The 138,079-nt window shown below is 45.9% G+C and overlaps 16 protein-coding genes, 1 long non-coding RNA gene and 1 pseudogene across 28 annotated transcripts in view; 9 read left to right on the plus strand and 9 right to left on the minus strand.

The window, feature by feature from the left end:
• Positions 1-18,018: 18,018 nt before the first annotated feature.
• LOC117845134 (VIN3-like protein 2) lies at positions 18,019-24,068 on the plus strand. The gene is made up of 4 exons (XM_034726063.2): positions 18,019-18,206; positions 20,321-21,005; positions 21,918-22,225; positions 22,304-24,068. Exons 1-4 carry the CDS (start codon positions 18,188-18,190, stop codon positions 23,539-23,541), a joined length of 2,250 nt encoding a protein of 749 aa, XP_034581954.1. The 5' UTR covers positions 18,019-18,187; the 3' UTR covers positions 23,542-24,068.
• A 434-nt stretch (positions 24,069-24,502) lies between these two features.
• On the minus strand, positions 24,503-25,566 carry LOC117853525 (ribulose bisphosphate carboxylase small subunit, chloroplastic 7-like). Its single transcript, XM_034735860.2, has 3 exons — positions 25,354-25,566; positions 25,117-25,248; positions 24,503-25,026 (listed from the first exon to the last, which is right to left on the minus strand). The coding sequence occupies exons 1-3, from the start codon at positions 25,513-25,515 to the stop codon at positions 24,763-24,765; spliced, it is 558 nt and encodes a 185-aa protein (XP_034591751.1). The 5' UTR covers positions 25,516-25,566; the 3' UTR covers positions 24,503-24,762.
• A 401-nt stretch (positions 25,567-25,967) lies between these two features.
• Positions 25,968-30,600, minus strand: LOC117845121 (U-box domain-containing protein 52). 2 transcript variants are annotated; one of them, XM_034726042.2, is made up of 10 exons: positions 30,087-30,600; positions 29,842-29,963; positions 29,474-29,595; positions 29,161-29,330; positions 29,013-29,055; positions 28,420-28,762; positions 28,177-28,260; positions 27,462-28,004; positions 26,479-27,228; positions 25,968-26,345 (listed from the first exon to the last, which is right to left on the minus strand). In XM_034726042.2, exons 1-10 carry the CDS (start codon positions 30,346-30,348, stop codon positions 26,268-26,270), a joined length of 2,517 nt encoding a protein of 838 aa, XP_034581933.1. In that variant the 5' UTR covers positions 30,349-30,600; the 3' UTR covers positions 25,968-26,267. The 2 variants fall into 2 exon arrangements, with proteins under 2 accessions (XP_034581933.1, XP_072148143.1); XM_072292042.1 differs by lacking the exon at positions 30,087-30,600 and having other exon boundaries at positions 28,420-28,508; positions 28,599-28,762; positions 29,842-29,958.
• Positions 30,601-34,287: 3,687 nt separating this feature from the next.
• Positions 34,288-38,624, plus strand: LOC117852252 (endoglucanase 5). Its single transcript, XM_034734269.2, has 2 exons — positions 34,288-35,900; positions 37,723-38,624. Exons 1-2 carry the CDS (start codon positions 35,004-35,006, stop codon positions 38,434-38,436), a joined length of 1,611 nt encoding a protein of 536 aa, XP_034590160.1. The 5' UTR covers positions 34,288-35,003; the 3' UTR covers positions 38,437-38,624.
• A 121-nt stretch (positions 38,625-38,745) lies between these two features.
• Positions 38,746-47,566, plus strand: LOC117852262 (probable LRR receptor-like serine/threonine-protein kinase At1g05700). Its single transcript, XM_072291322.1, is given in 15 exon segments — positions 38,746-40,287; positions 40,385-40,478; positions 40,568-41,123; positions 41,479-41,951; positions 42,169-42,307; positions 42,398-42,469; positions 43,237-43,308; positions 43,389-43,469; positions 44,002-44,165; positions 44,260-44,468; positions 44,471-44,479; positions 44,657-44,790; positions 45,109-45,281; positions 45,366-45,552; positions 47,451-47,566. Coding segments are annotated over 14 exon segments (2,331 nt in total). The 5' UTR covers positions 38,746-40,287; positions 40,385-40,447; the 3' UTR covers positions 47,482-47,566.
• On the plus strand, positions 47,451-53,955 carry LOC117852229 (probable LRR receptor-like serine/threonine-protein kinase At1g05700). Its single transcript, XM_034734235.2, has 14 exons — positions 47,451-47,566; positions 48,117-48,210; positions 48,458-49,013; positions 49,325-49,812; positions 50,105-50,243; positions 50,383-50,454; positions 50,894-50,965; positions 51,046-51,126; positions 51,661-51,824; positions 51,920-52,140; positions 52,225-52,351; positions 52,627-52,692; positions 52,773-52,959; positions 53,147-53,955. The coding sequence occupies exons 2-14, from the start codon at positions 48,141-48,143 to the stop codon at positions 53,595-53,597; spliced, it is 2,694 nt and encodes an 897-aa protein (XP_034590126.1). The 5' UTR covers positions 47,451-47,566; positions 48,117-48,140; the 3' UTR covers positions 53,598-53,955.
• LOC140222032 (uncharacterized) lies at positions 52,844-53,271 on the minus strand. The gene is made up of 2 exons (XR_011897530.1): positions 53,138-53,271; positions 52,844-53,036 (listed from the first exon to the last, which is right to left on the minus strand). It is a non-coding gene; the product is annotated as an uncharacterized lncRNA (long non-coding RNA).
• A 3,276-nt stretch (positions 53,956-57,231) lies between the features above and the next one.
• Positions 57,232-60,450, plus strand: LOC117846706 (uncharacterized). Of its 3 annotated transcripts, none has more exons than XM_034728002.2 (3): positions 57,232-57,776; positions 58,479-59,456; positions 60,049-60,450. In XM_034728002.2, the coding sequence occupies exons 2-3, from the start codon at positions 58,528-58,530 to the stop codon at positions 60,083-60,085; spliced, it is 966 nt and encodes a 321-aa protein (XP_034583893.1). In that variant the 5' UTR covers positions 57,232-57,776; positions 58,479-58,527; the 3' UTR covers positions 60,086-60,450. The 3 variants fall into 3 exon arrangements, with proteins under 3 accessions (XP_034583893.1, XP_034583821.1, XP_034583774.1); XM_034727930.2 differs by having other exon boundaries at positions 57,232-57,771; XM_034727883.2 differs by having other exon boundaries at positions 57,234-57,715.
• A 640-nt stretch (positions 60,451-61,090) lies between these two features.
• On the minus strand, positions 61,091-66,542 carry LOC117846591 (putative adagio-like protein 2). Its single transcript, XM_034727850.1, has 2 exons — positions 66,083-66,542; positions 61,091-63,286 (listed from the first exon to the last, which is right to left on the minus strand). Exons 1-2 carry the CDS (start codon positions 66,331-66,333, stop codon positions 61,681-61,683), a joined length of 1,857 nt encoding a protein of 618 aa, XP_034583741.1. The 5' UTR covers positions 66,334-66,542; the 3' UTR covers positions 61,091-61,680.
• A 2,779-nt stretch (positions 66,543-69,321) lies between these two features.
• On the minus strand, positions 69,322-74,294 carry LOC117859578 (uncharacterized). Of its 4 annotated transcripts, none has more exons than XM_034742714.2 (6): positions 74,062-74,294; positions 71,143-72,493; positions 70,588-70,638; positions 70,406-70,504; positions 70,059-70,211; positions 69,322-69,666 (listed from the first exon to the last, which is right to left on the minus strand). In XM_034742714.2, exons 2-6 carry the CDS (start codon positions 72,430-72,432, stop codon positions 69,529-69,531), a joined length of 1,731 nt encoding a protein of 576 aa, XP_034598605.1. In that variant the 5' UTR covers positions 72,433-72,493; positions 74,062-74,294; the 3' UTR covers positions 69,322-69,528. The 4 variants fall into 4 exon arrangements, with proteins under 4 accessions (XP_034598605.1, XP_034598611.1, XP_034598620.1 ...); XM_034742720.2 differs by having other exon boundaries at positions 74,050-74,294; XM_034742729.2 differs by lacking the exon at positions 74,062-74,294 and adding an exon at positions 73,135-73,974.
• A 3,257-nt stretch (positions 74,295-77,551) lies between these two features.
• On the minus strand, positions 77,552-80,418 carry LOC117840743 (uncharacterized). The gene is made up of 4 exons (XM_034721615.2): positions 80,178-80,418; positions 79,441-79,697; positions 78,905-79,356; positions 77,552-78,131 (listed from the first exon to the last, which is right to left on the minus strand). The coding sequence occupies exons 1-4, from the start codon at positions 80,282-80,284 to the stop codon at positions 77,874-77,876; spliced, it is 1,074 nt and encodes a 357-aa protein (XP_034577506.1). The 5' UTR covers positions 80,285-80,418; the 3' UTR covers positions 77,552-77,873.
• Positions 80,419-81,066: 648 nt separating this feature from the next.
• Positions 81,067-82,650, plus strand: LOC117838089 (uncharacterized). Its single transcript, XM_072291328.1, has one exon. It carries the CDS (start codon positions 81,580-81,582, stop codon positions 82,648-82,650), a length of 1,071 nt encoding a protein of 356 aa, XP_072147429.1. The 5' UTR covers positions 81,067-81,579.
• A 2,109-nt stretch (positions 82,651-84,759) lies between these two features.
• On the plus strand, positions 84,760-88,145 carry LOC117858698 (DEAD-box ATP-dependent RNA helicase 35A). Its single transcript, XM_034741822.2, has 2 exons — positions 84,760-85,826; positions 86,911-88,145. Exons 1-2 carry the CDS (start codon positions 84,832-84,834, stop codon positions 87,773-87,775), a joined length of 1,860 nt encoding a protein of 619 aa, XP_034597713.1. The 5' UTR covers positions 84,760-84,831; the 3' UTR covers positions 87,776-88,145.
• Positions 88,146-89,884: 1,739 nt separating this feature from the next.
• Positions 89,885-92,305, plus strand: LOC117864380 (uncharacterized). The gene has a single exon (XM_072292059.1). The coding sequence runs from the start codon at positions 91,498-91,500 to the stop codon at positions 91,828-91,830; it is 333 nt and encodes a 110-aa protein (XP_072148160.1). The 5' UTR covers positions 89,885-91,497; the 3' UTR covers positions 91,831-92,305.
• Positions 92,306-92,420: 115 nt separating this feature from the next.
• On the minus strand, positions 92,421-94,295 carry LOC117838768 (uncharacterized). Its single transcript, XM_034718923.2, has 2 exons — positions 93,822-94,295; positions 92,421-93,610 (listed from the first exon to the last, which is right to left on the minus strand). Exons 1-2 carry the CDS (start codon positions 94,221-94,223, stop codon positions 93,344-93,346), a joined length of 669 nt encoding a protein of 222 aa, XP_034574814.1. The 5' UTR covers positions 94,224-94,295; the 3' UTR covers positions 92,421-93,343.
• Positions 94,296-102,860: 8,565 nt separating this feature from the next.
• On the minus strand, positions 102,861-104,381 carry LOC117833365 (uncharacterized). The gene is made up of 2 exons (XM_034712826.2): positions 103,874-104,381; positions 102,861-103,691 (listed from the first exon to the last, which is right to left on the minus strand). Exons 1-2 carry the CDS (start codon positions 104,264-104,266, stop codon positions 103,431-103,433), a joined length of 654 nt encoding a protein of 217 aa, XP_034568717.1. The 5' UTR covers positions 104,267-104,381; the 3' UTR covers positions 102,861-103,430.
• A 25,023-nt stretch (positions 104,382-129,404) lies between these two features.
• On the minus strand, positions 129,405-134,423 carry LOC117853533 (uncharacterized; annotated as a pseudogene).
• Positions 133,489-138,079, plus strand: part of LOC117845779 (uncharacterized) — a 6,029-nt gene continuing 1,438 nt past the window's right edge. For 2 of the 6 annotated variants that reach the window (XM_072292066.1, XM_072292064.1), the window contains exons 1-2: positions 133,493-134,464; positions 135,283-137,877. In XM_072292066.1, coding sequence (XP_072148167.1) covers positions 135,283-136,086 — 804 coding nt within the window. In that variant the 5' untranslated portion in view covers positions 133,493-134,464 and the 3' untranslated portion in view covers positions 136,087-137,877. Of the gene's footprint in view, positions 134,465-135,282; positions 137,878-137,987; positions 138,061-138,079 lie in introns of all 6 variants that reach the window. The other 4 variants (XM_034726879.2, XM_034726865.2, XM_034726886.2 and 1 more) reach the window with 4 other exon arrangements.

The following is a 138,079-nucleotide window of genomic DNA, read 5'->3' on the forward strand; positions in this document are numbered from 1 at the left end:
CACCCACTCGAATAAACCAAGGTGGCCTGGGCATCTGAAGGCCGTTTTGGGTATGTCCTCTTCGGCCATAAGTATCTGATTGTATCTAGCGTGTCCATCCATGAAGCTGATAATCTTGTGTCCCGCGGCGGCGTCGATCAGCACATCAGCCGTTGGCATGGGGTACCCATCCATCGGTGTGGCCTGATTAAGATTCCTGAAATCAACGCAAACGCGTAGCTTGCCGTTCTTCTTGTACACTGGTACAATGTTGGAGATCCACTCGGCATAACGACACTGTCGAATAAATTTTGCTTCGATTAGCCGAGTTATTTCGGCTTTTATATCTGGTAGAATTTTAGGATTGCAGCGTCGTGCAGGCTGTTGGTACGGCCGATACCCTGGTTTTATGGGTAGCCTATGTTCAACAATAGATCGATCTAAACCGGGTATCTCATGATACTCCCAAGCAAAACAATCCTTAAATTCTCTTAACAAATTTGTCAATTTACATTTATATTCTGGGTCTAAATTTGCACTAATATAAGTCGGCCTTGGTTTGGTACCATCACTTAAGTCTATCATCTCTAATGAATCGGCCGACATGAACCCGTGCCCTAGATTCCCATCTTCTCGGGCGAACTGATCCATCTATTCTGAGTCTTCGGAGCCGACTGCTCGGATCGGCTGCAGGCCAAAATCGGTGACCTTCAGGAAATCGGTCTCCCATACTTTGCCGGATATGCACCTGACGGTTTCGCAGCTCCACTGCTGCGTGTCGGCTGCCGCGATGCTGTATGCGGAATCGGCGTTGACTACCTCGATGTTGTCGCCGATCCATTGTACAAGACATTGATGCATTGTTGATGGGATGCAGCAGTTTGCGTGTATCCAGTCCCGGCCGAGTAGCATGTTATAGGATCCCTTGCCATTAATAATAAAGAAGGTGGTGGGAAGGGTCTTACTGCCGATGGTGAGGTCGACGCAGAGAGCGCCGCGAGCGTTTGACACGTTGCCTTTGAAGTCTTTGAGCATCATGTCTGTCTTGGTCAAGTCATCATCGCTCTTCCCAAGCTTCCGGAGCACGGCGTATGGCATGATGTTGGCCGCAGCTCCCCCGTCCACCATTAATCTAGTGAGGGGGCGGCCGTCGACATGCCCTTTAAGGAACAGTGCTTTCAGGTGTTGTCGTTTGTCATCTTCGGCCTTCTCGAACGTGGCCATCATTGGCTCCAAAGCCAACTGTGCCATCTGTTCTTCTATTGCCGACGAATCCTGTCGATCGGCAGGAGTCATGAATTCCATCGGCAGTATGAAGACCATGCTGATATCGGCTGCCGATTCATCTCCCACCGATTCATCGTCCCCTTTATCATTTCTTTTGGGACGCCATACCCGAGGCCTTCCTTCCTTCTTGTCTGGCGTGCTCTGTTGTTCCTCCTCCTGCTGTTCCCATTGGCGGAGGCGTTGGATCCTTCGTTTTTGAGATTTAGTCAGCCCGTCGGGACACCACCTGGGATTTATTGGTTTGGCTCCTGACCTGGGGCGTTCAAACACCGGCTCACGTCCTAGCGGGTTTTCGTCTGCCACCCGAGCATCGGCCATCTCTTCAAGCTGATTGTGAACGTTAGCCCTGTTTTCTGACCGGTCATGTCGATCAGTCCTGCCCCCCTGCCTGTCATGGCGACTATCCTCCGACCGATCGTATCGGTCACTTCTGCCCCCCAGCCGAGCACGCACGGGAGGGCGCTGGTCATCTTGGTTGTGCCAATTCCTGCTGATCGGTTCTGGCCTTCCGTCTCTGGAGCGAGACCTGTTGAACGGCCGGTTGCCACGATACGGGCCGTTGCATTCTGGGCAATTATCGGCCGAAGGTAGCCTGAGGTTGTTTTCCCAACAGTGGATGAAGAACGGGCACCTCCAGTGATCCTCGTGCCGTCGCATCGCTTCTTCCCGGGATCTTGAGCGTTCATGCTGAAGTTGGTATTTCTGGAGCAGGAACTGGGAAGTAATGCGTGGCTCTTCCGATTCGCCGTCGTCGTCCTCCATCCGCCGCTTCCCCTTGACATCTTCAGGCGTAGCTTGATTTCTGGGGTCGACGGCGCCACTCTTTTTAGCCGATTCGGACGTCAGCACCTTTGTTTGGAGTGAATTCTTCCCTGTATCAACCATGTTGGTGGGGAAAGGGTGCTGGTCAATCTTCATCGGCTTGGCCGATTTTGTCGGCACTTCAAATTTAAGTCTGCCCTGCTCAATGGCCGACTGTATCTGCTGTCTGAAGATTTTGCACTCATTGGTATCATGGGATGGGGCGTTGTGCCACTTGCAATATTTCATCTTTTTTAGTTGTTCGGCAGAAGGTATTGTATGATATGGCGAGAGCTTGATCTGCCCTTCTTGGAGGAGAAGGTCGAAGATTTTATCGGCCTTTGTTGTGTCAAAACCAAACGCCTCTGGCTCCTTTTTACCGAACGGGCATGATATTGGCTTCTTTCCCTTGACCCATTCCGCAAGCCCGACCTCAACGTCTTCCTCGTCCTCCATCTCTTCCAGGAACGCCACTTTCTTCTGCAAATTCCTCCGTGGATCGAAAGAACGCACCTCCTGTCCAGACAATCGATGGACGATCTGGCTTAAACTCTCGAACTCTTGTGAGGCGTATTTCTCTTTGATGTGGGGCAGGAGGCCTTGAAAGGCTATATCGGCCAGCTGCGCGTCGTTTAGAGCCAGGGAATAGCATTTGTTCCTGATTTCCCGAAACCTCTGTACATATGAGGATATCGGCTCGTCGCTTCTCTGCCTGAGGCTGGTCAAATCGGACAGCTTCATCTCATGCACTCCGGCGTAGAAGTATTTGTGAAACTGTCTTTCTAAATCGGCCCATGTGATAATCGAGTTTGGCGGTAATGTCGTGAACCACTGAAAGGCCGAGCCAGACAGGGATGACGAGAACAACCGCACCCGTAGAGCATCTTGCGTAGCTGCCTCTCCGCATTGGATGATGAATCTATTCACATGCTCCACGGTTGAAGTATCATCCATCCCCGAGAATTTGGTGAAGTCAGGAACTTTATACCGATGGGGAAATGGCAGTAGGTCATATGTAGATGGGTATGGTGTCCTATAAGTGTAAGTTTGCACCTTCGGCTTTAAGCCGAATTGTTCCTAAATCACTTCCGCAATACGTGCTGACCAATCTGGCTGTTGCTGGTGAACCGTTGGTTGAGGTATTGGCACGTGCTGGTATACCGGAGGTGGAATAGCCTGATGTTGGGTGAAAGCAGGTGGCATCTGAGTGAAAGCCGGCTGTGAATTGAAAATCGGCTGTTTGAATGAGCCACTTGTTTCATCATACAGTATGAGCTCTGCTGTTTTATTCATCTCCGGTGCGACAGGCTGGTATGGCGGCACGGTCGGCCGAGTGGCCGCCTGGAAAGATGCCTGGAATGGTAGGCTTCCTTGACTGGCCGATTGATTCTGACCGGCCGTGGCTGATGGTGCCCCCCAAGGCGATGGGCTAACTGGAGGGAACGGCGCAGAGGACAGCTGGATGGAGTTATACCCTATAGGAACTGATGATGAAGAAGCGCCCGAACCCCCAACAGAAAATTGGATCGGCTGAGAAACCGAATTCAAGTAACCCTGGTTTGGTGGAATCGGCTGAGTGTATGCCGGTCTCCTGTACCCTTAAGGTATCCCACCAGCGAAAGAGTTGACAACGGCGTTGTACACCGTATTTGCAAGTACCGGGGATTGATCAATGAAGGCGTGATAAACGGACTGTTGGACCATATCGGCCATCTTGGCCGAGTCCTCAGAGATTGTAATCTGGCGGGGACTTGAAAACGGAGTTTTCTTGATAGTCTCCCCGCTTCTGGAGCGACTGAAAGACTGTAAGCAAGTTTTTCGGAAATGTGCCGTATGCTTATCCAGTTCTTCCTTCTGGTCGTCCTTTAGATCTGCTTCCGTCACCTCGATGACGTTATCGTCGGAGACTTCGGCAACTTTCGACATGGCGGCGGTTGTATTTGTCCCACCAGGCGTGCTAAAACTGTGTTGGCGCTAGAAATCGGTCACCCGAATCCCCAGCGTCTGACACACGACCCGGGAGAATCTGCTTAACTCCTGTTCGGGTGATTGCCCTGGTGCGGTTCGTGCGGCGTGCCAGCCAATCTGACCTGTTGATTGGCAAGGAAGGATACGTGTCAGGTCCAGAAATCACGATCGGCTAAGTTTCCGATCTCGAGAGAGCTTATCAGCGAATCGGCCGATTTGCCGTAATAAAGAAATCGGCTATAAGGCAGCCGATTACTGTAGCCTTGTAGATGGAAAACTACTAGAGTAATCGACACAATGCTTATGATAACAACACTAGGAATAGATCTAATCGGCAATATAAAATAGATGAATTTAATAGCAGAACGTAAAGAAAGCCGAGACCACCGATTCCTAGCTGGATAACTGGTGATAAAACTAGAAAGATAAGTAAAACCTATGATTCTAGTAAATATCGATAACTAGTGAATAAATCTAAACGAAACAACAGCGATACGCCCGAAGTTAAAGCTTAGAATTTCTTCGGTAAACGGAACTTACAAGATCGGCTGGAGATCAAGTTGATGCAGCCCTGCCAACCCGTACGAACTCGTGAAAAGAGAAAGTATTTGGCGAAGTCGCCTGCTTGAAAGTAAGTACGAGGAAAAAGTAGTTGGTTGTATTGGTTTGTTGATGATTAAAGATTTACAAAGGTAGCTATTTATAGCCCCGTACGGATGACTCCTTAACTGACTAGAATTCTATCCCTAATTCAAATAGAAAACGAATTTTTACAAACACGATTCGTGCTAGGTTGGTTATTATACGCTTCATGGGCTGATCTTCCCCTTATCCTTCTATTCCTTTCCAAGCCCATACAGGCCCAATTAACCCAACCTCCTAACCGGCCGATTCCTTATCGGCAAAGGGCAACCGATTGGGAGCCCGGCGCGTCTGATCCGGAAGCGACGCAGAAGCCACTGGCCGATCCCGCACTGTAGCGTTGGCCGATCTAGAACTGTAGCGCCATTCGGCCGATTCCCAACTGTATTTTTCCAATTTCCTCTTTTCTTGGCGCCGATTCTACTAGTGACGAAATCTGGCGTCAACACTAACACTATAAAATGGTGTGTGCACATGATGAGCGGGGCTTGTAGTTGCATGTTCTCCTTCTTTATGAACATGTACTACTGCATCAAGGAAAGATTTGGACCAAAACGTAGGGCTCTGTGCAAGAATATTTAAAACCTACTCCCTCCGCCCCAAAATAAAAAAAATCATTCTGATATTTAAAATTTATCCAAAAACAAGTCATTTACTCTATGTCTTTTATCTTGCCCCCGTTTTCAAGTGTAATTGTATTTGTACCCTCATTTTTTTTAACTTTGTGATTTTGCCCTCAACTATTCACAAGTCAATGCCCCCCCTGCGGCACTTGTGAATAGTTGAGAGCAAAATCACAAAGTTGAAAAAATGAGGTAAAATCACAATTCACTTCAAAGCAGGGGCAAGAACATAAATACCATATATATATTCTTGTTAGCTTGGCTAGCATGCTTTTACTCATATTGCAAATTATCATTGGAATTCTGAAATAGCTACATAGATTCTCTTTCACCTAAATTGGTAATTAACTACACTTATATGCCTTATTCGTCGCCATATATAGGTACCTCATTGTTATTGATGATATATGGGATATAAAACATTGGGAGGGAGGTGATAGTACTTGCTCTAATCGAGAATAACATGAGCAAGTACCACCCGTATTATTGATGTTTCTAAGGAAGTCAACGGTTGCTATACGCTCGAACCACTTTCCCTTGAGAACTCTGAAAAATTATTCTATGGGAGAATATTTGGATCAAAAGAAAAATGTCCTAGCAAATTTTTGGGTGTCTCTCAAAAAATTCTGAAGAAATGTGGAGGTGTCCCATTAGCTATCATTACCGCATCGAGTTTGCTTGCTAATAAATTAGAGAATATAAAAGAGTGGCATGATGTGTGTGACTCAATTGGTTCTGGGCTTGAAAAGAAACCTGGTATGGGCAGTATGACGAAGATACTGCTACTCGATCAGCTATTATGATCTATACCTTCTCATCTGAAGACATGTTTATTGTACCTAAGCATGCATATTTCCAGAAGACTATGAGATTGGAAAGGATCGGTTGATATGGAGGTGGGTAGCTGAGGGTTTTGTCCAAGACCAACAAGCAGGAGACCGAAGTTTCCTCGAGATCGGATAGAGTTACTTGAATGAGCTTGTAAATAGAAGCCTGATCCAGCCGGTAGGCGAGGATGTGGAAGGTACACCTGAGGCTTGCATGCCGTGTGCATGATACAGTGCTTCATCTCATTATTTCCCTGTCAATGGAAGAATGTTTCATCACCACCTTATCAGGTGATGGGAAGCTTTCTTTAATTGGGAAGCAAGCATGAGGTTCGCAGGTTATCTCTGCATAACGTAACTACAATGCTTGGCCTACCGTGAACATGCATGCCAAAACTAAGGTCCCTTACCATCTTCGAACATGATGTTATAGCAGGGCAAAGGCAATTGAGATGTGCCTACGTGTTCGTGTTGGGTATCTTGGGAGCACAAGTCTGCCAAATGGCCTCCCTTCAAGTGCTAGAGCCGGCAGCTGTAGCGTTCCAACATCTAGTGCCGGTTAACGGCAAATCCTGGCCTTGAGATTCTACTGGGCAAGTGGATACCCAGTATTATTTTTCGAGACGGCTGATTAATTGCGATGGCATGCTAATTTATTTCTTCTTTTAAATTATTTAGGCGGGATGACATCGACCCAAAATATTTATCACTTGCTCTCTTGCTCATGCAAACAAGCTTGCCGTCTTTTTGCCTGCTGGCCGTACGTCCGACTTGCTGCGCTAAACGGCCGCCAGTCCAATTATTCGATTGATTTGTCCTTCTGATTCTGCTTCTTCGATGCAGCAGCAGCACCACGGTCTCAATTCTAGTACCGCAGCAGCAGCAGCTCAAGGGCAGTAGGCACTGTTGCCAGAGTCTCCAACAGGACGGGATGACAGCATCCAGCAGCCACAGTGCTCAGCTCAAGTCACCCTTTCAATTTGCTCCCACCAATGCGCCGCACGAGCTCGAGCTCCAAATCTCCGATCATCGAAACGAGAGAGACAATCCAGCCAAGATTTCATCCCGTACCAACACCAATGTTTGTTTGTCGTTGACCAATACGGGTAGCAACCGGACGGCGATCGAAGACTGTGAAACCAAAGGTAGGGTCAGTCAGTCTGACCACCCATCGCTAGCTATACATCTGCAGCTGGTTTTCCCTTTGTTCTTGGATCTGAACCTGAATCTGTGGGTGCACCTCAGCCTCGTTTTCATCTTTCCAGGGTGCTTTCAGTGAAGGGGGGAAAAAATCTTGCAGGTGCTTTCATCCCGATGTCTGTTTCTCCGTCCAATGTGGCGACTACCCATCCGGACGGCGAAGACTGTGAAATAAAAAAAGTAGGGTCGGTCAGCCTGACCATCGCTATACTACATCAGTAGGTTGTTTTTGTTCCTACTTGTGGGTGGTAGACGTAGGTCCGAGAATCCCATTCTCATCACATTCTCCGGGGTGCTAATAGTGAAAAAATGAACGGTACTGCTGCCACTACTGGAGTAGCCTTTTTTAACCTTGGCTTTTGACCGGCGCACTTGTACTGACTCCCCTAGCTACCTCCTGACTGCCGTTTGCACAACAGGGGGGGGCGGGGGGGGGGGGGGGGGGGGGGAAGTCGGCAGTCAACCTAAAAAAAATGTTAGCCCCAAAGCATGAGAAAGTTTTGCTAGTTTATCACTATTAGTTTATATTTTATACGCTTGAAAGCAACAGCTCGTGTTTTAATCGTGGTCATCACTCATCACCGTGACGCGACAAGAAACAAGATGTGAGAGGGAGCGTGAGTGACATCAAGGTGGGCCCAGCTGGCGGCCATCGCCTTAGCTCGAAGCTTATCCGCACAGTGCAGGCAGCTCGGAAAGCGGCGTGTGTGTGTCGGACGGGGACGGGACGGAAATGGACCCGCGCGTCCACCCAACTTGCAACGCCTACCTCTCAGTGCTTGCAACTGTGTCGCGTATTTCCTACGTATACTCCGTAGATGACTGGCCACTGCTTTTGCGTTCAGCTTCATACGGTACAAGACTCTACTGAATCTGTTCTGTTCTAGTATTCCCGAGAAAAAGCATGTACTATCCTATCCTGGAGGGGGGAAAAAAAAGAGGCTACTGTACTGGGGGTGAGAAGCGATGAACTGGCAGTTGCCCAATGGAGAACATGCCGTCGAGCCCAGAATGCAAGCAAGGTTGCATGCTAATATGTAATCCCTCGATTATCTTTTTTTACCAGAGGAGGGCACGTACTACGGTGTCAGTGGAGCGGAGGCCGCCGCAGCTCGGCGACACGTATGCGGCGCAGGGCTCGTAAAGGCCCGGCCCGGCCTGCAGCCTGCAGGAACCACGTAGTACACGCCACAACACACCGGATCAGACAGAGCCAGTCGGTGATCGGATCGAGTAGTCGCGTGCGATCTGACCCAAAGCCCCAGATGCCATTCCTATGGCTGATGCCTCCTCCTCCACGAGGTATGTAAGAGCCTGAAATTAAATTTCAGCTCCTAAAAATTATTTTTAATCAACTTTTAATCCATAAACTAAAGATTGTTTAGTTCCAGTAACTAAAATTGATTAAAGGCAATAAATGCTATAGCAAAAGAACCATGCTACCCTCCCTCTATGCCCCTGCTCCTTCTCTGCCTGGCGCCATGGCCTTGCGCTAACTAGTGCCATTTTGCTGGTGGCGCCACACCCTGCGCCAAGGTACCTCCAGACACCAAAATTTTTTGTTACCGGCCCTAACACACTGAGCTAGCTCCAGACGCCAAATATTTTTTTGCCACATGTTTATTCCATTCAGTAAAAAAAGTCCATACAAATGTACATACACTCATATAATCGGAAAGAAGTGTCCATAAATCATCCATACAATAATTCAACACATCAATAAAATCACCATTGTAAGTCTACTAAACAAACCATCGGCTATCCAATCACAGAACTCGTTCATCTTTCGATCTTCGTCCCCATGACGTACATTTGACATATTACTGTCAGAAGAGGATCCTTCAGCGAATGGAACATAGTTCTCATCATGATCAACCAAATCAAAGTCCACATATCTCAAAAACTCTCCCTAATAAAATTGTGTAGTGCCATGCATGCAATAATTATATGGCTTTGCTTTTGCATTGGATAGCTAGGAAGGTCAAGCAATATCCTCCACTTCATCTTTAGAACTCCAAACGACCATTCAATGACATTACGAGGAGGGAGTGGATGCTCCAGACCGGCATCACCACCCTGTAGAAACTCTTGGTAGGACTCAATATTGGGGAAGACGTCCGCCTATGAGTTGAGATCCAAATGCTCCATGTGGTGGCAGGGAGCGGACAGGGAGGGGGCCGGCGGCGAAATGAACGGGCTGAAGTCATCTTCGTCCACATCTTCCGGGGATCTACGAAAGCTACCTGCACCGGAGGAAGATCCTTGAGATAGGAAGTCCCTGTAATTGTACTTGTCCATGGACGGGGTCATGTACTTGGGCGCGCAGAAGCGAAGAAGGCGCGGCCGGGTTGGGGGAGAGCACGGCCGGCGATGGGGGATGGCACAGGGAAGGAAGATAATGCGAACAATCCACCTGCGCACAAAACTAGATCAGTAAGGGAAAGGAAGAACACTAGATCGAGAATAGGAGAGGGAAGAAACTCATCCCGCAGGCCCGGGAGGTTGTCGCGGATGATGTGATGAAATTCCAAGCCTGAGAACTTGTTTTCCAGTTTGCGGACTTCTTTGCAGTAAGCGTCCATGTTGTCTTTGTTCTGGTCCCACTCGTCATTGACCTGGTTTATAACAACTAGAGAGTCGTCGTACACCAGTAGTCGTTTGATGCCGAGGGAGATTGCAAGGCGAAGGCCGTGTAGCAGTGCATTGTACTCGGCTTCGTTATTAGATGCTTCCCAGAATATTTGCAGCACGTATTTGAGCTGGTCTCCCCTGGGGGAGATGAGCAATACGCCTGCGCTAGCCCCTTCAAGTTTGAGGGATCCGTCAAAGTACATTACCCAATGTTCTAGCTGTTCGACTGGTGATAGCTGTCCTTGGCTTGAAGTCCAAGGTGAGAGCTCCGAGTTCAACTGCCCATTTGGAGATTCTACCCGTGGCATCTCTGTTGTGGAGAATTTCGCCGAGTGGGAAGTTGGAGATGACTATGATGTTGTGCTCTTGGAAGTAATGGCGCAGTTTCCAGGAGGTGAGCAAGATTGCGTATAAGAGCTTTTGTATCGGTGAATACCGAGTTTTGGAGTCCGAGAGTACTTCGCTGACGAAGTAGATAGGTCGTTGGACCTTGTAAGCGTGGCCCGGTTCAGACTGTTCGACTACTATTGCCGTGCTGACGACATGAGTAGTAGCTGAGATGTATAGGAGCAAGTTTTCATTCGGATAAGGAGCGGTGAGTACAGGAGGCTTTGACAGGAAGTCTTTGAGCTGTGTTAGTGCCTCATCTGCCTCTTCCTTCCATTTGAACTTGTCCTGGCGTTTGAGAAGCTTGAAGAAGGGTAGTCCCCTTTCTCCAAGTCTCGAGATGAACCGGTTGAGAGAGGCCATGCAGCCTGTGAGTTTCTGCACATCCTTAATGCTAGCTGGTGCCTTCATGTTTGTGATGGCAGATATTTTTTCTGGGTTGGCCTCAATGCCGCGATGGCTAATGATGAACCCGAGTAGCTTACCGGAAGGTACTCCAAAGACGCACTTAGTAGAATTGAGTTTCCATCAGAAAGCGCGTAGACTAGAGAAAATTTTCTCCAAGTCAGCAATGAGTTCCTCCCAGTTTCTTGTTTTGACGACGACATCGTCGACATTGCGGTGAAGTTGCTTTTCGAAGCACATCTGTATGGCCCTTTGATAAGTTGCCCCTGCATTTTTTAGTCCAAAGGATATTGTTTTGTAGCAGAAATCTCCGAAAGGCGTGATGAATGCTGTTTTGGCTTGATCTTCTTCTTTGAGGCTTATCTGGTGAGAGCCGGAGTAGCAGTCGAGAAAGCATAGTAAAGCGCACCCAGCGGTGGAGTCAACCACCTGATCGATCCTGGTAGCCCGAAAGGGTCTTTTGGGCAGTGTTTGTTCAGGTCGGTGTAGTCAACACACATTCTCCACTCGTTGTTTTTCTTACGAACGAGCACGGGATTGGCGAGCCAGTCAGGATGAAAGACTTCTTTGATGAACCCTGCCGCGAGTAGCTTGGCTAACTCTTTTTTGATTGCTTCTCGTCTGTCTTGAGCAAACCGGCGTAGTCGTTGCCGTTTTGGAGTAGCTTTGGGATCAACATTGAGAGAATGCTCAATCAGCTCCTTGGATACACCTGGCATGTCAGCCGGTTTTCAAGCGAAGAGAACGAGGACGAGGAGGTCCCAGCGGGTAGTGGCGGCGGGGATCCGGCGGGGAAGCATCCGGCCGGCGGTCCTTGGCCGCGGAAGCCGGCATTGATGGCGGATCAAGCGTCGGTCGGGTTGGGGGAGCGCATGGAACGGCGAGGAAGAATACAGGGTCTGCAACCGGGAGAGGTTGGACTAGGGGTGGTGGACCGGAGGGGGAGGGCGCAGACGGTGTTTCTTAGCCTCGGACGCCGGCGAGGTTGGCGGATCTAGTGGTGGGGACGGGGGCGGTGGGGTTGAGGGTGGACAAGTCTGGCACGGGGGAGGCGGTCGGGACGTGGGTGCGGGGGTAGTGGTGGTCTAGGATGGGTTTTAGTCGATTTTAGGAGGAGGTGGAGGGACTAGAAGTTGTGAGCCTCCTAAAACTTTTTAGTCACCTTTTAGGAGGAGTGTTTGACTCTTTAGTCCCTTTTTAATCACCTTTTAGGAGCTAAAATTTTAGGAGGCTGGAAACAAACACCCCGTAAGAAAAATGGTGCTCTAGGCTATGATTGTGATTTCGATGATTGAACCATAATATTATCATTGGGACTAACATGTGTATCAAGAATGAGCACTTGTAGGGTTTCATATGTTCCATGGATGCATCACAAAGAAAGATACCAAAGCCAGGACAAAGAGAGGAATAAATTGAACTTGTCCCATGATTAATTATTTTTGGATTTATCAAATGGCTTGTATTTTTAAAGAATCATGTATAATACTTCACAAGCTTTCCCTAGAGTCCAAGATCATCAAAATCGGACTCCGGAGTAGAAAGTTATGCCCAAAATTAGATGTGCTGAAAAATGAGCACAGGAAGTTTCGATGGTACCATCGGACTAAGCAGAGGAATATCTGGTACTTACAAAAATACACTCAATGGATAATTTGATGAACATATAAGGGTATGCACCGGATCATCCGATTCTACCATCGAAGTTTGCATATTTACTTTGTCAAAATCTTCAGAGAGGTTGACAAATGGGTGAGGGGGGCACTGGAAGGTCCAACACTTGAAAATTTCTTTGTGTCGGACTTTTAGGTCATTCATCAGATGCTAAAGTTGATCAAAAGGTCTGGATTTTTTGAAAATCTTGTGTAGAATTTCATAAGCTTTCCAAGAAGTATAAGATCATAAAAACGAAGTTCGGAGTAAAAAGTTATGACCAAAATACGAAGAGTAGCGACATGGTGATCGGAAGGTCCAATGGCACCGTCGAAGTTTTAGCATTTATCTTGTGCTCAAAAATTGATTGAATGATCTGGATTTTTTGAGAATCCTGTGTAGAATTTCATAAGCTTTCCAACAAGTACAAGTTCATCAAAATCGGAGTTCGGAGTTGGAAGTTATGGCCAAAATACGGAGGGGCATACGGTAGCACCACTTATTCCGATGCTAAAAAATACATACCATCGGAACATCCGATGGTACACTTTAACTAGTCATTGGAGCAACAGCTCTTAGATGCCTTAGGCTATTTATACCCCCTCCACTCGTCCATTTGAAGTTGCTAGAGTATGTAGGAGTCCATTGGAGTGCAAGGCACATCAAGAACATATCCAAGCCACCAAAAATGCATAAGTGATTAATGCTAGGATAGGTCTAGAGAGGAGAGAGTGCAAGGTGTGCTTGCCTTATGATCGGTTCAAGGAGTGAATCACAAGTGTACAAGGTGTACCGACGCTTTGGAGCCTTGGTGGCTCATCGGCAACTCTTCGACCCTCCGACTTGGTATGGAGTGGCGTCGACAACCATGAGTGGGGATGAGGAGACCTCCTCCTTCGTGGAGAAGCTCTGTAGTGAATACGGCGTCAAGGTGACCGGAAGAAAGGGAGTGGTGAGCCTTGCCTTAGTGGCAAACTTCTCATCCGGCTTAGCACAAGCCTTTGTGGCGAATCCAATACCTTAGCCGGGAGAGATTTGGTGAACGGGAGCATATTCTTGGTGGAGCTCCAACGTGGATTAGGGGTGGCGTTTGCCTACCGATACCACAGGATAAATCGTTGTGCTGAGTTTGCATTCTTCCTAACCCACTCCTTTACGTTTCCGCATTTCATACTTGCTACTTGGGTTTTACTTTCTATAGTAGTATCTTGTTAGGATGGGCTCTAGATTGCAAAATTTATTTTAGGTGGGAAGAACCACTAGATCAATTATAGATTGCACGTCTAGATAACATGATATAGTTTATATTTTGACACAAATAGTGGAAGCTATAGGTTAAGGATTTTAAGTGTGCCTAAGGGTGCATTTGGCAGAGCTCCCAGAGCTGATTCTCTGCTGAATCCAGTAGGAGCTTTGCCAAACAATTTCTCAGAGAGAAGTGATTTTCTGCTGATTCTGTGAAGTGATTCTCGGAAATGAACTAAGAGGCTGGGAGCTGAAAAAAATAACTTCTCCTGATTCTGTGAAGTGATTCGCCATCTTGATTTTGAGTGTTTAGGCTAAAAAATCTAAGACACTTTTAGCCACAGAATCACTTCTCTCAGAAAATCAGTTCCCATAGAAAATTAGAATAAGTTCTACCAAACATATCCTAATTTACCCTCTTCTTCTCTTAGCCTACGAGCACCGATGATGGAGATGGGACGGGAGAGATCAGAGAGGAGATAGCGAGATCCACCTCCCTTTCCAAAAGCAACCGGGGCGGCCGGGAGATCGGCCGGGGAAAGCTTTTGGCTTTGGCTTTTCCACTCACCTCGCTCACACTCACTCACTCCCGTTTCGTTTGGGGGCGTTGGCATGGCATCCATATCCCGGCCGAAAATGACGCGCCCGTTCGGAGAGGGAAAAGGGAGGATGGGCGGGGCCCGGCGCCACGCCATCGCCAATTTGCCACTGCCATTGCCATGCATCAGCAGCAGCGGCAGCTACCTTGGTCATCAACAGCCGCACCCACCTCTCCCTGTCACGCTCACGCGCACACACAGACTATTATGTAGTCTATACCGGCCGGCCGGCGGAGGCCATACTGTATCTGTATCGTGACTGGACGTGTGGTAGCGTCGTAGATTTTCTTTCTCTATTCTCTCTTTTCTTTTCTCTGTCGCAATGACAGGGGAGTAGCCGTAGTGTATGATTGCAAGTGAATTTTTTATGCACTAGTGCTAGCAAAGTGCAGTGACATCTCACCTTTTCCTACTTTATACTTCTATAGTCTTTTTTTCTTTGACTCTCTTCCATATACTTGTAAGGCCTTTTGTTTTTACCTGGAGTTTGTGAATTTTCATAAAGCTAGATTGTCAAAAGCTAAATGCTAGAAGAGTAAAAGTTGATTGCTATTTGGAAACGTGGGTTCTATACCTTATTGTCTCGATCTTCCTCCCTTTCTCACTTGCATAAAGGCCGTGCAGCGTAAGTACTAGCACTAAGCAAAAAAATAAAAATAAATGCTAAACCTGTCCACTCACCATTTGGAAGTATTTGTTTTGATCCCTCCGTCCTCCATCCTAAGTTGTAGATCGTTTTATTTTTCTGATACATATCTTTTACCGTGTATCCGCATATAATATCGGTTATGTTTAGATTATTTGATGAGTAGAAAAATCTATATATTAAAAAAGGAAAAATAACGTACAATTTGAAATTTGAAATGGATGGAATAATTTTTATGCGCTGCTTTTCAACTCTCGTTTATTCGTTTCTGAGCGAAGAAAACGATTTCCCAACCATTTTTGCAGCACTAAATGCCCTGCACGTGCAGTAGTATCCTGCATCGGGAAACGGGCCACACGGGAACACAACACACGAGTGAACACGCTCCGGTCCACGCAAGCAGCGTCCCGCCCCCACCACGTCGCGGTGGCGCTCGACAGCGCAGCTCGGGAGACGAGGCCACCACCCACCAGCGGCGTTCGCGAGGCGATGGGCACTGCCAGTGCCAGAGCCCAGAGGAGTCGTTGGCGCGAATCTTCAAGCGCCATCTCCCTCCCTCCATTAAATAACCCCATCTCTCTCGTCACCCCACCATGGCCACCACCCCTCTATAATGCCATTAATTAATTAATTAATTATTTGAAAATAATAATAATATACTCCGCTTACCCCCGGATAAAATATCATTTTACCCCCCCACAGCACGGTCGCGGGAGGAGCATTGTACCGTGTACTTTACTGTACTCGCCCTCCGAACTTATTTTATTCGCGTACTACGTACGTTGCGGGCTCGTTTGTTGCTTGCTTGACCTGACGACCCCGCGATTATGATTAGCTGGCCCTTTTGCAGAAGCACCCTCCTACTCCCGCGTATTTGCGCTTCAGGGCCCCCTGATCGAGCCGAGCTCCTGGGCTGGCATGGCATGGTCTGGCAGGTGGTTGGCACCCACGATTAAAGCCTGCGCACGCCCAGCCGTCTCGTTCTGTTCCGCGGGCGGGGTGGGGCCCGCTCCTCGGCGTGTCTGTTATTACCAGTAGCTGAGTAGGCGAATAGCTGATGCAGTCCTGTAGCTCTGTACTGTACTGTACTGTGCTGCAAACATCATATGGTGTGGGCGATGACAGTTGGTAGCGGTACAATTATAGAGCACGCACGTATATGTGCATTATCGGTTTCGGTTTTCAATTTCATGTACCGCTGGTATTAAAAACCGTGTCGTGTCTTCTCCACAGCAAGGGCGTAACGTTTTTGTAACGTGCGCGCGAGGGTTCGACACCCTAGCTGAGCGTTAGCGAAGGGTCGTTCTTGTCTTGGAGCGATTCGAGCTGTAGCGGTTGAAGCATATCAAAATGTGAATTTATAGTTCTTTTTTTATTAGTGGTGATGCACTTGTTCTCTACGGTAACAATTGATTTATTTTCTTAAATAGTATGTATTTTTTATATATATTTACATCTAATACCAACACATGTATTTGGTGCAAGAACAACAATACTATCATGATGTCTTCTTTTTTCCCGTTAGCCACACTTCTATTACTACACTAAATTCTCTCTTTTGTCTCTTTCCAGCCATGTCACGATCACCACTCAGATATACCATAGACTACGACAAATTCAAGCTTAAAATGAAACCGAGGGGTGTTTGAATAGTAGGTGCTAAATTTTAGCAGTGTCACATCGAATATTCGGATGCTAATTAGGAGGACTAAACATGAGCTAATTATAAAACTAATTGCAGAACCTCCGGCTAATTCGCAAGACGAATCTATTAAGCCTAATTAATCCATCATTAGCAAATGGTTACTGTAGCACCATATTGTCAAATCATGGACTAATTAGGCTTAATAGATTTGTCTCACGAATTAGACTTCATCTGTGCAATTAGTTTTGTAATTAGCCTATATTTAATACTCCTAGTTAGTATCAAACACCCCTGAGACTCCCTTTAATTATTTTTACGTGACAATGGCATTTACATTAATTACTTTCCGGTAGGTAACGGTATAATTATAGAGCACGTATGTGTGTTATTGGTTTCGGTTTTCAACTTAATGTACCGCCACCATTAAAACCGTGTCTTGTCTTCTCTACGACAAGAGCGTAACGTCTGTAACGTATGCACGAGGGTTCGACAACTTAGCTGAGCGTTAGCGAGGTGCCACCTTGTCGTTATCGAGGCACGATAGGAGTTGAAGAATTGAAGTGCACCTGAAGGTGAATTTACTTCGTAGTTTTTTATAGATATTATAATGAAATGGATTTTTTTTCTAAAGTGACGAAATAGAAGGTGGTACAAATGTTTTATTTATAAGCAACGAAGTCATTTTTCCTCTACTCGTAGATATAACTTATATGCAGATGCTTAATGTTTGGTTTGCTTACGTCTAAACGACATTACTTCACGTGTGACCGATTAAGTTTGCAGCTATATGTATTGCAATTCGTATAAAAAAAAGGTCACGCTCGTACCATGAGCTATCATATTATCACCTACTTATAAACGACTTATTCAGGAGACTTCACGTGTGACCGATTAAGCTTGCATCTAGATGTATTGCGATTCGTATAAAAAAGGTCACACTCGTACCATGAGCTATCATATTATCACCAGCTTATAACAACTCGTTCAGGAGGCTTCTTATTGCATCGCTCGTACATCAATTTTACGTGTCACATACGATGAATTAAGTTTACAACCATACCTATTGTCTTCCCTGTAAAACCCTTGCAACCATACTACGTGATTTTGCTTTCGCTACCATGCTCTCACTGTAGTACTGATATATCACCTTCGTACACCAAACCTTAACACCTTTTTTTCGCATCACGGGTACGGCACAGAGACATCACTATGTTAGGGAGGGTAGCTATCGCCGGTGTAAAAGTCTCCCAATAACCTCTAGAACTGCCGCTCCGCCTAATCTTATTTGACCGCCATCACTTCGAAAACGTTCAGCAAAACCGGAGAGGAGGGAGAGGGATTATCTCCGGAATACGCGGGAACCCGGGGGTGTCCATCGCAAAAGCGGCGCGTTGATCCGCGTGCCGAGTCCCAAGGCTGGGAGTTAACCTCGCGTGCGAGTAGAGAAAGAGAACCCAACGCCCAGCAGACGGACGCAGGCAGCCAGCAGCCAGCCATAGAGAGAGAGGGGGGGAGGGGAGAGGAGAGGGGGAGGAGGGGCAGCCGGGGCAGGAGAGAGGAGTCCACGTGAGTGAGCGAGAGGGGAGGAGAGAGAGAGAGATCTCCCCCCTCCGCCTCCCTCGCCGTCTCCGGCGCCCGCCCAATTCGCCATGGATCCCCCGCGCGGAGGTCAGCGCTCCACTCCCCTCTTCCCTTCCCTCTCCCTCCACGCTTTCCCCCCCGTCGCTTTCCCGCTGGCTCCGCGGCCTGGTGGGGGTTCCCGGCGCCGATCCGCGCGATTGGCGGGTTCCCCCCACGCGGCCTGCGGCGATTGCGCGCCGCCGAGTGGGATTCTCGTCTCGTCCCGTCCGCGTCGAGATTCCGTGGGGGTTGGGGTTGCGCGCTTGCGCGCGGCGGCGGCATGTTGTTTTCGCCGTGCCGTGGCGGGCGTTCGCTCGTCGCCGCGAATCCGGAGATTTAGCGCTCGAGGGGGTTAGTCGGTCGGTGCGCGTGGCGCGCCGCTGTTCGGTTGCCGGTCGGGTTTGTTCGGTCGCCGACGCGTGGTTCGGCTGGGCGGATAGGCGCCGCGGCCGCGTGGGGCTGCCGCCGCCGGCGACGTCAGATTCGCTTGCATGCTTTGATGGCTACTCGCATTGCGCCCGTCCCGCTCCTGGGAGGTGCGGGCGGCGGGGGTTCGGTGCCTTTACGTCGTTTTCCGGGGATGTACGTGTCCATGGCTGGTGCCTCGTTGTTGGTACCAGTAGTAGTATCTCTTTTGGGAGAGGAGAAAGGCTTGGGACGGTGGTTCTGCTGCTGGGGGCTCCTATTGGAGCCCTGGATTTGGATGATTCGGATCAGCATTGACCTTTGCGGTTATGCTTTTTTTTCTTCTTCCCGCCTTCACATGCATGGCTTTGTTTGCCTCGTGCACGTAGTTGCTTTGTGTTGATGGAGTCTGGCGGTAAGTTTGTTAGAAGAACTGCTGTATGTTAGTTTCCGTTGATGCTGTGTACAGGTGGAGGTTGGCAAACCCAAAGTTTTGAGTTTGAAGGGCGTTACTAATCTGTCTCGCCTTCCATCGATGCTGTCTATAGGTAGAGGCTGCACAAGTAGAAGGTTCTAATAGCTAATATATGGAATGCATCCATAGGTATATAAATGTGCGTTACGTGTGGCGCAAGGATCAGAGTTTTATAGAATAGTGTATCGCAAATGATCAGTTACAAGGGCCTACGTGTTTGGAAATTATATAACTAGAGTTGGTATAGTATGTTTTGTACCGAGTGCTTGGATAGTCTTCTATTTATAGAATGTATTTGCATGCTTTCCTGTTTTGTCGATGGCTTCAATTTTCCGGGCCCTCTCTTTGACAAAAGATGATTAAGTGAGGGAGGCAAGCTGGAAATGTGTTAGTAAGGGACTCAAGTTGACCATTTGACATTGCTGACTCAGAAAAAGGAGATGGGGATGTCTGTGCTGACATGCAGGATAAATTGACTTCTTGATTTTATCTAGTGTAGTTTTAGCTATAAGATATTGGTTATCTTATAACAAAATTTTAAGCCTTACACAGAGATACTCCTGCATGCTGTACATAACATGTGTTGATGTGAATTGGCAAACAGAAGAAGCTTGATAACACATAGGAGCTGTTTGGTTCGGCAATTTGCGGACGGTATCCAATCACAGTGCTAGTTAATTCCGTTAAATTTGTTTGTTTCGGTTGGCCGTAATCAAGTCCCGTGTAATCAGATCCCAGGCTAATATAAAATGTGGCATTAACCGATACCCCTCACGCATGGGCGTAATCGAATCCCGTCGTGTAGTCTGGCGAGCACCCCTGCTTCCTCCGCAGCGCTCACTGCCGCTGACTTGCTGTTGAGCTTGAGCCAAACAAAATGAGTAATCAATCCTCGGCAACTGCTTACGCTGTGACCTCATATCATTTACGTTTGCGTTACGATTTTTGTGCCAAACGCCACCATAATTCTGTTCCAACACTACCTCTTGTTTGTCTTTCAGTTTCTAGGATCATATCGGAATGACTCCCTAAAATTTTGCAGCCAGTATCTCTTTTCCTTGACTGCTTTATGGGATCTATTAAAATTTAATCTTCCATGTGCTGGGCCCAAACTTTGTTGATTTGTTATTTTGAATATGAATGTTGAGAAAGTTTCTTTGATACATACTTCTTGGCTATACTTGTTAGCATATTGATGATGCACCTAGAGTGTAATGCTACAAAACTTGAATTCTATTTAATGTATATATCATGGATATTAATATGCTATTATCTTCCTCAGGTGCAATAATTGATCCTGCTAAATGTCGACTGATGAGTGTGGATGAAAAGCGAGAGCTCGTTCGTGAGTTATCAAGGAGCCCAGAAAGTGCCCCTGACAAGCTCCAGGCATGGAGCCGGCGGGAAATAGTAGAAATTCTTTGTTCTGATCTTGGAAGGGAGAGGAAATACACTGGTTTATCCAAGCAGCGGATGCTAGATTATCTCTTCAGGGTGGTGACTGGAAAATCGTCTGGACCAGTGGAGCATGTGCAAGAGAAAGAGAAAGAGTCAATTCCTGAGCCCAACACAATTAACCATCAGTCCCCTGCGAAACGACCAAGAAAGAGTGACAATCCATCACGACTACCAATTATTGCAAACAACTCTGGGGCATCTGATGTAACTGCTCCAACTAATAATCAGCGCTATTGCCAAAATGTAGCTTGCAGGGCTATTCTTAGGGACAAGTTTTGCAGACGATGTTCATGCTGCATTTGTTTCAGTTATGATGACAACAAGGACCCAAGCCTCTGGTTATTCTGCGGTTCAGACCAACCCTCGCAAAAGGATTCCTGTGGTTTCTCATGCCATCTTGAATGTGCTCTCAAGGATGAAAGAACAGGCATTCTGCAGAGTGGGCAATGCAAGAAACTCGATGGTGGTTATTATTGCACTCGCTGTTGGAAACAGAATGATTTGCTCGGGTACTGTTCTGTAGCATCTTTTTCTTACACTTTTGACGCAATTTTGCTTTCTGTTCCTGTGCATCCAGTCTTACTGCTTCCATGTCTTTGTTTGAGCTTCCAATATATCTCACATTGATAGACATAATGAGGAATATGAGTTTGAGGGTTGTGAGATGTAGCTTTGATAATTTCCATTGTCATTTGTTTTCCGGATGCTATACTTAATAGATTTTACTAAGTGAAAGGATCAAAATCTTGTTAGATAACACTTTCTTTGTTCCATACTCATTCCATTCTTAGGGATTTGACCTTTTATTGTCATCATTTATTGGGTGAAAAAAAACAAATAATTTCCGGGTAGAGAAACAAGTATTGGATATTTCAAATTGTTATCAGAAGCATCCTGCTGCTGTCATGCTTTAGTTTTATGGAATGAGCTATCTACCTTGTAGAATGATGTATTCATCAATTTTTCCTCTGGAGTAAGGTTTGTTTGTTGGGACAGACCGCCTTACGCTTTGACTATTAGGTTACAAACTATAAAAACAGCTCATCAACTTTATTATTTTTCTGTTCTTGTTGCATCTCCTTGGGGAACTTTCTGTTCTAGTTTCAAGTGATGGAATGAAGGAGTTCATGGTTTGGTAAATTTTAGGCATTTGGAATGGTCATAAGGTAGTATATACATGTAAAGATGAACGCCAAATGCAGAATCGAATTTTAGAAGATATCAAGTAGGTTAATCAGTTAATTTGAATACACTCACAAGAGGGAAAAGGAAGAGGCACCGCTCCTTCAAAGATTTCTGATTGATATTACACATGCAGTGCTTTGTTCCTTCAAATGGAATGCGTGAATTGTATTTAGTAGAGCCATTTTTATATTGTTAGCATGCCGAGTAGCACATGACTATTAAATGCCCTTGCTCAGGTCCTGGAAGAAACAACTGGTGATAGCAAAAGATGCTCGGCGGTTGGATGTATTGTGTCATCGGATTTTTCTCAGTCATAAGATCCTCATCTCCACTGAAAAGTACTTGGTATTACACGAGATTGTTGACACAGCATTGAAGAAACTGGAGGCCGAGGTCGGTCCTTTATCTGGAGCTCCAAACATGGGTCGTGGAATTGTCAGCCGACTTACTGTTGGTCCTGAAGTTCAGAAGCTTTGTGCTCAAGCAATAGATGCTATGGAGTCAATGTTCTCTGATGCAGCTCCTGCTAACTCAAGAATTCAGCGTATGTTTCCGTATTCTCTATCTTTGTCATTGCATGTACAAATGGAATTGACTAATTGATGCATGTTTCCATTTTTAGGACCTAGTATGGTACCACCAAACTTCATAAAGTTTGAAGCTATAACCCAAACATCTGTCACAATATTTTTGGATTTGGATCAATGTCCTATGCTTGCCCAGGAGGCAACTTCCTTCAATCTATGGCACCGAGTGGCTGTTACTGAATCCTACCTGTCTAATCCGAGTGGCATAATACTTGCACCATCGAAAAAGTTACCTGTCACTGAGCTTGCACCGGCTACAAGCTATATCTTTAAGGTTGTTGCTTTCAAGAATTCAATTGAGTTGGGGTCATGGGAAGTTAGAATGAAGACATGCTGTCAGAAGGAACATCCAAGGGGTTCAGTGCCAGGTGGTGCTGGACTAGAACAAAATAATGGGAGCCTGAAGACAAACAGTGATGGTCAGTCTGATCCTTCCTCAGAGGGTGTGGACTCAAACAATAATACTGCCGTATATGCTGATCTAAACAAATCCCCTGAAAGTGACTTTGAATATTGTGAAAATCCTGAGATCCTTGATTCAGATAAAGCATCTCATCACCCCAGTGAACAAATGAATAACTTGCAAAATATACAGATGGCTGCAGCTAGGGCAACTGAAGTCACTGAGCTGGAAGAAGCTCCTGGGCTCTCAGCTTCTGCCTTGGATGAGGAACCCAATCCTTGTGTTCAAACAGGGCTGCTCAGAGAGTCCTCAAATTCAGTAGAGCACAATCAAAGAACCATTCCTAGATCACAGGACACATCAAATGCACCAGATGGAAATGAGTTGGTGATTATTGCACCTAGATACTCTTGCTCTGTGCCGCCCACTGCACCAAAAGCTATGGAGAATGGCAATGAGAATGGTGGAAGGAGCTTCAAACCCAAACCTTGTGATAAAATTGTTCAGAATGGCTATTCAAAGCCTGAGAGGGAACCTGGCAATTCGTCAAATAAAAGAACATCAGGTAAATTGGATGACATTGGCCACAAGGATTGTTGCTCGGAAGCATCTTATGAATACTGTGTAAGGGTGGTTAGGTGGCTGGAGTGCGAGGGCTATATTGAGACAAACTTCAGGGTGAAGTTTCTGACATGGTTTAGCTTGCGCGCCACCCCACATGAGAGGAAGATTGTTAGTGTCTACGTGGATACTCTTATTGAGGACCCTGTCCACCTTTCTGGCCAGCTTGTGGACAGCTTCTCAGAGACAATATACAGCAAAAAGCGGTCTTCCATGCCTTCAGGTTTCTGCATGGATCTGTGGCATTAAGGAACTGGGAGCTCTTAACATTTGCTTTGTAGGGAGCGTATTTGGTCCCATTCTTTTGTAGCAGATCGTTGCATTGATTCTTCATTGGGAATTTCATTGAAGTAGTTGACTTGTACAATCTTCATTGAAACTTCCTAGTTCCTTCGATGACAGTAGGTTTATTTTATCGGGCAACTTCTTTTCTTTTTCCGTTTTTTACTTTTGCCTCCATAGGTTACAGTGCTATCATCTGTACTGCCCATGTCATTCTTAGAGCATCATGGGCTGCGTCATGAATTTTGTGGCGTGTAGCTGCTCGAAGAAGGATGATTGTCAGGCTGGATCAGGAATGCACCTGTCTCTGGGATGAAGCAGGCTTCGTATGGGTGTCGACGAATCCGAGCTAACCATGTCTTGTCAGTAGTAGAATGATTGCGCTGTATCATGGGGAAATCGCAGTATGTTGCTGACTCTTGTGGGAATGGGAGGAATGATGCTTAAGATGCAGAACGTCTGCCTAAATGTTATGTTTGACTCATGCTTCTCTATCTCCTGCTGCATTTGTTGGTTTATTGCTGATGTGCTATCGTAGCGCTTCCATTCCTTCCTTTCATGTTGTTACACCTGTTTGAACCCCTTGCAGCATGTCCTGGTACTGTCAGCAGCCAATGTGGCTTGCCTCGCATGACTGCAATCTGGAATTGCAGTGTTGGAAGGCGGCGGCTCTTGTGTTGCTAGGCATCGGCTAAGAACCCGGCTGCCCCGGGCTGGTAAGGGAACCCTTATTTTTCATCAGCTTAGTAAAGGTTGGGAAAAGAAAAGGCATCAGCAGATGTGTAACTGGTAGGCGGTAGCTATTACCGTGTAAGCTGCTCTTTCAGCTGTGATTCAGTCCAGGAAAAAAGTGTGGTTGTGAATTTGTGATGCGTTAATTTTTGTTATTCATGCTATCTGCCAGTTAATCGCTCAAGCACACAAGATTCTTGTTATCCTACTCCAATTCTCCAAACGCTTGAGATCATTGTTTGCTCTGAAGTTCAGGACTTCAGGCAGTGCATGTCATCGAACAGATGAACTCAACTGATTTTGTCGTCTTATTATCGTCTAATCTTTTATCTCGATGTTGAAGTCTCGAAGACACTGGATTGAGCACCAAAAAGGACAGAAAGAACAGCGTTCATCGCATAGATCGCAGCGTCGTCGTCGGCTTGTCTGGAGCCTGAAGCCATGGCAATGCCGGATTCAGTTTGAAGCCGCCGGTGACGCCGCCGCCGGAGGAGCATGGGCGGGTTTGTGGACGACGAAGGACATGCACTGGCACTGTCGCGAGCTGTCGAAGGCGATGAGGCGGATGTAGGCGTCCGGGTACTCTCGCCGGCACTCGTCCAGCTCCCGGCGCACCTCCGCCGCGCCGGCGCACCCGAACATGGGCAGCTTCCACAGCGTCCAGTACCGGCCGTCGTAGTACCCCGGCATCCGGCTGTTGCTCCGGTGGATCTCCCCGGCCTGCACATCACAACAATTTACATGCATGCCACATGGTCTGACAGATTCTAGTACTATCTGGTGATCTGCCATGGATATGGTGAAGATTACCTTGTCGAACTCGAGGCAGGGGACCCACCCTTTGGCCAGGATGAAGTCCACCTCCTTGGCGACGGACTCCGCCGTCAGCGGCGGCAGGTACGACAGCGCCTCGTACCTCCTGTTGGTGAACGGGTTCCAGGTCTGGCGTCATCGCCATGGCGACATCCCGTGTGTGAGTTCAGTGTCAGCTACTGGAAATTCCTTTCACGAAATCCACGACGGAGATGGTTCAAGTTTAGTCATCACCTTCATGCAGTGCGTTCTGAAGCCATTGGACGCAGCCCTCGCCGTGGAAGATGAGCCTGCAGGCGGCAGCCTCCGCTGCGCGAGCCTCGCCGGCGGTTCCGGACGCAGGCAAATGGCGCCGGCGCCGGCAAGATAGCTGGCGGCGTCCGTGTTGATGAGCATGTTCTTGAGCAACGGTGGAGGCTGATGAGCAACGAGACCGGAGGTAATGGGAGAGCGGCGGCGGCAACCGAAGCTGGAAACGGGGACGCTGATGTGGTAGCTTTAAACAAGAGAGGTGTCACGGCCATTGGTCGAGGGAAAGAGTGGCTCCAAGACGGCGACTCAATGGGACCAGAGCAACGGCGGCGATCTCCCCTCGGTGCCGCCGCCGAAGTTTTCTCTTTCGCTTTCAGCCTGCGTACGCTTCATGACCAGCAGGCCGCCGCCAATGGGAAATGTTGGAGCACCCATGGTTTGCCAATTGGTAGCATCTCCATTTGAAAAACGACATGGAGGGTTAGGCTTTGTCACTTATCTTTGGCTCTGTGATTGTTTTTGGCAATTGTTTGGATCTACATAGTGTTCACGTACTCAACACAGTTTACAAGAAGCTTGACATGTCTCATTCAGAAGAAATCACAAATGCGCACTCAATGCAATATACATTCCTTTTGTACCGTGGGAAATTGTACAATGATATTGTCTGCTAAATCTTGGATAGATATCCTTCAATGTGGATGCATATAAAATTAAAAAAAACCATGCTAATGATTTGTGTTACTCTTTGTCCTGATCATGGCATAATTCCGAGCATATGGTTCCCAAAATTGCCAGGCTAAGGTGGTATTTACAAAAGATTCATAGAAACCGCTGCAGATTCCAGTGAAAGCAAGCGCATAGTAGAATTAGACCTGCTTCTGGTCCTCGTCATGTCATATTGCAAATGATGCTCCTCCCTTCACGCTCCCATTGCTCAGAATGTCAACCAGGTCATCATCCAAACGCAACTCCTGCGATCAAAGTACAAAAGGAAAATAATAAAAAAAACTAGTTGAATGGCAAATCCTGCATTGGTTACAAACTTCATGATATTCCAGCTGCTGTATTCAAGATCAACTGGAGAGAAGAAATTAGTTCTACTACCTTCTCACTTGCTGAACGGTGATGAAGTTGATCCATGGAAGGAGAAGGATACTCCGACGGCGAGACGAGCCGGTGCAGCCGGATCAGCTCGGGCATCACGACGGTCTCCAGGTCCGGCCGGTCCCTGCGCCGCATCTCGCAGCACTTGAGCGCCAGCTCGGCGAAAGCCCGGGCCTCCTGCACCGGCCAGCCGGCCACGTTGCCGTCGAGGACTTCGGCGAACGTGCCACCCTCCAGCGCGTCGGAGACGGTGTAGGCGAGCCCCATGGGCTCCCTGCCGGTGACCATCTGGAGGTAGATGACGCCCAGCGCGTACACGTCCGACTTGGTGCAGACCAGCCCCGTCTTCTGGTACTCCGGGTCGATGTAGCAGAAGGTGCCCGCCGCCGCCGTCTCCCGGTACTGCGTCGTCGCGGCCGCGCCGTCCATGGACCGGGGGATGATGCGGGCAAGACCGACGTCGCCGATCTTGGAGACGAAGCCGGCGTCGAGGAGGATGTTGCCGGGCTTGAGGTCCCGGTGCACGAACGCCTCGGGCTTCATCTTGTGCAGGTACAGCAGGCCGCCGGCGATCTCCACGGCGATCCTGAAGCGGAGCTGCCACGGGAGCGGCGGCGTGCCAGACCGGCAGAAGAGGCGGTCCTCCAGGCTGCCGTTCGGCATGTACTCGTACACCAGGCAGCCGTACTCGGGGCACGCGCCGACCAGGTGCACCATGTTCGGGTGACGAATGTTGTTCAGCAGCTCAACCTGATGATGATGATACCGCAGAGCTGATTTACTTCATCCAAATTCATAAAGAACAGACTTTTCACATCATTATTACTGAATGCTATTTGTAAGAACAATGGAAAAGATTAAACATCAAAACTGCAAAAAAATATTAGGAAAAATCATATAGTTTAGACTTTGGAAAGTAGGAATGCTAGTAGCAAACAGGATACAGTTTTGTCAGACAAACTCAGTTGTGAGTGTGAGCATACCTCCTGTCGGAACTGCTTCAGTCCCTGAGTTACATTAGAATAGAGGATCTTGACTGCCACAAGAGTGTTGTCAAGTGTGGCTTTATAGACTGGTCCATAGCCTCCTTCTCCAATCTTCAGCTCGTCAGAGAAATGTTCAGTCGCATTTGCGATATCATCCGGCGTGTATATTCTGCACTCGAGTCTAGTAGGGAGACACTCTAGCATCCTTTTCGTCTCAATTGGCTTCGGTAAGGCTTTAAGGTTGAGTGGAAGCATGTGAGGCTCTCCCGGAGCAGATCCACGTATCCTGTCCTCTCTAGGTGAGTGAATCTGTGGCCAGCGTTTCAAAAGCGGTTGAGTGATATCTTGGCAGTCATGATCTGTAAATTCTTCAGTGATTCTTTCTCTGTGTTGACTGTCAGAAGATGAAGTGTCAAGGGTCAAGGGTTTATGTCTTGGGCCAATTGCTGATTGAGTACATGGTTCTACATCCGGTCTGTTTCTCTGAGATGAGACGTTGGAAGGTGAACTTTCTGGGTTTCTTGCCATCTCCTTGCGTTCCTGTTCAACATAAGCTCATGATTTTTGGTCACACGTCTGGTCCCAAATAGGTAAATGTGGTACTAATAGAGTGCTTCAGAGTTCAGATTCAGTTCAAATTTGAACTTGGAACCACAGTCAGTCTCACGTGTGAATCACAATCATCAAGCAGAGCATAAGGTACCAACAATACCTCTGTGTTATTCCATGGAGGCATATCACCAATGTTTTGCTTCCGTTCAATCTTAAAGAGACTTAGTTCAGCTTCATCATCTTCCTGTAGATCATATGCTGTTTATAAGCTTTGTGTGTATATGGGACATTAACATTTTTGCAAATGAATACTATTTCTGAGACAAGATGATATAGCAGGAGGAAATGTTGAAAAGCATACTATTAAATGGTGACAATTTGATTCAGAGCATTCTTCACTTACAGTTGGCGACAGTGGACTGTAGACATTGTATCCATGATTTAGTGCGCTATCCTTGAGGCTTGAATTATCATATCCCACGAATTTTCTATCTGGAGCATGGGATGCTTGTTCATTGTTTATATTCTGTGAAAGCAATAAATCTCTATATCGCTGAGGATATTCTGGAGACAAATGATAACCTTGTTGATCAATGTTGTTAAAGAATTCACTTGGGCATGAAGATGCTGTTTGTAGAGATGAAGAGTCGCTATGTCCTTGTTGATTTGATGAAATGAGGCTCCCGTCTTCTGTTGATTCATCAGAACTGCCATATATGGGCATCGCAGCACGTACTGGTAGAGCCCTGAGTAGAGTTCACATATTGTGAAAAAAAAGAAACCACCAGCATGTACAAAACTAAGTGTTGAAGAACTGAAGAGAACAGCTGGTCCGAATAATTCACGAGTACAGATCTAAACAGCACCTACATCACTACATGGACTTGTTGCAGATAGATGTGGTAGAATAAATATTGATCGGAAGACAACATGAGTAGCTTGCATACACCGACAAAGACGGCCATTTCCGTGAACAGGGGAAAATTTTACACTCACTTTGACGGATTATGTCCATTTTGCAACTTGTCTGTTGGTTCGCCTGTGAATCACATATGCACTTCATGAGCATCCATGGAAAAATCTACACAAGATCAGTATTATACATACAAGGAATAAGGGTGTAAGAGAAACACACTTTTCACACCTGATAATTGTTTGACAGGTAGATCAGATTTTAAATCCTCTTTGCTGTTATCATCTGCATAAGTGGCAGGCCTAAAAGAAGAAATCTTTCCTTTTGCTATCACATACACTGAACAGAAACTCGGTGCGGATTTTGTGACAGATGTTGGCACATCCAATTTCCATATTGTTCTGAAAAAAAGTAAGGGAAAATGATGAAACCCATTGAACTTTGACAATTTTCCTTCAAGGAAGATACATGGGATAGTTTCATCAGGGGAAAAAAAAGAATTGTGTATTTGCGTGAATGAATTGTTTAAGATTTTGCATTGCACCTTGTAAATGCATTCCTGCATGCTGCCCCCAATACTAACTTGTTGATCTTGTGTCTTGCAACAAAATCGACAATAGCTTTCGCCACATCTGTTCCATCCAGGACAACTTCACAGCATTCCAACTGTAGATATTAAAGTAAGTCAGACAAAAAAGGTTATTTCGTACTAAATCGTTATACGATCACACTGACAGGAACATCATTTACTCGGTATATTCAACGGCTAATCTACACTCCTCATTGCCTTTTTCCTAAATTCATTTTTTTTACAAAAAGGAATGATCTCCTCTTTTTCCTAAATTCATATGCAAAAAATAACTGAAAGTTTGTGTTTCATTGGAAGGGAAGGTAGGAGATTGTGCGGCATACCCCTCTCCTGCTGCAGAAACACTGGAATGGAAGCATCAGATCTTTAGCCTGAAGATCCATCTGAGCATGGAAAGATGCCGAAACGTCATCCTGCACGTGCGATATGGCGAACTGCTTACCTCCTGCACATAATCACATATCGCAACTAGAGATTATTCAGATATCTAGCGATGCATCTGACTGATATAACAGATCAAGATTGCATCCTGAACCGACAAAGAAAATTGGGGGTAAAGTAAAATTACCGGGGGCGTGGAGGGAGGTGGGCTTGCGGCGGACGTGGATGAGGAAGAATGGGCGGCCGCGGGAGAGGATGTGGTCGGCGGCCCACTTGAGCGCGTACTGGCTGCCCCTGTCGCCGTCGACGGCGACGGCGGCCGTCCCCGCGCCGCGCTCCCTCAGCGAGAGCGGGGTGCAGTCCCTCACGGCGGCGTCGGCGGCGTCCTTGCGGGCGTCCTTCTTCTTCGCCGCCGCGACGATGGGCTGCATGTTGAACGTGTACGACATCTCCGGGCGGGGATGGTCGTGGCGGAGGAGGAGGAGGAGGAGGAGGGCGAGGAGGGCATGGCGTCAACCAAGCAATGGCCTGGTGTTCGTGGTGGTGGGATAAGAGAGAGGGCGCGAAAAAATGGAGGACGCCGCGAGTTTGGCGGGGAACCCGCTGCCGCTGCATGCCACGGGCTGTTTGGCCCTTGAGGCTGCTTGGGCCAATGGGCCTTAATGTAAAGCGAGCCTGAGCCCAAGGCCGGCCCGAAGAGCCACTGGTTGCCGGATTGTATTGTGAGAAAAGATACCATAAAGGCATTTCATATCCGATATAAGGAAAAACATAAGCCATAGTCAAACCAGATATCAAACATATAAGATATAGATATCTGAGCAGTATCCCATGAACAGAGTCTTTTGTCTTTTTTTGGCGTATGGCTCTTGTAAATTTCCTGTAGATATTTTATTTTTATTTTTTGCGAGAAAGATATTTGTATTATTATATAATAGGAAAAAAGCAATAAGAGCCCCCTGCTGTTCATTATGAAAAATAAAAAACCAGAAGCGATAATTGTCCCCAACATTTGTAGAAAATACACACCTCATCACTAAAGAAAGAAAATTACAATCGAACCTGACAAAGCTAGCTATTCCTTTTTACTTGGGTGGGCCAATTGGGCCATCTATTTTGCAGCTACAGGGCTCAAATAGCAGCACTGGGGACGAATTGCAAGTTCTCTTTTTTTTTCCCCCACTAGGGATTACAATTTCAAGGCCTCTCGTCCTTCCTCCTGTTACTACATATATGAGATTCTGATGATTTTTTTAATTAAGATTTTGGGAAAAAAGGCTAGTAGTTGATAAATGTGCAGGTATATGAGCAATTGCATATTTACTTACACGCCGAGTAGCTGAAATTGAACTTCTTTTTTCGTCTTTTTTTAAACGATGAAATGTAATTTCTGAACAAGCTAGTTACCACTGATGACCAAATTAGTGTATCGACGTCTGCCTCTGCATCTAGCAACGCATGTCACTTTTTCATTTTAGGGCGTTGTTTATTTGTAGCTAATTTGCAGGCCCCATTAACTTTGAGGCAACACAGAACAGGGAACATCTGATGCATGTCAACTCGGGGAACTGAAGATCAAAATCCCATAGGACCAATTGACATCTGCCCGGCAACTACAGTGGTTAGTGCGTTGCTGACAGATGATATGAATAATGCCCCGCCTTCTCCATCAAACCCCTCACCGAACTCCCCCGGCCTGCCGGCAATGGAGGAAGAAAAAGCAGAGCCATGCAAAGCAAGTCATTTTAAACACATCAACAAAGTTGGACTAAGTTTAATTTGAATCCACCAAACACGCGCAAGAAATAGTAAAATCAAACAACCGAAAACGAGTGAACATAATGCATGCATTCATGCATGGGCATGGGCTGCTGCTGCTGCTCGATCTCCTTTGATCGTGTCCACTGATGCTGACCGGTGGTTCAGGTTAAAAAAAAGAAAAAGAATAAAGGTTAGGCCTTTTCAGGCAGCTAGCAGGTGCCTCGACCTTTCTTCCTTCTTTCTTGTTTACAAGCAAAGTCAAAGTATCAGACTACAGGTGCCTATGAGGCGATGTAAAAGTTTATTCATGTACATGCAACCAACGTACACAATCTTTCTATATGCACCATCTTTTTACATCATAATTTAATAGACAAAAAGATGTTCCCTATATTCAACCTTTGTGTCCTCCTTTTTCTACACCATAACAACCCAAACTTTTGGGTTTGAATTGCATACATTTTCCTGCCAAGCATTCTGGTCATCCAGGAATGAGAAAGTCCTGGAGCATCATCTTTTTACTTGCTGGCTTGTAATTTGGCTGCATGCAATGCCCATGCACCTATAGCATCATCTTTCTACCTTATCTAGCTTGGAATGCATTTTCTTTCTTTTTTCAGGATCAATCAACCTTGGAATTCCGTCAATCATAGCTAGTTGCAATTGCAGGCCGGCTTTGAGAATTCAGACTCTGTGCACTCATGCACGAGGAAAAAGAGGGAGAAGAGAAGAAAGAGGCAGTAGCTATACAGCAAAAGGTTGACCGCGGTGGCGGTGTCTTTGATCCGTTCGCAGGCTGCCATCGTCGTCAAGGTTGTTCGGCGTCGAAGATGCGGACATGCAGTGTACGTTGCTTCAACTGACTGTAATGTAATCTTGCAGTGTTGACACGCTTGCATCATGCACGCATGCATGTGTGTGTAGTGTAGGTACTCCATCGCCAAATCTTTCAGGGGCCTTTTTGACCCTTTTTTTTTTCTCCTTCAGCCTGCCTGCACTGTGTGATGACGCATGGGTGACGCAATATAAGGGATGTTTTCATTGCAAGACCTTGAAAAATCATCACAATTTCAGCCTGCCTTTTTGACCTCGCTTGTCTGTTAAAATGGAATGCTGGTGCAGAGTCTTATTGCTTCTTTCATGCGACCGGATGTGAATTGTCCACCTCATCTGCTTAACAGACGGCAGAGCTAAAGCTTGTGTCCCTATTCCAAAGAAAACTAGCCAATAAAATGGAACAATAAAACTAAAAGCGAATGCTGATGATGAACTAGAGGTTTTTCAATGGAGAAATTTAAGCTTTTATTCCATCATCTATTTGAGAAATTTATCGGCTGTGAAAACTTTTTTTTAAAAAAAATCTTGATTGCACCATGCATGTGTGGCTGCCACGTAAACACATATACTACCTAAAATCATTCCCAAGTCTACTGTCAAGGTCCAGTTTCGCCTAACACGCTGTTTCAAACTCTCTAACTAACTGATCAAGCTTGTTGTAAACGTGGACTATCTTTATTTGTTTGAGCAGCTTCTTCATCAGGTGCGTCAAAAAGCACGCATTTTTTTTCCCCTTCCAGCAGGAGCTTTCGTTTTGGATTCCAAACGAAGCATCCGATACTGGTCACAAGTTGTGCTGTCTGTCTGGCCGGGCCGTCCGGTTCTAAGCTTACTTGTCACAGCAGCGGAGGGAGAGGAACGGGGGGGACTCGAACGACCGGTTACTTACTGACACCTGACAGCAACGTCGCAACGAACTACTCATCATCAGACCTGACCACCTGCGACACGCCTCGCAACTGGTAGCTAGCACACCTACACCATATACTATATATATAAGTAATTAAGTAAATAGATATAAACAGATATATATTTGCTAGGAAAATCATCACAAGATTTTTTGAACTTAATATTTTCTGTTTTCCAGCTTTAAGGGCTTGCTTTATTTATTTCTATCGTCTTTAATTAATTCTGTGACAGGTTAGTTTTTGTGTATGTGTGTGACTTTTGGTTTTTTTTACGAATTTAATTCCTCCGTTTACTTACTTGTCGAGAAAACCGCTGCCTGACATGCCACCTGAGATCATAGAAAAACAAGTCCAAACCATACTCCCTTTCCCTCTCTTTAATTTCTATGAAAAAGACTACAGTGGAATATTTTGGCAATCCATTAATTGGACACCAGGGCGATGAAAAAAATTTTCATATAACCGTTGGATCTAGATCGGATGCACACCGTTCATCTTCAACCTCTAGCTCTACACTTCTGCTTATGGAGTGATCTCCATTCTTAGTGGCCTCCTAGCTAGCCGTCCATCACACTCACCACTACCCTCGCGGCATTATCCTCTCTCTATTGGCCTCCCCCTAGTTCCTAGCCCACCGCCGGCATCGCTAGCATCCGCCTTGCCCTCAACCTAGGCCCAATTCCATTTTTAAGCATTACATTTTCTTTGTCTGCATACCGATTCCTCGTCCCAGCCGTCGATCCGCGATCGGACGCCCCGTGCACCCCTTCCTTCGCCACGTGGACCGGGCTGGACCAACCAAGAACAGAGCAAGTTGTGGAGAGAGAGAGAGAGAGAGAGAGAGAGAGAGAGAGAGAGAGAGAGAGAGAGAGAGAGAGAGAGAGAGAGAGAGAGAGAGAGTTGCTCGTCCGGGCAGCCGGCGTCCCTGTCATCCTCTTGCGAAGACACCGCCATGCGAAGCCAAGCCCCTTTTGGTTTCAGTCCACCAACCCGCTGCTCCGTCCTGTCCTCTGCTCGCCCTCTCCTACTCCTACATGGCACGCCTCCGCAGCCTTGCCTTCCTACCCCCGCCGTTTGCTTGTCTCTTCTTCTTCCTCCTCCAGGCTCCAACCCACGGCCATGGGTATAAATGCCTCGCCCCACTGCCGTATTCCTCCTGAGTGGTCTCGCCGTGCCGTGCTCGCTTGATCTTCTCCATCGTCTCATCGCTGATGCCCTGCTAAATTTGGCAGTGAGTTAATAAGCAGCCCGCCATCACTTACTGGCTTACTGCAGTTATTCCTTCCGTTGCCGGCTCGCCGCTGCCGTTTCGGTTTCGCCAAGAGGAGGAGGAGGACGAGGAGAGGAAGCCCGGTGGATCTTGGAGATAGTTTATTTAGTGCACCCAGTTATTAGAGGCGGCGTCGCCGACGAGTTGGCTGCCTCAGATTGATGGTTTCCGTTTGATTCATCGTCGGAGGAGCTCGATCGCCATGAGCGATTGATTGATCTATGCGTTGCGTTTGCGCCGCAGCCGGAGTTTGTGAAGGAGGAGGAGGAGGAGGAGGAGGAGCGGAAGGGCGGCGCCGGCTGGTGGTTGGTCGGGCTCGGTTCTCGCAATGAGCGACGTCTCCGGCCGCTTCGTGGTGGCCGCGGCGGTGGTCGCCGTGTCGCTGGCGGCGGCGGTGGCGTCGGCGTCCGCGGCGGCGGCGGCGCACGACTACGGCGACGCGCTGTCCAAGAGCCTGCTCTACTTCGAGGCGCAGCGGTCGGGGCGGCTGCCGTACAACCAGCGCGTGCGGTGGCGCGGCCACTCGGGGCTCACCGACGGCCTGGAGCAGGGGGTGGACCTCGTCGGCGGCTACTACGACGCCGGCGACCACGTCAAGTTCGGCCTCCCCATGGCGTTCACCGTCACCCTCCTCTCCTGGGGCGTCCTCGAGTACGGCGCCGGCGTCGCCGCCGCCGGCGAGCTCGCGCACGCGCTGCAGGCCATCAAGTGGGGCACCGACTACTTCGTCAAGGCGCACACGGCGCCCAACGAGCTGTGGGCCCAGGTCGGCGACGGCGACTCTGACCACTACTGCTGGCAGCGGCCCGAGGACATGACCACGTCGCGCCGCGCATACAAGGTGGACGCCGAGAACCCCGGGTCCGAGGTCGCCGCCGAGACGGCGGCCGCCATGGCCGCCGCCTCCGCCGTGTTCCGGCGCGCCGGCGACGCGCACTACGCTCACCTGCTGCTCCACCACGCGCAGCAGCTGTTCGAGTTCGCCGACAAGCACAGGGGGCGCTACGACGAGAGCGTGGAGGTGGTCAAGAACTACTACCCGTCGTCGAGCGGGTACCAGGACGAGCTGCTGTGGGCGGCGCTCTGGCTGCACCGCGCCACCGGCCGCCGGGACTACCTCGACTACGCCATCGCCAACGCCGAGGCGTTCGGCGGCACCGGATGGGCCGTCTCCGAGTTCAGCTGGGACATCAAGTACGCCGGACTCCAGGTCCTGGCATCCGAGGTACGCACCGCACGCATACTCACTCCTATGATTTGGGCATCGTTAACCGCCGTAAACGTACACCTACAGCCGTCTTCCGCCTTATTTGAAATGTCGGAATTTTTTGTCGGATTCTACATTAATCCAAACCGTTTTTTAGAAAAAAGAATTCATGTGGAATTCAAGCACATATGAATTTGCACATTTTTTTCTTCTAATTGCATCATCGTCTTGTCCTCTTGTCGTGGTTGGAGTCGAGCAAAATTTTCCACCGTTGATTGGGGTGTGGATTGCTGACATGGCGGCCCGGAACCCGAACCGTGGGTAGGTGGTTAACATACTCTTTTGGTTGGGCCACTTTGATGTGGATGGATGTTTTAACTGCATGCCTGCAAAGTGAGTATAGCACCAGTTGTAAGCTAGCATGAAGGGCAAGCCTGTTTGGTGCACCATTCCCTTTTGCTTGGGCTATCTTTCAAGCATAGCCCTGCCCCCGTTGCTTGTGTTTGAATTTGATGGAGATGCACAGCATCTCCACATCCAACAACTCCATCTTGTAGAGGAATGCTTAGTTGTGTATGTGATCTTTTTAGAATATGCAGTAAATACATGCTGATTTTAACTATTTACTTTTCTTTCGCGGGGAAAGATTGTGTGCTGATTTGGCACATCCGCATTTATTTTGATAGAAGCCATATACCCTCAGCAAGCCATGTACATACATAGGCACAATCTAGCTCATCAAGCAGAGGATCACTGTTCATAACTATGGTGACCATGTATAGAAGCCTCATCAATTGTTTATGAGCAAGCAGATCATATCTTTCCTCTACCTGTTCCCTTGTCCTTTGCCAACCATTTACAACATTTTTCTCTCATGTGCTCTAGGTACCATGCATTATTCTTCAAGAAACAGACTGTTTTCCTAACCCTGGGGGATTTATTTATGAAACTGCAGTGGAGTAGACTGATGGCATTATTTTGGGGGTGTCTTGTAGAAATGGACTGCATTCCTAACCCTGACAGAATGCATTGACCATGGTTCCTCCCCTATGCTTAGAATACAAGGCAGCCATCTCTTACCATGCACATTCTTTATGCATCCACAAGCCTGTCCTCTCTCTCACCATGCTTGGAATGTGATGTTCTGAAGCGAGCCAATCAACCAACTCTGAAGATTCTAGCCGTCTTGCTGGTGCACTTGGACAGAGGAGTCATTGTCATTTTGAAATTTGTTAATGAAAGCAAAGTTAGCACACAAATAACTTGAAGGAGACAATAAAATAAAAGAGGGAGCACGGCAACACAGCTCTTGCCCATGAAGACAGCACTAGAGCCAATTTTAAGGTAAAACAATGGCACATCCATCAACACATGGGCCATTCAACTAACAGTAGTTACATGCTTGGAAAAAGGTTGAAGTGGTTGGATCACAATCAGAGCCCTGACAAACTGAACCCAGGGAGAAGCATCATGTGGCCAGGATTCTAATTTCTCAATTATCTATTTGCCTTCAGCTTAAATTTAATCATATTTGGTCCTCCACAATTATTTTCCGTTGACACTGAAATTAGGGTCATGACAATGAAAGGGAGCAACTGGGCATTTCAGTAGCTACTGGTCCTAGTGTCTTTCTCCTGGAGTCAACAGCAGTACAGTGTTTGGCGTTGGCGCAAAGTTTGACTAACAGGAACTAACAATGATTTTGATGTCTTCGGTCAAATTTCTAGAAGTTTTGCAGTATTTTGTTTTTAAAAATACTTTAAGAACATGAAATACATTCAAAGCGAAAAATCAAATACGTTCCAAATTTCTATGTTGACCCTGATGATGAATGTTTCAGCTGCTGGTGGAGGCGAAGGAGCGCCGGCTGCGGCTGAGCTCGGAGGAGCTCGCGGTGGTGGAGCAGCTCCGGTCGAAGGCGGAGTACTACGTGTGCTCGTGCATGAACCGGAACCCCGGCGGCGCCGAGCACAACGCCGGCCGCACCCCGGCGGGTCTCCTCTTCATCCGCCCCTGGAACAACCTCCAGTACGCCTCCGGCGCCGCCTTCCTCCTCACCGTCTACTCCGACGTGCTCACCGCCCTCGGCGAGCCCCTCCGCTGCGGCGGCGACGGCGCCGGCGAGGCCGGCGAGGTGCTGGAGTTCGCCAGGTCCCAGGCCGACTACATCCTGGGCAGCAACCCAATGCGCACGAGCTACCTGGTCGGGTACGGCGGCGCGTACCCGCGGCGGGTGCACCACCGGGCGGCGTCGAGCGCGTCGTACCGGCACGACAGGGACTTCATCGGGTGCCTGCAGGGGTTCGACTCGTGGTACAGCGCGGGGCGGGAGAACCCGCACGACCTCGTCGGCGCCGTCGTCGGCGGGCCCAACGGCGAGGACGTCTTCACCGACCACCGCGGCGCGTACATGCAGACGGAGGCGTGCACCTACAACACCGCGCCCATGGTCGGGGTCTTCTCCAAGCTCATGCAGCTTGAGGGCCAGCAGCCGCAGCGGCGGCGGCAGCCGGAGGCGGAGGCGACCGACGAGGCGCCGGTGGAGGATCTCTGATACAGGATTTCGATGACATGGCGGAAAATAAAACATCTGAAAAGAGCTCAAAGAATGCGATATTGGTCGATTTAGGATGGATGCATACATGATTCTTTTTGTTGATTCATAGAGAACAGTATTTTTTTTCGTGTTTTGCACATAGAGATGAATCGAAAAGAAGAAATACAAATTGAGTTTCAATTTAATCGTGGCAATTTCATTCGAAGGAAAGCTGTGTATTATTTTGTTCATCACGATAGAAAGAGATGTCAGGTGGGCCTTTAGGAAGCCCGAGCGTGTGTCAGCACGGCGGCCCAATAGACATTGGCTGATCTGCTGGTGGGCTGGACCTCTCGAGGGCCCGACGTGCCGCGTAACCCGATGCTTGGCAGGTGTTCGAGGGAATGTCGCAGCCACCGCCACCGCCGCTCGCCCCCGGCCCTTCGCCGGCGCCGCCGAAGGTGTTCGATGAAATGCATCTCCGTGAGCCCTGGGGGAGCCGGCGAGTTACGCCGCCGGATGCGATGCGCGTCGGCGCGCGCGTGGGGTGTTCGGCGTAGCGTAGCGACTTCCCCGGCCGCCTACGCCCGCTACGTGCGTGCCGAGGCCGCTGGGCCGGCGTGCGCGTAGCGCGGTGGACGCGCCGCGCGGCGGCCCGCCGTGGAGTGCGCGCCGACATGCGCACTGAGGACCGACGGACCGAGAGGTCAAGGAGAGTGGGAAAAAGGTGCTCGGTTTGGTTGCTGCCGGCCACTGGCTGATGGCGTCTGACGGCCGGCCGCATGCCCGCATCGCCTGAGAGCGTTCACGTGACGTCGTCGGGGAGGGGGAGGAAGGGATTGCGCGTACCGACCTCGGGGTCTCCGAAGTCGCGCCGCCACCATCTTCGCCTTGGTCAGGCGCCAAGTCGCCGCGCATTCCGGAAAGGTGTGCTCTGCAGTACATTCAGGTAGGCTCCATGCGAGACGAGTACCTGTCGTCTCGATTTCTTTTGCCGTCCAAGTAGTAGTTGGTAAAGCATGTACTTATCGATGATAACGGGGTGTAATCCGAGTATTGAGCTTAAGCTTAGGAATGTAATATAGGTTATGTAATCCTGAACTTTTTCTCCTCTTCTTAAACGATATGGCAGTGCCGTTTTAAGTTTTAAAAAAAAGCATGTACTAGTGTGTAGAAGGTTCAGGGCTTAGTATCAAGTTACCTACAAACATAGATTTTTCCTTTATTTTATCTGTGTATATGCCGCTTGCAAGATTCATTATGATCTTTTTAATAGTATATATTGTATCAGGTCAATAGGTTGATGAAGGATAGTGATTAAATTATGCACCACAATTCCGCAAGATCTTTATGTCAGTCCCATTCCTGAGAAACACTGGCTTAATGCATATTCTGAAATTCCCCGCCCAAGCCCCAGGTCCCACAATGTGAGCTGTGCCATCTTTATGTGTATTCTGTATTGGTGATCATGAGACTATGAGAGATATGTTTTGACTATAGCAAAGAAAAGAGTAAGATCAACTGTAAGAGTTGTAAGAATGCTGTACTTGCCTCCTCGCTATTGGTGGGGCGAAATCAAGTAGTAACAAGATATCTTTTAATTGGATAATACCTGACCTAGTTCCTCGTACGTTGACTTTCTTGCCCACAATTGCGGCATAGGACAATCTAGTAAGATACGCATGCATAGATACCTGTCATTGGCTTTTACTCCCATGCATATGCTTTATCATAGGCATATATAGTCTCTGTCTATTAGAAGGTCCCTCTTTATGTTCTCATAAGGGTCGACAACAAGCATGGAGCTGTGTGCTGCAGTTCTCTTGTTCTACATCTTGCAGTATACCAGCAGCCAGCCAGATAGTTGAGGTGCGTTGTCCTGAATCTGCAACTCTTTATGTTCAGATGATACACAGTGAAAAATGCTTGCGGAGCTCAACTGCTTATGTGTGTGTGCATTCCAAAGGTATATGTATGCCTGCATGGTTGATAATACAAATGCTGGATGGAAAGCCTATAAAAGAGGAAAATGGAACCATTTGTCAAAACCATACTTGAAGGTCAATTTGTACAAACAATCTTTGGAAGCCAATTAGTTCCTCATTATTGTTCATTTGCCATAGTCTTTTGACTTATATTTCCCTTGCAGGTTTCATAAGGATTGATTGTGGCATCCCGGAAAACTCTTCGTATCAAGATCTCACTTCAAGCATAATATATGTCTCAGACCATGGTTTCATCAGCTCAGGAGAAAACCACAACATCTCTGCAGATTACATCAAGCCATCACTAGCACAGCGATATTATAATGTCCGCTTCTTTCCAGATGGCACACGGAATTGCTACACGTTGAGATCCTTGGTTGCCGGAAACAAGTACTTTGTTCGCGCAGCCTTCTACTATGGGAATTACGATGGCCTGAACATGCTTCCTGTTTTCGATTTGTACTTGGGGACAAATCGTTGGCATGAAGTTCAGTTCAGTGATGCAGGTGCAACTAATTGGATGGACATCATAGTTGTGGCTCCTGCTGATTACCTTCAAGTTTGTTTGGTCAACAAAGGGATGGAAACTCCATTCATCTCAGGGATGGATTTGAGGCCACTGAAGAGTAATCTTTATCCAGAGGCAAATTCTAGTCAACCTCTTGTGCTGATCAATTCCAATCGATTCAACATAGGGCCCACAGATGATTCCATAGTTCGGTGAGTTTGGATTTAGTTCTGTATGCATCAAGTTTAACTGGCCAAATTTGTCTAACTAATCATCCTGTTGGTTGATAAAGTCGGAATTTTTTTATGACACGAGCATTTTGGAAGTACCTCAGTGTATTGTGGACTTGTTGAGAATAAATTGGAATAGAAAGGAAAACATCTTTGTATGAATGTGGCCGCTTGTTTTAGCCATTTTTTTTGCATGGACTGTCTCAGAATAGATGTACTTAAGATAGTTTTAAAAAATAGATGTACTTAAGATGGTTAATTTTGCACCACCTTATACATTTCTTTATCAAATGAATGAACTGTATTACACAAGCATTTTCTTCTTTGGCCCAAACAGGTACCCATTGGATCCCCATGATCGTATCTGGTCAACATTTGACACGATCCCAAGCTGGAAAGAGACATCTGCAACATATGCCGTTCGGAATTACCTAACTGATGCCTACGATGTGCCATCGGCCATCATGCAAAATGCCGCAACACCTGCCAATGGCTCAAGAATTGATTTCTCTTGGAATCCATCTGATCCCTCTGTGAATATCAGCTCCAGATACTTCTTTGTTTTCTACTTTTCTGAATTGCTGAGTGTAGCAAGCAATGAACTGCGACAGTTTGATATAATTGTCGATAACAGATGGAACACAAAACCTTACACTCCACCATACCAATTTGCCGAGTCCTTTTCTGGCACTGTGCAGGGGCAGGCAGGGCATAGCGTATCACTTGTTGCTACGAAAAACGCGAAACTCCCACCTATTCTCAATGCCATGGTGAAACCCATAAGTGAGACTGCAACCAATCCTGGAGATGGTATGAATTTAATGATGTGATATCTATTACAGTTTGTAAATTTTCTATAATCACTTACTGTATTGATCTTAGGTTTTCTTACAATTTTCAAAAGTAACTCTTTTTTACATTGAAAAGTAGTAAACCTAACTGTGCTATGTTTGTTTCTTATCATATTTTATATGTATTGGTATCTTAGTGCTTAAAGTCTTGCCTGTCCATATACCTATTTTACCAGCTAGAACCATGATGGCAATCCAAGAAACTTTTGGTGTGAGCAAAAACTGGATCGGTGACCCATGTGCTCCAAAAGCTTTTGCATGGGAAGGATTGAACTGTACCTATCCTCCAGTTGGTCTCCCAAGAATAACAGCATTGTAAGTTTCAGTCACATATGAAATAAAGAAAAACATTTGTACATACCAAAAGGAGAAATTAACTGTTCAATATTCCTCATTTTTTGGCAGCAACTTGTCTTCGAGTGGGTTGGCCGGTTCAATTGCTTCTTATTTAGGAGATCTGAAAGCGCTCCAGTCCCTGTAGGAGTTCCAGAATATCTCACTCTAGACGATAAAATTTGCTACAACATTTTTGTTTCAGTATTACTTGCAAAATCCTCCCCTCTGCTTGTTTTTCATTGGTATGTTTGAAGATTTCTGCACTGTTTAGTATAGTGTAACTAAAATAGCATATATCTTGGAGGAAACTAAATTGTCTATATCAAAAGAATGTGGTTGGTTTGGGCCCTCCTACAGGGGGTAGTTGTAGTGGTCGCCAACCTAAGGTTGTGGTCGGCCTAGATTACGTAGCGGCCCTATAGGGTGAGGCCAGGGTTTGGAGGTTTTCTCGGCCGGTATGGCTGGGGTCTTCTCTCCTGTAGAAAACCATGGGGGCGGTCTTTCCCCCACCGGCTGAGTTTTTTATATAAAAAGAATTGGCACACTAGCCATATTCTAAACCAACAGGATTCCTTACACATATCTCTAAGATAATTGGCAATGTTTGAGGCTGAATTACTGAGCAGAATGTTTTAAGATTCATACAGTATATGGCAGTAAATTTGTTGAATTTCATTTGTTCCTGTTTAGCCTGTATGCTTGGTTACTTGTTCTCTTTCTTGTATGTCTTCACCAAACTCTAAAAGTTCTACCTTTTTAAAGAAAACTATGATGTGAAATATATGTTTTAAGAGAGAAGAGGAAGCCTGTTTGCAGTCTGTCATAAAGTTAAGCTCATATATAGTACTACCGAAACATTTTATTCCCCATACCTTAAACCTATTTCTTACAACTGTTATCTATCTCAGGGATTTGTCACACAATAACTTGTCTGGCTCCATTCCAAATTATCTTGGGCAGCTTCCATTACTAGTGTTTCTGTAAGTCTTACTAAATATCTGCTCCAGTTTTGGAATCTTCATAGAACAAACTTTTTATATGCCTTGTTTTTTCTTCATAGGGATCTCTCCAGCAATGATCTTAGTGGACCAGTTCCTTACAGTCTTCTTTAAAAATCCCAAAACGGGACTCTATCAATAAGGTATGTCGTATACTTTTTATATTACCAAACTATAGGGCAAACCAGTTTTAAATCAAACTATTTATTCGAAGAAAAATATTTATCAACATGCTTGAAGGATGCGGTTATATTTCAAATTCGTTGATTTTGTGTCATAATATATGTTTTAAACATATACTTTTTTATTTGCATTTTTCTTCTTCCTCAGTTTCTTTGAAAGTCCCATTTAAAACATAGGCAGAATGTATCCCATTACCCAGTACTAATTTTAATAGTTAGTGGCATTAGGACAATATCAGAACTTCGGTAGTTAACAAATTTCTGCTTTGTATTTGGATTTCTCATCCACACTGCAAGGCATCAAAGAATTCTAATTCTTTGGTGTAATATTGTTTTGGGTAAACAGCACTTCTGAGGACACAGTACTCCTACCCTTTTCCCAGTTATTTTTAGGTCGGATTGATAACTAAACGTACAAAACGTCTCTCTTTGTTTGGGTTATCTTGGAAGCATATTCTTAATGTGAATTTTCCGTGCATTTTGATGCTTCCAGGTTTGGTAATAATGAAAATTTATGTGGGAATGGTACTACCTGTAGATCAGGTCGAAAGAATACGAATGGGGCATTTCTCTCTGCCATAATCATTCCAACAGTTGCCATCATTGCATTATTTGTTACCTTAATTGTTCTGCTGCGCCGAACACGCAAGGAAAAAGGTAATACTGTAAGAAGGAAATCATGGTTTATTTTTTTGTGCATTATGTACGTTTGTATTTGCTGCCTTTTAATACTCTTTTCATATGTATGCAGCTAAGAGAGAGGCTACTAGTCCCAAAGATGAAACAGTATTACTTGAGAACTGAGAATTCTCATACGGAGAACTGAAGCATATTACAAATAATTTTAGCCAAGAGATTGGCAAAGGTGGGTTTGGAGCTGTCTTCCTTGGTTACTTGGAGAATGGAAACCCAGTTGCTGTGAAACTTCGGTCAGAGTCATCTTCACAAGGGAATAAAGAGTTCTGGCTGAGGTAAATGGAAATCAATTTAAATAAGATTTCCATTCAAGCTCCCCCTATGAAATATAATGATAAAATGCAGTCATTTTTCCCTGTATCCACCCTTTTTTTTTCTTGTGTAACCGTCTGTTTAAGATTTGTTCTGCCTTTTCTCCCTTATGAGCAACATTTCTCTGAATTATGTTGCAGGCTCAACATTTGACAAGGATACATCATAAGAACTTGGTATCCTTGATCGGCTATTGCAAGGACAAAAATCATTTGGCCCTTGTCTATGAGTACATGCCTGAAGGGAACTTGCAGGATCATCTGAGAGGTTGTTTGTCATAGCTAGTTTAATGTAGGAAAAATTCCTCACATGCCACTGGTTAAACCCTAAATCCCTCATATGCCACTGTGATTGTGGAGGGTCCCACATGTCATAGACACATCGATGGCATATGAGGGATTGCAAGTTTTTTTTTGGGTGGCAAATAAGGAACGAAATTGCCCTTAGATATAGGTGCTTATATAAGATAATCCTGGTTTTAGGTTCCAAAATTAGAAATTAGCTCTGCGCTATATTTTGACATTCAAATTGCTGAGGAATGCTACATTTCTCAAAGAAGCAATTCATTTTAGAGTGAATTTATTTTAGAGTGAATGATGTGCATGCGTTTTAACAACATTTATTTTAAGTCTATACTGATCGTGTTCGATTTCTTCTTCTTTTGTTTTACTCGGTGTTCGATTTCTGTTGATATGCTTAGACACTTCTCTAGTAAATCACTCACTTGGGAGCAACGTCTTCAAATTGCCCTTGATGCTGCTCAAGGTATGAGTATGAATGAACCATCTAGTTTCTGAGATTATCTTATACTATTACATAAAAAAAAGAAACATATTTACTTCGTCGCAGGTCTGGAGTACCTGCATGTTGCGTGTAAACCAGCATTGATTCACAGAGATGTAAAGAGTAGGAACATCCTCTTGACCACAGACCTTGGGGCTAAGATTGCTGATTTTGGTCTCACCGAGGCTTTCAGCGACTTAAAGACACATATCACCACTGAACCAGCTGGTACAATGGGCTACATGGATCCTGAGTACGTCTTGTATAACTTATCTCTTGTATAGTAATCCGCTTCCAGCTTCAGGAAAAATGTCCTTTTTCATCAGCATTACCTGAGTAGCATTGTCTTATGGGAATGAAACACATATATAATATGTCGTCCAAGTAGTAACTAATAAGTACAAACCATCTATCTCGTGCAACTTTGAAAACTATGAATCAAGGTCACAAGATGCTAATCCAATAAATAGAGTTATTTTGCACTTAAGCTCCCCCACCCACCGGCCACAATTGTGTTGTCCCGATAAATGACAGCGTGAGCATCCACATTGGCGAGTGGGTGCACCAGAACCTGGACCAAGGCAGCATCGAGAGCATCATAGATTCAAGCATGGGGGGCGACTACGACGTCAACTCAGTATGGAACGTGGCCGACCTGGCACTGCATTGCAAGGAAGAAATCTCCAGGGAGCGGCCTACGATGACGGACGTGGTGGCGCAGATCAAGGAGAGCGTGGAGCTCGAAGCCCGCCGCGACATGAAGCGGAACTCGGCGGTGGTGGCTAGTGATGATCTGAGCTATGCCGGCGAGGGAACTCGGCGTTGGGGAGATATCAGAGGCCTCTCCTGGACCGGCTATGAGATAGGCTTGATCGTTCACTGACACTGAAGTGCTAGGGTTGCTCAGGTTAAGAGCCCTCTTCAGTTACACAATGGAGCTTGTGCCATTTCTCTCTGCAAGCTTTTGGAAAAGCAGATTTGCTGAGTGGCACAAAACCGTAAATTATCATGAACTCTCCTTTTCTTCTCGTTATTAATTGAAAGTTTAAAGTTCTTGTTTTTGTTTTTTTTAAAAGAAGCACTAGCACGGCCAGCATATAAAAGTTAAAAAAAACACGAGAAAAACATCATTACATTTGTTATCAAAAGTACTTTAAGCATACACTAGTTTTATGTCTATCCGTGTAAAATATTTGAATAGAAGACAAATAGTCGATGTCAAACAGTAAAGTCAACGTTGTCAATTATTGTGAAGGAGAGGTCAGTGCTACGTGTTCTTGACAGGAACGGAGTAGCTTTGAGCTGCGAAGCTAACGGAATCTTTTTAACTTGTCGCCATGTATTATCCCCTTCTCCGTTCTTGGATCCGCCATAATTTTGGATCATAAATCAATTACGTAATAATATTTAACGTTAATGTATTAGACACACTCAAACATCAGCTGACGAGCTGGATTACTGGAGGGCTGGAGGCCCCGGCGTGCCGCGTATCCGTTGCTCGGCAGGTGTTCGAGGGAATGCCGCAGCCAGCGCCCACCGCCGCTCGCGCTGGCTTTCACCGGCGCCGCAGAAGGCGTCCGATGAAATGCTTCCCGGTGAGCCCTGGGAGGTGTCGGTGAGCTGGGCTCCGGAGGCGATGCGCGCCGACGTTCATGGGCCTGACGCCGCGTCGGCGCGCGCGTGGGGTGTTCGGCGTGCCACGGCCGCTGGGCCAGCGTGTGCCCGGCGGCGGCGGCGACTCGTGGAGTGCGCGCCGACATGCGCACTGAGGACCGACTGAAAAAGAAAAAGGTGCCTCGTTTGGTTGCCGCTGGGCGCCTGACGGCCGGCTTCACCTGACCGTTGGCGTGACGCCGTCGGGGAGAAGGCGTCGCGCGTGCCGACCTCAGGGTCTCCGAAGGCGCTAACCATCTTTGTCCTGGTCAGAGGGGAAGTTGCCGCGCATTGCGCAAAGGTATGCTCCGCAGTAGGTACAGGTAGGCTCCGCGCGTAGAAGGTTCAGTGCTTATTAAGCTATTACTATGGGAATAAACGAAGCACTTGTTGGTTACTCTAAATCAAGTCAGCGGCAGACATACTTTTTTCCCCTTGATTTTATCTGTGTATGCCACCTCAAAGATTCGTTATGATCAACTTAATACTATATTGTAGGTCAACAGGAGGATGGAGGATAATGATTTAAGCGGCACACCAAAGCTATGTCACCATTAGCTATCTCCTGGACCAAATTTTCTGAGTTCGAATGGAATTGGGCTTGCTTTTCTCAGGTCAGTATTCATCAATACTTATTCTGAAATCTGAATTGCCTGGCGCAAGCCTTTGGGGTCCGCAATGTGAGCTGCATCAACTTAATTTAGCTGCATAGTGTGTTATTGAAAGACACTCGATTTTGATTATTGCAGATAAAGGAGTCAGTACAATTATAAGAGTTAAAAACCCTTTGATCTAAAGAATCAATTATAGGAGTTGCAAGGGTGCTTTACTTGTCTCCTCTCTATTCGCGGGAGCATGATTAATGCCTGACCTAGTTCCCTGATTGTTTTTTTCTCCGACACGCAGAAGAGCTGCATATCATTATATTAAGAAGAAAAAAGGGGAAGAGCCCTTACAAACACACACACACACCACTCACGACAACACACCTGGTTGAAGTTCCCTGATTGTTGACTTTCTTGCCCTGCGATAGCAGGATAGCACAAGCTCATAAAATATGCATGTGTAAATATTTGCAAATGTGCTGGTCTGATGGATATGCTTTGTCCATATGCATATATAGTCTTTGTCTCTCTCAAGTAGTAGGTCTCTCTTTATGTCCAGTGATCATAAGGGTGAATAGGAAGCATGAAGCTATGTGTTGCAGTTCTCCTATTCTGCATCTTGAAGCATACCAGTGGCCAGCCTGATAGCCGAGGTGTGTATTCCCAAATTGTGCAACTCTGATTTCATTTAGTTTACAATGGAAAGGTATGCTTACATTGTTCATATGAATGTTCGATGCAAAGCCTTCTCGTGTAAAAGATGAAAATCCAACAATTTGACAAAAGCTTATTCAAAGATCCATGTGTCTGAGCAATCCCTTTTGGATGATAATTAGTTTTTGAATCTTGATGATGGTGTGCTTGGCAGAGTAACTTTTACTTAATATTTTGTTTTTACAGGTTTCATAAGCATTGATTGTGGCATCCGGGAGAACTCTTCGTACCAAGATCTCGCTTCAAGCATAGTATATGTCTCAGACCATGATTTTATCAGCTCAGGACAAAGCCGCAACATCTCTTCAAACTACATCAAACCATCGCTAGCATGGCGCAATTATAATGTCCGCTTCTTTCCAGATGGCACGAGGAATTGCTACACCTTGAGATCCTTGGTTGCAGGAAACAAGTACTTTGTTCGTGCAACCTTCTACTATGGAAACTACGATGGCCTGAACAAGCTTCCTGTATTTGATCTGTACCTGGGGACAAATTATTGGCATGAAGTTCAGTTCAGTGGTCCAACTTCAGTTAATTGGATGGACATCATAGTTGCAGCTCCTGCTGATTACCTGCAAGTTTGTTTGGTGAACAAAGGGATGGGAACTCCATTTATATCTGGGCTGGATTTGAGGCCATTGAAGAGTACTCTTTATCCAGAGTCAAATTCTAGTCAATCTCTTGTGCTGATCAATTCTAATCGGTTTAACATGGGGCCCACAGACAATTCCATAGTCCGGTGAGTTTGAATTTAGTTCTGAATGTATGAAATTTCAACTGGCCAAGTCAGTCTAACCACCCTGTTGATTGATAAAAGTAGAAACTGTGATGATGCAAATATTTCGTACACCACGATATCTTGTGGACTTGTTGAAAATAAATAGGAAAAGGAAAAGAAACCACTTTTATGAATGACTATAGCCTCTCATTTTAACCATCTTATGTATGGATTGTCTCAGAAGAGCTGTTCTTTTTGAAAAATAACGGTTATCTTTTGCTCCATCTTTAATACATTTTTATTTAACAAACATATTTCTTTGGTCCAAACAGGTACCCGTTGGATCCCCACGATCGCCTCTGGTCCACATATGACACAATCCCAAGCTGGAAAGAGACATCCGCAACATCTGTTGTTCAGAATTACCTAACTGATGCCTACGACGTGCCATCAGCTGTCATGCAAAATGCCGCAACACCTGTCAATGGCTCAAGAATTGATTTCTCATGGGATCCATCTGATCCCTCAGTCAATATCAGCTCCAGATACTTCTTTGTTTTCTACTTTGCTGAGTTGCAGAGTGTAGCAAGCAATACACTGCGACAGTTTGATATCATTGTCAATAACAGCACATGGAACACAAAACCTTACACTCCACCTTTCCTCTTTGCCGATTCCATTTCTGGCATTGTTCAGGGGCAGGAAATGTATAACATCTCACTTGTTGCTACAAAAAATGCAACGCTCCCACCTATTCTCAATGCCATGGAGATGTATTTGATGAAACCAATAACTGAGACTGCAACCAATCCTGGAGATGGTATGGATTATCAATGTGATATTAATACAGTTTTTAACTTTTTTATAATTACTTGCTGTATCAACTTTAGGTTTTCTTACAATTTTCGTAATATGAGTAGTAGTAAAACTAACTGTGCTACATTTGTGTTATATCAAATTTTAGTTGTACTGGTATTGTAGTATCTTAAATGCTTGCTTGTTCATATAACTATTTTTCTTTTTCTTTTTTGCATACAAATTTTAGGTGCATTCGTAGTATCTTAAATGCTTGCTTGTTCATATAACTATTTTTCTTGTTTTTTGCATACCAGCTAGAGCCATGATGGCAATACAAGAAACTTTTGGTGTGAGCAAAAACTGGATGGGTGACCCATGTGCTCCAAAAGCTTTTGCATGGGAAGGATTGAACTGTACCTATCCTCCAGCTGGTCTCTCAAGAATAACAGCATTGTAAGTTTCAGTCATATTTGAAATAAAGAAAGAAGAGACTGAATTGTTATAGGTTGATTATTTAGACTCTCCAAAGAAACATCAGGACATCTCAAAAGGGGAACTGACTATTCCAAATTCCTTATTTATTTATTTGCAGAAACTTGTCTTCGAATGGGTTGGCTGGCTCCATTACTACTTATTTTGGAGATCTAAAAGCACTCCAGTACCTGTACGATTTCCAGAATGTCTTACTGTAGACAAAAAAAATGTGCTGCAACATTTTTCTTTCAATACTACTAGCAAATTAAACTTTCTTGCACATAAATTCCTAAGATAATTGGCATGTTTGCGGCTGAATCACTGAACAGACTGTTTTAAACTTCATATGGCATACCACAGTAAATTTAGCAAAATTTTCTTGTGTCCCCATGTAGCCTGGGTGCTTGAACAATTATCCTCTTTTTTGTATTTCTCCACCGAGCACTAAAATGGTGTTTTGACAGAAAACTAGTCATGTATATGTTTTAGGACAGAAGCAGAGCCTGTATGCAGTGACTAGTGTAGTGTTTCTTTTTCTTCTTGCGTGAGCTAATAAATAGTACTACTGAATCATCTTATTTCTCCTTAACTTAGAAGTTATTTCTTACAAGAACTGTTACCTATCCCAGGGATTTGTCACACAACAACTTATATGGCTCCATTCCAGATGTTCTTGGGCAGCTCCCATTACTAGTTTTTCTGTAAGTATTACTAAATATCTGCTCAAGTTTTGAAATCTTCATAGAACAAACTTTTTATATGCCATGATTTTTCTTTATAGGGATCTCTCCAGCAATGATCTTAGTGGACCAATTCCTTACAGTCTTCTTAAAAAATCGCAAAATGGGACTCTATCAATAAGGTTTGTTTTTTTATTTTTATATTACCAAACTATAGAGCAAACGAGTTTGAAATCAAGTTATTTATTCAACGTGTTTGGAGAATGTGATTATATTTTAAAACTATTGACATAGTACATCCTATTTTATTTTCTCTTGTTCCTCAGTTTCTGTAACAGTCCATTTATTAAGAAAGCAAAAAGTAACTCATTACCAGGTAGTAATTGTTATACAGTAAAAATTAGGACAGTATCATAACTTTGATAGTAAACAAAAATCTGCTTGTGTTTGGATTTTTTATCCGCACTAGAGGGCATTCAAGAATTTCAATTCTCATTTCACTCTCTCCCAAGTCCCAATGCATTTTTATGGGATTGTTTAATGTAATTCTTTCTGGGTAAAAGAGAACAGTGACTCTTTCTGCTTCCTTTGCCTATTTATTTTTTAGATCCAATTGATAACTGAATGTATAGAACATCTCTCTTTATTTGGGTTCTGCTGGAAGCATACTCTTAATGTGAAATTGCAAATCGTTTCATACACGTTGATGCTACCAGGCTCGGTAATAATGCAAACTTATGTGGAAATGGTACCACCTGTGGATCAGGTCGAAAGAAAATTAATGGGGCAATTCTTACTGCCATAATCATTCCAACAGTTGCCGTTATTGCCTTATTTGTTATCTCAATTTTTCTGCTGTGCCGAATACTCAAGGAAAAAGGTAATACAGTCAGGTGGAAGTCATGGTTTACTTTTTTGTACATTACACACTGTTGTAATTGTTTTCTTACTAATACTCTTTCCATGTGTTTGCAGCTAAGAGAAGGGCTAGTGGTCCCAAAGATGAAACAGCATTACTTGAAAACCGTGAATTCTCTTACAGAGAACTAAAGCATATTACGAATAATTTTAGACAAGAGATCGGCAAAGGTGGGTTTGGAGCTGTCTTCCTTGGTTACTTGGAGAATGGAAACCCAGTTGCTGTGAAAGTGCGCTCAGAGTCATCTTCACAAGGGGGTAAAGAGTTTCTGGCTGAGGTAAAAGGAAATCGATTTGAAGAAGTAACAGTGAAGAAACATCATGCCTTTTTTTCTGAACTAGTTCTCTGAATTATGCTGCAGGCTCAGCATTTGACAAGGATACATCATAAGAACTTGGTGTCCTTGATTGGCTATTGCAAGGACAAAAATCATTTGGCCCTTGTCTACGAGTACATGCCTGAAGGGAACCTGCAGGATCATCTGAGAGGTTGTTCATCATATCTATTCAAATATAGATGCTTATATAAGATAATCCTCGTTTTAGTTGTCCAAAATTAGAAATCAGAAAGGTTCTATATCTTGGCATTCAAATTACAGAGGGATACTACATTTTCTCAAAGAAGCTTTCGTATATCCTAAAGCAGTTGCGCTTACTCGCTGCATGGAAGCACACTTGTTTTAGAGTCTATGAAGTGCATGCATTTCTCCAACATTTATTTTAAATGTATACTGATTGTGTTCAATTTCTGTTGATGTGCGTAGACACTTCTACTAGTAAATCACTCACTTGGGAGCAACGTCTTCAAATCGCCCTTGATGCTGCTCAAGGTATGAATGAACCGTTCAATTTCTGAGATTACCTTTATACCTGTACACTTACAAAAATGTACGTATTTACTTTATCACAGGTCTGGAGTACCTGCACGTTGGATGTAAGCCAGCATTGATCCACAGAGATGTGAAGAGTAGGAACATCCTCTTGACCACAGACCTTGGTGCTAAAATTGCTGATTTTGGTCTGACCAAGGCTTTCAGTGACTCAAAAACACATATCACTACTCAACCAGCTGGTACAATGGGCTACTTAGATCCTGAGTACGTCTAGTGCTTTTCTCTCCTATATATTAATCCACTTCCAGCTTCAATTAAATGTTCTTTTTCATCAGCATTACCTAGAGTAGCATTGTGTATGAATCACATCTTTAACATGTCGACCAAATGCAAGTAGTCACTTTTTTTTTAGGTCAAATGCAAGTAGTAACTAAACTCTTACCTTGCTCAGGTATTACCGAAGTTACCACATCAGCGAGAAGAGTGACGTCTACAGCTTTGGTGTTGTTCTCCTGGAGCTCATCACCGGCCATTCCCCCGTCGTGCCAATAAACGACAGCGTGAGCATCCACATTGGCGAGTGGGTGCACCAAAACCTGGATCAAGGCAGCATCGAGAGCATCATAGACTCATCGATGGGAGGCGATTACGACATCAACTCCGTCTGGAAAGTTGCCGACCTGGCACTGCATTGCAAGCAAGAAGTGTTCAGGGAGCGGCCTACGATGACAGACGTTGTGGTGCGGATCAAGGAGATCATGGAGCTCGAGGCCCGCCGTGATCGAGAGATGAACCCAGCGTTGGCTGGGGGTGATCAGAGCTATGCCGGCGAGACAAGTGTGTCTGAGGTAGAAGGAAGCGTTGGGATATCAGAGGCTTCGCCTGGTCCGGCTATGAGATAGAGGCTTGATCTTTCACTGAAGTGCTAGGGTTGCTCAGGTTAAGAAGCCCTCTTCAGTTACACATTGGAGCTTGGCACATGTCTGTTTGGAAACTTGCGATCAGTTCTTGTTTGAAGTAGAGTTGAAGTTAGCATAAGATGGTACTCTGGCTGTAACCTGAAAATGGCACTCGATGTTTTGCCATGTTTCTTTGCTGGTTTCGATCGCGTGGCCATAACTTTTCCATCTATGTGGTGGTGGTGGTGATGTTATGATAGTTTTGTCCGGATTTGAAGATGCTGATGCAAAGTGTTATCCAGAAAGAACAGATGTTGATGCATGATTAAAAACCACTTGGAAGGCATGCACGTCAACATTACCCAATTAATTAGAGGTGATCATCCTGGAATTTGCGTGTTATGGTACACAAGCAATCGAGCATGCATGATGTCAAACCCATGAGTAAGCTGCTAACCCACACATTCCTTGCACGTAACTGTGAGCATTTCATAACTGAAGGAATACGCTGTACTAGTACATCTGCATCTGATACGGAGCACGTACCATGCAAGTGATACGTGATGAATTAGTGCTCTTGGAATTATTTTAATTTTACCTTTTATTTTAGTGCCCACAAGCTTTTCATACGGATCATATGATTTTTTTTTTGTTTTGACTTTTTATACGGAAATGTAGAGATAGGCACTAGCATCACAGCTATACCAAAGATGACACGTTTGGTCCTTTTACTGAAGAAACTACATGCTCCAAAAAAAAAACACGTTTAGTACATGCATGGCATGCTTGCCGCGTGTGTACAAGCAAAAGTGTGTGGGAGAAACGTCTCAGCTCGATCCACCAACCATAGCTGGCGTCAGGCTCACTGGAATTGTGTGGTCAAGGGAACACGTCGGCACGCACCGCCCAACCATAGATGACTATGATTTTCCATCTTGTATGACCAGGTGCTTCACGAAGATTAAAAGGATAATCTCGTATGATTTTTTTTTTTGAAAGGTCTTATTGAACTATTGGAGTACTATGTAAATCCTCGAACAACAAAGCAATTACTTAATATTTTAAGTGTTTGGAAGGAGGACAAAACACATACGAAAATAAGAGTAGGAATAGCTTATTTAAATCCAATTCCATCGTGTCATGGTGTTAGTTAACCAATCTCAATCAGTCTCCATAACCATTCCAACCCGACAAGTGTGAAGTTTGGGGTGCTTTTTTAGCCGTTGATGGGTACATAAATACTGCTCTTGTGAGCCACAATCATAATGATAGGTTGATTCGGCTTGTACTTTTCTAAATTCTAAGAATGAAAGGAAGGAAGGACGTTAGGTAGCTTGTTGTCTCCATGGCGTCACAATTCATGTTCACGTACTACTTGCTAGTGCTTCATGTATATAATACATTATTAAAGACTAAAAGAGTCTAATAACCTTTTGAAGCTTTTTGTCTCCTTAAAATAACTTTTCTCTGGTTCTTTTTCTGTATTATTACAGCATGAGAAATGCAATGACTTAAGTTCTATTCTAATGAAGAGAGTTAAGTTTGATATGAATAAACAATAAAAAGTTACACATATTTAGATTAGAGCTGGCTCTGACTTTGATAAGTGTGTCTTCCCAAAATTAGCATATGTAAGTGCTCGTAGGGTTCGTAGGGGTGAGTGTGTGTATGTGAGCGTCTGCGTCTGTATTGTGTGAACCGAAAAAAAAATTAGCATATGTAAAGCTCATTTTGTTGCCAATGATTTTGTAAAGAGAAGATAATCAGAATAATAAGGGGAGACACAATTAAGTTGATTTTCCCGGATGAATTCAGGGATCCTTAGCGCTAGGCATTCTTTCCGTTGCCTTTGGTTAACTCGTGGCAGCCTCCATTTTCACAACTCGTGGGTGGCATCATCTCTCTAATCAACCGTCTATTCCCTTCTGTGTCAAATATTCGTTACTGCTGACTTTTTTTCATCCATTAAAGATTCATCTTTTCTATACCGTAAATAGATAAACATATCATGGATGCTTAAAGTACTTTTAATGATAAATCTAATATTACTCATTTCAATTTATATTTAACTAAAGTAAATAAATATTGTTGGTCAAAGTTTGAGGAAAAAAAGTCAATCATAACAAATATATCTGAACGGCGATATGATTTACTTACTCGTAAAACCTAAAAAATATGGTAATTAATGAATAATTTGTAAGTTTATGAATGCAAAGTCAAACCGAAAGCGACCCAGAAGAAGAAATCAATAAAAATGAAAGAGCCAGTGGAATTTTATTCCGGGAAGAGTCGTATGAGGCAGTGCAAACAAAGATTACCCCAACAATGCAAGAAACCAGGCAGCTAAACCGCTCATTCCCGTCTTCATGGCTTTCCACACATCTGTCAGCTGACATCCTTTTGATTCTTTCCACACCACAAGTCACTTTCCTTTTTGCTGTCTTTTAACCTTTTCTCTGTCTTTACAGCATTCAACTTAGAGAAGCAAAAGGTGAGTTAGTGATCATCTAGAGGTTAGAGACAAAGTGCCCTTGGAATGCTTTTAGGTCTAAACAATGTCAGAGGATATATTCATTCAGCTTAATCAGATTATGTGTTCATAATTTTATATTCCATCCCAGCATGATGTATCTTTGAGATGAAGGCACTGGTAGATTTATCAAACATTTGCACGGGGACTCTGAATGATTGGTGAATATTGTACGAATTCGATGCTTGAAATCATGCTTATGGAGTTTAGTAGCATGTTAGTAGCACTGATCGATCTCGACAAAAGCTTAGCAACACTTTTTTAGGGAAGATCAGACTAGGCCTTCTTTTTTCCTAGCTTTTGGAGACTGTCTAGATGCTTTATCTGACGACGTTTTCCCAATAAAAATTGTACGCTTTACCTGATAATGGCATTATTGATGCAGACATTGTCGACAGCATTTGCCTGATCAACCAGGCAGCTATCTTGTCCCCCGTGTAAATTATTGCAAATGTGTGATCACACAAGTTCAGATTAGGGAAACAATTCTCTTGGCCACTGGCATTAAATATGTATAAATCTGGATGTGAAAGCCAGGAGACTAATTTAATAGTGGAAGCTGGCTTTGGTCAGTAGTATGTGGAACCATCATGGTGATGATATTTCCTTATATTCATTGTTGTATGAGATAACTTGTTATATTTATTTTTAATTTCCCCTTTTGTTTGTTGCATTTGATGCTTGATGTTTCATCTGTTGGACTCACATCTTAGTGCAGTACTTGTTACAGTTTCATTTTTCTCCTTTGTTTGTTGCATTTGATGCACCATCATACCTCAGCACATTTGTTTTCATGGTGAGCTGATATCCCATCTGCAGTTGTTGAGATGTGAACATTAACCAAGTGTCTGATTCCCCACTCCGGAAGAATCCTTTTAATTAATTCTAACAAATGACATAAAACAAAGAAAACAAATCCTACTGTGCTGAAATTTATTCTCACCGCCAAAAAAAAAGGGGGGGGGACTGCACGTATTTTATACCTCCAGCTAGTGCAAAACGAAAATTGTTATTTGTAAAGATTTATACTTTAAAGTTGAGCAAAATTTATGTGAAATTCGCGTGTCTCCGAGAGTCCATCACGTTTCGGCAAAAGAGCAAATAGCACTAGTAGAAATTAACCGCTGCTATCCCGAAGTCCAAGTCGCTCTCCTCTTCCTCCCCCTTGCAGAAATGCTGCCAGGATCGAACCACCGCCGCTGACAAATCGCACAAACCAAACCACCTGCGATTCGTCGAATCCTTCCCCTCCACTTCCTCCGGCTGGGAAGCCTCCGGCGACCCGCGTCTAGGCTCTAGGTCCAAGAACCCACCACGGCACCACCAGTCCTCACGGCCCCGTACAAGAACGCACCACCCCTCTCCCTCTCCGTTGCGGCGGCCGTACCAGTCGGTGGCCTGGGCAGGTGCGGTGCGGTGGCCACGTTGTGACCTTCGTCTTCGTCTCCACACTGAGAGAGGAGAGAGGGGAGGGATAGAGACCTGGCGTCGCGGAGCAAGGCGAGGAGGACGTCTCACCTCTACTCACCTAGTCACTCTCTGCGGCGTCCGTTCCTCGAGCTCTCTCCGCCACCAACCAGCAGACGCAGCGGTACGACCTGGCTCCTCCTCGTCGGCGATTCTTGGGCGGTCGGCTGTTGTGCGCCGGTCACGTGTTGTTCTTCTTCTTCTTTTTTTATATTGTTGTGTGATTTATTTGGAGCAATTATCTGGCGATGTTATGTGGCCTTATAGGTTGCAGTATCCGATTGCGAGCCCTTTCTTACTTTTCTGTAGGATTGGTCTCGATTTCGTGGGAGGGGTTTAGAGGTAAAGATTTGGATAGAGTTTCTTTAACCACTCTTTTTAGCGGGATGGATTTAGTCGATGGGTTTTGACAATCGGTTCCGATCAGTTTCTTCAGGGTAATATGATGAATCTTCCGCGCTAAATCCTTCTCAACTTTCCCCAAAACATCGGTTCGATTTCTTCTGGTTTTTACAGTTCGCTAGATGGTTTGGGAATTTTCTTGAAAGACGATACTGTGCTTCATATCTGCATAGTCTTAACTGATTGTGCTAACATTTCTCTAGAGAGGTCAACTAGTTGGAACAGTATCTTTAATTTAGCTGACCTGGAAAGGTTGCTACCATGCTATTCCATCAAATCTGTTGCTGTTTAGCTTCCAGTACCATTAGTTTTCCTGGCATGGATGTTATGCAAAACTGTGGCAGCGCGTATGTAATTTTGATGTAAACATATTAATATTGTTTCCATATGCAAAGTTTGCCACTTTATTTCTTATGGGAAATCCATATGATGTGTTAAATGGCAGAGTTCAGAGGATAATTGACATGCTGCTTGATGCTGTGCAGGCTGCCATGAGAACTCGGTAGCTCCAAACATCTACCTAGGAAGTTCAGCATGGGTTCTGGGAATTTGTTGATGAAGAAGGTGGTAAAGCCCAGCTCCTTTGATCTGGACATAAAATTCGATCAGAGATGGATGGAGGATGTTACTTGCCCTATCTGTCTTGATATCCCTCACAATGCAGTCTTACTGAGGTGCACCTCATATGAGAAGGGTTGTAGACCATTCGTATGTGACACAGATCAGACACGTTCAAACTGTCTTGAGAGGTTCAAAGTTGCTCATGGGATACCAGTCAGTGTGAAAGTCTCATCTCTTGCTGTGGCTCCCCTTGATAGCATTCATATCATTTCGTCTAATGCAAATAACCGCCCAGCCTGCCCATTGTGCAGAGGTGATGTGATTGGGTGGTTTGTTATTGATGAGGCTCGCTTGCATCTTAACCAGAAGAAAAGATGCTGTGAAGAGAGTTCCTGCTCATATGCTGGTAACTTCCATGAACTTCAGAAGCACACCCAACAAAAACATCCAAATTCACGCCCTTCAGAAGTTGATCCTGCTCGCCGGGTTGATTGGGAGAATTTGCAGCAGTCTTCTGATATAATAGATGTTTTGAGCACAATACATGCACAGGTTCCTAATGGTGTAGTCTTGGGAGATTATGTCATCGAGTATGGGGATGATGAAGCTGGAGATGAGTATGAAGTTTACCACAGGGTTAGAAGGAACTGGTGGGCATCCTGTATTTTTTGCAAGGCTTTCCGTAGATCTTCAGGAGGCCGAAGAAGGGCAAGAACAAGGGAAAGGAGAGAGAGTGGAACGAGGAGCAGCAATAGATCTAGTCAAGAAAGCCTTACCCTTGAAGTGCCATCTAGATCTGTTGACATAAGAGAAATCAGATTTGATGAAATTGATGATGAATATATAGTTACTGGGGCCATGCCTAGGGTTGCGGCGTCAAGGAGAATGGCTGGTCATTACAGGTCTGTGTACTTACTTTGCTATTTCCTGCTTTCTGTAGTTAGAGATTATATGGTTAAAATGGTGTACACATGCAGACACAAAACTACAAAACCATCATCAGAAATGTATTTCTGTTTTATGTTCTCCGTTTTGCACCCTTCTTTCTTCAGCATAAAACTATGTCCAATTTATGATTGTTATACGGCTACATATTTTTCTACATGCATCTTTTGCAGTTCAGAGAGACTACACGGCTTATATTTCAGTCTTTTGATTCCTTTCATCCTCTCATGATTACTGGGACCATTTGGTTTTAAAATTTATATCGCTACTATTACATGTTGCTCCTGATTGATCGCATTATACAGAATGAGATGTGAATTATGAGCAAACTGGACAGCTGATGAACTTGACTCAATCAACAGCACAGCTTGTTTTCAGCACTTGATCAAATATTAAGCATGCCCCTGAAAATCAGCATAAGTAACACAAACACCTCTGTAGAACATTTCTTAGAACAACAACACTACAGCTATAACAAACTGTACCTTCTTTTCATTTGTTTGTTTAGCACTCTGTCTCTGATATACATTCTATCATTGTTCAATGTAGGGATCCCAGGTTCAGACACCGACGTTCACACATGTAGGATCAACCAGCAAAAAAGGAAAAGCTGTGCTGATGTCGGATGTGGCAACAACCAGAATCGCTCTACCTCTGTTCATTTATTTTTCTTTTGCTTAAAAGAAGAAAAGAAATTTACCCCTGTAGGAGGTGCTCTGGCAGCCCAAATTTCCTGTACAGAAAATACAGCAGTAAGCCTTTTTCTTACTGTTGATTTGCAGCGTGTCTCGTGATTCGTCACCGTTGTAGGTTCTTGAATGTAAATATTTAGCTCCCTACCTTATAGTAGCAATGTTGAAGGTCAGCTTGTCTTGCAGATCCTTGTATCTCAAAATGCATTCTCTGGAATGCATCCAGCTTTAACGGCAAAAATGCCCCTAAGATTTACCATGCCGATTTTCTCGCCCTTTAACCATTGCTGAGAATTTGAAGACGGTGAAATCTAGTTTCGAATCGCATTCGTATGGATGTGCTCTTTGCTTGTGATGTGGAAGAGCTTCCGTGTTGGAATGGAAAGGCGCTGAAAGGAACTGCTGGTGTGGTGTATGCCTGTGCCGAGCCCTTAAAGCAGATTCCGTACCCAACTGCATGATCTGTGCTTGGGCTTATCGAGAGCTTTCGTGCTCGATTGCCGTTGCCTTTGCTCTGATTGCTTCCGTGGTGTGCCTGCTTGGTTCTGGTTCACCTCAACCATTAAACAAGTGGCTCTGCTTGAAGATGCCTCGCTTGCCGGGATAGTCTTTGTTACGCATCAGTGTCCCTTCTGATAAGATGACGCATTGAGACGTTTTTAAATGAAAAACTGTATGTTTCGACCGGAACTGAGACAAGTAAAGTAATGCTAAAATCGCAGGACATGCTAACACTGATTACTCGTTCAACTATGATCAGATGATAAAATCACAGGAACAGAAATTCGTGAGAGAAATAATTACATGGTTGCTTGATCAACTTGGTGTTTGGTTCACTCGTGCCAATCCAGCTCAGAGAAAGAGACCATTGCGAATTGACATTAAGCACCATCAAGACATAAACGCGGTACTAACATCCGCCAAATATACGAATAAGATGGAATTATTGGGATTCATCCTTTGATAAGCAAGACAGAAAAGAAATGTTGCGAGTATCACTATCACCTGAGGTAAGCACAAAGTAATGCAAAAAAAGGAAAAATTAAATACAACAGTGTTACAGCTTCTCCAGGAAAGAGCAATTGTCGCATCGCTTCTCACCAACGGCGGTGTCGCATGTGCGACATCAAAACGCAAAGAAGGAGCGCCGCATGGCTCCACCTAAACAACGCCAGTCCTCCCTTCGTAAACAGGATAAGAACAACTGAGATTAGCTTATGTATGACAGCTATTGCAACGTAGACCATACAAACAACAGCAGCAGCAGAGGTAACTTATTCCTACTTCTAGACAAGGCAACTCCCAGACTTAGATCGAATAATCAGGTTTGATCTGCTTCAGGTGCTACTCCACAGCTGCCCTCATAAGAGTAACCAGTTCACCAACCCTACTTCTGCAGCTCCACTGTTGAAAAAAAAATGTTTCAGCCTCAGTCACACGAATATGTAGCTTTCTCCAGTGATGTCGCTCCAAGGAAGCTGGGAGCTTTTCATCTTGAAACTAATGAGCTTATCAGAGAAAGCTCATGTATTTCAGTTAGCGTCCACTCTTCTCCAGTTTGTCCTCCAAGAACTATGGCCTTTGTTCCTCCGACGACACAAGTGCTGTGGCCCCAGGCGAACCGTGGAGGCCGCCCTGGAACATTCAGAATCCTCCAGGTTGGCTTCTCTTCAGCTGGATCCAGGAGGTGAAGCTGAGAAGCTGAGTGAAGACCTGCCACAGACCCACCAAATATCAAAACTCTTCCTCCAGGAAGGCTCACCGCAACATGATCAAGGCGAGGAGGTGGGCCAACTCCAGCAGGATTACCAGCTCCTGGCATCCCACTGCCAGTGATGCACCGCCAGGATGGGTTGTCATCACTTAAATCTAGAGTGAACACATCACTAGACCTGAGCCGTAGAGGGCCACTTTTAGCAAGACCACCGAACATCAATATTTTCTTGCCGTCATAAACAGAGAGAGAATGCCCAAGTCTAGAAGGTGGAGTCCAAGATGCAGGTATTTCCCTCCAAACAGGTTTTTCCATTGTAACATCTAGGAGGTAGGTATCACTGAGAAGAACACCAGAGTCAGCACAACCACCAGAAACAACCAGCTTTGTACCATCCACTGTGCAAGAGCTATGCCACGACCGTGGCACTGGTGGTGCAATGCCGGGAATCTCACGCCAAGTTGGATGCTGTGCATCCAGATCCAAAATGAAGACATCATTCAGTAGCCCCTGCCCCCCACAGCCACCGAACAGAATCAGCCGTGATCCATTTAGGCATGATAAGGTATGGCCCCAGCGACCAGGAGGAGCTGAGCTCACATTGATGTGCCTCCATTCTGGCTTGCTGGCACTCAAATCCAGAACAAAAGTATCATTCATCGGCTGCATGTTAACACCCTCTCCACCAAAAAGGACAACACGGTTGCCTACAGCACAAGCACTGAAATTGCAGCGAGATGGCTCTACTGTGCCACCGATTGTCAATTTCCTCCAGGCAACAGATTCCAGGGTGGTCAACTCTCGCGCTAGTCGTCCCCATGCCAAATTTCTTGATCCTGCCACAATCTCAAGGGCTCGAGTAGCCTCACCACCCCATGCATTCTGACAAACCATCCTCCAAAGGTCATCATTCTTCGTCATGTGATACAGTCGCTTACAAACAGAGTTTACAGCTGCTATATCCCTGGGTGACAGTTTTGACAGGATCTTCTGGCACAGTACCTCATCACTCAGTAGGAAGAGACTAGAATGTTCCCAGAAATTACCCTTGCCCACTGAGGTCGGTGGGGGAGTGTTATCTGGTGCAATCCATGTAGATCTCGCAAGTTCCTTTGTTACAGAGCCAGGCGAGGGCCCCAAATCCACATTGGAATCATTGAAAAACTGAATGCCCATATAGTGTGTTATCATGTCATCATCTCCGTATATGGGTGTTATTTGCAGCTTTGCCATGTAAGGGGAACCATCTTTTCTAAAATTCAACAGATCACCCTGGAACTCAGTCCCTTCCTCTAAACATCTCCGAATCCCAGAAACGACTGCAGTATCAACAAGGGGATGTCTCCTCTGAGCAAATGGTCCTCTGCATTGTAAAAACCGGCTGCCAGAAAAAAAATACCATAACAATAGTAAAGAAGACATTATTGAATATTGTACAAGTAAAATGACTAGCATAGCATGTTAAGTTTCGTGTTTGCTCTGATGCAGAAGGAAATGAATATAAAGAAAAATAGTATCATGTCAACTGAACTAGCAAATATGAAATTTACCCTCTTTTACTAGCATTTGAGAATAGCATTATGGAAGCATCTCATATTTAATTTTATGAGCATAATGATGAGACAATATCAGCAGAGCAAGTTTTGTTATCCAAAGGTCCCAATGAGCTTTCATTATTTAACTACTGGTGATACTACTGAAGACTGTAGTGTGCCACAACAGTCTGAACCACTCTGAAGGCCACCAATTATAATTCAGTTACTTCTAGTCTTCTACCATTAATTCCAAACTTTGATTTGCATACAAAGAATTCCTAAACATACGCATGTACAGGGAATTTCTAAACACGCACCTTCTTCAAACCATTATCTAAAGCTTTTTCTTACTTTCCTATACAACTTTTCATGCCAATCCAAACGATCAAACCCAGGTCTATATATATCCCCATTAAGACTCCTTAAGGGATTTCTACATGGTCTCTGAAGGAAATTATAACTAGTACCACTGGTAACCAGCTGTAGTCACCTGGTTGGATGACTTTGTCTAACGTCGCAGGGCAGGATCCCAGTTCTGCTAAATGCCTCAGGAACTTGTCTAGTACTATATGACGCCAGGATCATACAACTTTATATTAATCATGAGTATGCTGTATGGTGCCCAACAATCTTTAGCATCATGCCAGCGGACATTTGCTAAGCCTTTCTAAAATATATTAAAGTTCTACTTGCAACAGTAGTCTGTGGTCCAAGAGGTAGAAATGAAATCTGTAGATAGATGATGAAACTCTGTTGCTGCAAGGCTGAACATGAAAAGAAACACATGCGAAACAGAACAGTTGGCAACAGGACTCAAGTAACTTCAACTATAATTAATTTTTGCTGCCTCGCTCTACAAGTCCTCAATTGATAGGTTAACAACAAATCGAGATGTTCTCTGCTCAACTGGCCACTACTAGTCGTTTAGTTGGTGCTCTATTATCCAACAAACCCCATCCATTCTAGTTAATTGTTGGCAAAATAGGCATTTCGGTCCCTGAACTTTGCACCAAGGGTCAACTTCATCCCTCAACTTTCAGATTGGCCAATTTAGTCCCTCAACTTTTGTTTTAAGGTCAAACTTGGCCTTATGATGATATGTGGCTCCATATTAGCATGAAACTAAAATGAAAAGTCCTTTTTACCCTTGTCTCTTTTCTCTCTTCAATTTTCGCCTTTAGAATACAATAACATATAATCCAAAATAAATATAAGGATACATATGTTTGCCGAGGGAGTATGAATACATACATGGAGCATATATAGCGTATCACAAGTATGTGAACACATGTTGACTTTAGAGCATGCGTACACACATTGAGTTGTATATATAACAAAAGATTATGAGTAAATACTTGTACATATATTTTGCCTATCAAATTTGTATGAGCACATGAATGACTTTAAAGAGTAGAAGTAGATACACTTTTTAGAAACCATATTTTGTGTTAGTTTAAAAACATATTGTTGTGAGTATGTATTAAGGAGTATGAGTACATACATGTTTGACCTATATGAGCAAAGGGCAAAAGGGACTTTTTGCATTAGTCTTATGCTAACATAGAGCACCACATCAGCACAAGGATGAGTTTGACCCAAAAATGAAAGTTGGAGGACTAAATTGGCCAATATAAAAGTTGAGGGACGAACTTGATCCTCGGTGTAAAGTTCAAGGACCAAAGTGCCTATTTTGCCTTAATTGTTTCACCATATAAACTAAGAAAACATAATACTACCAAATAAATATCACTGCCAACATATGAAGCAAAAAAAAAAAGGAGTACCATATAGACTTAAATTGGAAATAGAATGAAAATAAGCAAACTCAGATTCCTTCTCAAAATGAACCCCAGGAAAAGCTTATAGCTAATAGCCTATCACTAGTTATATGTATCATTTTAACCTTGTTTTATCCTAAGAAATATTTTACAGACCAGGTTCAGGAAACATTTAAACCCACAACATAAGAAAAATAAAACCAGTTCTCTCAAGGGATAGCTTGCCGCATGTGAAAAATGGTCCAGGGCAAATTGATCGTTGTCCTTCTAAATAATAAGAAGAATTATACAGAGCCTAGACAAATTCCTCCAAATTGCTTACCCTAGGATAAAATTAAAAGCACAGAGAAATGAGTAATTATCATCTTAAATTACCTCTCCTAGCAAACAATTTGGTTGGATGAGCAGTTAAACTTGATTTGAAGAAACTAACAGTTCAAACCCACACTTTCTCTAAGGACTAAAACCAGCACGTCATATGCTAACAAAAGCATGTTTACCAATATCACAATGATGACTCTGGTCCCTCTAGTTATTCGTATAAATAGAACCCTTGGTTGATGTAGCTCATAAAGCTTAAATTAATAGTGGAAAAGGAAAGAAATACTAGCTGTTTCAATCCAACAAGCAAACCAGTTAAACAGCATCCTAATTTGATTCCAGCAAGTCACTACAAATCCAAATATTATCTATTGGGCTATGGAATACTGCAAGTCATTACAAAACAGCAACAATCACGCTAAATAACTTTCTGCGGTCGATTTTAACGATTCCTCTAGCGATGAACGAATCCCCCGCGCATCATCACAGAAGCAAACCGCTGTGGAATCAGAACCGGAGCATACAGGGGGGCAGGTGGTTTACCAGTTCCTCCCGAGCACCTCCTCGGCGCGGTACCCGGTGGCGTCCTCGAACCCGCGGTTGACGTAGATGATGGGGAAGTCGGGCTCGAGCGCGTCGGAGACCACCATCCCGCACGCCCCCAGCACGCCCTCGATGGCCAGCGCGAACCCCGGGGACGCGCCCCCCTCCCCGCCCCCGATCCGGACCTCCTCCTCTTCCTCCTCCTCATCATCCCCGCCGACGCCGCCGTCGGAGTCGCTGTCCCACTCCATCGCCGCGGCCCGCGGGAACCCTAGCCCATGCCGGCGCGTGCGGATAGGGTTGCGGTCGGAGCTGGGTGGGAAGGCAGCGGGGGCTCCGCGCGGGCGGATTTATACTGCGGCGGGCGCGGATTGGCCGGGCGCAATCGAGGAGGGAGGCAAGGAGGAGTGCTGGAGGAGGAAGCGAGGAGGCAGCAGCGACGAACGAGTGGACGACGGGGTGAGGGGTTGGGGAAGACGGAGGGCAGGGTGGAGGCGATCTGCGCCGTCGGATCCGCGGGTCACGGCGGGCGGACGGCTGTGGAGAGGGAAGGGTGAAAGTTAAAAATGTTTTCACTGATGGTAGGAAGACTCGAAGACAACACGAGTCATCAGTAAATCTGTAGAAGTACTCCGTAACCGTGCAAGTTGCTAGGATATAAGATCGTGTTGTGATTTAAATCCTTACAACATAGATTGAATTTGAGCAAAGCCCTTAAAAATATATGGATATCCTAATTGAAACAAGAATATTTTCGGGTTGCGCTAGGCACGACATTTTCTCTTTGCTAACAATAACAGGCTGTGCAAGTTTTGAAGAAAAAAAGTTGGGTCGTATGTGTATCGCGCTCTACCCTAAAAAAAGAAAGAGTTTTACTCCTCCTCAATCAACTGAGATATAGCTTATCCATCAGTCATTCAAATTTGTACTAGAAACTGAATGGGGGAAGAGAGATTGGGGTTAGAGTTTGGGGCTTTTAGGTTTTGGGGTTACCTCAGTGCCCAACTGTAGAGGGAACTTCGGGGTGGCTCACCGGCCGACGGTGGAGGTGGGAGAGACGGCGGCGGAGCGGAGGCGGTGAGGGTGCCGCCGGAGCATGGCGGCGGGGGACACCCGATGGGCGGCGGAGGTGGTAGGGCCGCGGGAGCCGGACGAGACGCGTTGGCAGCGGGGGTGTCGGGCGCTAAAGTTGAAGAAGATGGTGACGCCGATGAACCGAGAGGATGGAGCGAGGAGGTATGGGAGGTGGAGGTGCGGTGCCGCACCGCCATATGTTGCCCCGGTGCCATGCGGCGGGCGCGGGCGTGGACAGGAGGCGGCGGCGGTCGAGCATCGAAGAGGATGGTCTGGCTCGGTGGGAAAGGAGGAAAAGATAAGGAAGAGAAAAGAATAGTACGTGGTTGATATCAGGTGTTGGATCAAAATCTAACGGCCACAGCCGGTGACTGAGGGGAAGTAAAAAAATCAGTCGATTGATTGATGAGGATACAGATCCAAAAATAAAAATTAAACACCATATATTTTTGCTGGACAATTGGTTACGTTACTATACGGTTCAGCTTTTCAAAATTTTATTTTTGAAAATAAACTAGAAAGCGAAATAATAGGAATATGAAAAGAAAACCAATAAAAATGAAGGAAAATACCTCAATCAAGTTTTAAAAACCAAATATAAATATGTTGGCGAATCTCAACCCCATCTAGAAAATTCAACAACCAAAAAGAGCGACAAGTTAGGGATTTAGGTAGTACATAAAAGGTTAGTAAATTCGAGCTTATTTACAATGCTTTTAAAGTACCAGTGATACTTGCAAGTGCTTTCCTTTCTTATCCTTCTTAAAAAAATTAAAGAGATTTACACATAATTGAAAGGGCATCATAGTAATTTCTCACTATTTTCGGTACTTATCCCATCAAATTGGTACTTCTCCTTTGGTACCGTTCGATTTCGTCGAATAGACGGCTCTCATTTTTTTCAAACACTCTAAAATTTCTCTAGTAAATTCAGGTTTAAATGTTAGAAATAAAAAACATCATTTAAACAAAACATATTGGAGAATTATACATCAACGGTAAATTTAAGAAACTGAAAAAAATTTCTGTCGCGTCTGCCCTTTACTTTCTTCACTGCTTATATAGGGGCTAACCCAGGGGGCATGGCCCCCCTTGCATTTTGGGAGTAAATAGTGTTTGCTAGGCTTGAATATATTATATTCTCCTTAATTTAGCATTGTTGGCCTGTGTTAACTGTTATGCAACTAGTGTAGGTGTATCACACTTGCAATGGGAAGATGCCACGTCTCCTTTTGCATATATGTGGCATTTGGGATCAAGCACAATCGTGTGAGTGACATCATCCTCCGTGAAAGTTATGTATGATGCACGAATCTACTATATCTTATATCATTTTCTTTAAAACCTTCATGTCATATAAATACAAATACGATACAACTATCCTAAAATAAATATAGCATCTTAGTATGTTGGTATTGTTTTTAAGATCCCAATGCAATTAAGTCTTGCATGACCTTGGGTTTACGATGATTGAGCTCGTGTTCAAGATATGTCTCTAGTTCTCCACAAAGATGTACAGCTTCTCTACCTCTCCTCATTAATTAGTATCAAATTATCAAAATAACCTACATAGCAAAGTACAGTACTTATGGTCCATTGCAAATAGCCTTAACCTGCACTCCATCCAACTGAACGGACAAAAAAGGAGGAAACGGGGAAGCGTGCTGCCGGTTTGGCTCGTTCGAGCAAAACCTAACCGGCCACCCATGTTGCCACATCTTGGCACCCAATTTGGTAAAACAGGTAGTACATTTGTTTTGTCACCGGTGTTTATGAGTTGTCACGTACATCTTCCATACTACACAAATAAAGCATTTCGTCTTTTTTTGGTATTAAAGCCTAACAGAACGAGACGGGTCGTTACTTGGTAGGATGGTTTTGGCAAAACTAGTGAAAAGCAGCTAGGCTTTAGCAGCAGAAAGTGCAGAACCGTTTGCACTGTACTCCACTCCTAGTTCAATCCAAAGAAAATTTCAATATCCGTTGTTAGTACATGGTTGTTCCGATCCACTCGAAAACATTTTCAGCCTGGTGCTGAACTACGCTAAAACATTCTCGACGTGACAGCACTTTGTAACAGAAAGCTCATGCTGCACACCTTGTGGGTACTTTATCGCTCACAGTGCAGCCGCCATCCATTTGTAGCGCGCTGAATCAAGCAAGACTAACAGAAAAGCTTCAATCAAGGGAACAAGTGACATGGGCTGCCTGAATATGGAGCCTCTCAGGCAGGGCACAAGGAATCTGAATATGGATGTCCAGAAACCTGAGCGGACATGGCCCATGTTATTTACAAGTTCACATGAACTGATGAACAGTCATGCATGGACTCGAGACACATACTGGTAATTTACAAGCTTGAACACCTTGGATTACCCCATAGAAGGTACTGCCGACGCTTTACATACTGGACACCAATTCTTCTGCCTAAGCCACTGGCCGATGCAGCACACATGGTACCGGTGTTCGCATGGCAACCGCCCAACTTCTTCACCCTCCTTGTACTCTTCCTGGAACAGGCAGATGTTTAAATTTCAGTAAGGATTTCCTGGATAAGTAATCCAATTTGTGGAATTTCCTTTAGACAATGGCAGGAATCCAGTAAATAGTGTAACAGTCATTCTAATAATTGTAAATGTCATAAGTGAGAAATGTAAACAATACTTAATGTCAGTTGTTCAACACCAAAATGGAACATATTTCACCTAGTGCCCAAAACCAAAATTATCAGCTCCCTGTTTCCCCTATTCACTTTTCCTGAGAGATGAACAAATTGCGGGTATTGCATGACACTAGGTAGCCTTATCAGTTCCGCATGAAAAATAAGGTGCATGATGTTGATCTTTATATGTGTTTTATTTTATGCCCACATAAATAATAGATCCCTTAGGTGACTAAATACCTGGCATATGCTGCATTTCATGTCATCTATGACTGATTTATGTACTCCTGTAGCAACTGGACAATATATGCTTCTTCTTAGGCATTTCGCGAACTGCTCATCAGAAAGGGCTGTGCTTACAGAACCTATTCTCTCTTCTAATGCCAATAATTCCTGTTCAGAAGAAGGAAGTGCAGACATCTCTTGTGTGAGTATAAATATAAACCAGGATTCCATCATAAAGGACAAAAGGGTAGTACACAAATCATAACGAGGGCTTCGAATGCAGAATAAGGGAGGTTCCAGAAAGAAAACCACTCTCTAGCAAAACCCCCTTCAGCCTTTAGGTAGAATGATCAAGAAAATACCTCATAGGACATATTGTCAATATCCATCCGCATGTCTCTATGCCGATCATGGGAGGCAAATGCACCAAGGAATAGATTAGTATCCAGCACCAGCAATTGCTGCAAAAAGAAGTTATCCAGCAGTTCAGTAAAATGAGAGAAGGTAAAGGAGTTTTGTGGGCAAAGAATGCCAGCCAACTAACCTCATAAGCCAGCTCAGCTTCTTGTTCAGTCCTCTGCAATGCTAGTAAAACCTACAGAAAATAAAACTATTTTAGTCTGGAAACTTTTACACTCTTACCACCTTCTTTAGCCCCTGTCACATCGGATGTCTGGACACTAATTAGGAGTATTAAACATAGGCTAATTACAAAACTAATTGCACAACCCCTAGCTAAATCGCGAGACGAATCTATTAAGCCTAATTAGTCCATGATTTGACAATGTGGTGCTACAGTAACCATTCGCTAATGATGGATTAATTAGGCTTAATAGATTCGTCTCGCGATTTAGCCTAGGGGTTCTGCTATTAGTTTTGTAATTAGCTCATGTTTAGTCCTCCTAATTAGCATCCGAACATCCAATGTGACAGGGCTAAAGTTTAGCCCCTACTATCCAAACGCCCCCTTAGTCAAAGTAGGTTATTTATCAAAATCAATAACAGTAGCAATATATGTAAACTGAATTGATCTGAAATAAGATGTAACAACAAAAGCAGAATAGCTGGAACCACTATGAGAAACATTTTAGAAAACAACCTCAGCAATTCCTCCCATGGTTATGCGTCTATGATCATTTCTCTCGCCCATGAGACCATGGAACATTTGTGGAGGACTTTCTTCAAAAAGGGAGCTTGGTCTCCCCCTTTCAGCTCGAGTATTCGAACTATGATGACGACTAGATGAGTAAATGTCATGAGGTAATTCCACAAAGAATGGTCTTATTGAACTCTCGGCAGAGACTTCTTCCAATGAAAGATGCTCCTGAGCTGACAGCCCATTCCTTGTGGATGACTCATGCAAAGAAAGCATGCCATCTGCTCTTTCATCAGGAGCCCTCAGTGTAGTGGCATGAGAAGGTCGTCTTGTCCTAACTGAAACTGCCGATTCTTGTTGGTTTCTGTTGCTGCTTCGTATTATTTGTTGAGAAAGTGACTGTTCATTCGTTCTGATTCTGGGACCAGCATCGTGAATATCTGTAGGAGGGGAATGACCTGAAAAAGATGGTCCACTAAAGCTCCTTGATCTGGAAGAGCTTTCCGGATCAGAAGCCCTCTTTCTCATGAACTCAAACCTCCTACTATAAACAGAATCGGATGAGCAACCTGATGGCTGAACATCAGGTACTGAAGTACAACCCGGGTTTTTAAGCCCACGTCTCTGTACTCCATTAGCATGACCATAAGCTGGCCTCACACCAGTGGTGGAATTTCTAGGCATAGTAGACCGATTAGTAAAATATGAAGAACATGCTCCTGGAGTACCCAAATTCACCTCTTTTTCTTTCTGTCCATGTGTCCTAGAACTTAGTGGAGCAGTTCGGACAAAGGACTCAGATCTATTTCGATAAACACCTGAAGGACCAGTAAAATGAGAGCCTTCTGAACCAGGTGTTAACAAACGACCTTGTTCAGTAGTAGAACCTTCTGATTCAGTCCGCAGAGTGTCTGAACTCTCATCGTCTACAACGATTTTCTTACTACCCTCCAGCTGCTTGGCCTCAGCCTTTCTTCTGCCACTTTCAGCAATGTCAACCCCTGCCAACAAAGGCTGCCTTCGCTTTTCCTCAAACTTTCTAAGTGGAAATTTGGAGGAGCTTGCAGGCACCACTTTCGAGCTTGAAGATTTAAACGAATCACGCAAATATCTTGGTCCTTCTTGATTATCAGTAATTCCCGCTTTCGTAGGATTGAGTCTAGCGCTGCTTCCCAGTCCATCGTTGTTGTGATTAGTCCTCTCTTCAGGACTTTGATTTCGATAAGAGAGCCTGGAACCCCTCCTACGAAATGCAATTTCTGTTTTGGATCTCCTGTCTGAATATTCCTCCATGTAATTAGGCTGCAATATACACCACGAGTATCGTTCTGCAGTATCTTAAGGTCCAGCAGATCTGTGCACAGTTTGGTAAAGGTTAGTAAACAACAAAACCCAAGGATGGATATAGGTAACGAATGAGTAAGGAAATTTAGAAAAAAAATTACAACTGGATATTTTGAGAATGGATACCTTTTAACTAAGATAGTAAACCACTTTGGAACTGTTACTAGCATCATTAATCTCACCATGACCAAGGTTTCATCAGACCATCCCCAGTACCATAATACTCCCTCCGTTCCAAATTGTAGGTCGTTTTGGCTTTCTAAATGCATGGATATTATTATGCATCTATACGTACCCTATATCTAAGTGCATAATAAAGTCTATGAATCTAAAAAAATCAAAACGACCTATAATTTGGGACGGAGGGAGTAACAAACTTGAGACACTTTTTTTAAACGAAAAAACTTGAGACATTACGGATGGCAAACTCGAGACCATCCCCACTATCCCCCTAGCATTGAACAACCCACTCACTACTTAAAAATACAGTTTTGTCCCAGCACGCCACACCTGTACCCTGTAGCATCAATAACCATAATCACTTTTCGGAGCCAAGGTGAGCTCTATCACCCGATTTTTACCTTTTAAAGCTGGTATCTAAAGGCTAAAGCAACGAGGGCCGAGGTGCTGGGGGTACCGCTACCAACTCACCTTCCGGATCAACAACAGACAGGGCCCCACATCAGTGTAACCAAATCAGCGAGAATTTGCGACAGGCCAGCAGCAGGAGGCTAATACGGGATGAGGAAAGATAACCACAGCATTGTCAAGCTTCATGACAAGTTGACAACCTTAGTGTGCAGACAATATTTTCCAGATAAGCCAAAAGAAGGGGGGATCGGGCCCACACTCCACAGATCATGACATTATCATTGAGGGAGGAGTGCGATGACATCATTCGTCTATCCACATACTCCAACCACTACCAAATAATACTGGTATTTTTTCCCGCTGAAACCCGATAGGAAAAACAAAGTGCCCATGTCTGATAGACAAACGTTGTAAGTTGTAACTGTCAATAACCCAGGCGTCACCGATTGTCCACTACTTACCTAGTCACCAGTTACCACGAGTACCAAACATTCTCAGGAAAAACGAAACCTGCATCGCCATGCAGATACGGATCTTATACATACAAGGAGCGAGTTAAACTCCTTCTAAGTTATTTCGAGAAAACTATTACCCAAAAGAAGAAGAAGAATCCAATCTTTTTGCATTTCAGAGGCTGAAACCCACAATAAGACTGACAAAAGAATCTAGTATTTACTGTGTAAGGATCAGGCTAACTGCTCCTGAATCGTTTCAGGATAACCACGCCCAGAAAAAAAAAAGAAACCAAAGTTCCTTCCGTTTCTGAGCCCGAGACGCGCGATACTACATTAATACTGTACTCTAATAAACCGATCGTTGAGAAACCGACGTGCAAATCCGCCGAATCACGCCGGCCGCCGCGCGGGCACCACCGTCGAATCAAGCAGACACACTACTCCTCGCAAACAACAAAAAAAAAACGAGAGAGAGAGAGAGAGAGAGAGAGAGAGAGAGAGAGAGAGAACTAAAACTAACAGCATCGATCACCTTCCCGATCAGCCTTCGCTCGAGAACACCCGACGCAGCATCGAGAGAAGGGGGAGCCGCCCGACTCAGCCTCCGAAGGCACCCGCGGCGTGCCCCCGAACGCGAGACGGCGTATCGGATGCCCTGCCCGCGCCGGTCGGTGAGGTGAGGGGGAGGAGGAGGAGACGCCGAGGTGGAGGAGGAGGCGAGAAGCGAAGCGAGTGGGGTGGGGGTGGGGGGGTTCCTGACTTGGATTCTTTCGTCCGTGGTGGCTGGTTGGATCCGAGGCCATTTATCACGGGGCAGGCCTGCCTATCGGGTCGGGTTGCCGCTTGCCGCTTGCGTAGTCGCGTGTCCACGTATTTGTACTGCGCCATACGCCTACGCGGGCGGTACACGTACGCGTACACAGCAGCGCTTGCAGGGGGAGTGGGCCCGGGTGGGCAGTGAGGTACAGTGCATGGTAAATGCGGAGTGTGCGTGCACGTGACAAACATAACGTGCTACGTTTTTTTTCCTGACCGTACCGTACGTGCGATGGTAAGGGAATCTACGGATCATCACGTGACAAACTTGTTGACTTGTTCATTCAAGCAAAACATGCATGCACAAAGAACTAGTATTATCACGTAAAGGTTGTTTAGGAGGGTTTCTCCGAAACAGTTTTGAATTTATTTAGGCCTCGTTCGTTTCATCAGGATTGGATTCCAGCCAGGATTACTTCCAGGTCCGGTTTGAGTGATTCCACCCGTGTCACTCAATCCGGCCAGGATTCATTCCAGGGGTGAGGAGGTATGGTTTCAATCCAGGCCTTCTAATGTAGAAGGATTCCAATCCAGGCTAGTTTTCGTTCCACGCCAGACTAAAACGAACAACACTTTCAATGCAAGTCTGGTTTCAAACCGGGCCACTTCAAACCATCCGAAATGAACTTCATTCCGAGCCAATCCGATGAAAACGAACGACGCCTTACAACGCAATACTCTGATTTGGAAAAAAAATAACGTGTGAATTTTACAACAAACAGGGTCAAAACTCCTGCCTCGTTTTGTTTTTGTGCTTGTCTCAATATAAATTTTCTCCAAAAAATGAACAGTACCTTCTCCAAAAAATGAGGTGGACACAAAGGTGGGTGTGCTCGATTCAGGTTAGTTGCGCGCGTGCATGGTTGTCTGTTAGGTCATGGATGCTCAGTGGCCTCTTTAGACTAATTTAATTCCTCCACTGAAGCAGCACTAACGCGGGCATTTAGCTCGCGTGTCATCACACGGCCGGCTTTCTCTGTAAGAGGGCAACTGGCAACAGCAGCGGGTGGCGACAGCATCGCATGGGTCGGCGGCAACTAACCCAAACATCGGAAAAGATCACCTGAAACCCACGTCCAGCGGATCCTGTCTGGACAAGGTTTGGGCACTACTATCCTTTTTTTTAAAAAAAATAATAGGCACAACTCTTTTTCCCATAATTCGTATTGTGCCCATATTAGTTTTATTTGTTAAGAACGCATTAGTGATGTTTTCTTGGTTAGACCCGTTTGTAATGACACGCAATTCTTCTGCTCGTGCGTTTTAGGTCTGATTGGTTTGCTAGTCCAAACTGGCATGGCTCGTACCGGCCAACCAGGTTCCCGTTAGCCGAGTTCGGCGGATACAAAGGCAGCTGATCGGTCACCTGTTTGCGCGTGGTCAGGATCTGCTGAGAAATTTTTGATTGCTTTCCCGCATCGCTGCTCTCTCTGGCCGAACGCCGCGCGCGCTCGCGCCAGCCAGGCTCAGCGGAAACGCCCGATTCCCTCGTTCCTGTGAAGCCTGGCCGCGGGGATGATTTTGCACAGGCAGAGCCTAACCCGCGTGGATCAGGCAACCAAACTAGCGGTCTGGTTCGGCAACGTTCAGGAAACCAATCACGCCCTTGAAGAGCGAAGATGATGCGAGAAGGGTTGTCGGGGTGGTTAGCGTGATGACATCAAACATGATTAGGATATGCGCGCCATTAGGATGAGATGATAAGACTTCTTTTTGGCTGCTGGTATAGGCCCCATTTAGTTCGGGACTAAAGTTTAGTCCCTATCACATCAAATAATTAGATATTGGGAGTACTAAACATAGAATAATTACAAAACCAATTGCATAGATGGAGGTTAATTCGCGAGACGAATCTATTAAGCCTAATTAGTCAATGATTTGACAATATACTGCTACAGTAACTATTTGCTAATGATAGATTAATTAGGCTTAATAGATTCTTCTCGCGAATTAACCTCAATCTGTGTAATTAGTTTTATAATTAACTTATATTTAATTCTCCTAATTAACCTCCGAAGATCGATACGATACGGACTAAACTTTAACTCAAGCATCTAGCACCCAAGGTAAAGCATCCTAGCACCCCCTTCCGGTGCTCGCAGCCCCACTGATACACCGACAAATCAGACGGCAACGCGTCCTGTCCGGGTGTGGGCCCGGCCCTCCACAAGTGGAAGCGGGCAAGGAGGTAGCCTAGCTTTGGCCCTTGCAAGGCGAAGCTAGCTAGAGGTGTTTAATTGTGCACCTGCCCCAAAATTAAGGTCAGGTTCATTAGGATTGAGAATTTGAGATCACATGGCAGCCAAGAAATTATCCCAAAAAGCAAGAAAAAGAAAGAAAGGAAACGAGCTTGAAGAGGCATCTGGCTTAGCAATCCTAGTGCTGTGCATCGTATCCTAATAGAAAGATAAAGGTTCAGGTCAAGTCCTAAAAGGTAATGAGAACAAGAGTGAGCATCATGGTTGTAGCTTTGGAACAATGATTTAAAGAGAGAAACTCAGCATAATGACAGTGGTACTGAACATGATGCCTGCAATGATGTAAACTCTGGAGAGAGATTAGTCCGCTGGTCCCTCTCGTTAGTTTCATCACCATTGAAAGCAGCGGCAATACTTCTCAGAGAATGGCTGATTAGGTACAGGTAAAGTGCGTTAAGGGTCCAAATATTTTTCTAAAAGTGAATTAGCACAGGGAAACTATTGAAAGTCAAAGCTTCAGAAACCAAGTGCAATGGATGAGCAGTAATGCAGTACCAGCCTACCAGGACATATGTAGTAGCCTGCCCCAGAGCCATAGGACCAGACCAAATGGATTGGGCATGCCCAGAATGACATGTCTCACTCACCTGATGGCTCATGGAAGACAGGGCATATGCAGTATGCTACCAAAAGAAAAAGAATTTGCCAAAATGTTTTCCTCATCTCTCGGCAGTGCATCTGTGCATGCCAGTGGCAGGCAGGCTCCCAGGTCCCAGCTTCTTCCTCTTTTTCTTTTTCTCGAGAAAGCACCATTCTGTTACATCCCCTTCGGGCCCAGGAGCGCCTTTTAATGGGAACCTGCCACTGACAGGGGCATGGATCTTCTTCTCCATCCACAGGCCCCATAGGCCATAGGCATCAAATTGCCATTGCAGACATTGTATTGCCAACAAGCAAATATAATTCATAGTAGTTTAGTTGCCAGGAATTGATTTCAATAAAAAAAAGTTGCCAGGAAACAAATGTGCTTATTGATTAAACACGACATTGTTTTGAACCAAAAGGGTCCTTGTATACATGTATATAGCATACACTTTACTCTGTTCACCACCATTCAGGCATGCACGTAACAACAGTTTGTTCACCACCATTCAGACATGCATATAACATACACTTTGTTCACCACCATTCAGGCAACCACACAATCACACTTAACTGGCACAAATACAGGGCATATCAGCACAGCACATTCTCTGTTTGAAGTAATTTCGTTTCCTTGTCTGAAAACCAGGGCACAAGCAGTTTCAATTTCATGCTTCCATGGATGACTTCAACCATTCAGGCCAATCTGCTTCCTCGTCTTGCTGATGAATAGATCCCGGGATTTGATCTTGCCTGGTAAGCACCCACTGATTGTCAGGTACGGGAACTGAGCCACCCCTTCGTTCCTTCCAAGAGAGACCAGTGCCAACGGAAAGCCGGTGCTGTAAGTTGACAGTTTGGTGTTAGGAGAACCCTTGATCAGTAATTTCAGGTTCTTTGCCACCAGCAGCGCATGCTTCTGGGCGAGGTACCCTTGTTTGATTTCCTGAACATTAATTGGCATTAGTATCAATAAATCAGAGTTTCTGACCAAGTCACCATTCCTACATTAAAAAATGATGATGCTCTATGGACCCTGTTTTCTAAACCAAGGATGCTCCATGGACAAATATGAAAATGAAGGAACATGAATTGTAATGAATGGTAATGAGTATCCAGTAGATGGCAAGTTTCTCCCCGCAGCAACATAATTAAGGAACACATTTAATCTAGGGCAATGAGAACTTTAATATCTCTTAGCAGAAAAAAAAACACCAACTTCTAAGAATTAGGTTATGGTGGATTACTCAATTCATAAGGTGGTGTAAAGCCATGGTGTAAATGGAATAATTTTGATCACTTTCCTGTAGCAGTGACCTTCAGTGAACAAAGCCATCCCATTGTCACTGATGTGAAATGAGCAGTTCCCAAAATCACAGAAGACTTTAACAGATACGATGAAGAAAATGGTTCAGGTTACATGAAAGCAGTGTGCATCAGAAAGCAAAAGAAGTGGACTACTGATGGAGACTACATATCAGTGTACAAAGGCAAACCCTCATGTAGAATATTCACTCTCTGCAAAGCATTGATAGTATCTAATTTAGGCTAAACAATACTTGCTCTATGCAAAATATCAATTTATGCTGATGCGATAAATTAGGGTGATTGCTATTCTATGCAATTCAATTCTTGCTGGTTTAAGAAACAAGAGGAATCGGTGTGAAGAAAACAACAGTCACAAAAAATAAGAACAGTAAGTTTAATGTATAGACTTACAGGAATATCTGTGATGTCACCAATAGCAAAAACGTTGTTATAACCTTTCACTCGTAGATCCTTCTCCACCATTACTCTCCCCTTGTTATCCAAAGATTCCTTCAGGATGGTGTCATTTAGCCACGATGAACTCAGTGGCTTGCCAATGCACACAAAGTGGCAATCAGCTGTTATTGTTTCTCCACCTGATGTTTTGTAGACCTTTTCTGTATCTGATAGTGACCCCAAGTCAACTGATTGCTGAAGAAGCACATCTACTTTCTTCGAAGTCAGCCAATCAAGAGACTTCCTTGAAGCCTTCTCTCCAATGAATTCGAGTAGACGTGGTCCTCTATGGATAAGGGTCACCTTCTTCTGCGGGTAGTCTACAGCAATCTCTCCAGCTAGTTCAACCCCAGTTGGACCACCCCCAATTATCAACACAGAATCTGATGATTCTATCTTCTGATTATCTGTAGCAATCGTACAAACAAAGTATAAGTAGGATAGGGAAGGCGACAAAACTAGTTTTCACCATCTGGTTTGACTGCAGTTACCTCTCTGGAATTCTTTGACCCTGTCATCTCTGCTGCCAGGAGAAGTCAAAGCATGACCAGTCGCTATGACGAGGTAATCATATGGAAGAGATTGACCGTCAGCTGTCAGGACGGCATCTATAGTGATATTGACCGCAGAGGATGTCACGATGGTCGCATCTGTGAGGTAATCTTTGTGATAGATCAAAGATCTCTCAGCGAAAGATGGCTCGACCGTTGACCTCAGTTCAGCCCAGGGGATCTCCAGGTACTCCTTCCTGTCATTAGAAGGAGCAGTACTACTTGTTAAGGAACATACCGCCAATTATGAAGTAGACGATAAAGCATCAACATCAGGGTACGAAGCTAATTTGTTGTCAGTGAAAGAAGAGGTGGTCATTAATTCAGTGTGCTCGTAACATAACATCCCTGTGTTTTTGTAACACAGGGCTCACTTGAACGAACCAGGAAGATTTACGCATATGAACAACCAAAGAGCATCCGCCATTTCATTCCCCCCGATTCATGAGATCTCTCTCAGATCTCTCAGATTACCACCAGCAGCAGAGAACAAAATCACGCCGCCGAATCACAGCCCGATCCTAAAATGGCCCGCGGGAGCGCGGACACACGCGACCAGTCGACCAAGCAAGCACCGGACGGCGCCTTGGCATTTCCACAAGCACGTGGTCGGCGGCGGAACGGGAGGTGGGGTAAACGAAACGGGAAGAAAAAATGGGGCGGGGACCGAGGCTTACGGGTCGAGGAGGACGACGTCGGCGTGGCGCTCCATGGTCTTGGCGAGGAGGGACCCCGCGACGCCGCCGCCCACCACCACCACCCTGGCCTTCCCCGCCGCCGCCATCGCCGCTCGCTAGCCGGCCGCCGCTGCGCTGCTGTCCCCTCCCTCACGTCACGCCAGCTGACAGCCCTCCCCACCAGCTCTAAACCGCAAGCTGCCGTCGCGACTGATCAAGCTGGAGAGGGGGCTTAATTAAGGCCGGAGGCCGAGGAGGCATTCCTGGGCATGGCTGGCCGGCTGGATTAGTTTACAAGCAAAGACAGGTGGCTCATCCGCATCCCGCCGTGCGCTGGCGAATCGACGGACGAGATGGGCGCGGTGGAGCGCCTTAGCAGCCCCACTCGCCGGCCAAACGCGACCGCAGCCGGCTCTCTTGTTAATTCGTCTGCCTCCACCATGAAGAAAGGAATTCAGATTCAAAGAAAGGAATTGTCAGACGAGATGAAGAAAGGAATTCAGATTCAAAGAAAGGAATTGTCAGACGAGAGGAATCAAAGGGACCATTTGACTTGGATCCGACATCTCTTTCCTTTTGTCCATTTGCGTTTTATCATTGGTTTTTTTTTCTGAAGACATTACAAAATGATGAATGAAAAATAAAAAGAAAAAAAAAGAAATTGTTTCTGTCTGAATTTTCTTCCGGGCCATGAAGAAAATTAGATCGTGGCTGAGCGTGCATGGGGGTCGAAGATAGCCGGTGACTAACCGAATTAACCGCCGCCTAACTACCCTCCGGGCCGTAGAATCCACCGCAAGGTTGAAGAGTGGCCACGTCGGACTCCTCGTCGTCGTTGCATCTCATCTAAAGCCGGCCGCTGCGGTTTCCCGAAACGACGACTCCTCCCTCCGTGCCTGGCCTGGGCTGGCCGCCCCACCTTGTTCGTTCCCGTCTCCTCCAGCTCGTCGCCGGAGCCCGGCAAAGCCTGGGCCCTCTGCGAGGGCTTCAAATGGCCCTCTGCCCCGTTCTTTCTTCCTCCTAGTGTCGCGCCGTCATGCAGATCCAGCCCTGTAGTGATCTTCATCTTCACCTCGGCAACATGAAGGTCAAGCTCGAGGTGATGGTCTCCGTCTAATCCCATGGGACTCGTGTGCTAGTATGATTCATGCAATGTTACGAAACAAAAAAAGATGGTTTTTTTATTCTATCTGCATGTTAAATTTGGTGTCTTGGAGATCAAGTCGAAAGCTGTTGGCGTCCTTGGCTTCCAAGATCATTTGCCATGTCAGGACTCAGGACATGCGCTGCATGGATATCTCTCTGTTCACAACCGTGTATATAATATTTTATAGGAATCGATCTCCATAACGACACGGATCTCGTCTCTTGGCGTTGTTTGCAGATCCCTGCTAAGACGGCCATGGAGCCGTCGCGGTCCCTGCCGCGGAGCGCGAGCGAGCTCGCCGACCCGCCGTCGCCGTTCAGCTCCAACCCCGCTCACCACCCCGTCTCCATGCCCACCACGCCCGCCGGGGCGTCGTCGTCGGCGTCGGCGTCCTTCGGCTGCATCGCGGCCAGGCCCGCCACCGACTCGCCGCCGTCCACGCCCAGCAGGGCGAGGTCGTCCAAGCCCACCACGCCGGCGGCGGCCGCGGCGGCGTACTACGCGTCGCTGTGGTCGCCCAGGAGGCTCATGCAGCGCGCCGCCCGCGCGTTCCGCAGCAGCAGGTCGCGCCGCGTGAGGGCGGACAAGGACGCCGGCGAGGAGCGGGCTTCCTCGCCCACCAGCAGGGTCTCCGACGAGGCCAGAGCCGCGTCCGTCGTAGGTGCTGGTGGTGCCACAGAGATCGCCGGCGGCGATGGCCACGGCGACGACGCGGGCATTGTGCAGCAGCAGCAGGAGGAGGAGGAGCGCCACGACCACCCCGAGGTCGTCCCCGAGAAGATCATACACGAGATGAACCATCACGCGCCGCCGGTCTTCGTGACGGAAGAAGATGGTGAGTGCGGGGCGAAGACGACGCCGGCGGAGGAGAAGGAGACAACCCCTGCCGCCGCCGCCGCCACCGTCGAGGAGGATGTGGAGTCCCCCAAGAAAGGAGCGGCGCTGATGACTCTAGAGCCTGCACCGGAGGCTGCCGTCACCACCGCCGAGGAGGTGGCGGACAAGTTCGTGACGGTGGTGAAGAAGGCGATCAGGAAGCACGAGGAGGAGCAGGGCGAGAAGAAGGGGGCGGCGGGGAAGTTCCAGCTGGGCAGCCGGGTGAAGACGGCGATGGAGGCGCGGCCGGAGTCGGAGCAGCCGCAGCGCCGCGAGGTGGCGCGCAGCAACGACGTGATCGAGGAGGCGCGCAGCAAGCTGCTGGAGAAGCGCCAGTGCAGCAGGGTCAGGGCGCTCGTCGGCGCCTTCGAGACCGTCATGGAGGCCGCCGCCGCCGCCGGCACGCCGCGGAACGGCACCCCGCGCCACGGCTCCTGCAAGTCGGCCTAAACGAGACCAACCCCGCAGCGACGATGACGTGTCTTTGCCTCGATTAATTCCGTTTCCCGGTCAGCCGCCGCGTGCACGGCGCTCATTAATTAATCTCTATTACTGCTACTAATTAACCCCCACGGTTGATTTGTGGTCGCACTGCGTATAGCGTCATGGAGTTCGTCGTGTCGTGTTATACGGAGGAGGAGTATTTTGTATAAGGAAGGGAAGGAGACCGATGTACATTTTGCCAAAATTCTTCGTATAAGTATATTTCATCGGCTTTATTCTTCCTTGAAAGATTGCGCGCGTGCTTTTTTGCTGAAATTGTTCATTACTCCCTCCGTTTTAAATTTAAATTATACTCCCCAATTCCAAATTTTTAACTTTTCTAAATACATAACTTTTGCTATGTATCTAGACATAATATATATCTAGGTGCATATCAAATGCTGTGTATCTAAAAAAGCTAAAATAAATAGTAATTTGGGACGGAGGAGGTAGATCGTTTTGACTTTTCCAGATTCATAGATATTATCATGCACTTAGACATACGCTATATCTAGATGCATAATAATATCTATAATCTAAAATAATTAAAATAATCTACAATTTGGAACGGATGAAAGTACAATTAAATTCAAAACGTCCAAACGTATCGACCAACGTGAACTTCGTCATATCTTTTCAGCTAGGCGTGCTTTGGTTGCAAACTCTAAGACCACCAAAAAGTAAAGTGTCACTTGTTGATCATGTCAAGTGAAGCACCTATCCTCTCCTTCCTCCTCGTCTGTGGCATGGCACTCTTAAAGCAACTCCAGCAATAATCCTCAAATCGAAATCTTCAAATATCAAGTATGGTTCTCTCTATTTTTTTACAAGCGACAAAAATATCTTCAACTTCAGTAATAATTCTCATGGATAGAGGGATCCCTAGAGACCCCCTAGGAATGGAGGGGGAGGGGGAATTTGGAGGCCTCTTCAAAATAGGAGACCAAGTAGAGAGCCTGTTGAAGTTCGTTTATTTGACTTGACCCTCTAATATTGAAGTAAGGGTTATTTAGAGGATCTGCTGGATTTACTTTTAGGTATCACCAAACTCCGCACCTCTCTCTCTCTTCTTCCATTGTAAACTCCTATCGTCCTTCCCTAAGAGATCTAGACACACCAAGCAATCGTTTTTTTCCTGAAAACTACACCAAGCAATACTTCCCAAGAGATTTAGACACACCAAGCATTTTCTTTGTCACGCTATAGAAAACTAATGCATGTTTCTTTAAGACTTTTACATGTTGATTGTTTTATAACTTTGACCACGGGTACATAAAAAGTATTACGTATAATAATATTGTAAAATAGATTTTGCTAATTATTCATCGTGATAAGAGCAACTCCAGCAAGGTGTTTATCTTTAAAAAAAATACGGCCAGAGGATTTGCTGGAGTTGCTCTAAAGTTAAGTATCATTATATCTATTCGTTTGAAATGAACTATCCTTGCCAGCCAATGTATACATGAATGTTATATTGCTATCAAAAACTCGACAAATTAAGTAAGGGCATGCTAAAGCTTATCAAGTGTTAAAGTTTAGCCCATCTATAATACTATTGTTTGGAGACATGGCTAATGGATAGAGTAAAATCCACGAAAAGTTACTTTTACCCCTTTATCTACTCATCTTCCGCCTTTCTTTCTCCCCTTTTGATCTTTTCACAAACCATTAGCACCCGTTAACTCCTCCCCACTAGCTAATGCTTTTTGCACCTTTAACTCCTCCCCACTAGCTAATACTTTTTGCACCTTATTGAGCTCAATAGGCTAAAGTTTAATCCTTTCATTAGTCATCCCGTTTGGATAGGCTAATGTATAAACGTGATAATCCATTAGCACTTGGACCCAACACGTCGGTTCTCCGCAGAAAGAAATGCAAATTTGTTTGGCAGGCTTAGCCATTTTTCAGAAGAAGCCTGCCGGGCTTAAATTGGGAACAAGCTGGGCCCTTATTTGGGGCCGTGCCTCATTCCTCGTGGGCTGGGCCTCATTCCTCGTGGGCATCCACCGACCCAACTTTCACGTCGGTAACTCCTCTGTCCTCTCTTCTTGTTTCTTCCAAATCCACCACGACCCGATCTGTTCGATCTCCTTCCCTTCCCCCCAAATCCACCGTCACCTCCAAGCCCTAACCCCAACCTCGCCGCCCATGGCCGCCACCGCGGCCGCCTCAGCCGCCGCCGCCGCGGCGGCGAACTCCGACGACGACAACAACTACGAGGAGTACATCCCGGTGGCCAAGCGCCGGGCCTTGGAGGCCGAGCGCCTCCGCCAGCTCCGCCTCTCGAAGCCGGCGCCGTCCTCCGCCTCCTCCTCCCTCGCGATGCCGCCCCCCCCTCCTCCGCCCCCGACGCAGCCCTCCGCCCCCGACGCCGCCGCCAAGCCCAGCCTCCTCGTCAAGTCCACGCAGCTCAAGCGCGCGGCCCCGGAGGTGACCGCCACGGAGCAGCGCATCCAGCAGGAGAAGGAGGTGATCGAGAACCTCTCCTCCGACAGCAAGTCCCTCAGGTCCGTACGCGAGATCGCCAAGGGCATCATCTACACGGAGCCGATCCAGACCGGGTGGAAGCCGCCCCTCCGCCTCCGCCGCATGCCGCTCGCCAAGGCCAACGAGCTCCGCCGCAAGTGGCACATCATCGTCGACGGCAACGACGTCCCGCCGCCCGCGCGGGACTTCCGCGACCTACGCCTCCCCGAGCCCATTCTCCGGAAGCTGCGCGAGAGGGGCATCGTCCAGCCCACGCCCATCCAGGTGCAGGGGCTGCCCGTTGTGCTCTCCGGCCGTGACATGATCGGCATCGCGTTCACGGGGTCGGGGAAGACGCTGGTGTTCGTGCTACCGCTTATCATGGTGGCGCTGCAGGAGGAGATATTGATGCCGATTGTGCCTGGGGAGGGCCCATTTGGGATGATCATCTGCCCGTCGCGGGAGCTTGCTAAGCAGACTTATGATGTGATTGAGCAGTTCCTCCTTCCACTCAAGGACGCCGGGTACCCCGAGATAAGGCCGTTGCTTTGCATTGGGGGTGTGGATATGAGGACGCAGCTGGATGTGTTGAAGAAGGGCGTTCACATTGTGGTGGCAACGCCTGGCCGGCTCAAGGATCTTCTTGCCAAGAAGAAGATGAATCTCGATAACTGCAGGTGAGTGTTCAATTTGCATCTGAAACATGTTTCCATAGCTAAGTGTTGCATATATTAATTTCATCTTCTTAGCTATGCGTGGATGCGATCATCTGAGCAAAATTCTGTTATAACCGCTAGTAACTGATATTAGAGTTTAGCTTCGGCATTCTTTTCATGAACCCTGAATCTGATAAGTTGAAAAGATACAAGCACACCTGCTTGCAAAGTGAGTTCATGGCAGTACAGGGCTATAGGGTGACTATTCAATCTGTTTTAATTGGTTTTATTTGTACTAAAGTGGATAAATGTGTGCAAAAAGACATGGCATGCTGGTTCAGCTTATACCACTTGCAAAAAGAGATGCCCATAGTAGCAATAATTTGCAACTAAGGAAAGAGTAGCATATGTTCTCATAGATCAGTACTTCCAGCTAATCCAAATTGCATCTATATCTAAGTAAAATGAAGCTATGTTTTTAAGTACAAGTCCTCCTGTGGAAAAGGAGTATTTAAGTATTCTGTTGAAATGGTTGTGTCGTTGCTATTGTGAAGTGATGCATCTAGTTTAGCAGTAATATCTTAGTAATTTCAGATTTTTGCCTGAATTATCCTTAGCTAATTTGTTTCATCCAACTGAAGTGATGTTTTTAGTAAAAGTTCTATGGTGAAGGAGTATTTAAAGTACTTCTGCTGCAATTATTGTGTAGTAGCTATTGTAAAGCGATGCATCTAGTTTAGCAATGTATTTATCAAGTGATGCAGTAACCATCTTAGCAACAATCCGGTCACTAACTTTGGCCAGATTTCAGATTTTAGCCTGAATTATTTATTCTCTACCTAATTTGTTTCTTCCAACTGAATGTGGTTTTGGTGCCCAAAAGTTTAAAAATCCAACAAGCAAACTAGGTCCTTGCTTAGTCGATTTCCCGTGTTTCAGAGTTTTTTGTTTTCAGTTCAGACTTTGCTTGATTGAAAATAGGCAGTTTGGTTGAACTGTATGGAGCATAAACTAGGCAATCTCTCTGCCTCTCTTGAGGATTCCTACTGTTCAACCAGTATCTGCACATGGTTTTTACTTAATGTCCCTTTCATGATCTGTGCAGGTACTTAACCTTAGATGAAGCGGATAGGCTGGTTGACTTGGGATTTGAGGAGGACATCAAGGAGGTTTTTGACCATTTCAAGGATCAAAGGCAGACCCTTCTTTTTTCTGCTACTATGCCTCAGAAGATTCAAAATTTTGCGAAGAATGCCCTTGTGCAACCAGTTACTGTCAATGTGGGGAGAGCTGGAGCAGCAAATCTTGATGTCATTCAAGAAGTCGAGTATGTCAAGGAAGATGCTAGAATTATATACCTCCTTGAATGCCTCCAAAAAACTCCACCCCCTGTTCTTATCTTTTGTGAAAACAAGGTTGATGTCGACTACATCCACGAGTACCTTCTTCTTAAGGGTGTGGAGGCTGTTGCGATCCATGGAGGAAAAGATCAAGAGGAAAGACAGAATGCAATTGACTCTTTCAAGTCTGGGAAGAAGGATGTTCTGGTGGCTACCGATGTTGCATCAAAGGGTCTTGATTTCCCTGATATCCAGCATGTCATCAACTACGACATGCCTGCCGAAATTGAGAACTATGTCCACAGAATCGGTCGAACAGGTCGTTGTGGTAAGACTGGCATAGCAACTACCTTCATCAACAAGAACCAAACCGAGACCACACTTCTCGATCTCAAGCACCTGCTGAAGGAGGCAAAGCAGAGGATTCCACCGGTGTTGGCGGAACTCGATGACCCATTGGAGGACGAGGAAATAATCGCCAGGGAGAGTGGTGTTAAGGGATGTGCGTATTGTGGTGGGCTTGGCCATCGTGTTGGTGACTGTCCGAAGCTGGAGCACCAGAAGTCCATGGCAATTGCAGGCTCGAGGAAAGACTACTTTGGCGGTGGGGGCTACCGAGGAGAAATATGATTGCTCTAGGTTGATGCTTGTCTGTGGTTATGAGGAGCTTAGACGCTGCAACTTCAGCTCAACAATGTTATGTGTATCAGGTAGCAGAGGCTCCTCCCTCATCATTGAGGGAAGACAGTTTGCACGATCAAACCTATACGATATGCTGGGTATCATGCTGCTTGCTAGATGGGATAGCTTGTTAGAGGAAGGTAAGTAGATTTTACCCTCTTGTAAAATGTAACCAAAAGTGAATGCCGTGGTGTATATTTCTTAAGTAATTTTGTTAAGCACCAGTTTTAGACCCTTTCTGTAAGCGAATACATTTCAGATAGGTGATACCACGGTAAGTTCCATGTCGTGTGTGATGTGTTAATTAATATTTGGTCCATATGATGGATTCTCTCCTTTTCTTTTATACCTAAGCCTAAGGAGTAACCTTTGTACATCAGGCTGACAGAGAGGAGCAGAAGTAGGAAAACTGAAAATATAAGTGTTCAAGTATTGTAGAGGGCATTTTGTTGGTATAGTTGACTGTAACAAAAGTCTTGTCTGAACCTGTGATTGGAATTGCGCCACCAAACCATTTCTGGGCATGGTGTTTCTGTTACCAGCTGCTGGGTCAGCCACGAGCAAGTATGCTATAGCAGTGAGCCAAGGATGAACATTTCCGTACTCGGAGTTGTATGTATATATTGTTCTTTCATATATTGGTAATGCGATTTTGTGGAAGCTGAATTCTGTATGTGTTGCAGCAGGCCTCTTGGCCTTTTCTTTTTTCTTATCTTGCTGGTAGTGTTGGGCCTTTCGATATTGTTCTGATCATCAGTGTGTGCTGGTTGAGCGCGGACTGATGAACAGACTGAACAGGAAGGCCCGGATGTTTGCCGTCCAAATACACCCTGCTGCCTGGGGCGTAGACATTGGAATCTCATGCTGCAAGATAGCATAGCAGCAGTGACATGTTGTGATGGAATGGAACTGACGTGCTCCTTGATGCTTGACGGGTACTGTGCAGCCGTGCTGACGCGATGATGCTGTTGTACTGGGCCATAGTACTCGTGTACGTACACTGATACACATACGTACATCGATATACAGGCCCCTGGACAGGCTGTTAGGTTAGATAGAGCATTCTCTGTGTGGCGCATGGGAATTAGAATGCCTGATGGCATCAGATTTCACCTCTGCATCCCGTTCTGCTCATTGTGTTTCCTTGTCTGATGCTGATGGGATGGCCGCATCTTTATGTGGCTGCGGCTGTTGGAGGAGTAGGGGCCTGTTCGCTTCAGCTTCTTCAGTGGGCTTATCAGCCATCAAACAGTGTTTTCCTCTCACAATAAATCAGCCGTTTCAGCTTTTCAGCCGGCTTATAAGCTGAAGCGAACGGGCCCTAGGTCGTGTGCTTCCTCGTACAGATTCACTAATCCAAACCGATTTGGTGTTACAGCATCAGGGGCCTGCTTGTAGGATAGGCTACAGTACTAGGTTTGCATTTGCACATAGGGCCATGGATGGAATGCTGTGGGAAACGTTCAATCAGAGGATTCAGTCAGAAACATGTGTTGAGTAGTAGTGCTCCCGTCCTGCAGCTACAATGTCATCTCAAATCTCAAGAAGCAGCAGCAGTGATGGTACTAGTACTTGGAGTTGGAGAGGCACTTTTCCCAGGCTTTGCGTCTCCGGCCACACACACTGACCGACCCGTCAACCTCCGGAGTTCATCGCAACCGGACAAGGGCTACGCAACGAACTGCATCTGCATGCATGATGAGTGCTGCATCACAGGAGGTGAGAAAAAGGTAAAACAGAGATGAATTCAGAACGACAGTGTGCATGCCATTGAACACAAGAACCGCCACAAACCGTCTATCAGTGTCAGCTAACACACCAACGACATGGAACATTGCAGTCTAAGAATAAAAAAATTTATTTGGATCAACTGAATTCTGAATTCTTCAGGAATTAAGTTGATACGAGCATGGATTTTTGCAGTCTAAGAATCAAACAGTGTGTTTGGATCAGCTGAGCTCTGCAGGAATTCCATGGAAACTGAAACAGCTCAACTCCTTGTACTGATTCCTGGAGGTTCATTGAGCTTGAGCAAACCTTTGTCCAGTGGGATGGACGGCAATGCCATATTGCCATGGGCATGGTAGTGTGACGGGCCTTGTACGGCGCGGACATGCAGCACAGCTCAACAAGCTCTAGGACTAGGAGTACATTGAATGGAGAGGAAGCATAACTGATGACCATGTACGTGCTGAAGCAGGTGAGGAGGTGATGGCAGCAACAGTGGCGGCAACGTGACGGAACCGAGAGAGCCCCTATCTCTGTAGGGGCCTTTTGAGGAACAGCTGCTAGCCTGCTAGTGTAGTGTAGAGCGCCATCTATTCTCTTCCGGTCATTACAAGGGACAAGGGATAATGAACGGGCACGCCATTGGCAGCTGGGTTTTGCTATCATTCCACTGAACTGGTGATGAGCAAGGCCATTTCAGTTCAGAGAAGAAACGAGTGAACTGAGATGCTCTTGCCATCTCAGGCTCAGGCTCAGGGCAGGGCCTCCTCACTGGCTCTCTGGCTCGGCTGCTCGCCTGCTCTTCTCCTCCTCCTTCCTAGTCCTCTCAATGTTCTCTGCTGCAACTGCAACAGCAACAGGGGGATTGATGGCTCATCAATGAGGTTTGGTGGCAGAGGAATGGGCCTCCACTGCAGCTTTTTTCATCGGTGTCCATGTCCTAGGAGACTTGGCTACTACTACAGCCTCTTTGACCTCCCCTTCCTGCTTCTTCTTTATCAGTTATCACTGTCTCTGACACGCATAGAGATCGCCTTCGTTCAGGGAAAAAAAGAAGTAATAAAGAACTCGGTACTAGGGCCTTGTTTAGTTGGCTAATTTAGGAGATGCAAAATTACTGTAACAGCACTGTAGCACACTGTAGCGTTTCGTTTGTATTTGTGAATTATTGTCCAAATATTGACTAATTAGGCTCAAAAGATTCGTCCCGCAAAGTACAACAAAACTGTGTAATTAGTTTTTAATTTCATCTACATTTAGTACTCCATGCATATACCGCAAGTTTGATGTGATGGAAAATCTTCTTTTTGCATAGTGTCAAAGTTGAGAGTTGGGAGTAACTAAACATGGCCAAGGAAATCATGCAGCGTGGTAGTTTCGCAGAATTTCCGACAAATTTTACAGTGTGCATCGTCGTATCAAAAATCCTATCTTGATGTGTTTTGGTTGCCGTCAGAAATCACACTCTGAATCTGAAGTTTTGGTGAACCTTCAAAATGGAACCTTCTCTGAAATAGCTTCACCATGAAAATTCATTGGGAAGAAAATTCAGAAAGAGGGAAAGGAGAGAGAGAGAGAGACCAGCAAGCTAAACGAGCATATATAAACTACCTGAAGTTTCTGAACTCGCTCTCAGTATCTTTCTCATCAGAAACTTCCTCGCCTCCTTTCCTCGCTCTCTCTCTCACTCCTGCTTCGATCTCCAGACTTGGCAGCACTCATCAGCGTCTTCTACTCTGCGTCTCTGCACCACTGCGACGACGCCGCACCAGTGCCACTGCCACTGCCACTCTACCGGCACATCCCTCTCTGCTCGGGCAGGCTGCACGTCCGTCCACGGTCCACCTCCACTCCGCTCGGCACGCGCCGCCGCCACGGCGCCACCGCCACATTTCGCGCTCAGGACCTCAGCCAGGCTCCCACGCGCCGCGCCAGCGCGCGCGATGAGGAGGCGACGGTGGGCGCCGCTCGCCGCCGCCGCCGCGTGCCTCGTCGCGCTCATCGTTCTCCTGGCCGCAGTCCACGGCGCCCCGGGCGCCGGCGCGCCGGTGCCCGCGGCCACACGCTCGGTGGCGAGCGGCGGCGGCAGGCGTGCCGCCGCCGCCACGGCCGCCTTCGACGCCGCCGCCGCCTCTAGAGTCGCGCGGTGCAAGAAGCAGGGGGAGAAGTGGAAGAACAAAGCTGACGCCGCGTGCGCGGTGTTGCCCGGCGACGGCGGCGACGACGACGACAAGCGGGTCGTGCCGACCGGCGCCAACCCCCTGCACAACAGATGACAAGATCGCGCCGCGCGTGCTTTTGTAGCGAAGTAAATGGGGTCCCCCCCTCTCGCTCCGCCCCCCCACCCCACCCACCCACCCCCAATGCGTGCTTGCCATGGCGGCGTCCAAGAAGAAATGGAGAGAGACGCTTCATCTCCATGGCCAGCGATCTCGGTAGGGATGGTAGTGTAGTCATCAGTTGCTAATAGCCGTATACTAGTAGCTAATTGTTCTTGGTCTAAGGTCCTCTCCTCCATGTTCATGATCGTAGATAAGATCCTGATCAACCGAAGTGATGGGTGTAAGTCACGGCCACGGTTTGGAACGATGGAATTTCGTGGGATTTCCACGGAATTTGCAGGATTCCCTGTGAAATTCCTGCGTTCCAAACTGTGGAGTTGTCTGTCTCCTCTGAATCACCGAGAGTGGGAACGGATTCTGCTCTGCCGTTTGTAAAAGCTTGGTGCATTGCTTGATTTTGTTCCTCTCCCCTCGGCGACAGAAATCGTCTGGCTAAATCAGAGACTTTCTCACACCGCTTGTTTTACCCTTTTTGTGGTTTGTTCAGACTCTCTAGGAGGAACCGGTCCTTATGAGTTGGGAGGAACGATCCATCTGGCTAGCTAAAAGTTCCAGAAGATTTTATTTTCTTTTTCTATGCAGACAAGAACATACCATGCTAGTTTCTGAAACGAAGAAAATGTATGCTCTCTGTTCTTCCATGGCTACCGATTTGCATGTTCTTCTCGGTCCAAATCCAGGTTCAGACGTTCACTGATACCCAAAAGTTACTCACTGTCGCCATGGAAAAGGGAGCCTGTACATTTTACCAGAGTATAGCATGCAGTAACATACTTTTAATAAAAGTAACATACTCTGTATGTTCTTTCCCTAAAAAAGAGCAGCAACTAAGACAGGGGGTATGCTTTACTGTCGTCGCCTACCAGGTTTTGTTTTGTTTTTTTTTCTTTGGCAGGACATCGATCGCTGCTGCTTGTTCAATAAAAGTTGCAATCAGTTTTCTCAATTTTGGCATGAACAAGAGGTTAAGGAGATTAGGACTGACTTCGCCGTCGATAAGATATCACGGATCATATGAATATGATTGTGTTAGGCTTAGAAACCAAGCCCAACAATCCAAATCAAAATAAGTAGAAGTAGAGAAACACGCCTTGCAGATTTGCAAGAGATTAAAAAAAAGAACATGCATGACAAAAACGAAATTGAACACGGGAACGAATTTGAGTAGTATCAATTTGTATCGTATATTCATATATGGACGTGTTCCATCGAACATGTATTTGTCAGTGATGAGAGCCTCTCTAAACCCTACTTTCAAACGAATTAAGTTCGTGTGGTGTGTAATTACATAATTAGTTGATATATAATCTTGTGCGTGTGCCTAATTGAATCTATCTACAAGAAAGGGTTGGGGGGTGGGGATCCTGCCTTGGACTCCACATACTGTTGCGCAAGGCCGTGAGCTCGATCCCCTTGGGTCATAAGTTACCGTAATTCCGTCACGGCGTCACGCCATCTCGCCGGCGCGGGCGTCGACCTGCTTGTCGCAGCAGGCGGCGCAGACGGCGAGCCTCGCGGTCGCGGACGCCCGGAGGTCGGCGAGGTCTCGCCGGAGGCGGGCGTTCTCGTCGGTGAGGCGGTCGCACCAGCGGTGGAGCAGCTCGCAGTCGACCTCGGTCTGTTTCAGCTTTGTCCTGGCCCGCCGGTTCTGGAACCAGACCTCCACCTGACGCGCGCTCAGACCCACCCGCCGCGCCAGCTCCTGCTTCTCCGCCTGCTCGATCGGCGAGAGGAAGAGAGAGAGAGAAACCAAATTCCAATCAGATTTCTGATGCAACCAACCGACCGACCCATCGAAACCAAAAGCAAATTCTGATTGCGCATGCAAATTCGTAGCTGGCTAGCTGCTGATTAGTAACCCGATTATCATAAATTCATAGTATAATTAAATCCTGATTGAAATGAGAGCGTGTGAATCTACATACGTGGGAGAGGATGTTGTGGGCGCGGAAGCTGTCCTCCAGCATGGCGGCCTGCGCACCGGTGAGCCGGAGCTTCTTCCTCCCGCCACCGCCGCCGCCGTCGCCGCCGTCCTGGAATGTCCTGGCCTTCTTGTTCTGCCTAGCACCACTACCGCTGTGATCTCTCTTCTTCCTGCCCGCCGCCGCCGCGGGCTCCCGTCGACGCGCTCCATCATGGTACTCGTCGTCGACCTGCAGCGACAGCACCTCGCCGAACAGCTGCACCGTCCGCGGCCTCCCCTGCTGCTGCGGCGACCGGCTACTCCCTTCGCCGCCGCCGATCCCGAGGGAGAGGTGCGCGCCGACGAACTCCTCGACGGAGACGGGGTGCTCCTCCGCGCTGCCGGCCGTGGTGACGCTGGACATGGCGGCGATGGATCGATGGAGATCGAAGCAGCCTCGGCTTGTGCAGCGCAGTCGTGTCAGTTGGTGCGGAGGCCTGGCCGGTTTATATAGGTCAGGTGGCAGGGGTGGCCGCGTCAGGCGAACGACCTCAAGGACACGGTCGCGCGTACGGTGCCGTGTGGGGGGTTTAGGCTAATCAATGGGGCTAATTGCTAGCAATAATTGCACGTGGATGCGTGCTTGGACTACTTGAGGGAGGGAGCTGACTGGTTGAACGAGAGAACAGGAAACAGCTGCTGCGGCTACGAATAGGTGTCGCGGTTTCTTGGTCGTCAAGGTCAAATTAGAGCAGTAAATAATGCTTGCCCTGTAGGGAAACCGACGGCGATTTACTGGCAAGTAATACTAATGCAGTAATTATTCGAGCGTTTACTAGTAGTATAGCTTTAATAATGCACCAATAATTAACCAACAGCATGGGGCGGTGATGATAGTGATAGGAATAATATTGTTTAGTCTTGTAGTATCAAAAAATTAATTAATGTTGTAATTCGAAAAAAAAATAATGTTCCCATCCCAAAGAGTGAACCCAAATTAAGATGACATGGGTAGGCTTGTTTCTATTTTTCGAAAAAGAAAATATCTAAAAAATCACTACAATTGTTCTTGCATATAGATATTTTAGTAGCTGCACAGTCGGTTCTCGAATTTAACTCTAAGTGCCATAATCCATGTCCTCAAATACCTACCACGCACATTTCGATACTCAAACTTGCTAATCGGCTCATGTATTGTGAAGCATAAATCATCATGAGCTCCGATGCAGGGGGCGTCGTTGCCGCACGTGGCGTGCATGGGTGGGTGGGTGGCTGGTGCGCTCGCGTTCTGATCCTCCTCCGCCGTGGGTGGTCTCTATGCATGCCCGCGTCCAGCCGGCCGACGCGCCACGCATGTGCTCGACAACCAGCGTGAGTTCCCCGGCCCGTTGCGGGTACCATCGACGATTTCTCCATGTCATGTCCAATCACCACGGGGGAGGCCGAGCACAAGTGCGGCGCCCAGGGGGTGGCACTGGTGTTCACCCGGTCTCCACCGAGCCACTCCGCCAATGCAACTAGGTCATGACTGTCGTTAAAGAGAAGGAGAGCGGTTCCGCCACGAATACAGTGGGAGGAGAGATGTGAGGAAGGAGAAGGTAGAGAGAAAGGAGGAGGAGCTAGCTACATGTCGGCTCCCCATCAGCATACACACGGACAGCTTAGCTTAAGTAACGGTGTTACATGAGTTGATTAGCAAGTTTGAGAATTTAATTGTGCATTTTAAAAGATTATGAATATGGGTAGAGCAACCGAAGCCAAATTCGAAAACCGGTGGTGAGTGCATTTTACTCAGCCGTGCGTGAGCTCACTGCACACGTGTGCAAAGGAAACTGTCGCGCTCGCACGGCCCTACAGGGTCAACGTCGGGGAGCGGCCGCCGTTCCCGCTGGCGGGACCAAGCTAGCGATCGATGATTACGCATTCCATCACGTACGCCAAACAAGGGTACACGTCCGTACGTATGCGATGATAGATGACTCTTTTTGTATGATTAGGTCGTGTATTATACATGTACAAACGTTATCCAATAATTGATCAGCAAATCACTATGGGAGAAAACGCCTTTCCTAATCTTCTGGTTGTGCAACCGGTATCGCTACTTCCCTTTAGTACCGGGTTAAAGAACTAGTACTAAAGGAGCATTAAAAAAAAATCCGCCGACCGGAGTTCCGGCCGCACCCTGCCGCCGTCCGCCCGAACGCTAGAGCCCGACCGCACCCCACCTAAGCCCCGCACTAGAGAGAGGGAGGAAGGGAGTGAGGCGGCGTACTTACGCCGCTCAGCCACCGCCGCCGGATCTGAGGGAGAGGTGGTCGCTACTTCAAGATCCACGCGCTCCTTGCTCTGCCACGCCTGCCGACGCTCCTCCACCGCGCCCTCCTGCCAGAGCTCCGCCGCTCCTTGCCCCGCCACCGCTCTTTACTCCGCCACGTCCCGCCGAGGCTTCGACACCTCGTCGCGCCCTTCCTTCTTGCCTCCGCCGCTCCTTGCCCCACGGTCGCTCCTCACCACATGTAAGAGGTGAGGGGCGAGCAGAGGGGGGAGGAGAGGGGCGGCGACGGGAGGGGCAGCGGGGAGAAGAAGAAGGGATTCGGCGGGGAGAAGAAGAGAGAGAGGCGCGGGTGAGAGGTCGGATAAGGGGGACGAGCGGATAATTACGCGTGGGGAGGGGGTTGAGCGTGGGGTGAGAGAGAAGGGGGGCTGACACGTGAGGGGAGGTACCCCTTTAGTACCGGGTGAAGCCTCCACCCAGTACTAAAGGGGGTCACGTGGGCTCCTCGGGGACTCACCGTTAGGCCTGGTACTAATGTGCACATTAGTATCAGGTCAAAATGCAACTGGTACCTCTTTAGTACCGGGTGAAGCCTCCACCCAGTACTAAAGGGGGTCACGTGGGCTCCTCGGGGACTCGCCGTTAGTCCTGGTACTAATATGCACATTAGTATCAGGTCAAAATGCAACCGGTACCGAGTCTCGGGACGAATGCTGAGTTTTCCAATAGTGAATGATTGGATACGTACGTATGTACGTATAATACCAAGTAGCTGATGATCATACCTTATGATTAGATTGGAGTTCATCGGCTATCGTAAGAGACTAAGGGGTGTTTGCATCCTTAGGCTAAAGTTTAGCTCAGGTCACATCAGATGTTTGGATGCTAATTACGGTATTAAATATAAGCTAATAAAAAAAATAATTGCATAAACGAGGACTAATTCACAATATGAATCTATTAAGACTAATTAATCCATGATTAGCACATGTTTACTGTAGCATCACATGTGCTAATCATGAACTAATTAGGCTTAATGAATTCATCTCGCGAATTAGCCCTCGTTTATACAATTATTTTTATCATTATTTAATAATCCTAATTAGCATCAAATATCCGATGTGACCGAACTTAACTTGGATCCAAACACCTAGACTGCAAGTCGAGGGACATCGTTTACTACTAGTTTGAAGAAGAAACAAACTGAATGTGACTTTTTTTTGGGTCAAAAGAACGTGCTCTCGTGATGTTTTGTCACGTGTTCCCATGGGGAAATGAAACCTGTCGGATTTTTACGCACATTGGTTCTGTCCTTGACGAGAGAACGTACGTACAGCAGCGTGTTGATCTGATGTGGCATCTGTGTATTGGACTCCAAAACTCTGGCCGATCGATCCAATAGGTCCGAACGCGTGCGTGCCTTTTTGTGTGCACGTGCCATGCATGCTGGTCAATGCCGGAGCTCCGAAGCCGGCGGTAGCCTCCCCCTGCTGCTCTTTTCCAATCTTGCAGCAGAGATCGTTGAACAGGAAAAAAAAGCATTATAATTTTACAAGGAATTTTTGGGACTATAATAAATAAAGTTTTTTTTTCCTGTCTCTTCATCGTCATTTCCCAGTGATGACGCTTGTTGCTCCACAGAAGTCACGATTTCAGCCAAGGGCGGCTTGATGCACCTTATATGTATATGTATCTAGTGCTATGTGAACGCATTATATGTATCAAACTACCAATTCAACATTGATCACTACCAGGAAATGCGCATTAGTACCGGTTGAAAATCGGTTGGAAACCCCTTTAGTACCGATTGTGCAATCGGTACTACTAGTTCGGTACTAAAGGGAAGCCATTTCTCTTCTATATTAATAGAAATGGCACAGTCCGTGCCGTTCGTTCAAAAAAAAAAGAAGCCATTTAGGAGGGTATTAAAAAATTAAAAAAATTGAAACCTCCCGCCAGCCCTCCCCTCCCCAGCCCCTGCCCCGCCGGCAGCCCACGCCGCCTCGGCCTCTCGCGGCCCCCGCCGCCTACGCCCCGCCGCCACCTCTTTCCCGCGGCCCCCACCGCCCCCCGCCTCGCCACCAGTCTTCGCCACTCCCGCCGCTCCCGTCGCCCACCCGCCGCTCCCGCCGCCCACCGCCCGCCCGCCGCCCGCCGTCGCCGCCATTGCCTCACCTCGCCCCACTGTTGCTCCTCGGTGAGGAGTGAGCGGAGGGGGGAGGGGAGGCACAGAGAGAGAGAGAGAGAGAGAGAGAGAGAGAGAGAGGAGAGGGGGGGATGGGAGGATAAGAAGGAGCGGCCGGTAGGGGGGTGGGGGGAGAGGATAAGGCGGCGGACGGGAGCTTTTAGTACCGGGTGGGAGCTCCACCCGGTACTAAGGGGGGCACGAGGGCTCCTTGGGGACTATCCGTAGACCTGGTATCGGGCTAAAATGCAACCGGTACTGAACCTTAGGACGAATGCTCAGTTTTTCAGTAGTGGATGCTTCAAGTGGCCAATAAGGAAAATAAATAAATAAAAAAATTGTATCACCGGACTCTACTTGAAGAAAAGATCTCATGATTTCGATACATTATTCGAACGCCCTTCACGAAAATTGACTATGATTAGGGTCTCGCTATACGAAAGCAGCAGCACGCAGGAAATGAATTCCTTGATCCGCAGCGGTTGCTGAAAATTTGTTCAGCTAGTTGGCAGACACGGCCGTCTCAACTCTCAAAAGCCAAGGTTCGACAGCAACATTGCCAACAAAAAACGATGCATCACTCTCTTCTTTTTACAAGGAGGCAATGCATCTCGTTTATTTGCAACAACATGCATCTTTACCCAATTCTTCTTAATTCAAGCGCAGTAGTGATCTCGATGACTACTTATTGGAAACAGTCCTTCCATGTCTAAGAAGAAAAACCTCCGGTAGTGATCTCGATGACTCGGTCGATCTAGAGCACACGCGAGAAAAGTTCATATCATACACATCATCATCATGCACTTATTGGAAACAGTCCTTCCATGTCTAAGAGAGCTTTACAACTTTTTTTTTTGTCATGCACGGACGTCGTTTTCATTGGTGAAAAAGAATCGACATGGGCGAGATAGATCTTCCCTTATCATTAGGCTATTCTTGGCGAAAGCACAGTCCAAACAAGTAAATGTTGTTTAATTTACACGTAAGCATGCCTTTTGGTGCCTAAGTTTGATTTGCATGTTGACCCCCAAGGCTCTAGATCAAGTCAGTGCCTGTTACCTTTCTCGATCATGCATGGAATTGATCAACTCTCTATTATTATTATCTCACTTGGTTTAAGTTTGTTTAATTTTGGTTACACACATGCATGCATGGGTTGGTGTAGTGAGATCCCCAAGGATTTAGTGCTGCATCTTGACTATTTCAGTTCAGATGATCCCCGTTCAAAAGTTGAGGTTGTTGATGTATCAATAGTTCAGTACTGTAGTCTGTTTTGGCAGTTGATGCTCGTTCTTGTTTACCTTTTCTTTTTATTCATCATAGCTAGTTCTTGTTGTCATGCTAGGGCCACGTACACGTACGTGTGTATATGCGTAGTCATAGAAATGTTCCAGTTTGCTCGAACTGATTGCCGCAACCTAATATTTCAACTATTCACACTTTGATTGTTATTTTTACTGCTGTTCATCAGTCTTTATATCACCACGAAACACGTCAGTGGTGACATATAATTTACGTTCTTTGTTATAAGTCCATGCTCTGATGCGAAATGCGAACAATGCACGATGAAAATGCGCATGCGCATAAATTTTACCCATGACCAGATCGAGTCAAAAAAGCTCGCGCTCTCTCGATTTCAATAAACTGAGGGCGTATTGTTTGAGCTGCACTTTTGATCTTCTCTGAAAAGCTGCTGCTGACTTTTTTTTTCCCTGAAAAGTCAACACTAACTTTTAGAAAATGTGTTTAACTTTTTGACTTAAAAAAAGCTATGAAAAACTCATAAAACTGAACTTTTCAGCTTTCCATATAAACTCAGCTTTTCCGAGCTTCCAGTTTTTCGGAAGTTGCACGAGAAGTTCACAATTTATTTGAGCTTCTGACTTTTCATTGTGATGACATGCCAAGAAGTCCCTTTTTCTCTCTGATGCTGATAGTTGTGACTCAAACCGATGTATCTTGATTTGAATTTTAAATGATCGAGAAGAGTGGAAGAGAACAGCGGGGACTCACGCTTCTTGTCCCATACGAGCCTGAAGGCTTTGAATATTTAACAGTGTCCAAAGATATATACTAGTATGCGTTAAGAGGAATCATTTTGTTGTAAACAATATATTTTGCTAAGGGAAATGAATTATTTTTCTACAAGTATATGTTTCTGAAAGTTGATATTAATTAATCGCGTACTCTATCGGGAGACAGCTCTCCATCTAAGCCTATCGCGAGAGCCCTCCCATCGCCGTCCATCGCACATTAAACGGCTTGGATCTCGAACCAATTCGTCGCTTGGAATCAAGGAGAGGCGGAGCTGCTGCCGCGGGGGGCAGTTGCAGCTGGCGACGCCGTCGCTGGAAGCGGATCCGTCGGGGGAGGCAGGAGGCTGGCAACCCGTCTCGGCAGGCGGTGCCGTCGACGCGCTAAAATCGTAGGGAGCGATCGTCGTCGACGAGGGCTCCGGCGAATGCTTGGAGCAGCAGCGCGAGGCGACGATTCGTTCCAGGTGCAAGTGCGAATCCCCCTACCCCCTCCGTCGTCCGCTTGTACCTTCTCTGATTCAAATAGGTGTGTTTCTCTTCTGAGCCGGTTATTATGTATCGATTTCACAGCGGATCCCGCTTTATATCATGGGAGAAACTACGAATCGTGTTGATTTTTTTTTCTGCCGACTACTCTAGGGTTTCTTCCCATTGGCGCAGTTATATCTTACTGGCTTTTTGTCGCACCAGAACACCCCTCTGATGTTTAGGTTGATAATCTCGGCAGCTTATTACATGCATTAGCCATGTCATTTGTCAGGCATCTGTTGCATTTGGATTTTGTATTGAGTTGACCAGCATTCTTATCAGTTTTTAACATTGTTGGTGCATGATTTATGTGTCAAATGCGCTAAGCAAAGACAAGCATTAATAACTTGAAGTTACAATCATTTTTGTTGTTTGTGCTAGGTACTAGCCCCTTTTTGAACGAAAACATTATCATGATGATTATTTGTATTAGTTAGTTCTAATTAGGTAGCTTGACAACTAGCTAGGTGCCTTTTTTTTAACTCAGAATTCACTGCGCTTTTAATTTTACCCTTTTAACCATTGATGGAACTATGCTAACTTTTTTATATGTGCATCACCTTTTCTATTTCATATTAGCAGGTCAATTTTTTTTATGTTTGATCTGAGAAGTGAAGTAGTTTGGTGCCTTTTATTATTAGAAAAGTACGGTGACATATCTGATCCACGTCATAAAACAAAGTAACTTATGCGTTTAAATAGAGAAGTAGACTTGTATATGATATTAAACACATAAGAAGCAACTAATTTGCTGATTTACATGAGAGATGAAGTAAACCGCCCCTGAATTTGAACACATTTATATCAGATAGGAAGTAACTTGCTCTAGCTTCAGTCACATAAGAAGTAACTAGTTATTTATTTAGGGGAGATAATATTTTACCTCCCCTTTATTCTGCTATGTTGATACTGTTAGCTTTTGTGAGCAATTTCAACCCCTGCTTCACCTATTTAGCAAATTTCTTTGCGCGACATTGTTTTTACATGAAAAAAAATTAGTTTGCCTCCTTAATAGTGCTGTGTCGGTGATGTACAAAGTAACTCCGTGCCGGAAAGGGCTGGATCGTGTTAGAAAGTTTTCCTCTTGACCAATGAATACAGATGCATTCATGCTCACCGGTCAGATTAAGTTAATATAACCTTTTAATTTCACAAAGTTGAAAGTAAAAAAAATATTTAGTGCAGAAAAATATTAAGTTAATATTAGTGCTAAAGGTACAAAAGGTGAAATCCAATACCAAAATGAGTGGACAAAAATTAAGCGGGTTAAAGTGAGCCGCAGACATAATCAGATGGACCAATGAAATTAGAGGCGCTTTTCTTTTTTCCCCCCTGAATGTGGCATTGCTACAGCATACACTAATCTCTGATGCAAACCCTTAGCTTTTCTCGATCGTCAATGATAGCACACGCGATGCCCGTCACATCCACGAGATCTCACAAGCGACGTGACCGTATAATAAGTCATCTCATCAGCACCAAAAGTTGAAGAGAGAGACGGGTCGCGAGTTGTGAACGGAGCTGAGACCAGGGCATCGGGAGAAGTTGGTGGATGCCTGGACGAAGGAAGGGCCAAGTCCATGTTGCCCAGCTTTGCTTGACGCCTGGATTGGATGCGATCCGTATCGTGTGGAGGTCGGAGGGCGGCTACCTCTGGCGCGCGGGGTCGTGGGTGAGTGCGTAACCGTGCGAGACCCATATTGGCTGGACTCGACGCCGTGTTGTGAGGATTTTTAAGAGATTGGACCGACAGATCTCGTGATAAATGCTGTGATTGAAATGATTTGTTTGTTCTTTGCACCAGCTGCCTGAACAAGCTACGGGTGCTAGGAATTTTCTAGGCTAGCACCTGGGCTCCAAGGTGGTGCACCTCTTTTGGCTATTTCTCTCTCCTCCATACACTCCTAAATACTTGAGCTGTCCTAATAAACCATCATCATTACTTCCCCTCCAAAATACTGTTCATTTTGGCTTAGATAACTTTTATTACGTATTTAAATATAATATATATCTAGATTTATATAAAAAACTATGTACTAAAAAGTCAAAACGAATAGTAATTTGGAACCAAGGAAGGAGATCGTTTCCAAAAAGGACAACAAGAGCATTGCTACAAAATTTATCAGAAAGAAAAAAAAGTGGGCTGCCTTGAATGTCGTCGTCGAACACAACGATGTTGTAGCTACCGGTGTTTCTGCATCTTGGTTGGGAATAGACCAGAGGAATATAGGCCGGCTCTGTCGGTGCAAGGGGCGAGTGAGGAGATGTAGCAGAGAACGAAACTGTTCCAAAGTCATGTGCCTCTCGATCCATGCTTGGACGCGAGGTGGGCAGTGGCGCGGTGTTGCTGACTTGCTTTGGTCCTTGCCGAGGCCGGTGTGCCGTCGCCTCCGATTCATTCTCGTTCTGTCCTGCCTCGAACTCTTCTTGTTCGGGCGGAACCTGACTCTTCCTCCGTGTCTTGAAACATTTCGTCGCAGCGGTTCATGCCCGTCTTCCAGCAGCATGCATGTCACCATGCAAATGGCTCGATAGGTGAGGCCGGCCGGCCGGCCCAAGTCACGGCAGGAATCCCTTGCTTGATTGGTGTCAGTAACGGCCATTCCCTCAGGCCATCTCGCCGGCGCGGGCGGTGACCTGCTTGTCGCGGCATGCGGCGCATACGGCGAGCCTGGCGGACGCCCGGAGGTCGGCGAGGTCTCGCCGGAGTCCCGCGTTCTCGTCGGCGAGGCGGTCGCACCAGCGGCGGAGCAGCTCGCAGTCGACCTCCGTCTGCTTGAGCTTAGTTCTTGCCCGCCGGTTCTGGAACCACACCTCCACCTGCCGCGCGCTCAGACCCACCCGACGAGCTAGCTCCTGCTTCTCCGCCTGATCGAGACCGACACCAGACAAAATCAAGAAAATTCCCATCAGATTTATGTCTCGAAACCAAAAGCGAATTTAGAATTTTGGATCGCGCATGGGAACAAGTCGTGGCGTATGCATATGAAGAATTGTGGTAAGATAAGCCATGGGTTTCTTGACTGAAATGGGCGTGTGAATCTACATACATGAGAGAGGATGTTGTGGGCGCGGAAGCTGTCCTCGAGCATGGCGGCCTGCGCGCCGGTGAGCCGGAGCTTCTTCCTACCGCCGCCGCCGCTCGGCGGGCTACGTCGGTCGCCGCCCTGGAACGTCCTTGCCTTCTTGTTCTGTCTACTACCAACAGCGGCAGTAGAGGCGTCTCTCTTCTTCCTGCCCGCCGGCGCCGCGGGCTCCCGGTGACGTGCTGCATCACGGTCGTCGTCGTCGTCCTGCAGCGACAGCACCTCGCCGAACAGCTGCACCGTCCGCGGCCGGCTCCCTTCGCCGCCGCCGATCCCGAGAGAAAGGCGCGTGCCGACGAACTCCTCGACGGAGACGGAGTGCTCCTCCGCGCTGCCGGCCGTGGTGACGCTAGACATGGCGGCGATGGATCTCGATCGAGAAGCAGCCTCGGCTTGCGCAGTGTTGCGTCGATTTGTCCGGAGGTCTGGTTGGTTTATATAGGTGGCAGGGGCCAGGCCAACAACCTGATCGATGGACACGGTCGCGTACGGTGTCGTGCGGGGTTTAGCAAGCAAGGGGACAAGTAATTAGGTTAACAAAAATGGGTAATTACTAGTAGCATAAGAGCACGTTGATGCGTGCTTGGACTTTTTTTTTGGGACGCAATGGGTGTTTGGACTTGGATGCTGACTGGTTGATGATCAATCGAGAACAGGTAACAGCAGCTGCTGGAGTACAGATGTCGGTTTCTTGGTCGTCAAGGATCGATCAGGTGTGCGCTGCGAATGTGATCAAAGCAGCAGTCAGGCCTGGTTTGTTTCCCTGCTTATTTTTTTCACCCATCACATCGAATGTTTAGATACTAATTAGAATTATTAAACATAGACTATTTACAAAATCCATTACATAAGTGGAGGCTAAACGACGAGACGAATCTATTAAGCCTAATTAGTCCATGATTTGACAATATGTTGCTACAGTAAATATTTGCTAACGATGGATTAATTAGGTTTAATTAGGTCTAATAGATTCGTCTCGCCGTTTAGCCTCCACTTATGCAATGAGTTTTGTAAATAGTCTACGTTTAATACTCCTAATTAGTATCTAAACATTCGATGTGACACGTGCTAAAAATAAGTAAAGGTAACCAAATACCCCCTGATGCTTGCCCTGTTGGAAAACCGACGGCAATCTACTACTACTAATGGTGCAGGAGTTTTTATCAAGCGTTTAGTAGTACTAGCTTTTAAACTTGATAATAATGATAAGAATAGTATTGTCCAATTAATCTTTGGGTAGGCTCGTGGGTTTTTTTTAAGAAAAAAAATACCTACACAGTACTACAATTTCAACTAAATTTTGCATATGTATATTTTTATGGGTACTACATGCATGCAACATTGCAACATGCATGATGGGCAGTCAAAAGCAGCGTGGAAATGATCTGAACCGTACCGTCAGGGCAGACGTACGTACGAACAAGGCCAAGGGCAAATTTATGGTGGAAAATTAATCCAGGGGGGTTTAGGTGATTAGAGTGACCGGTTAATGATCGTATCTGACACGTTGAAACGCAAGCGGTGTAATGGTACCGAGCGATTGACTTGACCATCCGGCCGGCCGGCCGGGCAGCAGCCGGCTCCAGCGCAGCGCCCTACGGGTGTGGTGTGGACACGAGCGCAGCGCCCTACGGGTACTTGTACGTCTGGTCGTCTGCCACGTGGATGACTAGCAAGGGAGAGTTTGAATCGTACTGTCCTAGAAAGATCGATGTATGGAGTATATGTCCTGTACACTACTACAGTAGTACTGCAGTACTTGGTCACGAATGCATCTGGACGGGTATTGCGCATGCATGCATGCATGCACGCCGTGCCACCCACGCCGACTCCTCGCGCGGAGGAAGAATCGCGCACCGGCCCGCGCGTGAGCTCACACACGTGTGGAAACTGTCGCGCACGCCCAAGCAGCGTCAACGTCCGTGTAAATTATACATATACATGTTTTAGCCAATAATTCACAAGGAAACCAAAGGGCAAGTATAGAGATGGCAACGGGTAAAATCCGCGCGGATACAAGCTTCAAATATCCATGCCTGCGAGAAAAAAAACCGCGCCTGCGCCCGCCGCCCGCCACGGGCAAAAAACCGCGCCCATGCTTGCTATCCGCGGATAGCGCATGCCCGCAGGCATGCTCGTGTGCCCGCATAGCAACATGTGCCCTATGTGCCGGTGGTAGGAAGGGATGGCGCCGCGACGGCTGGTGGCCTGGCGGGCGGCGGGACGGGGGGAGATGGGGGGCGGATCCGGGCCTCCGGGGGCAGCCGGCGGTGGCAAGGGGTGGCGGACAGTGGCCTGGCGGGCGGCGGGATAGGGGAGATCGGGGTGGATCTGGACCTTCGGGGGCGGCCGGCGGCTGGAAGGGGCGGCCGGCGGCCTGGCGGGCAATGGGATGGGGGGAGATGGGGGCCGATCTGGACTTCCGGGGGCCGCAGGTGGCGGGAAGGGACGGCGGCCGGCGGCCTGGGTCGAGAGTCAGGACGGGACCACGGGGGGAGGCCGGGAGGGAGTGAGGGACCGAGTGACTACGGCGGCAGGAGGGAGAAACGAAACCCTAATATGAGTTTATATGCATGGTATTGGGGCTGGGGCTACATGTCAGATATTGGAGCGGGTCTAGCAGGTTTGCGGGTGCGGATATCATTTTTTCACGCCCGTGAGCAAATATCCGTTGGATCTAGGGTCACGCCCGTACCCGTGCCCGCGGGCACAGACTTAGACCCATATCCGTGCCCATCGGGTTTCATATCCGCGGGCACACGGATATTTTCTACCCGTTGCCATCTTTAGGTAAGTATGTACGTACGTAGCCAATAACTTTTATGCTGGAGTAGTTAGCAATTTTTCATCATATTAATATTTATTAGTCTGATTGTTTTCTAAGGTGTGCTCTGACTCAAGATACCGCCCATGTAAGCTGACTCCATATGATTAGACTCAAGTTTATTGGCTAACATTAGATCTAATATAAGCTAGACTAAGACAAGTCAATGGATACATCCCAAGCTAATTAACTTTACTATACCCCAGGTCACAAATGAGTGATTTTTTCATGAATTAACATGGTTTCCAAACACACGGCATTGACCACTAAAGTCTGTTACAAATACTTCCGGAAATATGAAGTTAACTAGCTTGGATTAATAAACTTGGGATGTACTTGCATTTCCTATTGGAGCAAGTTTTTATTTTTGAAATGATATTGGAGTAAGATTGACAAAGCACAGCAAAATTAATAAATTATGCCTAAATGGAACTATACAGCTGGTCAAGATGAATAAACTAGTATCATTTGCAAATAAATACCCAAACTTAGTAGAAGAAGAAAAATTTACAACTAAATCTGGGAACTTGGACAAAAACAAAGCATCACTCGCCTGTTGTGACTTGCTTGACGAGTACTTGACCACCAAGTGCTTCAAGACAAAAAAACAGAATGCAGTCTTACCTTAATTATTAGAGTTTGACTTCTCGTACGGCCTATACCTGCTGGCCCGTCCTCCCTGCGTCCCTTTGTTTTTTATCTGTTGTTCTCACTTCCTGAGAATTCAAACGTAATCAACTTTAACTATATATATATATAAATATTAATATTTATGATACATAATTAGTATCAGATCCTTGAATCTATTTTCATAATAAATTTATTAAAAAAATATAAATGCTGTTAATATTTTCTATAAATGTTGTTAAAAAAGTTTTGACTAGCACACTTCCCACGGCACGGACAAAGTGAGTACTGCCGTAGTTTGGTGACGAACCTGATCTCTTTCCCTCCCTTTTTTTCTGGTCAAAAGAACGTGCTGTTTCGATGCTTTGTCACATGCATGTTCCCATGGTCCATGGAGAAATCTGTCGTACCCCCTACCCTGCAGGAGTCAGTGCTTCTGCACACGATGTCCACCGTTCAGTCCTCGCAACATAACTGCTACTGTATAGGCCATGTATCGTGTCGGCCGGCCGGGCTCCAAGACTTGGGATTTTGCGTTCACCAATAATGCACGGATCGAGCTGGAAAGTCCATGAGCACCATTTGTGTGCACGTGCCATGCTCTGGTCAATGCCGGAGCTCCCAAGCCGGCGGTCGTAGCCTCCCCGGCGTACGACGTCTCACCGGCTGCTCTTTTTTCCAAAGCTTGCAGCAGAGATCGTTGAATTGAACAGCGAAAAAAAAACCATTATAACTTGCAAAAGGAATTTTTGGACTACAACAAATAAAAGTTTTATATCTCTTCCTTCATAGGTGGTTTGTCATTTCCCAGCGATGACGCTGGTCGCTCACAGCTTCAAGGCGGACGACGTCGCCCAACTAGTTGGTGTGTGGACGCATGAATCCTGTCTCTATCAATTATTCCATCAACGCCGATGGTTCAAGTTCAAAGGTGGCGAAAATGGAAGATAATAAACAAATTAAATAAACTAACAATTGCGTCACCAGACCCTTTGAAGAAGATCTCTTGATTTCGAAAAAAAGATGGTGCGTCACTCTCTTTTTGTTTTTACAAGCTTAGGATGCAAGGCAATGCATCGCCTTTATTTGCAACAACATGCATATTTACTTTCGTAAAAAAAAAACATGCATCTTTACCAATTCATCTTCATTCAAGCAGCGCCCGACAGATGAAGAAAAAACTCCATCCCACAATGATCTGGATGACTCGTTCTGGAGCACATCATACTTTGTTTTCTTTCATACGCATCATACTACACTTTTTTGAAACAGTCATTTCATGCACTTTGTTTTCTTTTCGTATCAGATCATGTCTAAGAGCTTTACTACTTTCTTTTTTGTCATGCGTGCGCGTCGTTTTCATGGGCGAATCGACTTGGGCGAGATAGATCTTCTCTTATCATTAGGCTATTCTTGGTCCAAACAAGTAAAGATGATCAAATTTACACGTACGTATGCCTTGGTGCCTAAGTTTGATTTTCAGGTTGACCTCCAAGGCTCTAGATCAAGTGATCAGTACCTAGTACCTTCCTGGAACATGCATGGAATTAGTCAATTTTGAAGCATTGTACGGCGTCCATTAGATTTCAACTCTCTATTATTCCCTCACTTGGTTCACGTTTGTCGTTTGATTTTGATAACGTATGCATGGGTTGGTGTGGTGATCCCCAAGGGTTCAGTGCTGCAGCTTCACTATTTCAGATGATAGTTGATGTATGAATTGTTCAGTACTACAGTTTGTGTTGTTGGCAGTTGATACTTTGTCCTTGTTTACCCTTTCTTTTTATTCATCATATAGTCATATTCATTGGAGTCCAAATGTTGGGTCAGTGGGTTTGCCTCACCGGCCCTCTGATGTTTGGCCGGTCTGCTAGGTGATGGCTGCCTGATAAAAGTGAGCGCATGCACGCGCAGTTTGCACTTTGCACAGCAGTCGAGCGTCGTCACCTCGTTGGTCGTCATTAGCGTTCTGTTCCTCCACTGGTAGTTTCGCGCAAAATATGCGCATGCACGATGCGTGGGATTCAAAATCCATAACCTCTTACCTCGCGTGTACTTTCCTTACTATCTTACCTACACAACACATCCGATTGAGTAGGGGATACTATCTTTTGAATTCACCCGTGGGGGACCCTTTAGTCCTGGTTAGTGTTACCAACTAAAGCTCAGCTCGGAGGGACTTTAGTCCTAGTTGGTGTTACCAATCGGGACTGAAGGGATCTCCACAAACCATAAAATTTAGATTCGGTACTAAAGCTTCTTTAGTCCTGGGTCAAAAATGATCGAGATTTTTTTTGAGAATGGAAGGTCGTTTTTCTACTTAGTGCTCCGTTCCTCCCTCGTCAGTACTAGCGTTCGGCAATTGGCGATTTTGCTGCGACACAGCAAAGCCGGCGGGCGCAGACTAGGCCTCATTGGCCAAGGCAATCACGGGTGTGGAGGAGGCTCATCGTGAGTGGGGGCAGCTGCTGCCGGTGCCGACCGCTGGGGAGGCCACAGCGGGCGCTAGGCAGGGCTAGCCGTGTGTGCCAGCGATTGCTGAAGGAAATTCAGAACAACATAAGATTCGTGAAGTGCAAATTGGCAATAGATTAATTACCTCCGTTTCATGTTTGATGAAGCATATATATATAGTTGCTATTTTGTTTGATGGTAAGCTCTCATTCAACCAAAAACCTTATACAATGTAGCCCGGTTTTGCTCCCTTTGACAAGAATAGAACTTGCTAAATTATATCCCAGAGACTTCTCAGTCATTCAGTTATGGAGTCAGTTATGGAGTTGAGTGTCTATCTTACCAACTTAGTAACTTCATCACTATGTGTGTAGGGATAGTGGTTTAGCAAAGAATATTGGTGTTGCTTGTTGAAACAAAGATGGATGTCATACCACTACTGGGGAATGCGCCATTAGTACCGGTTTCGCAACCGGTACTGCTAGTTCGGTACTAAAGGGGGCCCTTTAGTACCGGTTGAAATAACTGGTACTAAAGGGGTATTAAAAAATTAAAAAAGGAAATCCCCTGCCGTCCACCCCCCCCACCGCCCCGCCACCGGCCCTTGCCGCCCTCTCCTCCACCCTTGCCACCCGCCCATCCGTCCCCGCCGCCCCTCCACCTACCCCGCCTCCGCCTCTGCCATTCGCCCCGCCGCCCTGGGCCCTCCCACCTTCGCCTCCACCCCTCCGCCCCGCCCCGCCGCCCTCCGCCTCCGCCCCGCCACCGCTCCCGCCGCCCGCCGTCGCCGCGGCGCCTCACCCCGATATCCACTGCTACCGCACCTTGCCCCGCAGCTGCTCCTCGCCTCAAGCACGAGGTGAGGGGCGAGCGGAGGTGGGAAGGAGAGGGGAGGCTGGGGAGGGAGGGAGGGGGCCGGTGGAGGGGGAAGGAGGGGCTCCTGGAGGGAGTGAGTTGAGGGAGGGTGAGGGCGACAGAGGGAGGGAGAGGATAAGGCCCCCAGGCGTGCAGGAGAGGATAAGATGAGGAAGGAGAGAGCGCTGAGAGGATAAGGTGCCGCACAGATGGCTTTAGTACCGGGTGGGAAGCCCACCCGGTACTAAAGGACGGTCTTTAGTACCGGGTGGAGCCTCTACCCGGTACTAAAGAGCCTCAGGCACATTAGTACCGGGTAGGGCCTCCACCCGATACTAATGTGTACCCTTTAGTACCGGGTGGTGCCCCCAACCGGTACTAAAGGGGGGTCCCGGGGGCTCCTCGAGGACTATCCATTAGACCTGGTCCTAATGCTCATATTAGTACCGGGTCAAAATAAAACCGGTACTGAGCCTCAGGACGAATGCTCAGTTTTCCCGTGGTGTACACAGATACACTTATGTCTACAAGTTTCTTAAATTAGTGCTACTGGTACCAGTTGTAACTGCAAACATTCAAAGAGAATTTTCATCAATAGATTTTGTGAAGAATAAGGTTAGAAATAGAATGAGAGATCAATACTTGAAGGGTTTTAATTGAGAATGAATAGTACGTGATATTGTATGGATTACATGACTATTTGGTTTCTACCTTTGCTTTCATGGAACTTCAAATTTTTCTATAGAATCTGTTCCAAATTTTTCTATAGAATCATTGTTCGGTTCATCATGTACACCTAATATGAAAATCCTACGTCCACCACTGGCATGTATCCTTCGTTGGCAAGCAATGCAATTCATCGTCAGCATCGATGATGTGAAAGGAGTTGAGACGATAGCATCGTGAAGGTAGGTGGTGGATGGAGTTGCAGGCCAAGTCCATGTTGCCCAGCGTTGCTTGACGCCTGAATTGGATGTGTCCATGCCTTATTGCCTTGGCTTGCCAAGCACACGGACAGAGCCGCGGCGCACACACGTGTGGCGAGGCCGGACGGCTCTGGCGCGCATGAGATCGTGGGTGAGTGCGTAAGCGTGAGAGACCCACGGGACTCGACGCCATTCTTCGTTCCCAGCTACTCCTTCTGTTCCAAATTATTAATTTTTTTGATTAACAGATATTATTATGCATCTAAACATAATGTATAATAACATTTATGAATCTGGAACGGAGGAAGTACCACCGTGGAAAAGGATCACTCCCGATGTACGGAAGCACCCAGCAGCCGATATACATGGCTCGCATTTTCAGCATAATAATATACACGGCTGTACCACAGAATTTTTTATTTTCAGCATGCTGTTAGATTTACCGTTAAAGCTAGTGACCGGATCGGCAGCGTTCCGGTGTTCCCTCCTCCCAAGTCCCAAAGGTCGAACACCAAAAGAAAAAATTGGCTTCCAGAAGCAAGCTGTTTCTTTTAACTTCAGTTTATCATATATAGACAGAACATGCAATTATTGACGATCTCAACGTCTCGTCACAAAGTGTGGCAAACCACTCATTACGCAGCAGAAGAGAGCACAACGCAATAGATAAAACTTATGGACATAATAAGGTCCGTTTGCTTCCACTGACTTATTTTTAGCACCCGTCACATCGAATGTTTAGATACTAATTAGGAGTATTAAATGTCGACTATTTACAAAACCCATTACATAAGTGGAGGCTAAACGGCGAGACGAATCTATTAAGCCTAATTAGTCCATGATTTGACAATGTGTTGCTACAGTAAATATTTGCTAATGATGGATTAATTAGGCTTAATAGATTCGTCTCGCCGTTTAGCCTCCACTTATGTAATGGGTTTTCTAAATAGTCTATGTTTAATACTCCTAATTAGTATCTAAACATTCGATGTGACACGTGCTAAAAATAAGTCAGTGGAAGAGAACACCACCTAAAACACAAGGCAAAACATAATTCAGGTACATACCAACCAAAGCCAAGACTTACGCAGCAGAAGAGAGCACAACGCAATAGATAAAACTTATGGACATAATAAAACACAAGGCAAAACATAATTCAGGTACATACCAAACCAAAGCCAAGACACATGCCGATGAACAACCACCAAAGTCAAGACTAGCATCAGTAGTTTTTTTTTCTCGCGATCGTGCCTGAGCACGTACATTTTTCACTAAGAGGAAGAAGCAAAGTACATCCTAATCCGCAACTTGTCCAGAATTGACAGGACCGGCCAAAGAACTAATTAAGGGTGATTGTACTACTTCTCTTGCCAAAATTTTACTGGAAAAATAGATTTATATACTAGAATGATGCGGTATTTGTACTAAAATGATATAAATGCTTCATGAGAGAGTTAATAAGTAGTTCATAATTCATAATAGTAGTATTTGTGATAAGCAAAAGTTCCTAATCATGGAGAAGGTGCTTTGGTTTCATTTCCTACACTCAAACTGTACTCCTGGTTGTACAGAGACGTGCCGCGGCAATATTGTCGTAAATTTTATTTTGCGCATCAATTGGACATCAAGCATCAACGAACGACTTTGTGGTCTATATTTTGTTGCCCAATGACCGATCACTGCTACCACGATTTGTTTGTCTCCAATATCTCATTATAAACTGGCTCCAAGCATTTCAGTTAACTTTGATAGAGGTTATTAGACGAAGAAGATACAGATTGGAAGAGAAATGAGATGAATGTGCTCCTTATTTAAAGTACTCTGAGTAGAGGAGGAGATATGCATGAATCCCATCACGAAGATGGGATGCTTTTCGGTTTCGGTTTAAGTTTCACCGAATCAATTGTATGGGCTGGGAGGGCCTCATGCAAGCCTAGCCTAGCCCATGCAAGCCTAACATGTGTTTCACTGATGAAACCATTATATATATACTCCAGTTCTTGTTTTTTTTTTCATGAAGATCATAGTTGATAGGTTGCTATAGAAAATTAGGTTTGTGGGATGTTGGAGATAGACAAAAAAACAGCTATGAAAAATATGCCCTTCCAGTTTACATTTATTGTCCTTGAAGCAAACAACTATATCCATGCTATATTTCAAACCTGCAAAGCAAAGCAACTAAGCTAGCCATGCCGTGCTGTCAACGACTAGGGGCTGCGCGATGACCCCGTGCAACTCTGAAGCTGGCCGGCAGTCTGAAGCTCGATATGTATTGGAGTGGAAAATGAACTAAATCTCTACCTAATACGTATGGATTGGGGAGGATTAGTATGTATGCAAGCAAGGGCTTTGGAGTTCGAGTTCGTTTGTCTTTTCAATCATCGCCTAAGAGCGATAAAATTTAACGTGATTGTGATTGCCCTCTCTCTCTCTTTCTCAAGAAGGATGGGACGCGTGATTACTGAGTCATTCAGATCCGATCGACCGACTCTTGTTTGCACGGTGCCAGATTTCAAGCTTGCTTTTGCAGTGTTGACAGACACGCAGAACCCGTGTATTACCTCACAAAATTGGGATGCACGGCTAGTTAAAAATATACGATTGCAAGATTAGCTTTTAAACATGGCCCCACGACTCCAACTCAAGCCTGCGCGCCACTCTCGCCGCCGCTGTCATGCATGTGCGGCGAGGACACTGTGACGGTCTCCACAGCGAGCCCAGCCCACCACTCAGTTGTGCTGATGTCGGGAGACAAGACAAGCTGAGTGGTCCACTCAGTGGATGTCGCCTCTTGTAATCCGCAGCACTTCAAGCTTTCGTCAGGAGACAAGACAGGGGCTGCGCACCTGCGACGACTAGGAGGAGCTGCACGATGGCCTTGCGGCCCGTGCAACCTCTGAAGCTGGTCGGTACGGTGGTGTGAACTGTGAACCTCCCTTGTTCTTGACGGTTAATGTGATGGCGAGGCAATGAAAATCTATAAGCCCTTGTTCTCGACCTTAATTAAGCAAATGCTTTTTTTGTTGTGAAAAAAATGAGACAATGAAGGGGCAAAAAAAGTTATGTTAAGGAAGTAGTAAGCACCAGTTTAGACAAAAAAAGAATAGAAATAAAGTTTAGTAAAAACAAGTTAAAAAACTTTAGCCCCGAAGTTATAAAATTATAACTCAGTTCTCAAGACCAAATCACAAACTTTTGGTCAACCAAAAAACAACAACTAACTTTAGTCGTCACAAAATAGATGTCTTCACTAACCAAAGTTTGTTAACTTTTTATTCATTTGTTGCAAAATCTATATTAGCGAGCCAAGTAATTTATACTGTGCCTATGTCAAAATAGAACTATTTGATACACACCTTCATATTAAATTATACAATACAACAATCGGGTAAAAGAACAGCTACAACGAACACAAACCAAACACCGAGCAACCACCAGACCAGTACTCCACCGCCATGCCCTCATTCAGCGATGTTACAACGACGTATGGAAATATGAAAGAGGAGACACACGATTTAACGTGGAAAACCCCTTCGATGTGAAGGGGAAAAACCACGGGCACCAGCCAGCAACAATCTCACTATCTCAAGAGTTTAGGGTTACACGCCTATGGCGGCTTACAAGAGAATCCACTCTCCACGAAACCCTAGCAAGGGTATATATATGCTGTATCGACCCTTGGTCCCGGGCGAGGGTGGAACTCCACCTCGCCCGACCCTGAGTCCTGGGTCCCGGGGTCGGATGCGCCCGACCCTTTGAGGGTGGAACTCCGCCTCGCCCGACCCCGAGTGAAGCTCCGCCTCGGCCGACCCTGAGTCCTGGGGTCGGGAGTGTCCGAAGCCCGGCCTATATCCTGGAGTGAATTTGGAACAACTCCAACAAGCCATAGCACACTCCGCAATCAAACCCCACCGGTTGCACGTGGTGAATTTGTTTGTCTTCCGAATAATCACCTAGAACCCAAGCAGGGAAATCCAATTGTGATTGCCATAGTTTGTTGACCTCCAATATCTCAGTGAACTGTCACTGCACCATGCAATCTAAGCTCTGGAGTGCAGTAGTATTCAAGCAGTCCTATCAGTGATGCACACATACATTGAAATCTGCTCGACCAACTCTTTGCACCGTGCTGGATTTTAAGCTTGCTTTGCCTTGCTGACAGACACGCAGAGGACATGTTTTTACTCACAAAATTGAGATGCATGGCCACTCAATTCATTAAAATGCCAAATTTTTAGAGTTCACGCACTCTGCGTTGGCTATCTTTTCTCCACAAGGTTTAAATTGCAGCCACAGACAGCCTTTTTTCCTTGCTTTTTGTATGTTGACCGATGCAAAGCAACACCATCAACAAAGCAGATCAGCTAATCAATGGAGCTTCGCCGGATTAAGATTTCAGGCAGGTGTTCGACAGCTGCTGATCAGGATTGTGGCCATGGCCACGTGGTCCGTGCCTTCGAATTGACTGTGGGAAGAACACGCTCGGCACAAGTGCATTGGCCTACAGGCTACAGTCACTCGTTGTTGAAGAACTCCAGCATCATCTGCTTCTGCAGCAAATGTGTTGCATTTGTGCAGTACTTTTACCAAAGGATGAAGATACTTTTGCTCTGATAGAATATTTACCCATAATTTTGACACTTGCTTATTCCATTTGTCTTTTCAAGAAGATTTAAAATTTCGATCTGGATACCTATACTAAGCACTAAACTATGAAAGAATATTCAACCATCATATATTTTGGCACTAGTGTACTGCAACAACTAAAGCGGGACTTCCCATTGTCTTTCCACCACTTGTCACTATCACTATGATAAAGTTTCCGCGTTTGTCTAAAAAAACAGTCTCTGTCTTCTACATTGGGGGACTTCTACTTCAATTAGTGGTCATATGCAGCAATATTTCTAGCCTTCATTGTCACATGAGGATCCAAGTCGCCACATCAACACCTTTTTGTTTGTCACCTAAGATAAAAAGAAAATTTAGCTTAAGTGCTAAACTTTATCGGGAGTTGAACAGAGTAAGTGAAAAAGGTAACAAAAACGTGCTACAATAGCAGGAACAAATAGGGATGGACAAATATTGCGTTTTCCTGCCAACTTAAGCAGATTATAGGGCCAGGCCAAGATTGTAATCATAAGGGAACGTCAACTATCCAGTGCTCACCTTCCTAACCTTCCTAGGAGTTGAAGTTTCTTCATCTTCTGAATAATCACGTTCACCGTCTGAATCATCAAGATATCATTTGCGACCATCATAGTTTGTCCATCTCCAATATCCCACGGAACTATTAGGCACCTGTTGCCCATACAACCTAAGATGAGAGGTGCATCAGTATTTAAGCCTTCACATCAGACAACACACATTTGTTTTCTCCAGCCTCATGAGAATGGGATGCATGATTAATCAGTTATTCAAAACAGTTGTACTGTCACCAACTCTTTGCATGCTGCCACAATTAAAGCATTTACTTTGCATTGTTGATGGACACGCAGGACACATGTATAGCCTAACAAATTTTTGATGCATGATTTAGTCAGTTACTTGAGATTTATGCCAAATTTGAAGTGTGCATTAGGTGCTTCCTCTTGTTCTTTATCACGGCAAGTTGAGAGCTTGCATTCACTATCAATCAACAAAAACTATACCCAAGACAGAGGCTGGAAACAAGAAACTAATAAGCGTGCAGAGAGCAAGAAACTAATAAGTTTAGCAAGAACATATCTTAAAAAAAATGTGATACATGCGAATGAGACTGTAGCCCCAAAGTCATAGAATTACCCCATCACAAACTCTTGGTCCACTACAAAACATATATCCGTCTTGTACCAGCCAGTTACATGATTATCAGCACATTACGGAGCACAGAACTACTAATTCCTCAAGGTTTGATGCTTCTTATGAATTATCTTTGCACGGAGACTAGAGGGCTAACTCACTGCCAAAAGTCCTAAAACAAAGGGCAAGCCATTAACATTGTTATGATTTGTGACTAACAAAACCTACAAATAATATCACAATAAAATCTTTTAATTAATTGAGAAAAATTTCAAATAATTGCCAAGCGGTCTCCATACTTTGCATAACTTTAAGCAAGCTTGAGCCAACAACGACAAAGAACGAAAAAGCATCAGACAAGATTGCAGAAGTTATAGGTGCAAACTCAGCTATCTTGCATACACCTTCCGACTAGTTCTAATTTGTTCGTCTCACAGATCATCTTCCAGAAGCAGCGAAGGGACATATGATTGTGATCTGTATGGTTTGGTTATCTCCAATATCCCCACTGAATTTTCACCATATATGCAATCCATCTATCTAAGGTATGATTTGCAGGAGTATTTAAGGGCTATCATCAGTCATATGCATACATCTCCCCTCCACAAGAATGGGATGCGTGTGATTACTGTCATTCAAACCGTCTGACCAACTGTCGCAACTACTCTTCGCACGGTGCCGGATTCCAAGCTTGTTTTGACAGTTTCATGTTTCTGCATGTACTCTGCATTGGCTCTCTTTTCTCAGAAGATGCAGGGCTGTGAAGACTATATCATCGAGCTTGACGATAACATGTTTCTGCATCTTGTGACGAGGATCCCATGCTGCACGATCGACACAGCAGCAACACTATCAACAAGCTGATGAGCTCATCAACGTAATCTTGAACTGATTCAGACGGGTGTTGGACAGTTGCTAGGCGAAGCAGGCCGGTGCGTCGGTCTGGAGCTGTATGATGACCCGGTGCAACTCTGAAGAAAGCAGGCTGCCGGTGGAAGCTCCGGTTTTCTCGATGAATGCGACGATCGACGAGGCTGCCACTTGCATTGCCCAGCGAGCGACCTCCTCCGGCGATGCTCCGGGCTCGCAGTCTGGCACTAGCTCGGGCTCCTCCGGCTGCCGCGCCACGCTCGGGTCTCGCGGTTCACCCGGCCTAAGCCCTCTTCCATGGCGCCGCCGAGCTCCCGCGAGGGCCGCGACTGCCTTGCGAGGACACCATGCATGGCTCCGCTGGCGCTGACACCATGCACATCTACCATCCGACGGATAGAAAGGGCCGGGTGGACGGTATTTCAAATATAATACCGTCCATCTCCCACACTCCTGCTCGTCGCAAGCCCGACGCCTCCGCTGCTCTCCATGGCTCGCCGGAGCGCCACCGCATCAGGTAGGCTTGTCACTCTCATCTCCGTCCTCCAGGAGACCATGACCGGTGAGCTCTCCTTGGATCCCTGGCCGCGTGCGCCACGCCACGCCCCTGCCGGCCTGCCGCCTGCGCTGACCACCGCGCGTCCACCGAGGCTACATGCCTACGACATCGCCGAGCAGGCACCATCTAGGTCTCCTGCCGCGCCGCCGCATGCCTGTGTCCTGGCAGCAGCCACGCAATGCCCGTCGCCCCGGCCCCGACCGCCTCAAACCACGCGCGGCGAGGGCCACGCACTACGACAGTCGTCACATTCACCACGACAGTCACCGGCGGCCCAGCGAAACGAGCAACTTGCTGATGTACGCCGGCGACGACGCGCGGTATTTGCATTCAGTGTCCTCCTTGGTTGGAGCCCTGCTGCACGAAGGTTGTCCATCCAGCTGGGTCGTCACGTCGGACTGCTCCGCTTGACAACGTCGAATTGCATTAGCATGTTATATGAACATTTTGACTCATAATAAGAGGAATTAACAACACGCTTGGCAAACGTCGTCCAAGCTCTGCATCTCATCGAGGCTTATCATTATCATGCATAAACACTGTTGGCGTAGAATTCATTTTATTTCCTGCCCGCTGGCGTACAGTCGTCATTGTGCAGTCACTCGTTGTTGTGCAATTCCAAACTCTGCAAGCCTCAGATACTTTTGCAACAAATGCGTTTGCATTTGTGCAATCCTTTGCCAAAGGATGAAAATACTTTGCTCAGTTGATGAGTGGAGTTTTTTTTTTACCCCTCCGGGTACGGAGCTGTGAGCTGTGATTCAGTTATAGTCAAATGGCATCAACTTTTGCTTGGTGCCAGTGCCAAATTTGACGCAACGCAACAACCTCATCGGCTTCTTTGTTTAAGACTTGAATGATAGATTCTTCTGGAGACATGAATTACCCTGTGCGACTCCGAAGCAGATAAGCAGCGAAGGAGCTGTGTGATGATCTCGTGCAACTCCGAAGCAGGACGCTGAACGTGACCATATGAATGTGCCAGTCGCCCAGCGACGTTCACCGGCAGGGCTCTGGGATCGATCGGAGCTTGGCAGTCAGTGCTCCAGGCTTGCAGCCTGGCAGTTGGGGCTCTTCGGGCCGCGTCACGCTGTGCTTTGGCCGCTCCAACAAACCTGGGTCCTCCACGATGGCACTGTTAACAAAAAAATAATAAAGAGCATTATATTAGACACGGTAGAATCTTAAGGAAAAAATGTCAATTTATGTGGTGCACACCTTCTTTGGAGTTAGAATTTGAACATATTCTGGATCATGTCGATGCTCATCCTCGGAGTTGTCACCTTGAACGATTTGGCAAAATTTGGGATGTGAATGTTGTAGTTTGTTCATCTCCAATATCCCACGGAATTGTCAAGCTGCACCTATATGATCGGCCATGCCATGCATGATCTAAGATGAGGATGAGAGGTGCTCCCGCAGCTAGAGTTATTTAAGCACTCCGATCGGTAAAGCACACATTTTGTTTCTGTCACCTCACAACACAAGTATGGGATGTACGATTACTCGGTCATCTGAAACAGCTGATCAACTGCCACCAACTGCTTTTGTGCTGCATATTTGGACGCGTTTAGTTAGTTCACATTGTTAATAGACACGCACAACATCTGGATGACCACAAACATGTGAAACTAGAGATGCATGGTTTAAGCTAGAAAATATATCCAGGATGAAGGCTAGAAACAAGAAATTAAGCATGCGGAGAGTAAGTGGGGGCAGGCTATCCAAAAAAGAGATGAGTATTCATATATCATGACGATGCATTCTCAAAAAAATGGACGATAAAGCTTTATATACCCGGCATGGACTTTATTGATGACAGAAATTGGCATGGTTAAGGTTTGCCGAACTGCTTGGGCAAACTAGCATGGCCGGTTTCCCAAACCGGCTAGGCCGATTTTGGTAACATTGTCAAACTCTAAATTGGACTCCACCATTGTGTAGATCCTGTAGCCTCAGAGTTCGTATCAAAGATAAAAGGAACAGTAGTAAATGATTACGTCCTGAATAGCATGATTTCTTTAATATTCTACTAACAAGTTGTTTTACCATCATTTGGTTGTAAATAAACACGCAGTCAGGTGTGATACAACAGATGTGATGAAATTATGAAAATATTTCGAGAGAGCTTGTTTCATTTGGTTCGGTAGCTCCATTATTCATCTCAAATCTTCATCTTGATATTTTGTGTCCTTTAGAATAATGTTTAGCATATCATCATTATTTTTTTTGTTTATCTCCAGTATCCCACGGAACTAATTGTCAATTTGCACCTAATAACACCCATGCATCCTCTTCATCAAAGAAGGTGAAAGAGCAAGAGTACATAAATGCACTGATTAGTACAGTCACACATTGTTGTTCAATTCCACACTGCTCTGGTACTTGTGCAGTACTTTGCCAAAGGACGAAGATACTTTGCTCTGGTAGAATATTTATCCATAATTTTGATACTTTCTTTCATTTGTTTTCCTTAAAGAATATTCAATTTTTCATCTTTAGATTCAATTTGTAAAAGACCTCTGATCAAGCTGATAATTAGGCTTGCCTTTCTTGTGAAGTACGTATCAACCTACTAAACATTGAACGCTGAAGGAATATTCAACCATCATTTTATTTGGGAATGTGTGTCTATTACAACAACTAAAGTGGGACCTCACATTGTCTTTCCACTAGCTACCACAAGTATACAATCTTTGTCTTTCATATCGTGGGATTTCTCATTTGGCTAGTTTTCACATGCGGGAACCTTTGTTGCCTAGTTTACCACATGAAGATCCAAGTGGCCACATCAGCATCATTTTGTCATCGGACATAAAAGAAAATTCAGCTAAAGTGCTAAGCTTTATCGGTAGTTGAACACAAAACAAAACTCAAAAAAGGGTAACAAACATGCAAGGATCGATAAAAAAAAAAGAACAAACACAGTTGGACAATACTGTCTTTTCCTGCCAACTTCAGCAGATTGCAGTGACAAAGTTATATGCACTAGGGAAGACCAACTATATATCTGGCGCACACCTTCTATACGAGTTGAAGTTCTACGTCTTCCAAATAATCACCTTTCATCGTCTGAGTCGTCGACCAAAAAGGGGTTGAGATGCTATGATGCGATTACCAGTTTGTTAATCTCCAACATCGATCCCACGGAATTGTTAGGCACCTATTGCCCATGGACTCTGAGATGAGAGGTGCATTGGTATTTAAGCACTCACATCAGACAACACGCTTTTGGTTTCTCTGGCCTCAAAAGAAAGGGGTGCATGATTAATCAGTTATTCAAAACAGCAGCTGATTTACTGTCACAAACTCTTTGCGTTCTGCCAGATTTAAATCATTTACATTGCATTGTTGATGGACATGCATGCAGGACACACATGTATAGCCTCACAAAATTTGGATGCAGGAGTAATATTTATCTTTTCTATTGAAGGAAAACTTGCTATTAATGATACATCATTTGACTTCAGAATTTCATAGACCAGATAATGCAACAAGCGCTTGAAATTTTATTTCAGTAATTTTAGAACTACAATTCCCAGCAGTTTGCCTAATCCAAGCTACCTGAAAACTGACAATTTTTAGGTGGTTGAGAAGATGGGGAAATTCAGCATAGCTACTAGGAAACTGACACCAGCTGCTTTGTCTTTTGAAAATGCAAGTAGCACTGTCAACAAATAAATAGGCTCGTCAATCAAGAATTCGCTTGATTCAGACGGGTGTTCAGTTGCTACTTGCTAGACGAGATTGCATCCACATTGGCGTTCAGTCCTTGGAACCTCAGCTGCAAGCCTGCATCAGAAGATAAGCGGCGAAGCAGCTGTGCGATAACCCCATGCAACTCCGAAGCAGGCCCACGAACGCAACCACGAATGCTGTCCCCACCAGGCCACCAAGCCTGCGCCCTCCGCCGTGACACTGTTAAAAAAAATACAAAACGGGCATTAGATAGGGTAGAGTCTTAAGAAACAATTACCATCAACTTAATTATCTGGTGCACACCTTCTTGGGAGTTAGAATTTGATCATCTTCCGCATCGTATTCACACTCATTCTTAGTGTTATCACTCTGAATGATCCGGAGGAATTCGAGATGTGGTTGTTGTAGCTTGTTCATCTCCAATATCCCACGGAATCGTCAAGCTGCGCCTGTCTAATCGTCCGTGTGCAATCTAAGATAAGAGGTGCTGGCAGCGGTATTTAAGCACACTCATCGATGAATTAAGCACACATTTTTGTTTCTATCACCTCACAACTCACAAGTATCGGATGCATGATTACTCTGTCATCCGAAACAGCTGATCAACTGCCACAGGCTCTTTGTATGCTGTAAATTTTGAGGCGTTCAGTTCACATTGTTGGTTGACATGCAAAACATATGGATAATCCCAGACCTCAGAAACTTGAGATGCATGGTCTAGCCAGTCATATATTCCAGACTGTTCCCAAATTTGTTCGGTGAATGCGAGAGATCTTGTTCATTGTCAATGGTTGTATAAATGGCACATGTAATTTTTTTAACAGTATGTAATATTTTTCACACGTAGGATTTGTGGTACAACATTGTTCCAATAATAAAAAAAATATATTAAAATCAATTAATGAGGAGAAGGATGATCAAGGAACGGGTGGGGAGATGCATGAAACAGAGCAGTATTAAAAAAAATAATGTCTAAAAAATATACCATTAGGATTAGTGGGTAGAACATGAGGAATTACTCTGTCATCACTAGTGTCCCCTGTTGCAATCCTTGGCAAGCTTTCGTCAGGAGACAAGACAGGCCCAGCCGGCGGCGACGACTAGCTCAGAGGAGCTGCGCCAGTTGCCCAGCGGCTCCAGAGGCAGGGCTCGCCGTGGAGCTCCCCACGCCGCTCTGCACTGGAGGTCCACCCGGCCAGAGCCGGCCTCCGCCATGGCGCCGTCCATCCCCCGGCCAGCCTGGCGAGGACGACGACCGGCATCCTTTATGCGATCCGCGGCCGATCTCACCCGCACATCTCCCATCCTATGGCTACAATGGGCCCAGAGGGTGGACAGTGTTTCCCCTGGAGGAAAAAAAATTGGGTGCATCCCGGATGCAAAAAGCATCCCGTGCATACCCTGGACCCCCCTGGTTGCTGCAAGCGCGCCGCATCCGCTGCTCTCCGTGGCTCGCCGGAGCGCCGCCGCGTCGCGGGGGTTTCTCCCCGTCATGCATGTCCACTCTCAATAACTCCCAATGGTTGCAGCGGCCATGACCGGCGAGCGCTCGTCGCGACGCCGGCTCCTGCCCGCGTGCGCCGTGACGCGCCTCGCCGGACACGGTTTCGCCGTCGCCGGCTGCTTGCCATCGAGCTCTGCTGCTGCTGCCACACCCGCTGCACGCCATGGCTCACCGGCCTGCGCACCGCGGCGCCCACGGCGAGGCACCACGGCGTGCCCAGCCCCATGAGCTGCAGTGGCACGAACGCTCCCCGCTGGTCCAACATTACATTAGCATTATGCATTTTACTCTATGCGTACCAGTAGGAACAACAACACACTTGGCACAGTTCCAACTTCCAATCACTGCATAAACACTGTCGTAGGATCCATTTCGCCTGCTCACTGGCCTACTTGTATCAGCTGCTGTGATGTTGCAACATTGTGTTGCATTTCTGCAGCCTTTGCCAAAAGATGAGTCTTTTGCTCTGAGAGAGTATCTGCAAATAATATTTCGATGTTTTCTTTTTTTGAAAAAGAAGATTGATGTTTTCATTCAGCCAACCCTTTATCATCAGCTTGATGTTTAATTTTCATGCAGTCTATCTTTCTCTTCTGAGTTATATGTCTACTAAGTACTAAACTCTCGAAGAACACACTGTTCACAATTGTCCTTATACCAGCTTTCGCTAGGATATGGTCTTTGTCTTTCACATTGGGGAACTTCTCCTTTGAACAGTTGTAGCATTCATGAATCTTTGTAGCATCCTTTCTCAAATGAGTATCCCATTTGCCACATTAAAGTCTTTTTTGTCACCTGGAATAAAACAAAAATTCAGCTAAAGTGGTCACTTTTCGTTGCTAGTTGAACACAAAAAGGAGTATGTGAAGAACAAGCAAGAAAGGGTAACAAGCATGCTACAATGAGAACAAACAGGGTCAACTAATGCACACCTTATTAGGAGTTCGAGTTTCTTCATCTTCTGAATGATCACATTCATAGTCTGAATCAACAGCCAAAAAGAGGAGGAAGACTTGAAATAGGGATCATCGTAGTTTGTTCATCTCCAATATCTCATGGGATTTTAGACATCTATTGGCTCGTGCAACACAAGATGAGATACATGGCTATTTATGCACTCCTAACAGACATCACACATTTGGTTTCTCTCTTATCATAAGAATGGGATGCATGATTAATCAATTATTCAAATCTGCTATCGACTGTCACCAACTCTTTGTGTGCTACCAGATTTCAATCATTTACTTTGCATTATTATTCATAGACTACACATCATACATGGACAACCTCACAAGAATAAAAAAATATAATATATAGATCATCTGATTAGTGGAGTGGGGATTTATGTTTTGTTATCTCACCTCACAAGCTTCACGTGCTTCATTCAGTTATAAACTTATAATTAATCATTAGTAACAGCTGAACAATTGGACTCAACTCTTAGCTTCCTGCCAAATTTGAGGCTGCACCTTTATCAACCAAGCAATCTCTCAGAATATGATATAGGTGCAGGGTATTTAAGAACTCTAAACAGTGAATAACACATGTGTTTCTTTCACTTCAGAAGAAAAGAATGGAATGCATGATTTACAGTCACTCAGAACAGCTGTTCAGCTATCATGAACTCATTGCCCCATGAAAAATTTCGCATTTCTAAACAGTCATTTAGAGCTTAGACTAATAAAAGAAGCTTAGGACGAGTCACTAACGTTGTTCTTGTTGGTGGTGGTGATGATGGCGAGGAATCTAGCTGACGTGTCGTTAACGCTGCTTATGATTTGAGCCGGTGTTTTTGCTGCTGCTGTTGAGCACAGCAGTTCGTCCTTGATTCCAAAAATCTGCCTTATTAGCTGACCTTAGCAGCTGGCGTTGTTCTTATAATTATTAAAAATCACATATATCATACAAATAATAAAATCATAATGCTTCATTAAGAAGGGAGACCCACTCCCACAATTACTTAAGATCTAGTGCTGTTCTGCGCATTCGAAGCGAGATAGACAGACTTCCTTCTCCCCAATAACTAGAAAATAGATGGATCTGAGTAAGTGTTTGCTTCAATTGGCCTCCATACTAGAAAATAGATGGATCTGAGTAAGTGTTTGCTTCAATTGACCTCCATACAGCTGAAAAATTCTCTTGCAACATGAGGGCTTTCATTGTTATCGAATGCCTTTGCCAACAAGAAGCCAATGCAAGCCTCCTCCATTGTTGTTGACATTGTTTGTTTATCTCCAATATCCCAAATGCACGAGCGTTAGTTATCAGATTGAACCATTGAGACATGTATGTATTCTCTCTATGCACAAATGAAGAAGGTGGAGAGAATTAAGGGTATTTAAGCACTCTTGTCAGTGAAGTATGGATCACCTTGGATTCTCCCACCTCACAAGATTTGGATGCTTGATTGAGCCAGTCATATATTCAAAAAAGCTGACCAGTTGTCATCTACTCCGATGCTTAGCTCTCTAAGAGAACGCTTAAGCTGGTCATGGTTTGGGAATACTACAAGTCGCTGGGCACGCATGCGAATACTAGTACTAGCAGTAAAGAAGAAAAATTAAAAGCTTATTCAGAGAGGCACAATCCAGACTCCAGAGCACAAATATGTCACTAACCTCATGCTTCATACTTCCCTCTGCAAAGATTACAATTACTGTACAGTACTCTAATAAACTCACAGTAGTTCATCATCTGAATGACAACTTATTCGTTATTCCTTATTCTTTTGTGCTACTACCGACGAATGCGACGCGGATGGCAAATGTGCCAGCAATTAAGATTTCCTTTCACCAAATAACTAGACACTGGATGAACTTTGGTTCGGTTTAGGCAGACCCAATTGAGCTGAAATCTTTTCCCCTTGCTATTTTCTGTGCCTCAACCAAAATGGGAATACCAGAGCTCCTAATGCTAATGCCATAGTTTGTTCATCTCCAATGTCCCAGACAATAATGAAGGTGATCATGCTGTCACATTCAATTATTCAACCATACGTTCTCTCTATGCACGAATAGGGAGGTGCAGGGAAGGTATTTAGCGCGCCACTTATCAATGAAGTAGACGTGTATGGATCCTCTCACCTCACAAGATTTGGATGCATATATTTAGCCACTCATTCAAAATGGCTGGCAATCAAGCTGCAATCTACTAGTTGCCTGCCTCCTCCATATTTGACATGTTTTCTTCACGTTGGTAGGCATGCAGAACACATGGAAGGTAGAGATCCTTTATTTAAGAGTTGATGATCAAGGTCCTTCAGGAGTCCGGAATTTTTGCTTTGATAGCATGGAACATGCAATGAATTTGCTCCATGGCGTTTCATAACTCCAATTTCTATACTGGAATCCATCTCAAAGAACAACTTTTAAGTATGTATAATGGATTAGTTTAAATCAAGAGCCATTAGTCTGAGCCTTCCAGCCATCTATTCTTTCTATATGCACAATGAACGAGGTAGCTAGAGAGTCTACGAGGTATTTAATTAGATTAACCACTCTCGTCAGTGAAGTATTGATCACCTTGGATTCTCGACCTCACAAGATTTGGATGCTTGATTGAGCCAATCACTCGGCCGGGAAAGCTAAGGTGACTAGTAGTTGCCATCTACTCCTTGCCTGCTTGCCCTGCTGCCCTTTTTGACGTGTTTTCTTCTCAATGGTAGGCATGCAACACATGAAAGATGGAGATCCTTTGTTTAAGAGTTCAATGATATCGAGGTTTTTTAATTTAGGAGTCGGGAACCACTTTAATTTGCAACATATCATGCTGATGTTCTGGTTTGTTCATCTCCAATATCACAAGGAATGCACGAATGTTATCAACCTGCACCTTTCAGGCATACATTTTTGCTATATATGCACCATGAGTGAAATGGTATTGTTTAACCACTCCATGTATGCAGTCAAGATGAGATGCGTTGATAATCTCGGTTTCTCTCACATCACGAGTCACAAGATTGGCCTTTCTCTCACCATCACAAGTCATTTGAAACAGCTGACCAGTTGTCATCTACTCCTTGGCTGCCTGCTGCATATTTGGCATGCTTTCTTCACATTGGTTGGCTTGCGGAACACTTTTTATTTTGAAAATAGAATTATCTCTAGCCTCAGCAACCACACACAGCTGAGTTGTTACAGCAAATTCAGGTTCAAAGGTGATCACCAAATTAGAAATAATAGTTCACCAATTTTAAGGAAAATCATAAGTAAAGTTTATTATTGCTTCTCCATCCATTCTTAGCGAAGATATCCAAAACGATGACTTCCACTGCTTTGCTTGCCGCTCGGACTGATTCCCTAGTATCTTTACACTGTAACAAGGACCAAAATCGCAGCCAATAAGCTCCCCTGAATACAACCTGTATAAAAGAGGTGAATTTTTTTCTCAAAAATCATATCATTATGAGCACACCAAATCACCCACATAAGAGCAGGAACCCCACAGAGATCAAACTTCTTGTCTTATTCTCCATGCCCGTTAACCAATTCCGCATCATATGATTTATTGATTTAGGTGGGGTTAACCCAGTAGCTATATTAACAAGACTCCAAATTGCAGAATACACAGAAGATGGAGATTGTTTGTTCAAGATTTGAACGATAAAGGTCCTTTGAGGGTCAGGAATTTCTAGGTTAATTGATAGAAACATGGAACATGCATGAATTTGCTCTAATTTTTTTATAAGAACAAATTCTTTATTCGAAATCCATTGCAAACAACAGCTTTGGAGTACAACGCATTAATCTAAAGAATAGTAGAGATTTGGAAGCTCCTTCTATGGAGGGAAGTGAGTGGAGCTGGAGAAGGTTTCCATCTTGAATGGTACTTGCACATTTTCTGAACAGATTGGAGCCGTAGTTGTTAGACATATTTTTAGCACGCCGCGACATCATCGGCTACCCAAAAGCCAAAGAGAGAGAAAGATCTAGAGAGAGATGATGAGCACAGTGGCACAGTGTCTTCAGTCTCTCTCGCTGCCAGCGAGCAGGAGTATACTGACGTGAAGCTTTTCTTGTCGCCATGGGTGAGTAGGCTCGTCGCCGTTGCTGCACCGTTGTCCTCTCTGCAGGAGTACTCTTTTGGTTGGGGTCTCCTTTTGCTCTGCGGCCTCCACGTTTGTACTGCTGTCTCGAGCCCTCGACGACGACGGCGGTCCAGAGGACTGCATGCCCGTTTGCTCAGTGACGGCCGGACGGGATCCTAGCGGGATGGGATTCGATGCGAAATCAAATCTGATAGTATCTTTTATTATATTATAACTAGTAAAATACCCGTACGTTGCTAATGACATTTTATACCAACACAAATACTGCCATATTCTTTTTTTTTCCTTTCGGTTCCCATAACAACTATATCCAGCATTTAACATTTCCTAAGTTTAAGAAGGTTTTTAGTGGCTACTTGTTACCACGCATCAATTCTAACATTTAAGAGCGAAAACATATCACATTCATATTTAAGCAGTACTCCTGTCAGCCATATTGTTTGCTTGATATTTTCACCATTACCCAAAGAATGAGACACCCCAGCCATTTGATCGTGCAATTTAAGCAGAAATGCCACACCCGGCAAGAACTCATAAAGTCTAGCATTCTGTGCTTTTAAGGATCGCCTTTGGTTTCTAGGACTCATGGCTATTTTGGACTCCCTTTGGAGCCTCACTTCAAGGATTCTAGTCCTCTCAGCAGCAGCTGTTCTTTCTTTTTCAATTCTTGTTGGTGCCTCTCTTCAAGCATTCTTGTCCTCTCAGCAGCAGCTCTTTCATTTTCCAATTCTTGTTGGTGCCTCTCTTCAAACGTTCTTGTCCTCTCAAGGGCAGTTGCTCTTTCATTTTCCAATTGCCTATAGGTGTGATCAAGTAACAAGTATACATGATTACACATTGTTGTTCATAGGGCCAAAATTCTATTAAAGAAACTTTTGAGGAAGCTCACTCTATTACTTTGGAGTTCTTTCCCTTCAATTGGCTTATGTGAGCGTCATATCTCCCCATGATTCTTGTAGTACTCTAGAATACGTGTTAGAAAATTACAACCAATAATAGTCATTACCTTCAATCAAACTCGTGGAAGAAATGTGTTTACCTCATTGAACAATGCGAGAATATCTCCACTCAGGTTATCATCATCTTGTACAATTATCCTAGCATGGAATGAGCTGCTTGCCATAACCGAGGTATTTGTCATTTGTACAGCTGGTGCTTGTCGCTGGTACTCAGTACCAGAGGTCGCTGGAGGCCCAAAAGTCTGTGAATCCTGCTTGGGGGCTAACTGATCATGGGCAAGGGCAACCATCTCCTCTGGGATAGGTGGTGGTTGCCACACAATCAAGGCTCCAGTCTCCGCAAAAAGATGGCATGCTGAGTAAAAGTCTCGACACCTGATTCATGACAAAGCATCTCTTCCAACAGGAGCAAGATTCTGAAAAAAGAATGCAATTTAAGGACTATAAAAACCAACCCAACCTATGAAAATTATGGAGAAAACGTAGAAAGTTACCAAGATAGAAGACTCATAAACTGATTCCTTAGCTACCGAAGCCTCATCAGCTTCATTGATCACCTCAACCTCTATCTTCTGTTGCAGTGGTGTAGTTCTTCCTCCTATAATGATATCCACCACTGAAGAAATGGTTGATTCAGTGGAAACCTTTTCCTTCCTCTTCTTGTTCTTGTAGCATGAAATATCACTGACCTGATGTGTTGCAAGCTATGATCAGGTCTATCAATTGCAACCCAAAGCTCACTGGACACAACAACCTCCCCCTAAGCTGATGGTAATATTGTTGAAAGCACATTCAAGCTCCAAAGTACCAACATCTAATGTAATTCATTGGAAGGAAGCAAAAAAAATTGCAGAAGAGGTAGATAGAAATACCACCAGACAAATGATTCCACCAACAAGAAATATCTCAAGGTGTTGGGAGCTGCTTCTGTGGCTTGAAGCTCGCCACAGCTGGAGCGGTGGTGGCGGGTAGAGGCGCACCGTCAGGAGGGTTGATGGCGGCGCGATTTCATTGCCCCATGAGTCGCCCCTGAACGGCTACGGCTATCGCCTCGTCAAAATTGCTACTCCCTCCATTCTCTTTTGATAGACATATTTACAAATTTAGATTTTCACAAATGATAGTCCTATATTTACTAATAATGTGGACCGCGGCAATACAGTGCATCAACAACGTGGAGACATAGCATCAACAATTGGAGGACTAATGAAAAAAAAAAACTTGTTTGCATTGATTAGATGATAAGCAATGTTATTTTTATTAGTTATTGAACTAATGCAACTTGGGGAGAGAGAAAAACACCGCTCGTACCCCTCCGCGTTGCCTCGCAGGGCGACGGGATGGGCGACCGCCGCCACCAGCCCAAAGGCCCCGCGCGAAGCTCATCCCTGGCCGTCGCCGCCGTGGACGGCAAGCGGCCTGCGGCTCGCTGGCACCCACGCTCCTCCTCATTTTGCCTCCTCCCTCTCCCAATCTCTTGTCAGTTTACAAGATGCAAATCAGCCAGGCAACGTCCAAGCACTCTCCGTGCGGTCCTCCATGGCTAGATCCGACCTCATGGCCCCCGGATCTGGCTGTCAACAGTGCAGCTGGGGCTGTTGTGTCTTCATCTCAGCAGGTGCGTGTTGCGGCGGCTGCGCTGGCAGCTTGTCCATGGCCGGATCTGGTGGTTCCCCGGTGGGGGCTGCTAGCTCGAAGGGGTGGCCGCGTTTTCATCTTGGCAACTGCGTCTTGCAGAGGTGGTGTTTGCAGCTTTGGTAGGATAGCTCAAAGCGAAAGCAATGCGCGACTTCTTGTTGGTGCGGATGACGATGACGTCCTCGACGCCTCTTGGAGGTGTCGTCGTGCTCCTATTGCAACTATGAGAGGGTTTTGGTTGAAAATCATGCTCCGGTTCCACCGGATATGCAACGATGGCGTCTTTGACGTCATGTTCTACATGTAGACGTCATCTTTTGAGGTCTCAAAGGTAATTGCAGCTACCAAGCTCAGGGTGAGGCCATGGCGATGCTTGAAGTTGAGTTATGATTGGTTGTTATATGTGGTTTAGCCACGTTTCGTGCCCTTGTGCTAGGGCGGGTGTTATTATTAGTGGTTATGCCACAATTCCATCCTTTGTGCTAGGATGAGGTGTTGTTATCTGTGGTAATGATACAAAGTCCGTCCTTGTGCTTGGACGTAGTGTTTAAAGCCTAGTTTAGCTAGGTAGCCCGGTTTCCCCAAATTAACCGAGCAATGTTTGGTTTTTGCCTCGTTTTTTTTAAAATGAAGTTGTTGATCTGTAACTAGCCACATCGTTCAATACAATTTAGGTGGGGATGCTCTCCCTTCCGGTGACCATTCGAAAAAATATTAGTTATTGTGTTAAAGTGAAATATGCCTATCAAAAGAGAATGGAAGGAGTAGTATTTTATAACATCATTACTAGGTGAGTGTCCGTGCGTTGCAATGGGGCAACAAACCATATATACAGTAGTAATATTTTCCAGTGATGCTACCAAAGGCAACAAACCATATATACGGTAGTAATATTTTCCAGTGATGCTACCAAAGAATAAGCTCATCAACCACTAATGACATCATCATTTATATATGCAATGTGTGTATTCATTTAAATAAAGTATGTACTTGTCACACCCACAACAAAAATCTCGATCGTTTTTAGACCTGGGACTAAAGAGGTTTTTGTCTCGGATCTAGATTTCGTAACCCGTGAATGACACTTTAATCCTGGTTGGTGTTACAAATCCGAACTAAAGCCCATTAGGACTTTAGTCTCGATTGGGTCCCCCATGGGTGAATACAAAATGATAGCATCCAGATATGCTGTGCATGTGAGATGGTAAGGAAACTATGCACGAGGCAAGAGGTTGCGGGTTCGCATATTATGCGTGAAAAATCACGTGACTTGTTACTTTGGATTTCTTCTTTTGTGATGTGTAATAGCAGTAAAACTCAGTGGATTGGTTTCAAGTGAAAAAGAAAGTAAAAGCTCGAATTGGATCATGCAATGCCACAATCCCACAACTACTGCTACCTACTTGTTCCGTTATTCATCCACGGGGACGAGCGACGCTATCATTTCTCATCCAAATGTTAAAGAGAAGGTTAAAAAATTGTCAAAATTTTCAGGCAAATAAAGCAGCTAGCACAGCCTCCAATGGGAGAATTGGGTAACGATATAGGCGTTTTCAGTTCAATATAACCAGTACTCGCCATCAATCTTAAATATAACCGCTCGTCACGAAACAACAGTTCAAAATGTTGTTCTTTCAATATTCTGGCAGCACATACAAATGTGAACCCATGTTAACTACATACCGAAGCTAGAAAAGATCGATTTGATTCATCTCCGATTGATAGAAGTGAAATAATGACACATCGTGAAATAATTTCTGCTTCTCTCTTCTGCTGCCTTCTTCTTAAGCATCCAAAAATGGATACTACAATGGAACACTCTGCATCTGTAGTATCTTCAGCAACTCTTCCAGTGCCATTTCCTGCTATTGAGAATATTTCATGCTACCATTCCCTAGCTAGCTGCGGCCCGATGGCTTCTGAAGTTGTCATCTACCTTCTGAACAACGGATTCAAAGTTTGCGTACCTTCTGAACTCGTCTCATGCAAGGAAAAAGGAAGAAGATGGGAGTTCTTGTCAATTTGGGATCCGGTCGCACGACGGAACAACCGTATAGTACGCAGCAGGTTCCACCCCCCTCGGAAGCGAATCTTCGATCATGAGCCACGCCGACGCCGGCGGCTGCCCCGAAGGCGGGGCAGTAGACCACATCAGCGGTCTGCCAGACCACCTCCTCCACGACGTCCTTAGCCGCCTCCCGGGCACCGCCGCCGCCGCCGCGCGCACCAGCATCCTCTCCCGCCGCTGGCGCCGCGTCTGGACCCACCTCCCCGCGCTCTCCCTCTGCGAAAGGGCTACGTCCATGAGCTTCGACCTGAAGATGCGCGTCCTGCGGTTCCCAGTACTGCCCCAGCACGCCGCCGGCGTGTTCAAGGCGCTGGCCACTCTCAAGATATGCCTCGCCCGCAGGGACGCCCCCACCTTCCTTGCGTCGCCTCCTCCTACCAGGCCGGCCCACTCACCCAAAAGGCCCATCAGGCACCAGCTGCCTGCCTCTCCCCCAATCGGCCGCTCGCTCCCCCAATCGGCGGAAACGAAATCGAATCGAAATCCCCAACCCTAGCAGGCGAGCGGCGAGCCGGCGGCCGTCCGAGGGCCGAGGCCGACGGGAGGCGGCCGCGGGAGGGGTGAGGGGGCTGCCGTGGCCCGTGGCCGCGGCGGGCGGCGGCACCGCGGCAGGCCGCAGGCCAGCAGCCACCCGCTGAGCGGCCGGGCGGCCGGCGACATCCCGTTCCTGCATCTGTGCATCACGGCGGTCGGCGGCGGGCAGCATTCGGCATTGGCATCGGCAATAGGACTACTGAACAGGGTGAGGTGAGGACTCTGCTCTCTGCACTAGTCTCTGTTGGGTAGATTGGTAGAAAATTGAATTGATGTTCTTCATAATCATAGAATCATAGTAAGCATACCACAGGCTCATTCATCGAAAATCATAGAGATTGTTAAATAAAGTGTGACAGTATGGCTGCATTTAGTCCTATAGATAACTTCACTAGTGGGACAAAGACAAGTTGATTAAGCTTGCGCAGTTGATTATCCTAATGATTTCTCAAGCTCAGAGATAAACCATTTTCCACCAGCACTTAAACTCTTCCTCACTGAGATGCGTAGAGATGAAAGGTTCAGAAAAGAGAAAAGTGAAAAGTCTTGCTGAGCTTTCCATTATGCTTGTTAAAACAAAGTTGCATAATAGACATGATGTTGTTTACAAGCTTCTCAAATTGGTGCTAGTACTTCCAGTAGCAACAGCTAGTGTTGAAAGAATCTTTTCCGCTATGAACTATGTGAAGAATAAATTGAGAAACAAGATGGGGGATCAATACTTGAATGATTGCTTGGTCAAATTTATTGAGTGTGAGTTCTTTTTGAAAGTCAAGGATGGTGATATTATAAACCACTTTCAAGTCATGAAGGAACGCAAAGTTAAAGCTACTCTTCCAAGTCATGAAGGAATCAAAATAAAAAGTTAGAGCTACTATGTAATTTCTTTTATGTATTTTATAACTTTGCTTAGTTTCTTCTATGTTATCTTAGACTTGAACAATTTGTACCTTTATTTCTTTGATTATCGGATGTCGGTATTGACACACTGTGAACTATGGATTTTTTTACTGTGAACTTTTTTTTGTTAGATGGGAATACCCAACTTTCAAATCCTGGCTTCACCACTATCGACGGCGTCCTCCGACGACACTACCACCACCAATGTCTCCGACGAACACTTGAGTCCCCTGTCGTCGCCTTCCATATCCTTCGACTCTGTTTCCGCATCCGATGCCTCCACCTCCTCCTCAGTGGTCTCGGATGGCTCCTCCAGGTCCGAACCCGTCGTTTCCAAGAAACCCCGCCTCCCCGTGCGCTCGTGGCTAGCCTCCGACGAGATCGCGCTTCTCGAGGCCGTCTCGGAGCACCGCCAGAAGCACGGCCGACTGCCGTCGCCCAACCACCTCGCCGCGGCGCTCCGCGGCCGCCTTCGCGCGGAGGACCGCCTGAGCGCCGATGAGATCTCCAGGAGGCTGCGCGCACTCCGCTCCCGGTACGATAATGCTGTGCTCCGCATGTCCCGCGGCACCATCCCAGTGAAGGACGACGATGTCACGATCTACAAGCTCTCCAAGCTCATCTGGGAGGGCACGCGCAAGGGAAAGAGGGAAAAGAAGACCCGTGCGGCCGACGTGCGCAAGGACCCAAGGGAGTTCGGCGAGTTGACAGGGCTGTACCCTTGCCTCTCAGCAGAGGTTGAGGCGATTGACACAGGGAGCGGCGCTGCAGCCGCCGGGTTGCTGAAGAGGGCGTTTGAGCGCATCGGCGATGACACGGCGGCACGGCTGGAGGCGAAGGTGAAGATGCAGCGGGTGGCAGAGGCCAGGGCGAGCGCAAAGCTTGACCAGCTGAGGACGAATGTCGCCAAGGTGCTTCTCCAGTTGATTGAATGAATGGTGATTTCTCAATCTTCTTTCTGTTGGTTGGTACATGAATTGCTGTAGGAAGACTTAAGCTTGGCTCATTGGCAACATTATCAGATTCCTTCTTGCAAAGTTTGAGGGCAATATAAAATACAAAATTCAGAAATGTCATGTAGCGAATTGAGACCCAAATCTTGAAATTTCTCGTTTTGTACCCTACCATTGTCTGAGCTGAGAATCAGTTGCCTGCAGGAAAAATAATTTTCCCACAGCATCAGAATTTGAAGTATGAAACTAACATTTCAAGATCTATCCTTTCATTCTCACTCTGCATCAATTGTCACTTATTCTGCAAACTGTTCACCATCTTATGGATTGGTGGTTTCAAGCTGCCAACACGCATGACACCTTCTTATAATAGTTAATTGTATGCATGACACACAACTTGTGGCCAAAACATTCACAAAGCCTATATATTGCAAATGCAAAGTGTACTGATATTTCAGGCATGCTGCATTTTGCATCAATCAATTTTGATTATCATTTAGCGTTAGGGCAGTGTTTGGGAGGGCTTCTGCTCCCAGATTACCATCTAGAGCAGCTGGAGTTCATCCAACTACCCACAGCTCTGAAGAAACGGTATGAAAGAAGAATGGTCCAGAGACACAAGTTAACTAGAGAAGTGGAGCAGGGTTGGGCAGCTGCACAAGCCTGCATAAGGAGTTATCCAAAATGATCTGCTTTGATCCCTTTTTTATGTTGCCTCACATCCTGGGAGGCTGCGCCCGCCTGTATTGCCCATGTTTTGGATGCCTCTGTTGAAGATGCTGCTATACCCTATTCCTTTCCACCATCTCGTCAAGGTGATGCCCCATATCATATGGCAGTGTAGGTCCTGGTTACTATGTGGTAATATGTGGTTTGGTTTGATCCATGACAAATTGAATCATGAACTTAAATGGATGCCAGTATTTGTGATTAATGTAATGTACTTGACTGCTTTTGCACTAGTACACCCGTCAGGCCGCCACACATATTTGAGATTGGAGACTGGAGTGAATGACTCAGTGAAAATCAATACATGAACATGAAGTGTCAAATGTATAGGAATTCGAAAGGAGATTTTGCATTGCATGGATGTGTTAAAATTTGGAAAGCCAAACATCTCATTCGGTTGATGTTGCAACAGAAGATTTGGCATTTTTGGTGTTGATGTGGTGTCAAAGATACCTGCAGATTAGGCATAGTCGCAGGTTTTTTCGGACATGGATATTCCTCATGTGGCTGTGGCCACACGAGTTATCTAGTCCATCGGTACATTTCCTTGCTTCGAGATTCATGAAAGCCAGGGATTCTGGGAATGAATTCGCGTTGTTGCTCCTTCCCTTGTTCTCCCTGCCGCAGAAAGTGGACTGGTTGTCCTTCCCTTCTTCTCCCTTGGCGGCAACGGAGGTGACGGCGGAGACACCTCCTCCAAGCTGCAGTGTGCTGACGGCTTGGCGACCTCGAGTGACGGCTGTCCGACCTAGGCAGGCGGCAGTTGTGTTCCAAGCGCCTCCGATGCTGGTCATTGTGCTGGGGATTCAGATCCCGTGCGCCTGGAACCAAGGAGTTGGGGCTTACGGCGTGGGATTGAAGCTCCGCGAACCGGCGTGGTGCCTTCCTTGCTGTGATGATTTAATCATGGGTTGGAGCAGGGGATTAAGGTACATTGCTAATTCGCAGCAGCACGGTGTTCCGCTGAATCAAGGAAATCTTCAGCGGGCTCATTCTTAGATGTTCATGATGTGTCTCTTGCATAAACACTCCACAACTACCAAGGTAATAATCAACAACTGTGTTTTTCTTTAAGATCCTGTACTACTGTCTTGTAAGTGAAGTTTCATGCTTAGATGTTCTCTTGAAAAGCCAATATTATTTTGTCTTCCCAGCTGCAAACATTGGTATGGAGCACTGGCAATTTTGGCTTTTATTTCAGATCTCTACGAAGTTATTGTTAAGCAAGTGAGAACAATGCTACATC

Source organism: Setaria viridis, chromosome 1 (genome assembly GCF_005286985.2).
Source record: "Setaria viridis chromosome 1, Setaria_viridis_v4.0, whole genome shotgun sequence".
NCBI lineage: Eukaryota > Viridiplantae > Streptophyta > Magnoliopsida > Poales > Poaceae > Setaria > Setaria viridis.

Bases quoted from the DNA above. Each gene is read 5' to 3' on its own strand.
- LOC117858698 (XM_034741822.2), top strand. From the start codon at position 84,832: ATGGCCGCCACCGCGGCCGCCTCAGCCGCCGCCGCCGCGGCGGCGAAC. The intron at 85,827-86,910 runs GTGAGTGTTCAA...TGATCTGTGCAG, and splicing joins ATGAATCTCGATAACTGCAG to GTACTTAACCTTAGATGAAG.
- LOC117852229 (XM_034734235.2), top strand. From the start codon at position 48,141: ATGAAGCTATGTGTTGCAGTTCTCCTATTCTGCATCTTGAAGCATACC. The intron at 50,244-50,382 runs GTAAGTTTCAGT...ATTTATTTGCAG, and splicing joins CTCTCAAGAATAACAGCATT to AAACTTGTCTTCGAATGGGT. The intron at 52,693-52,772 runs GTATGAATGAAC...ACTTTATCACAG, and splicing joins CGCCCTTGATGCTGCTCAAG to GTCTGGAGTACCTGCACGTT.
- LOC117846591 (XM_034727850.1), bottom strand. From the start codon at position 66,333: ATGGAGTGGGACAGCGACTCCGACGGCGGCGTCGGCGGGGATGATGAG. The intron at 63,287-66,082 runs GTAAACCACCTG...TTTTTCTGGCAG, and splicing joins GAGGTGCTCGGGAGGAACTG to CCGGTTTTTACAATGCAGAG.
- LOC117864380 (XM_072292059.1), top strand. From the start codon at position 91,498: ATGAGGAGGCGACGGTGGGCGCCGCTCGCCGCCGCCGCCGCGTGCCTC.
- LOC117859578 (XM_034742714.2), bottom strand. From the start codon at position 72,432: ATGGAGGAATATTCAGACAGGAGATCCAAAACAGAAATTGCATTTCGT. The intron at 70,505-70,587 runs GTTAGTTGGCTG...TTCTTTTTGCAG, and splicing joins AAGCTGAGCTGGCTTATGAG to CAATTGCTGGTGCTGGATAC. The intron at 70,212-70,405 runs GTATTTTCTTGA...TCTTCTGAACAG, and splicing joins TTGACAATATGTCCTATGAG to GAATTATTGGCATTAGAAGA.
- LOC117838089 (XM_072291328.1), top strand. From the start codon at position 81,580: ATGGAGCCGTCGCGGTCCCTGCCGCGGAGCGCGAGCGAGCTCGCCGAC.
- LOC117846706 (XM_034728002.2), top strand. From the start codon at position 58,528: ATGGGTTCTGGGAATTTGTTGATGAAGAAGGTGGTAAAGCCCAGCTCC. The intron at 59,457-60,048 runs GTCTGTGTACTT...TGTTCAATGTAG, and splicing joins AGAATGGCTGGTCATTACAG to GGATCCCAGGTTCAGACACC.
- LOC117840743 (XM_034721615.2), bottom strand. From the start codon at position 80,284: ATGGCGGCGGCGGGGAAGGCCAGGGTGGTGGTGGTGGGCGGCGGCGTC. The intron at 79,698-80,177 runs GTAAGCCTCGGT...TTCTAATGACAG, and splicing joins GACGTCGTCCTCCTCGACCC to GAAGGAGTACCTGGAGATCC. The intron at 78,132-78,904 runs GTAAGTCTATAC...ATTAATGTTCAG, and splicing joins GTGACATCACAGATATTCCT to GAAATCAAACAAGGGTACCT.
- LOC117838768 (XM_034718923.2), bottom strand. From the start codon at position 94,223: ATGTCCAGCGTCACCACGGCCGGCAGCGCGGAGGAGCACCCCGTCTCC. The intron at 93,611-93,821 runs GTATGTAGATTC...CCGATCGAGCAG, and splicing joins CCCACAACATCCTCTCCCAC to GCGGAGAAGCAGGAGCTGGC.
- LOC117845121 (XM_034726042.2), bottom strand. From the start codon at position 30,348: ATGTCGTACACGTTCAACATGCAGCCCATCGTCGCGGCGGCGAAGAAG. The intron at 29,596-29,841 runs GTATGCCGCACA...TAATATCTACAG, and splicing joins GTTTCTGCAGCAGGAGAGGG to TTGGAATGCTGTGAAGTTGT. The intron at 28,261-28,419 runs GTAAGTGAAGAA...TATGATCTACAG, and splicing joins ACAGTCCACTGTCGCCAACT to GAAGATGATGAAGCTGAACT.
- LOC117853525 (XM_034735860.2), bottom strand. From the start codon at position 25,515: ATGCTCATCAACACGGACGCCGCCAGCTATCTTGCCGGCGCCGGCGCC. The intron at 25,249-25,353 runs GTGATGACTAAA...CGATGACGCCAG, and splicing joins TCAGAACGCACTGCATGAAG to ACCTGGAACCCGTTCACCAA. The intron at 25,027-25,116 runs GTAATCTTCACC...TGTGATGTGCAG, and splicing joins CCTGCCTCGAGTTCGACAAG to GCCGGGGAGATCCACCGGAG.
- LOC117852252 (XM_034734269.2), top strand. From the start codon at position 35,004: ATGAGCGACGTCTCCGGCCGCTTCGTGGTGGCCGCGGCGGTGGTCGCC. The intron at 35,901-37,722 runs GTACGCACCGCA...TGAATGTTTCAG, and splicing joins TCCAGGTCCTGGCATCCGAG to CTGCTGGTGGAGGCGAAGGA.
- LOC117833365 (XM_034712826.2), bottom strand. From the start codon at position 104,266: ATGTCTAGCGTCACCACGGCCGGCAGCGCGGAGGAGCACTCCGTCTCC. The intron at 103,692-103,873 runs GTATGTAGATTC...GGTCTCGATCAG, and splicing joins CCCACAACATCCTCTCTCAT to GCGGAGAAGCAGGAGCTAGC.
- LOC117845134 (XM_034726063.2), top strand. The intron at 21,006-21,917 runs GTACTGTTCTGT...GCCCTTGCTCAG, and splicing joins AAACAGAATGATTTGCTCGG to GTCCTGGAAGAAACAACTGG. The intron at 22,226-22,303 runs GTATGTTTCCGT...TTCCATTTTTAG, and splicing joins TGCTAACTCAAGAATTCAGC to GACCTAGTATGGTACCACCA.